The sequence below is a fragment of the Pipistrellus hanaki genome (assembly GCF_964339955.1).
Source record: "Pipistrellus hanaki genome assembly, chromosome: 12".
NCBI classification, from domain to species: Eukaryota; Metazoa; Chordata; class Mammalia; order Chiroptera; family Vespertilionidae; genus Pipistrellus; species Pipistrellus hanaki.
In genome coordinates, this window is record NC_140514.1 from 5,914,492 (window position 1) to 6,058,670 (window position 144,179).

Genomic DNA, 144,179 nt, shown 5'->3' on the forward strand with positions numbered 1-144,179 from the left:
CACGCCCACTCCTCCCACTCATCCTTCACACTGTAGCAGCCAGAGCATCCGTCTGAGAAATACAGCTAATTATTGCAGCCTTCTTTAAAATCCACCAAAGGCTGCCCTCTGTTTTTGTTCTCTCTCCCTCTCTCTCTCTCTCTCTCTCTCTCTCTCTCTCTCTCTCTCTCTCTCTCTCTCTCTCTCTCTCTCCCTCTCTCTCCAAACAAAAACTGGCTCTGATTTGTAGCACTTGCCAATGCCGGTGGTGTAAATATTCCCACCATGGCCAGTTCCCAATATTAGCGTGAGGTCATGGGACTCAGTGCGCAACCAGCTCTCACAGAGCTGGGAGAATGCCTCTAGCTCACCACCACCTATTCCCTTCCCCTTTGACCTTAACCTACAAAGCCCTGTTTTACTGGCCCCAGTTGTCCCTCCCTCCAGGCTCATTTCTCACTGCTTTCCCACCCGCAGCACAGACTCTGAGCACCGAATGGCACTCTGTGCATGGGGACTCGCCCCAAACACCCGTCTCCTGCCATCGCCTGGGCAGCTCCGTTGGTAGTACTCCATTCAGATGTCTCCTCCTCCAGGCCGCCCCTCTGGCGCCCCAGGCTGGGTCAGTGCCCTTCACCTGTGTCCCTAGTACATCTGTGTTATTTTTTTAATTATTGATTAAGGCATTACATATGTGTCCATATCCCCCTATTGCCCCCCTACCCCACTCCCATACATGCCCTCACCTCCCAGTGTCTTGCTTATATGCAGGCATACAAGTCCTTCGGTTAATCTCTTACCTCCCCCTCTTCCCCAGCCTTCCCGCTGTAATTTGACAGTCCGTCTGATGCTTCTCTGCCTCTGTATCTATCTGACATCTGTGTTATTTAATAGTGCGTGTCAGGGTCGGGCCTGGTTAGTACTTGGATGGAAGACCACCTGGGAATACCAGGTGCTGTAGGCTTTAAAAAATAAAATAAAATAAAATAAAATAAAATAAAATAAAATAAAATAAAGCATCTCACCCAATTGGTGGCTCAGTGGCTGAGCATCAACCTATGAACCGGGAGGTCTTGGTTTGATTCTTCCCGGTCAGGGCACATGCCCAGGCTGTAGGCTCGATCCTCAGTGGGGGGGTGTGCAGGAGGCAGCCAATCAATGATTCTCTCTCAACATAGAGATGTTTCTCTCTCTCTCTTCCTGTCTGAAACCAATAAAAACATACTTTAAAAATAATCACGCGTGTCTGGTCTTGCCATAAGCTCTGCAGAGCCAGGGCTATGTTCTGGGGTCTCCCTGACCCAGAGAGGCCTCAGTGACTGTGTGGGGGGTGAGGGGCATGGGGTGGTGAGCTCAGGGCCCAGGGCTCCAGGAGGAGAGCTACCCAGGGGCCCAGTCGCTCTCGGGCCTTTCCTGGCAGAGCCCAGTGCCTCCTCCTTGGCCAGCTTCCAAGGAGAGCTGCAGGACAGGAACTGGGTACTGGCCCTGCACCGCCCTACTGGGGGCAGGGGCATCACCCCCCTGGCCCTGGATCTGGGCTCACGCGTGTCTCCCCAGCTTGCCCTCTAGCACAGAGGGGCACAGAGCCGGCTGGGCTGGGGCGGTGGGGGGACGAGCTCCACCCTCTCCCGGTTGTTTGTATCCCCGTGACCATGGTTTCCTGCAGGGCAGGTTATCATTATTGACTTTGGCACCAGCACCCGGGCATCAGGGAGGCCACCGTTTCCCAGGCTGGGAACAGCCTCAGGGCTCGCCGGGGGGCCTGGCCTGAGAGGGCCTCCCCACTCTCCGCCCAGGTGGTCCTCTGTGGGCAGAACAGGTGAGACAGACAGGAAACAGCCGTGGCCCAGGGGAGCGCCCGGGGCTTCCGAGGGGCAAAGACCTGGGTTTGCGTGTCAGCGTGGCCGCTCCGTAGCTGTACAGAGTAGCAGCTTAGGGCCTTTACTTTTCCATCTGTAAAATGGGGTAGTGATACCTGCTTCCCAGGGGGCTGTGGAGCATGAGAGTCACAGCTGCTTAGTATGGAGCGCTTGCAAAGTGGCCCCAGCAAAATGCCAGCTTATTCGCGTTATCTTACGTAGCCTTCCCGCGGCCCTACGAGGTAAGAGCTGTCAGCTCAATTTCACAGATGAGCACACCGAGGTTCTGGGGAGTTTGTAGTCACCCACAGGGAAAGTGGGGTCTGACTCCAAATGTCTGCCACCATGCTATTCTGTGTGTGTAGGGCCTGGCACATGGAAGCATGGAGTAGACGGTAGGTATTATTAGTAATTACTCAGAACCCTGCTGTCAGTCCAATATCAGGAGATGGAATTTTCAAAACCCTACTTCAAAGTCTGCCCCTTGCCCTAACCGGTTTAGCTCAGTGGATAGAGCGGCGGCCTGGAGAATGAGGGGTCCCAGGTTCGATTCCGGCCAAGGGCATGTACTTGGTTGCAGGCACATCCCCAGTAGGGAGTGTGCAGGAGGCAGCTGATCGATGTTTCTTTCTTATTGATGTTTCTAACTCTCTATCCCTCTCCCTTCCTCTCTGTAAAAAAAAAAAAAAAAAAAAAAAAAAAAAATCAATAAAAGTAATCAAAGAAAAAAAAAGTCTGCCCCTTTCTCCACTCTCTGTGACCTCACATACACTGGAATATGAACACGTTTCACTTCCTGGGTGTTTCTAAAGCGCCACCGCCCGCGTCTCAGGTCCCCGCTCACCCAGGGACCCTCCTCCACGCTGTCCTCAGTCACGCCCCTCCCCCACCTCCCAACGGGCCTTGCTCGGACCGGTGCGCCCCCATTTCTCTCTCAGGAGGACTCTGGATCACGTCAGCCGCGTGCTGACTGATGCGGGTCATTCGGCAACTATGTGCTGAAATACTGGAATTTCTGAGATGTTTCCACGGTTTATGGGGCCATAATATTTGAGGTGGGAACCTGGGAACCGTCCTTGACACCTCCCTCCTCCTTGAGGCCCCTCCCTCTCATGCCCCACAACAGGCAGGGAAGGGAGGGGCCCAGGCCAGGCAGGTGGCCCCAGGAGGCACAGGCCCAACTCTGTGGTTTCTGAACATGAGCCCGGTGCCACTACTTTGGGGGAGGGCAGTCAGGACTGTTGCGTTTTTTCATTGACCCAAAAGTTATGCAAAACGTCAATCCGTCGGCTGGGCCTGTGACGGTGTCCCGCCCCAAGGCCACTGCTTGCTCCAAGCCTGTGCCTCTCCCAGGGGCCCTGCCTGCCCCCTCACACCACAGCCAGAGCCACACTTCAGAGACCAAAGCCCCTCCCTCAGAACCATTGGCACACAAGGAACCCATGCCAATCCATGGGGAACAGACAAAAGGCCCATTAGGCCGAAACCGGTGTGGCTCAGTGGATAGAGCATCGGCCTGCAGACTGAAGGGTCTCAGGTTCGATTCCAGTCAGGGGCATGTACCTTGGTTGCGGGCACATCCTCAGTAGGAGGTGAGCAGGAGGCAGCTGGTGGATGTTTCTCTCTCATCCATGTTTCTAGCTCTCTATCCCTCTCTCTTCCTCTCTGTAAGAAATCAATAAAATGTAATAAAAATAAAATAAAAGAAAAAAGGCCGTTAGGAAAACAGGCCCCTCCCGGCAGGCTTGGCTCAGTGGCTGAGCGTCGACTTAACGTATGAACCAGGGGGTCGCTGTTCGATTCCCACTCAGGACCCATGCCCGGGGTTGTGGGTTCGATCCCCAGTGTGGGGCGTGCAGGAAGCAGCTGACCAATGATTCTTCCTCATCATTGATGTTTCCATCTCTCTCCCCCTCTCCCTTCCTCTCTGAAATCAATAATAAAAATATAATTTTTTTTTAAGAAAAAGAAAGAAAAAAATGGGCCCCAAAATATGCAAAGCAGTTCCCCTCTGGAAAAAGAAATGCAGGTGCCAAAAGCTTACGAGCAGATTCCTCACCTTCCAGTCTCCTAAATAAACAAACAAACATCAAAGCGGCCATTTGATGTCATCTCCACCCTGCCCCCATCCCGTGGGAAAAAGGAAATGGAGCCATTCGGTGACACCTGCGGTGACAGGTGAGAGGTGGTCCCTGAGACTCCCATCGGTGGGAGCGGTGACAGGGGTGGCCAGCCGGAGAGATCTCTGCTGGGGGGAGGTCTGGAGCAGCCCTCTGACTGGACCTGTTCCCTAGGAAGGCGCCCCGGGTAGACTCGGAACCGCCCCCTGTGTCTGAGTCAGACGGTGCTGCGTGGTGGCTGCTAGTCTGACACGCAGACAACAGCGAGGCCTGGAGACAGAGCCCGCCCCGAGGGAGAGACCCGTCAGCGGCTCCATCCGCACCCTGGACGCTCCGCAGACACTGGGAAGGGAGAGGGGGACTGACTGCCGGTGCTGAAGGCAGCCATCCTCCGGTGTGACTGTTTAGATTCTAAACACATGTGTCAAACACACGGCCCGCGGGCCAAATCCAGCCCGCCAGGCCTTGCAATGTGGCCCGCACCGCGCTGTCATCACTGCACTCCGCTGTCAGTTTATGACATTGTCAGTTTATGACTGTTCAGTAAACCATTCGGCCCGCGATTTAGGCTGGATTTTAGATTTTGGCCCCTTCTCTGATTGAGTTCCACACCCCTAGTTTAGAAGCACAGCCTTAGCCTCGGGAGTGGACGCGTGAGAGGGACTTCTGGACGCCCACAGCGAAGGCCTGTCCAGTGGGATGGCCTTTGGCCGGAGGCGCAGGTGGGAACTCCTCACCCACCCTTTCCTGCCCCCGTGGGTTTCTCATCAAGTGCCCAGAGAATTTTAACGTTTACACGGGCACCGCGCCCTATCCACTGTGGCTCAGTGGATAGGGCGTCGGCCTGTGGAATCAAGGGTCCCAGGTTCGATCCCGGTCAAGGGCATGTACCTTGGTTGCAGGCACATCCCCAGTGGGGGGTGTGCAGGAGGCAGCTGGTCGATGTTTCTCTCTCATCGATGTTTCTAACTCTCTAACCCTTCCTCTCTGGAAAAAAATCAATAAAATACATTTTTTTTTAAAAAAAATAATAAAATGGCACCGGGTGGTGGGGTTCGAGCCTGATTTTGTTTTCTTCTTTACACCTTTCCATATCAAAAGAAGCAAAATCCAAGGGTTCACATGTTGCAAAACAAAACCTCTCGCTGCCCCGGGGGAAAGTCCGTGTCCCTGAACTCACGCCGAGGTCTCGTTGCACCAGCCAGCCGCTGGCTCCCCTAGGGTGTCCCGACTCCTGGGTCTCCCACAGCCGACCCCACCACCTTCCACACCCTGAAGCCCGTGCTCACTCCTGCCTCCGGGCCTTTGCCCTTCCAGCTGCTCCATGCTGTTCCCTTTACCGGAAATACTCCGCCCATCAGGCCTTCACTCTGCTCCATCCGTCCTCAGCCAGCTGCAGGGGCCAGCCCCGTGTCCCCCCAGCGGCCATCCTGCCCTGCCAGGCTGGCTCCCGGCACCCTGGCCGGTGCTCCTAGACGCCGCCAATGGCCTCCCACTGGCCAGTCCCCCTCACTACTTCACAACAGCCTTGAAGGCAAAGCCAGGGGCGGAAACCGGTTTGGCTCAGTGGCTAGAGCGTCGGCCTGTGGACTGAAGGGTCCCAGGTTCGATTCCGGTCAAGGGCATGTACCTGGGTTGTGGGCACATCCCCAGTAGGGGTTGTACAGGAGGCAGCTGAATGATGTTTCTAACTCTCTATCCCTCTCTCTTCCTCTCTGTAAAAAATCGATAAAATGTATTTTTTTAAAAAGGCAAAGCCAGGGCCCGGCATTCAGGGCCCAGCGCCGTGCCTGGCCCATGGGAGGCTCCATCTGCTTCTGAACCGACAGTGACTCCTGACCTGGAGGCGCAGACAGACAGCTGGCACCCCAGGCTCGGCCCCCGCGCCGGCCTGTGTGTGTGGGGTGGGATTCCCGGGCCCGGCCCCAGACGGCAGGCCTCGGCCTCGGAGGCAATCTGGAGGGGCAGACAGACAGCCCGCGCGGCTCCAAGGTGGCTTTTATTTCCTCTCCTGCGGGTGCCAAGTCCCTGAGCAAATATTTTCCTGGAGTGGAGGAGCGGCTCGGCTCCCGCCTTAAGTGCTGGAAACGCTGCCATCGGGCCGGGCAGGTTCCAGGAACCGGAGGGAGACGGGGTCTGGCTGCCGCTGGAGGAGGAGGGTCATGAGGGCTGCCGGCCGGCCGTGCCCACCTCCTGGCTGAGGAGGGGCCGCTCCTCCACCCGCCAGGCCCAGCAGGGAAGCCGCGGCGGCTCCGCTCAGCACACCCTGCAGGAGGCTCTGCCTGGGCCTCCCTGCCATTAATCAGAACCCTCTGGGACCCTGAAGAAAACGCAGGCCCTGTGGGCCCCCTCATTCCTGCCGAAAACACCGCCGTGGCGTTTAAAGGAACTAATTGGCATCTCAGAAACCCTTTTATAAGCTTCCCTGCCCCCCCACCCCCTTAGCGTTCTTATTACAGAATAACATACAGAGTACACTCATCGTACGTCTATGACTTGGTGGTTTATTTACCTATACATACACCCTGGTAATCACCGCCTCCATCAAGCCGGAGAACATTCCAGAGCGCCTTTCGGAGAAGGTGCCTCCGAGGGCCTGCCCGGACAATACCACACCCCCAGTCCCACTCCCACCCCACCCCCCGCAGGGGTTCCCCCGGCTGCCACGGCCGTCCATGCGCTGGGCCTGTTCCCGAGCTTGGTGTGAGTGGGAATTGCGCAGCGCGGGCTCCTGTGTGTGGCCCGGGAGGCACAGAGGACGCAGTGCCTCTCCCGGGAGAAGCTTTGGGCCCATCCTGGAAGCTGAGCCCTGATCTAGAAGGAGAGCAGGGCAGGCAGCCCAGGGAGGGAAGGTGGCTGACGCAGTGGGAGCAGGAGGGCCCGGTGCTGTGTCACCAGGCCCCGCGCACAGCCCAGCGCCCGGCGACGCCTCCCGGAAGGCGACCGGGAAGGACACGCAGGCCCAAGAAGACACGCGACCACACGGCAGCCCAGATCGACAAGTACCGTTTATTCGGGTTACACGAGCCAGCCCAGCCACAGGCCCGGCGCCGTCCCAGGGCCCGCAGGGGCGAGCTGGGTCGCAGACCCCTTCCCCACCCCCGAGCCGCGTCCAGCCACACGTCCCAGGGCAGGAGGAGGTCCCGGGGCCGAACATGGGGCACGGGCGCCCCTCCTGGGGTGGTGCGTCTCTCCGAGTCACCCCTACAGAGCGGCTGGAAGGCTGTCAGATTAAATAAGCAAGTACGGGGGTTCCCAGAAGCCCGCAGGGGCCTCTGCTCCCTCAAAGGTGTGAGGGGGGCCGTCCCAGGCGTCTGCGAGGCCGGCCGGCCTGGGCTCCGGGCCTGGGTGGCCGTGACCTCGGGTCAGGCTGTGGTGGGGGCGCTGCAGCTCTGTGACCCGCCGAGGAGACGATGCTTTGAGCTTGGCGACGCGTTACATGTATGTCGGAACGTACGTGACCTTGGCTGAACCGACCGACCTCCAGAAGAATATTAGCAAACAAACAAACAAACAAAACCAGGGCGACTCTGGCCCCGGAGTCCCACCCTGGGGCGGCTGGGGGTGGGGGGCGGGGGAGGGGGGTGAAGGCACAGAGCCCTTAGTTTCCCAGCATCGTGGTGGTGAGAGAAAAGGGTGTCACATCCGCTGGCCAGCAGAGAAGAGGCACAGCCGCAGCGCTCATGTGACCACTGACATTACAGTTTATTACATCGGGAGAAGCCACTGTACAGGGGAAAACCCGTGGGATTAAGTCAGCGTTTTGCCAAAAGCAAAAGACTATCCCTCCTTGGAGCATTCTGGATCCCAGCCGGGCCAGGGCCACCGGAGCTCATGGAAGGTGAGCCCAGCCCTGGGGAGGGGCTCGGGGGCCAGGTGTGCCCGGGGTGCCTCTGGTCACCCCCCCCAGAGGAAGCGTCCCTGGAGATGGTGCCAGAGAAAGAGCTGGGTCCTCGGGAGATTCCCCGCCCACCGGCACCTGGGACCCCACCGCCCGCCCTGGTCCCATGGGCTCCTCCCCCGGCCGAGCTCCCGGGCCCGGGCAGGCTGCTCCATCGAAGTGACGGCCTGCAGCGGCCGAGGCCGGCCAGCCCCCGACGGGGCCAGCCAGCCATCCTACCCGGTTGCACACGTGAGCGGCAAATGCAGAGACCGCACATACACTCGGCCTCCAGATTTGGTTCTCCTAGTTTTAAAAGAAAAGTCTTCTGAACCCTGATGCTGCATCCTGACGGTGGATTAGGGAAGCGGGGTGGGGGGAGCACCCAAACCAGCTCAACTTACATCAGAAGTAGTAACGTCTACCAGGCTAGGATCAAAGAAACGAGAGGAGAATTGTGCAAAAACAAGTTGGTGTCTACGTCAGCCCTCCCCCCCAAAACCAAGCCCCGAGCCCCTCTCCCCGCCACGCAAGACGGTGGGTCTCTCCCGGTAAGTGCTACGGGAGCGCCAGCCCTCAGCCCCCCCAGCGGGCCGTCCATGTCCACAGCGGAGGGGTGCGCCCCTCTCCAGAGCTGCTCCGGGCTGGAGAAACTGAGTCAGGCGGCGAGGTGCCAGGCGCTGGCTGGGGTGCAGAGGTCAGAGGCGGAAAGCCCTCGCCCCAGGCTCCAGTCGGAGAAGCGGAGGAGAGAGCCCCCAGCCCGCCCAGCGCTCCGGGGGGAGGCGGCCGGAGGGGCTGGGAGCGCGGGAGGGGGGGGAGGCGGCCAGGGAGGCCGGCGGCCCGCAGTTCTTCACGGAAGAGGCAGAGGGGGCCTGGCGAGCGGCGGAGGGAGGGGGGCGGCTCCTGTCAGGCGTAGAACTCCTCCTGCTTGCTGGGCTTCTGGTAGGCCCCGCCGTTGGCTTGCTTGGGCTCCTCCAGGGAGTAGCTGCCCTCGTCCTTCTTCTTCATCCGGTACAGCATGAAGCCCACCAGGCACACGGCGCAGATGAGCCCCACCAGGCCACCGGCGATGACCCCTGGGGGGCGGACAGAGGCCGGCTCAGTGCGGCTGCTCCCCTCCGGGCAGCCCCCACGCCAAGGCCAGAGACCGACCCCACACCCCCAAAGCAGCCGTCTGCCCTCCGTCCCACCGCCCGACCGAGGGAACACTCACCTCCCAGCACTTCCTTCCTGTCCAGGAGGCCCTGCGAGGCCCCGGTGGCCCCGTTGGCCCTGCCATCCACTTCCTTTGGGTTCTCTGGCTCCTCGGGAGCCCCAGTGGTGCTCTCCGCGGACACTTCGAAGGTGAAGTCCTTTGGGGGGGGGGGGGGACAGGGGCAGGATCAGGCAGGGTGGCCGCGTCCAGGCCCATGTCCAAAGCCAGAAGCGGATCAGGCCTCCCCGGTCACAGCTGCCACTCACTCAGACAACACCCAACCCCATAAGTCCGGGGTTGGGTGTTGAACTTGACCTCCAAGCTAGCTGAACTTGACCTCCAAGCCAGGCCCCTCCCACCACATGGTACTGGACTGTGGCGGAGGTATGGGCACGGATATGAAGCCCGAGTTTCAAAATGAAAATAAACAGGCTCGCTTTAGGGAATGGGAATGGGGAGATGAGGACAATTATGTGATACCATAATCAATAAATTAAAAAAAAAAAAAAATAGGCTCGCTTTCGCGCCGTGGCTCTCCACCTTCCTGAGGCCGCGAGCCTTTCATGCAGCTCCTCATGCGGTGGTGACCCCCAACCATACAGTTATCTTCGTTGCTACTTCACATCTGTCATGTCGCTACTGTTATGAATCGTCATGCACATGTCTGTGTTTTCCCATGGTCTTGGCGCCCCACAGGTTGAGAACCGCCGCTGTGGAGCCTAAGACCGTCGGGAAAACACGGATGTTTACGTGACGACTCACAACAGCAGCAACATGACAGTGATGAAGTCGCAACGAAGATAATCTTACGGCTGGGCGTCACCACCCCGTGAGGAGCTGGATTAAAGGGCCGCGGCGTCAGGAAGGTGGAGAACCAACCACCGCGCCCCTAACGGACCCGCATGACCCCGGGAGAAGGGCCCATCGCAGCAGGGGCCTTGCGGGGGCCTGGGGGGCCCTGGTGGTCGGTCTGGGTGGGCTCTTGCCCTCTGGCCGCACTGCTTTAGTCTGTCCCGCTCGCTCCCGCTCCAGCCGTGGGGCGAGGGGAGGCGGGACCTCACGGCCTTGCCTTGGTGGTGGGGAATGGGAGTGCCCAGGGCACAGCGGGCCGGGTACGCCAGGCCACCAACCACGGTCCCCGCCCCACGCCCTATGCCCACGGGGCCCCCATCGTCCCAGGAAGCACAGCCCGCAGGGGCCGGCACTCACCTCCTCCCCAGAGCCCTCTCCTTTGGGGACCTGGGTGGCAGGCCCGGCCTCGACAGTCCTCTCGGTGGCCGAAGGACCCCTCTCCTCCGTGACGGTCGTGTGAGGGTCAGCAGGGTGAGGATCGAGCGGGCCACGGCCCTCGGGGGCCGAGGTCTCGTGGTGGTCAGGCTGCATGGCCCTGACGGGATGCCAGCTGACAGCCGCCTGGGCAGTGGTGGCTCTGGCGGGCGCTGCCCGGTGGGTGGTGGGGTGCGGCGTGGTCTCGCTGGGCGGGTGGGTGGTCTGTTCCCGGCTGGGAGAGCCCGGTTCCAGGTGGGCCAGGAGCGCCGTGTCTTCCTCCTGCTCTCCCGCTCCGGCGGGCAGGATGGAGGTGGAGGCGGCCGTGGTATCGTCGCCGGTGGGCTCTGGGGCCCTGGGCATGGCGGTCAGGAGCCCCACGTCCCTCCAGGTGAAGGAGGTCGGCTGTGACACGGCGAAGTCCTGCAGAGCGCCTGGGGGGCCAGAGCAGAGCCGGTTGGGGTGGGGGAGGCCGCAGAACACCGAAGCCAGCCAGGCTCAGGCTGTGGGGGCCCCGGGTGGGTCCAGTGCCCCGGCTCGCACAGCCAGCTCTTCCTCCGGGGAGCTCTGCCCCGGAAGCTGAACTGGACTCTGGGGAATGAAAAGAGCTGCCTCTAGCCGAAACCGGTGTGGCTCAGTGGATTGAGCATCAGCCTGCAGACTGAAATCGTCCCGGGTTCGATTCCGGTCAAGGGCATGTACCTTGGTTGCGGGCACATCCCAGTAGGGGGTGTGCAGGAGCCAGCTGATCAATGATTCTCTCTCATCAATGTTTCTAACTCTCTATCGCTCTCTCTTCCTCTCTGTATAAATATAATTTTTAAAAAAGAGCTGCCTCTGTCTGCTGCCTGTGCCTCAGGACGGCCTGGTCTCGGAGCCAAGAGACACCAAGGCCGCCTGGGAAGAAACCTTCCCGCACTGGCCGCAGCGCGCTGCCGGGCTGGAGTGTCCTCAGGGCCCTGGGTCCCCGTGCAGACCCCTCTGGCCCCTCCGTTACACATGCTCTCTCCGCAGAAAGGCCCAGCTCCCGCAGAGCACAGCCCTCTGCCCTCTCTCCCCGCGCCCCCCCCGCCCCCCCCCCCCCCCCCCCGCCCAGGCCCCTTTCCCCAGGGATGGCCTCAGCTCTCTCCTGAGGTCCAGCCCCACAGCACCCCCTCCGGGAGGCCTCCCTGGCCCCCGCTAGCTCAGGGAGGCAGGGGGACGTTTGTACAGATACACACCCCACCAGGCTCTGGGCTGCCTCACGGCTCGTTCCCAGCGGCCCCGTGAAGTCAGGACATGATTCCCATTTCACAGATGAGGAAACAGAGGCTCGGGGAAGTCAGACAAGCTTCCGAAGGCTGCCAGTGAGTGGAGAGGAGAGGAGGAGCCCACGTCTGTCGGCAGAACCCACCACCATCCATCCGTCCGTCCGTCAATACATGTTTCCTCCTGGTGACTCGAGCCCCATCCTTCCTCCTTCCTCCCGGCATCCCCACTCGGGCCCAGCCGGGGGGCTGCCTGGCCACCGGCCTGGCCCACAGCCTGCTGCCGCTCACCTGCTCCCGAGCCCGAGAAGTTGTCAGAGTCGTCGCCGGAGCCATCCTGGTCTTCGGGGGGCACGTTTGTAGCCACCATTTGCTGGAAAGGGACCGGAAAGGAGTCTGAGTGGAGGCTTGCCAGGGTGCTGAGCCCGTCCCCCCTAGCCTGTCCCACAAGGCCTGACCCCCACACACCCACCCCAACCATCTCCCATCCAGGCCCAGGGCTGCTCCCACACAGCACAGGACGGAGCCTGGTGGGTGTCTCGGGACCCTCGGCGCTAGGCAGGCTTTGCGCGCACTCCCACACACACACACACCTCCTAACGCTATGACAACACCGTCCTGTGTCAGGTGTTGGGGTGCAGAAGCACACGAGAGGGGACCAGGCCCTGGGTCCCCGGAGCTCCGCTGGTGAAAGAGCCCACGCCTCAGAGCGCAGACAGAGACGCCGTTGCCGGGACACGGGCCCCCCCCGGCCCAGCCCACCCTGAGAACGGCTCGTGGGGCCTCTGGCCAGGAAGCGTGGGGGTCGAAGACGGGCTTTCGGGGACCCCCAGGAACAAGGACACGGTGCCCTGGCTCCAGAAAGACAGCCCCAGGGGACCAGGATACCGACACCAAGGGGCCCGTGTGGCAGGCGGGCGGGGGACAGAGAGGGCACGCGCTGAGATGTCTGTGCCGGGGCAGGTGTGGCCACGGCTGGGTCAGGCCCTCTTGGGAACAGGTGAGGCTGATCCAGAGGGGCCTGCTCCGCGGAGGCCCCTGGAACGGGCCCTGTGGGGAGCAGCCATCCCCGGCAGGCTGCCCGCATGGCCCGGAGGCGGTCGGTGCCAGTGGTCCTGAGGCAGGGCCCACAGCAGGACCGGGGAGCAGGCCAGAGGGAGGTGGGACACTGCACCCACGCCGAGTGGGCACGCGCAGTAACCGGCTCCAGGAGAGCAGGTGGGGAAGGGAGGGCCAGCGGCCAGCTGGCAGGAAGGGGAGCTATGTGTCCCGTTCGGCAACAAGACTTTGACCCAAACACCCCTGTTTTGAAAGGACCCAGCATCCGAGCCAGGACCGAAAAGGGGCAGAGAAGCAAACCGGCACACAGGTCAGGTTTGGAGAACCCTCGGCCTTTGCCACTGCTGGCGAGTGGTCCTGGGGACATTGCTAACCCCTCCTACAGCCTCAGTCTCCCCATCTGTAAAATGGGGCAATAGTCCATTCCAGGATGACTGCAGAAATCCAACGAGGCCATGCCCGCAGAGAACCTAATAGAGGCTGGCCGGCTGCAGGCTGCCGGAACCCAGCTCGGGGTGGGGGCCATGGGGCCGGGGGGCTTGTCTGGGGAGAGGGGAGATGGAGGGGGGTAGCGTTTCAGGAGAAGAGGGGGCAGGAGGGCGCGGTTTACAGGAGATTCTGTGCAGATGTGTCAGAAGGCTGGGCTCCAGCAAACGGGCCTGCTCGCCACGGCCACACAGCCACCCGGCCACCCGGCCACCCGGCCTCACTCTGGAGTGGAGCCGGACAGACGAGCCGTGTGGCCTCCCGGGCTGCCTGGGGCGGAGCTGGACCAGGCGGGGCTCCCCATGGGGGGAGCGTCAGACACGTGCGGAAACCGCCGGGCTAGAAATACCACCGCGCTTCCTTTCAAAGTGCAAGACCCACACTGTCCCTCCCCGCACCCCCAGGACAAGGGCTTTGGCCCCAGAAAGACCTGAGCTGTCCCGGCCCAGCTACAACGAGCAGCGTCCCTGTCCGCCCCCTGCACCCCTGATCCCATCTCCGTCTCTACTGTCCCCAGTGAGGCTTCCAACTCCGGTCCCGCCTCCGCAGAGCCCCTCCCCCCAAGGCAGGCTCAGAGTGAGGACCCCCCATCCCAACAAACTCCCGGCCAGGCCCAGGGCAGACTGCTCCCAATGGGCAGCTGGGGGTGGGGGCAAGCCTTCGGGGGACCCACCCGCTGAGACCCAGTCCCCCCTCGCCCAAGGCCTCTGCCCACCCTCAGCCCCTCCGCTGTGCTGAGGAGGCCCTGGGGGTGAGCCAATGCCCCCCCGCCCCCCAGAGGAAGCTGGATGTAGGGCGGGGCCAGGGCTCCATCCAGAGACCGAGTCTTCCCGCAGACGCCGTGGGCCAGGCCCTGGTTCACAGACGTCGAAGCGAGGCCCGCAGAGAACTCAGCAGCCTGGGAACCTACCCTGCCAGCCTGGGAGGCCCCACCCGAAGGCCAGGCCAGCAAACGCCAGGGAGGCGCAGCCTCTCCCCTACACGGAGGGAGAAGCCACAGCAGGAGGGAGAAGCCACAGCAGGAGGGAGAAGCCACAGCAGGCTCGCAGTTTCCCAAGAGGCCTCTCCCCACCAGATCAGGCTCCGGATCTGCCCCATCCCCGAAAGAAAACAATTTGTCTCCTCAGCCCGGCTGGGCTTATCCCTCTGTGGATCTTGTTTACACAACAAGCTCTTAAGCAAACACTTTCTCCACTGAAACCCGCTCCCAGGCCCCGGGGCACCTCTCCCTGCAGGGCCGGGCTCCCAGCCCTGAGCGGGTTAGGCTCTGTGGCCGCCTCCATTCCGGCCCCTGGTGCGGCCGCCTCCCGGGACAGGGCGGCCTCAGATCCCCGGGGAGGAAATCAGCAGAAACTGTGAGTTTGAACTTGGATCGCCAGCTGCCAGCTGCCTGGGGTGAGACTGGTTTCACGCAGTATCCTCTGTGCTAAGGACGTGTGGCCTGTGCGGGGCCCTGCCTCTGACGCTGGCCTCCCAAGGGGCCCCGTGGCCGGGGCGTGGGGCTCCTCGGGGATGGACAGGTGGCCCGGCTTGGAACCCACCTGGGCCGGGAAGAAAGGCCAGCCAGCCATACCTTCCCTGGGGCCCGTGATCATCTCTAAATCCCAGGGAACTCAGCTTCTCATACAAAAAAAAAAATCAAACCCTGGCTGAAACCGGTTTGGCTCAATGGATAGAGCGTCGGCTTGGGGACTGAAGGGTCCCGGGTTTGATTCCGGTCAAGGGCATGTACCTTGGTTGCGGGCATATCCCCAGTAGGGGGTGTGCAAGAGGCAGCTGATCGATGACTCTCTCTCGTCGATGTTTCTAACTCTCTATCTCTCTCTCTTCCTATCTGTACAAAATCAATAAAATATATTAAAAAAAAAAAATCAAACCCTGGTGGTAAACCGAGGCCGAAACCGCCACATCCTCAGTTTGCTCAAAGCATGGACCGGGCTGCCCCTCCCCCACCCTCAGCACAGACCCTGGGAGGCCCGCCCGCCTGAGGTCTGGCTGCAGGGGAGTTGGGGTCACAGAGACAGGAAAGGGTCTGAAAGCAGGCCATGCCCGACGCCGCGGTCTCCGGAGCACCTGCCGTCCGCACCTGCCATCCCTGCCCCCCACCCCCCAGTCCCCCCGCCAGCCACAGGAAGCACCTGCTGGCTGGTCCATCTGTCTTAAGAGCAACTTGCCTAAGCTTCTCAACCCGGCCAGTGGCTCCAGAGAGCGTCCTTGTGTAAGAATCCCTGCCCCTGCCCCAGAGGCAGGGGGGCAAAGGTGCCAGCCCAGATGCCAGCGGTGGAGAGGGAGGGCACGGACGAGCGCGGGGTCACAGCTGCCCAGGGCAGAGTCTTCATCACTCAGCGGCCAGCCGCTCCCAAGAGCAGGTGGCGAGTCTGTGGCTGGAAGGCTGGCAAAGCAGCTTCGAGAGGCAGCCGCACACCGAGTCCCGGCAGCTCGCACCCACACCAGCCAGAGAGGGGCCCCGGGGCCGGGTTCTCCCCCAGGGCACCCTGGGCACAAAAGCCCCTTGGCAGGGTCGCAAGGCAGGGCACCAAGCGGGCATCTCAGAGGTTCAATCGAGCGAGGCGCTTCGAGCTCTGGGGTGACCGCTCCCCGGCCGCCACACCACCCTGTCACCTGCAGCCAGCGGGTCCCCAGCCCTGTGGTTCCCAGCCCAAACCCTGAGTCACCAACGTGCACGTCCCCTGCGGCCTGACTCAGCGATGGGTAAACCACAGGCCCTTTCAGGAGCACCACCGAGCCCACGCAACCGACTGAGGCGCCCTTCCGCCTCCCGATGCCGAGTGAGGAGCCTGCCTCGGATCTGTGTCAGGCCCCCAATTCCTCACTGTGGGGGCAGCCTCCAGGGGCTTCGGGGAGAAAGGCGGGTGGGGAGATGGCCGGGGCCTGGCCCCCCACACCAGGAGGCTCCCGGAAAAGGGGGCCGCGCAGGCTGGGGCACAGAGAGCCCTCCTACGGGGGCCGCCAGGGCCAGGCCTTGAGACCCCCGGCCGGGCGGGCGGGTGAGGATAAGACCCGCTCAGCCCCGTCACTAACCTAGGCAGCGCCAGGGCTCAGGGGTCCGCTGGCCATCGCTGCCCTCACCGTGGCGCTGGGGGGCACAGACCCCTATTCCAGCAGCTCAAGAAGCAGGAAACTAAGACGCCTCGGTCCTGATGCTAGCCTGGGCCTCCATCCTGCTGGGCCGGGCTGAACATGGCCACCTTTTCCTCTTCCTCTTCCTCCTCCTCCCTCTCTTCTCCCCGCCCCCCCTCCGGTGTTCCAGGCTGTGAACAGGGTTGGGGAAGGGAGCAAGGGCCTCTGGGACAGGCCAGAGCCAGGGCTGCCAGCGGGGAGAGGGCCTCCCCCGGTGGCCGCCCCAGGCCGAGGCCCAGCCTCTGCTGCCTCGCTGGGCCACCCCAGCAGCTGCCTCCCTGGCTCCGGACCCTGGCTGGAAAACCCAAAACTGCCCTAGGGCTCCGACAGGCTGGCCTCTGGGTGCAGAGGCCCCAACTCCTGTCCTTGAGGCCAGAGAGCTGTCTGTGGGTGATCAGCTGGCCACAAACAGCCAGGCCGGGGTGGGTGGGAGAGGGCGGGACAGGCCCAGGGCCCAGGGCTCAGGGTGTCCCGATGGGAGTGGCCCCATCGCCTCCTCTCCCGAGGCTTCTTTCCCAACCGGGGAGCTGCCAGGAGGCAAGCAAGGCCCCTGAGGAGGCACAGATTCCGCTGTGGCCTCCAGACCCTTCAACCTGCCCCCTGCCCACACTCCCAGGAGGGCCCCCCACTCCCCACCCCCCGTGCCTCAGGGCAGCACCAGCATTTATTTATCAGCTCCGTGTCTCTCCACCAGAACCAAGTCAAGCTGGGGCCTGCAGAGGGGGCAATGGGACTGGCCCGGGTGGGAGGGGTCTGGGGAGCAGGCAGGTTCCCCTCCTCCCTGAGACAGGCTTCCCTAGCCGCCCCCCCCCCCAAAACCCCTCAACCCCCCTGAGCACTTCCACTGGGAGGAGTGTCTTACCTCCTGGGCACCGGACCCCTACCCGCCCCTCACCCGACACACACACACACAACCCCACCTCCACGGTCCCCACACTGCCACCTGGACACACACCTCGATGCTCTGGGGTAGGGGTGTCGAACTCAATCAGAGAAGGGGCCAAAATCTAAAATCCAGCCTAAATCGCGGGCCGAATGGTTTACTGAACAGTCATAAACTGACAATGTCATAAACTGACAGCGGAGTGCAGTGATGACAGCGCGGTGCGGGCCACATTGCAAGGCCTGGCGGGCTGGATTTGGCCCGCGGGCCTTGTGTTTGACACATGTGCTCTGGGGTATTCCAGGGCAAGGCAGGGCAGGGGTGCAGGGCAGCACCCATCCTTAGCTTTATTTTTATTTTTTACTTTTTTATATATAGGGCGTAATATCACAAGAAGGTCACGGTATATTACTCGAGGAGTAAGCCCAGGTTGCTGTGGGATGTTTATTACAAAGGAGCCGTCCTCCAGGCTCTCTCCTCTCTCCACATCCAGCATCCTCAGCTTTACAGACCCGCCTGCAGGAACGCCCCTCATGGCACCGGACGCCGGGGTCTACACATGGGAACCCCACGGCCAAGGTCGCAGAGCCCCTTCCCTGCCTCCTGTAGCTGGCCCGGGCACCCCGGAGGCCGGGGCGGTGCTGAGAGGGGATCCTGGCAGCCAGGGCCGGCCGGCCCCGACGCCCACACCCGGCCGGAGCCCCCAGGCCCCTCATGAAGGGACTTGTCCGGGAACAGGCCCGCTGAGGGTGGGAAGACCAGTTCCTCTGCTTTCCCCGCCCGCCGGCCTGGGCCGCTGGAACCATTCCGCTCGGCGTTGAGCAAGGCCGCCCTGCACGGCCTGGCGCTGCCCGGGAGCCAGACGGGGAGTGGCAGGGAAAGTGGCCGGCCCACGTTCTGGGAGAACCCGGCGATCGATCGCCTGGGTCCCTCTCCCCACCGACAGGCCGCCCACCGTGCCGGGTGCTTAGCTGTGTCTGGGGAACCAAGGCTCGCCTGCCCTCGAGGGGCACCTGAGGGTGGCACCCCACAACCATGGTCACTCAGGCCCTCACCGGTGCGGCTCAGTGGATAGAGCGTCGGCCTGCGGACTGAAGGGTCCTGGGTTTGATTCCGGTCAGGGGCATGTACCTTGGCTGTAGGCACATCCCCAGTGGGGGGTGTGCAGGAGGCAGCTGACCGATGTTTCTCTCTCATCGATGTTTCTAACTCTCTCTCCCTCTCTCTGTGAAAAATCAATAAAATATATATATATTTTTTAAATATGGTCACTCAGGAGAGTGAGGTGGGGGATGTGGGGACGGGGGGCTCTTCACCACAGTGACTCAGAGTCGTCGACCTCAGCTTCCCAAAGGGGGTCCCGGCCCAGGCAGCCTGCGGAGGGGAGGTCCCCAGTCAAGGCGGCCCTGGCGATGGTACCCGGCAGCCACAGGGACAGGGACAGGCCAGGCCTCCGGAGCCTCGGCCCGCCCCAGCGCTGGCGGCCTAGCGAGACAGTGAAGGCCGGGGGCTCCGTGCAGGACCCTCCCGACGCCATTGCCCCCGCACCCTCACCGGGAGGGCCCCCGACACTGCTCTCCAGCTGATCCATCTCCGGCTCCTCCAGGCCGGGGCTGTCCCCGCTGGCACAGGGGCTTGCAGAGACGCCTCCCTGCGCCGGTAAATAACGCGTTCTTCTCCGGTTTCCCGGGAGGCAGGACCGGGCGGCCCTCACACGCCTGCCGCCAGCAGCGCCCAGCCGTGCGCTCAGAGGAGGGGGCGCCCCGTCACCCAGATCGCCCCACCGCGTGCCCTTCGGAGTAAAGGCTGAGGGGTGCGGGTCACCACGGGGGAGCGGAAACCAGCTCCGGGGAGGGGGCGGGGGCTGTCCTGGAGCCGGGTGCTGGGGGGAGCAGGCGGTGGAGGGCGGGAAAGGGTGGCTAAAGGGAAGCGGGGGGAGCCAAGAGCACTGTGCGGGAGCACGCCAGCCAGCTCCGTGCCCAGCAGCGAGGGGCGCAGGGAGTTCCCTTCGCTCCGGCTCCGGGCGCAGACGGCCTGTCCTCCCTCCCCACCCGGAGCTGCGCCGGGCTGGCCTGGGCCCGGCCTCTGGATACAGCGCAGCTCAGAGCGGCCGGCGCACCGAGGCCGCGGGGGGCCCAGCAGGGCAGAGTGTCCCCGAGGGAGGGGGTCCCACACAGAGCGGAGCTGGTGCTCTCCGGCCTGAGCGACAGACGACAGGTTTTCCTAGGAAAGTGCAGAAGGGAGGGGGTCCGAAGGGGGAACCCCTCAGTCTGCAGTTCTGGATGCCAGCCTGAACCCCCCCCCGCCCCTCCCCCAGGTGCCCTGCTGTCTGGGTTCCTGGGCCTCCCACCACCTGCCAGCCTACACACCCCTCCCCGGGGTCGGGAGCCAGCCCCGGGCCGAGGTCAGACAGAGGGGGGCAAAGTCTGCCTGCCAGGAGCCAGGTTTGCAGACCCTGTGACGTCAGCACACTGGGGTCAGACCAGGCGGCCATTCACACGGGGTGACTCCAGGCCAGGGTCATGGCCACGGGGTGGGGGCTCCCTCCAGGGACTCTCTCCAAGGAGCGTTCGCCCCAAAGCTCACCCCCAAACTGGCCCCCGGAGCCCAGGCAGGGACCACAAATCACGCCACGTGTGTCATTTCACTGAACCCTTTCAAAAGCTCCTCTGAGTCACACGGAACACAAAAACCCCCAGCTTACAGATGAGGAAACCGAGGCTTAGAGACAGACGCGGAAACATGCCTGACTACACGGGGAGGAAGGGATGGAGCCTGGCACTGATCCGGGAGGGCCAGACTCCGAGCCTTGTGCTCTCCCCGGCCCCCTCCCCCGGCCCCCTCCCAGCACCTCGCTCTGCTCCAGCCCCGAGTGGGGCTCATCAAGGCAGACCAGCCAGCCGGCTAGTTCTGGGTCCCACCAGCCCGCCCAGCCCCAAGGCTGCAGGAGCCCAGTCCCTGCCCCAGAGGGAGGCAGACCCTGGTGGGGGTCTAGCAGGAGGTTCCTGTTCCTCAGGGGCTGAGGGAAAGGGCATCCTCACACAATCCCGGAGCCCAGGCCGCCTCAGCCGGCGCTGCAAGACATGGGGCCGGCTTCCTGGGTGCGGCTTCCCAGGGCTTTGTAACCACCGGGCCCATCCCCGGACAACGGCACCCAGACCCATCCCCGAGCCCGTCCCCCCGAGTGCCTGTGGGGGTGGGAAGGGGCGGTGGGCAGTGCCGACGAGAAGACCTCGCTCAGCCAAGTGGCCGGATCTCCCCGCCTGGCCCGAAGCCCAGCAGGCCCTGCTGCCCGGACCCTCCCCGTGCCCATCCCGGGCGATGCGGTCAGCGGGGGCGGCACCGCGCCCAGCGGCTCTCTCTGCAGCGACGTCAGAGGCGCCTCAAACCCGCAGCCCGGGGCCCGGCGAGCCCGAACCTGACCACACATCCGCCCGGACACTCCCCGGAGACGGGACACCAGGCCCCGAGTAGCTTCCCGGGCAGCAGGGGTGCCGAGAAGCTACGGGAGGGATGAGCCAGCGCCGCCCTGTGCACCCACCATGGCACCGATACGGCCCAGTCCTCACGCGGGTCGGGGGGGGCCCAGGCTCCCGTGGCCATGAGGTGCCGGGGCTGGAAACGGAAGTCCAGGTCCTCCCGCCCCCGAGGCCTCCTGCTGCCCAGCACAGGCCAGATGCTGGGGTGGCCCAGCTCCCCTCGGCCCCCCAGAAGACCCTCCCCAGGTCCCCATGTCCCCTCCTCCCTGGCCGGGTCCCAGAACCCCGTCTCCCCAGGAGGACGGGTGGTGAATTCAGCATCGCTGTGGGGCACAGTTCTCCACCACACGGCTGGAGATCAGTGGCACCCACGTGGTCCCAGAGCAGGGCTGGCCACGCTGACCCTCCTGACTGGTCCCCGTAACAGCCCCCCTCTCTTACATGCACCCCTGGACCAGGCAAGGACCCCTCCACATCTGCCCAGGGCTTTTACTTATTTTTTTATATCTATTTTACTGATTTTTTTACAGAAAGGAAGGAAGAGGGACAGAAAGTTAGAAACATCGATAAGAGAGAGAAACACCGATCAGCTGCCTCCTGCACACACACACACACACACACACACACACCCAGCTGGGGATGTGCCCGCAACCAAGGTACATACATGCACTAGACCAGAATCGAACCTAGGACCAGACAGTCCGCAGGCCGCCTCTCTAACCACTGAGCCAAACCAGCTAGGGCCTGCCCAGGGCTTTTAGATCTGGTCAGTCCAGGTAGGGCTCACGGCCCCCATGCTAGAGACAAAACTGGCCGGGACAGCAGGAGCAGAGGCAGGCTTTGCCCAGATCCCCCCCAGTCCTGTCACATGGCCACGGGACTATGAACACCCAAAGGCATGCCCTCACCTCCGCCTCTCAGCCCCTCTCCCCCTTTCACAGATGGGCTCACTGAGGCCCAGGCACAGTCCTCAGCAGGAAGGAGGGCCGGGGCTGGAAGCCAGGCCCCCGAGCCCTGGTCCGCCTCCCTGCAGTGCCCCCGCCCCACGGCCAGCACACAATGGGCTCCCGGTCAAGGCTGGCTGGGTGAGTCTCTGCAGAAGGCCTGTGGGCCTGGCACCGTGACTCAGCCGATGAGCGGAGCGATAAACAGACCTGCCTTCCCCACTGCCCCAACCTGCCTGCCGTGGCTTCCGCTCCTGCTAATGAGCGGGCCCGGGGCGGGCGGCCAGGGTGCTGGGTGTGCAGACAACACTCCCTGACCCCCACCCCCAGCCTGACCTCGCCCAGGGCCCCGTCTACCCGAGTTCCCACACTGAGCTCCGAGTCCCCTCTTCCACGCAGCCTGCCCTCATCACCCCCCAGACGCCCCTCAGGCGCTGGTGCTCCCCAGGCAGAGACTGGTGGAGGCGGCTGAGCCCACTCCAGCCCCCCAGGCCACCTCCTCCTCCCCAGAGCAAGGTCTCTCTGCAGCCACAGGCCGTCAGAGCGGACGGAGGGAAGTAAGACAGCCTCCTGGCTTCTGAGAAGGAAGTTGCAGGCAGGTAGGTGACAACCAGGTTTCCCAAAAAGCTCTGGACAGCAGCCTATCGTCAGGAGAGCCTGGGGGGAAACCGAGTCAGGACTGTCCAGGCAAAGCCCAGTCATAGCTGCAACCCGTGCTGCGGGCCGGACCCTCCATCCCACCCCTGTGTGCACACACACACCCCCCTCCACACACACACACACACACACACAGACACACACAGACCCCCCCTCCACACACACACCTCCCCTTCACACACACATAAACACACACACACACACACAGACCCCCCCTCCACACACACACCTCCCCTTCACACACACACAGACACATACACACACACACAGACCCCCCCTCCACACACACACACACACACACACACACACACACACCTCCCCTTCACACACACACAGACCCCCCCCCTCCACACACACACAGACACACACACACACACACACGCACACACACACGCACACACACACGAGGGCCCTGTGAGGCTGCAGCCCCCAGGTGAGTCGTGGGAAGCGTTTTTCCCAGGGCTGCAGGCCAGCGGAAGAGCAGCCTCTCCATATAATTAGGCAGCCCACAGCGCCATAAACGCCAGGAGAGAGGGAGCTTCACGGGGCTCCCGAGGCAGGAGGGGGCCTCTGAAACCCTACGAGGTCCCGGGCCCACAGGAAGCGTGACCAGGAGAAGGTGCTGCCCCCAGCCTCCCCTCCCCGACGGCCCCAAGCCCGCACCTGCCGCTGCCCGCTTCTTCCTCGGGGAGCGGTCCCCAAACCTGCAGACCCACAGGCAGCCGGACACCTCCCAGGGGAGCCCAGCCCCCCACGCCACCCTGGCTCTGGACCCCACCGCACCGAGCCCAGAGGGGCCGATTTGGTGCCCCTGGCCCGGGCCTGGGAACGGGCAGACCTTTCCGTGCCAACTCCCCGCCCCACGGAGCTTCCTGAGGACAGACAGGAGGAGGAGGCACCATCACAGACACAGCCAGCCCTTCCTGGGCTGGGGGGGGGGGGGCTCGCTTGTCCCTCAGAACTGGAAGGCACGGTTGCCTAAGTGACTTGTGACCTCAAGCTCTACAGCCTGCGCCCCAAGCGAGCCTCCTGCGTCAAGGGGCACCCACCCTCCTGCCCTCCCTTCCCTGGCACTCGGGGCGCGCAAGGCCGCTCGGAGAGGGAGAGGTTCCAGGGAGCGCCCAGCCCCTGCTGGATCAGCTGGAGGAATGACAGGCGCTGAGCCTGCTCCAGCGCAGGAGCCACGCCAAAAGCCCTCTCTCCAGACTCCCTAATCCCTCGCCTTCTCTCCAGACACACGTAGGCAGGCCCTGGGGGGGGGGGGGGGGACTTTCAGCCCAAGACTCCAAAATTGGTTGTTGAATAGAAGGAGGAAATCAGAAAATAGTTTGTTCTGTAAACGCACCGGGGTTCTGGGGCTGGACGTCATTGAACGGCCAAGTCCTGGTGTGAGTGTCTGCTCCAGCCATGGGAGCCGGGGTGCAGGGGGGCGGGAGGGGGGCGCCAGCACAGGAGCCAGGAGCCCTGGGTTCCGGTAGCCCAGCTGTGCCATGGTGCGTGGCTCTCAGGCTTAATCTGCAAATGTGCCCCCACCCCCATGCCCAAGAGAAAGGCAGGGCAGGCTGGCTGGTGTCTGGGGACAAGACTGAGGGCACCGTCTGAACAAGAGAACGGTATGCTCCCCTACCCCCTGGGCCCCGGTGCCCCCTCCCCGCCCGCCTCTCAGGGGTCCCCGTTTTCTGACCTAAACTTCCCGGGGGGAGCTCTTCCTGTCCCTAGGTGACCATCAGAGGGACCCAACCCAAACCCAGTAAGTTACCTAAATCCTAGGATTGCCCAAAGCACGGCTCAGGCCACTGCAACGACCCCTCCATTCAAACCACGCACACATAGGGCTCTTCATGGAACCGCAAAAGCCCATGAGGGTTGTGCGGGATTTGGGGGGCTCCGTAGGGAAGACTTGACAGCCCATCCATTTATTCATGCCATGCACGTCACGTGTACACACACATACACACACGTATATTCACATGCACGCGCGCACACACACACACACACACACACACACAGTCCTGGTTCTGCCCCCTGGAGGGTCTCGGCTCTACAGGCTTCACCCACAAAATGGGGCAATGACAAGGAGTCTAAAGGTTTGGGGTAACATGACATACGGTCGGAAAAGCCCTGAGCACTCTATGGCAGGTATTCAATTAAGGATAACTATTCCGACAGCTAACTCTCCCCGGGCGCTTTCATTACCAAACACGTTCACCAATCCATTATGAAACGAACACGCAAATGACAGAATGAGGACAGGGAGAACAGGTATGCTGCCCGCTTTTCACGGGACATCAAGATGTGGAGAAGTGCCTCACCCAGGATTATGTGGTAAACTAGGGGCAGAGTTGAGACTCGGTCCTGGGGCTCCGCTCAGCCCAAAGCTGCGTGTGGCCTGCCAAACAGTGAGGTGTGCAAAGTTGGCGCACTGCAGGCCAGACCGACACGCCGGGCGGAGGGAGACGGGCCCACGCTAAGGACGGGGCCTTGGCCAGTCGGGATTTGTGGCCAGTTAGCCCCGCTGGGTCCAAGCTACGTGTCACTGGCAATCACGTACCACGCAAGCCAGGCAGAGGAGCATGGGGTCCTTGGGTGCTCCCACCCAGAGGCCATTCCTATCTGTTCACCAGGAGCCCCTGAGAAACTCCCCTGAGCCTTAGCTGGTTTGGCTCAGTGGATAGAGCATCAGCCTGTGGACTGAAGGGTCCCGGGTTCGATTCCGGTCAAGGGCACATGCCTGGGTGGTGGGCTTAATCCCCGGTAGGGTGTGCAGGAGGCAGCTGATCAATGATTCTCTCTCATCATTGATGTTTCTCTCTCTCTCTCTCTCCCCCCGCTCTCCCTTCCTCTCTAAAAAATATATATTAAAAAAAAGAAAGGAAGGAAGGAAGGAAGGAAGGAAGGAAGGAAGGAAGGAAAGAAAGGACTCCCTTGACAGCCTGTCATTCCAGGCACTACAGGGACACGGCAGAGGTTCCCGAGGAGGTCCCCGAAGGCACAAGGCCCACATGTCACAGATCGTGAACATTACTCAGAGGTGAAACCCTTTCTCCGAGCTGAAAACTCCGGTCTTAGCGTTAACTCTTACCACAGCAGACTCCTTTCTTAGGATGGAGAAAGGGCCAATCAGAATGGAACGGAAGACTGGCTAACTACCCTCAAACACACCCAGGTCATCCAGACAGAGGTGGGGGAGCCAGGGGACAGCATGTGGCAGCCTGGGGCACCGGGCCCAGGGGCCGGGCACTCTCCGGAGCTCCCCGCGCCAGGATCACCAGAGACAGTGGCAGCGGTGAGGGTCCGTGATGGCTAGCCTTCTTCTGTTGGCAAAGGAAGGGAAATACACAGTTCAGGAAGCCCTGCTCAAAGCAAGAGCCCTTCTGAAGGTCCCGCGGATTCTCAGCTCCCTGAGAAAGCCCTGCTTACTCCAGTCCCCAGGGGTTTCAGAACCCCGAATTCTGCTGCAGGAGAAAAGGGTTCCTCCAGGAAAAACTCCAGAATCCAAGCTTCTCGCTAATTCTTTCCAGGCCCCTCCCCCCTCCCCCCCCCTCCCCGCCGATCTGGGTTAATGAGGTTTTATGGGAACCCACCATGAGCCGCAGGTAGAGGCTCACACCCGCCCCACCCTCGCGTGGAGCCCAGGCCAGGAGTGACATCACCGCGGGAAGGCGGCGGGCCTGGCGGGCGCAGTTAGCACCGCCCGCACCCCACCCACCGCCCGGCCGCCTGGGGAACTGTCTCTACTAGCCCCCATAATTAAGGCAAAAAGGAATTTTATGCCTTTCAAGAAAGAGGAGAGGGAGCGAGAGGGGGAAAAAAAAACCCAAAAAACCAGCCAATAGCCATTCCAGAATCAGCCGTTTTCCTTGCAGGGCAGAAACAAAAGGCCACAGAAACCTCTTCAGACAAACCTGTTCCCTTCTCCGGGGAGTGGCCCGGAGCAGCCGCCCCTGGCCCATTCAGTCAGGTGCCCGGGCAGCACACCCTGCCGCACAGGCCCCGGGGGAGCTCTGACCTGCTTCCCACGGGGACCGAGGCGAACCCCCAGACACAGATCCGGGTGCTGTGGACAGCGTCTCCCCTGTGAGGCAAACCCCGCAGCCTCCTTTCTCCCGGGAAACGGGGAGAGGCGAGCTCTGCGAGGGTGTTACACAGCAGCTCAGACACCCTCTTTCCCCGAACCTGGAGAGGAAGAGGGCAGGGCTGGGCAAGAGGAAACAAACGGAACTTCAGTTAAACAGACAGACCTGAGCTCCCAGCCAGAGCCTTCCCTCAGAGCTTAGGGCTTTCAGTCTCAGGTCTCAGTCCCACCACCGCCTCCAGGAAGCCCTCCCACCACCTCAGCTCTAAGGAGCCTGCCTCCCTCCCTCCTTTCTCCCTTGAGACTCAACGAGCCCCCACTGGGCCCCCTGTCTCCAGAATGTGTCAAAGTTTCTAGGCCACTATCACTCAGGATGCAAGCTGAGGCCCACAGAGGCCGGCAAAGGAGAAGACAGACATCCAATTCTTAAACCTGGACCAGGACAGCACTGAAGACCCTGCTCAGAAATCCTATCTGCCGCCACGGCTCCCCCAATAGGGTACCCCCACCCCCATCACACACACACACACAGGGAGACAGGCATGCAAACACACATGCACACACACAGAGACACACGGAGACAGGCATGCAAACACACATGCATACATTCACGCAGACACACACACAGAGAGACAGGCATGCAAACACACATGCATACACTCACACACACGGAGACAGGCATGCAAACACACATGCACACACACAGAGAGACAGGCATGCAAACACACATGCACACACACAGAGACACACGGAGACAGGCATGCAAACACACATGCATACATTCACGCAGACACACACACACACAGAGACAGGCATGCAAACACACATGCATACATTCACACACACGGAGACAGGCATGCAAACACACATGCACACACACACGGAGACAGGCATGCAAACACACATGCATACACTCACACACACACAGGCACATGCACACTCCAGCCCATCAGTAATTCAGGAGGCACAGGGACCTCCGCCTGGGGCTCCAAATGCTCCCAACCTCAACAGCCACCTGGGAGGCAAGAGGGCGCTTCCCAGACCCGCTGGGGAATCACCCCCTGGGCCAGGGGGCCCTGTAACCTGCCCGAGCCCTCCGTGCCCGGGCTGTGCGCTCCCCGGGAAGGGCCCACCGCCGGTGCTCCTCCCGGCCCACGTGCCTCCGGTGCCGCGGGAAGTGGAGCCTCCAGATGTGGCGGCGGGGCGGCCACTTCCGGCGGGAGCCCCGCGCCCCTCCCGCTGCCCCGGGGGCGGCCGGGCAGGCGGCGGCGCGGACACCTGGCGGCGCCCGGTCCCAGCCCGTCCGGGCGGCGCGGCGGGCGGCTCCGGGGGCTCCGGGGCCGGGAGAGAACAAAGCGCCCCGCGGGGAAGGCGGGCGGGCGGCCAGGGCGGGAGATGGCTTTCTGGGGACCCTCGGGTGCTCTTGGTGGGCCAGGCCCCCTTTGGGACGGTGGATGCCGGCGTCCTCCGCCCCCGCCTCGGGCTCCACTCCGTCCCGCTCTCCCCAGCTCCTCCGCGGCCGGGCCGCCTTCCCTTCCCGGCGCGCGGCCCCGGCACAAAGCCGGGCCGGGGGAGGGGGCGCCGGGCCGGGGGAGGGGGCGCCGGGCCGGGGAGGGGGCGCCGGGCCGGTCCCCCCGCTCCGGAGCCGCCGTCCCCAGCGCGGGCGCGCCCCCCGCGGGCCGCACAACTTGGGCGCAGAAGTTGGTGCCCGCGGCTCCCGGCGCCTCGGGGCCACCTTCCCGGAGCCGCCGCTGCGGGCGCGGCCCCGCTCCCCGCCGACAGCCCCCGGAGGGCGGCCGCTCCCCGCCCCGCTCCCGGCCCCGCGCCCGGGGCTCCGCTCCCCGCCCCGCTCCCCGGCCCCGCGGGTCCCCGGCTGGAACCAGGGGCTGCGGGAGGGGCGTGTGGCCGCGGCCGCTGCACCCTCCCGGGTCACCGGTGGGACGCCCGGCCGCCGCGGCGCCCGGGGTGACGGGCTGGGGGCCGGTGACCCCGGTGCCGTTTTACATAATGGACCGGGGGGACGGGGACCGGGCCGGAGAGGAGGGGCGGGGACCGGGGGGACGGGGCCGGAGAGGAGAGGAGGGGCGGGTGCCCGGAGCAGGCTGCGCTCCGCGGGGCGCTCCAGCCCCGATCCCGGAGCGGCGGGACCCACCCACCCGGCGCCCACCGACGGCGGAGGGGACCGGGCGGGAGCCCGGGTCTCGGGGCCCCCGTCGCCCGGCCAGCGCGGGAAGCAGCTAAGTCCACGGCTCCCCTCCCCCTCCACGTGCCGCCGGCACCGGCGGGTCCGCCAGCCCGGCTCCCGCGCCCTCCCGCCCGCGGCCGCACTCACCGGGAGGCCGGGCGGCAGGCGCAGCGCCAGCGCGCACAGCGCCAGCCAGAGCGCCGCGCGCCCCATGCTGCCGGCGGGGCCGGGCCGGGCGGGGGCGGCGGGCCGGGGCGGCGGGCTCGGCCGGGCCGGATCGGGGCTGCGCGGGGCTCGGGCCGGCGGCGGGCGCGGCGGGGCCGGGCCGGATCGGGGCTGCGCTGCGCTCGGCTCCCGCGGGCGCTGCCCCGCGTGCGGCTGTCCGTCCGGGCGCGGCGCGGGGTCCGCCGGCCGCAGTCCGCTCTCCGCCCGATCCCTCCCCACGCGGCCCGGCTCGCTGGCGCCTGCCCCTCTCCGCCGAGCTCCGCCTTAGAATAAACCCACAGGCCCGGGCCCGGCGAGAAAGCCAGACCCCCGCCCCCAGCGCGCCGGCCCCCGCCCCCCGCCCCGCCCCGGACCCGCCCGCCGGCCGCCGGGCTGCAGCGCCCTCTGGGCGGACACGGGCGCCTCCAGCGATGTGTCCTCCCCGGTCCCGGGGGAGCGCTTCGGGCCGCCGTGCTGGATCCCGAGGGAGGGGGCCTTAACCGACGGGTCCCCCCGCATTTGTCCGACCGCAGGTGGTCCCCCGCGACCTCCCTCCCTCCCAGCGCAGGTGCCCCAGGGGCTTGCGTCCTGCCTGCACCTAGCAAGTTGGAAGCTCAGGAGGGGTGGTGAGAAAGGGGAGGGGGGGAAGGAGTTTTCAGATCTTTCTATGGAAGACGGTATCCCCTCTCTCTCTCTCTCTCTCTCTCTCATATATATATATATATATATATATATATATATATATATATATATATATGTATATGTATATGTATATGTATATGTATATGTATATATATATATATTATTGATTTTTTACAGAGAGGAAGAGAGAGGGATAGAGAGCTAGAAACATCAATGAGAGACATCGATCAGCTGCCTCTTGCACACCCCCTGCTGGGGATGTGCCTGCAACCAAGGTACACGCCCTTGACCGGAATCAAACCTGGGACCTTTCAGTCCGCAGGCCTACGCTCCATCCACTGATCCAAACCGGTTTCCGCGGTGTCCTCTCTTGATCCTCGGAGCACAAAAGGAAAACGCAGGGCTTGGTGTCCAGGGGATCGCCTCCGGCCTGCTGAAGGGGCAGCCGCTGAGCTCCTGGTGGTGGTGGTTCCCTGAGCTGGGCCTCAGTGTCTCCATCCGCCTCAGGCGCCTGGTGCAGAAGGCTCTGGAAGGCCGGCGGGGGCGGGCGGAGCGCCAAGGGCCCCGAGAGAAGCGGGAAGAGCCGCCTGGCCCTGCCTGCACTCTGTGCGGAGGAGAAATGGTGCCAAACGACCTCCGGACCCGCTGAGCCTGGAGGCCAACGGCAGAGTCTTCCCCACCCACCGCTCCAGGCCGCCTCTGCAGCCGGACTGGGAGCCTCGGGCCTCTCGGGCAGTCTGCGGGGTCTCTCCTGACGGATTAAACATTCCTGGGTCCTGGGTTAGGCGGTTCCGGACCACAACCCGCCTGAGTCCCTGGCTTCTCCGCACCCTCCCCGCAGCGGCCTGCATCCCCATCTCAAGCCCCAATCCTCCATCTGAGCACTGACAGCCAGGCCCCCCAACGGCACCGCGCCCTGGTTTTTTGTTTTTGTTTTTTAATTTTTATAATTTTATTTTTTTTTTAATATATTTTATTGATTTTTTACAGAGAGGAAGAGCGAGGGAGAGAGAGCCGGAAACATCGATGAGAGAGAAACATCGATCAGCTGCCTCCTGCACACGCCCCACTGGGGATGTGCCCACAACCAAGGCACATGCCCCTGACTGGAATCAAACCTGGGACCCTTGAGTTCGGGAGACCGACGCCCTATCCACTGAGCCAAACCGGTTTGGTTTTGGCCACTCTGCCCTGTTTGGCCTCTGCTCCTGAGGACCTATGGGGCCTCGGGCAGCTCTCCCTTTTGGGATCTCAGCATCTCCTCTGGGTCCATGGGGAAGGATAGGTCCTCATCGGGGTTCTTGGGGCCTGATGCGAGTCCCGGGTGCCCCCCTCCCCGCCCCCTGGTCCTCAGATCACCCGGCCTCAGGGCAGCAGCTCAGGGAGTCCTGCTGGGCATGAGAGTCCCGTTGACAGAAAGCTGTGTGTGTCTCCAGGGCCGGCTCCACAGTCTGGTTAGCTCTCTTGTCTTTTTCACCCAATATGGGGGAAATACTGATCAGTGTGGAATCTGGTCTTTCTCGACCGCACAAAATAAACAGAACTGGAGTCCGGAGGGTGTGATGGCATTTTTTTAAAATTTTTTATTTTTGTATTATAGAAATTACCAGGTTAGTGTTTCTTTCGAAATAGGTTTGCTCCAGATCCATGTGTGTTTCTTTGGGCCCATTAGGAAGAGGCAGGCCCCAAGCATGACACATCCCCAGAGAAGGGACGCAGAGGGTCAGGGCTCGCCTGGACCCAGTGGACCCCTGGCCTGCTGGGATCATCCAACACATCTCGAGGAAGCCACGTGCCAGCTGCCGCCCTCAGCGTGGGCAGCACACACTGTCTTACAATCCTACATGTAGTGTACACGGTCTACATCAGTGTTTTTCAACCTTTTTTGGGCAAAGGCACACTTGTTTCATGAAAAAAATCACGAGGCACACCACCATTAGAAAATGTTAAAAAATTTAACTCTGTGCCTATATTGACTATATATAAAGTAATTCTCTTGAATAGGAATCAAATAAACACAAAGAAAGTATTTTATAATTACTTTATTATGAAATATTAAGTAAACAAAATAGTGAAAATTATAAAATTCTTGTCTTGTCTGCACCTACGGCACACCAGGCAACATCTCGCGGCACACTAGTGTGCCGAGGAACAGCGGTTGAAAAACGCTGGTCTACATGGATGTCCTGTAAAAGGACATTTCCCTAGGGGAGGAAAACGGGGTGGGGGCAGCGAGGAGAGCGTTTAAGTTTATTATATATTCCTAAATGCTTATCAGAGCGTATGCTTTATTTAATGTTTTACATTGGAAGTTGTTTCCCGAATCCGTGAGGATGCTTTCAACCTCAAGTAACCGCTCCCATTCAAACTGTTTGAGTCCTAGGGCAGTTGTTGCGCCCGGCCAGGAGGTCATGGTTTGATTCCCAGGCAGGGCATACGCCACAGTTGAGGGCTCCAGCCCCAGTGGGGGGCATGGGTGATCAATAATTCTCTCTCATCAGTGTTTCTGTGTCAGTGTCCCTCTCCCTTCCTCTCTCTAGAATCAATAAAAACACACCTTGTTAAAAGTGGGGCAATTACTGCATGTACCTGTACTGGCATTGTCCACTACACAACCCGAACCGCCACAGCACCGGGACAGAAGTCTCTCCCGCCCTTCAGCTCTGCCAGCCCCTTCCTCAGAGTGGTGGCCAGACGGGCCATTGTTTCCAGGCACCACAGCTCGCGGAGTCGTGTCCCCACAAACAAGGCCTCCTTCTCCTAGTGTTTTCCATAGGAATGAGGAAATAGTTCCCTGAAGGTCACCCCTATACACACACAAACACACCACACACACCACACACCACACACACACTTGTTTTCCCACCTCACTGGCCTGCAGTGGGCCCCACGCCCTCATGAAGCCATCTCTAGGAAGCAGACCTTCAGAATCAGTGCGGTGTAGGGTGTAGATTAGCCTTCTAAGGGCTTGGATATGGGGGAGCCCTTGCCACGGCCATTCAGTACTTGGGCTTCTTAAAGTAGGGGTGTCGAACTCAATCAGAGAAGGGGCCAAAATCTAAAATCCAGCCTAAATCACGGGCCGAATGGTTTACTGAACAGTCATAAACTGACAATGTCATAAACTGACAGCGGAGTGCAGTGATGACAGCGCGGTGCGGGCCACATTGCAAGGCCTGGCGGGCTGGATTTGGCCTGCGGGCCTTGTGTTTGACACATGTGTCTTAAAGAGTATGAGATGCATGTAAGGGCATTCTGCTTCGAGATGATACAAAACACACAAAAAAAATGGAATTATCACCTGACCTAGCAATTCCCACTTGTGGGCAGGTGCCCCAAAGAACTAAAAGCAGGGGCTGAGCGGGTAGCTGCACACCCATGTTTACAGCAGCTCTCCTCACAATAGCCCGAGAGGCGGAAGCAATCCAAAAGTCCATTGACAATTTTTTTAGATGGATCAACAAACTGTGGTAAATACATACAATGGGGTATTTATTCAGTCCTCAAAGGAGGGAAATCCTGTGAACCTGGAAGACTTGAAGCTAAGTGAAATAAGCCAGTCACAAAAGGACCGGTACTTGATGATTCCACGTATGTAGAGTAGTTCAAGTTCAGAGGCAGAAAGCAGAGAGGTGGCTGCCAGGGACTGGAAGGAAGTGGGGTGGGGGGGTGGGGGGAGCATGAGGCATTATTTTATAATGAACATGGAGTTTTATTTTGGGAAGACAAAGAAAGTTCTGGAGATAGATGGTGGTGGTTTTTGCACAACAATGTGAATGTACTTAATGCCACTGGACTGGACACTTAAATGGTTAAAATGGTAAAATTTTATGCTATGTATAGATTACAAAAAATGCAACCCCCCCCCCAAAAAAAAAACAACCCTCAATTGCTAAAAGGTAAAATAATGATCACCTGTGCAACTACCACCCAGTTCATCCGTTCTGAACATGCTGCCGTTTTTCTTTTCTTTCTTTATGGAATGGAACATTACGGATTCCACTGCGCTCCCGCAGTTGGTGTTTTGAGGTGTGTCTGTGTTGGCACCCATGGCTCCGGGCCATCTGCCCTCATGGCTGTAGTAGAATTCACTGCGTGCACACGCCGTGCTTTCTGAACCCCCGGACACCGGCTTGTTCCCAGCTCTTCAGAGCTGCACACACTGCCCCGCCAATGCCCGGCCTCTCTCCCCGGGCGCCCGTGAGCCTGTCCCCAGAGGTGGCCGGCGCTCCTGGGGCTCAGGTATGAGAGGCGTCACCTTTCGCAGGCGCTGCTCTAGCGATTTCTCTCCACACACCGCCTTCCCAAGGGCTCTTACAGTTCGCACTCCCAGCGAGAGCTGCAGGAGCTCCCGTTCTCTCCATCCTCTGCATGACGTGGCATGTACTGGGCCTTTTCTGCCTGCCTGCCTGACGCAGGTAGCGTGCCGGCTCCCTGTCCCTGGAGGCTGAATGGCCCTCCCGTCAGGAAACATTGTGCCGGAGCCTTTTGTTGCTGGCGGCTTCCCACGTCTGTTTTCCTCCCCTTTCCAACATAAGTGCTGCTAAATGCCAGCTGGAAATACAGACTATCTCCGCATCTCTTGCAGCTCCATCAGCCGCGTGATCAGGCTGAGCACAGCAGGGGTGTATGTCTGTCCCTTCGGGGAACTGTCCGCGGAAGGAGGCGTGCCTGTCTCCGGGCCTTCTCTCTCTCCTCCCGGCCGGAATGCAGATGCGATGGCGGCAGCGGGAGCAGGCATCTTGGACCTGAGGCGAACTTGGGGACAGAGGCCATGCATGACCGAGGGACAGGCGAGAAGGAGCGAGGGTCCCTGGCCCAGGAAGCACCCCGCCAGCCCTGGACTGCCCACCCAGACATGCACACGTCGGAGAGATAGACCTCTGCTTTGCTTGCCTGGCGTCCTGGGGTTTCTGTCCCCTCCCAGCGAACCTAACCCTACAATGCTCTCAATTCCGCCTTCCACACATGACCGGCAGGGTGCCGGAGGAGAAGGGTCTGTAGGCCCTGGCCGCCTAGCTCTGTGGAATTGAACCCGGGACCCTTCAGTCCGGAGGCCAATGCTCTATCCACTGAGCCAAACCAGTTAGGGCTAATTTATTTAAATTTTAAAAACTTAAGACGTGCAACTTGTCGAGTCCCTCACTCTCTCTCAAATCTCATGAATGGTTTCCCACGCCTTCTCAGTTGCCTCTTTTTAAAAAATATATATTTTATTGATTTTTTTACAGAAAGGAAGAGAGAGGGATAGAGAGTTAGAAACATTGATGAAGGAGAATCATCGACCAGCTGTCTCCTGCACACCCCCTACTGGGGATGTGCCCACAACTAAGGTACATGCACTTGACCGGAATCGAACCTGGGACCTTTCAGTCCGCAGGCTGACGCTCTATCCACTGAGCCAAACCGGTTTCAGCCTCAGTTGCCTCTTATATTCGCTAGAATGTCAGCAGGGGAGAGGAAGAGTGACTAGGTCACTGAGATTTACTAGTACACATGCAAATGGGGAAACTCATCTCCCCAAAGGGAAATTCACCTCCCCAGCTGGGAGACCCATGCTGCCCATCCCATCAGCCCAAGATAGCTTCCTCCTCCTCCTGCTCCTCCTGCTCCTCTTCCTCCTCCTCCTCCTGCTCCTCCTTCTCCTCTTTCTCCTCCTTCTCCTCTTCCTCCTGCTCCTCCTCCTTCTCCTCTTCCTCCTCCTTCTCCTCTTCCTCCTGCTCCTCCTCCTGCTCCTCCTTCTCCTCTTCCTCCTCCTTCTCCTCCTTCCTCCTCCTGCTCCTCCTGCTCCTCCTTCTCCTCTTCCTCCTCCTTCTCCTCCTTCCTCCTCCTCCTGCTCCTCCTTCTCCTCTTCCTCCTCCTTCTCCTCCTTCCTCCTCCTCCTCTTCCTCCTTCTCTTCCTCCTCCTCCTCCTCCTCCTGCTCCTGCTCCTCCTCCTCTTCCTTTTCCTCCTCCTTCTCCTCCTCCTGCTCCTCCTCTCCCTCCTCCTCTTCTTTTTGAGGAGGGTGGAGTGTATTGCTTTGGTAACTGTGTCCAGAGCCACAGAAATGCCCAGCTCTGGGAAGCAACCGCCCCAGCGCCTCCCAGGTGAATGGGATTCCTGGGATTGTGCTCTTGAGTTCGCCTCTGCTGGCACCAGCCTGAATGTGGCCCCGGGGGGCCCTGCCGCAGCGTGACAGCTCCCGGAGGACGTATGGGCCCCGCCGGACGCGGGAGGTCCACACATGAGAACACAAGATTCTCAATCCGAGGAGGTGGCACCCTTTGGAGAGAGACATGTACACAATCACCATAACACAGAGAAGTACCCGTCACACCAGCCTGTATTCCCGGCAGCTGGAAGGGACAAGGGACTCGGAGTACAAAGAAAACCTTCGGGAAGATTCCAGGGAGAGGGAGAAGCCCTCACAGCTTGTGCTCCGATGAAGGAAGATGACTTGGGCCGTGGATCGGTTTCCCGTGGCTGCTGACACCAGTCTCTGACCACGAGTTTGGTAGCTTAGGGGCCACGTCCTAAAGCTGACGCGCTCGCAGGAGGCCAGAGGCAACCCCAGAGCACCGTCTGCACATTCCAGTTCCTAACTACGGGCAGGTCGAGACTGGTAGTCACATCCTGGGCTTGTAGCTCCCTCGACAAAGGTCAGTCTTTCCCTTAAGTATGTCTGTCTCTCTGCATCTCAGATAACATGCCTTGAAATGTTAGCGCGCCCCTCAGGGCACACCCACACACCAGAGCAGGACTCCGCACAATCCCTCATTGTTGTCCTGTTCCCCCAATGCCATCTCCGAGCTGCAAATGGCGATTATTAACCATCCGCACTCACCAGCATGAGAGGCGTCTCTCTGTTTTACCTTTTGGCCGGCCCTAGAGATTTCCCCGCGTTGCCTTCTCCCACCCCCTTCATCTACCGCCGATTAACGCCATGTAATTACCGCTCCACGTTTGGCTCTAACACGTAAAAATAAGCCGAAAAACTGCCATTTCCAGGAGCATTTCCTCAATCCTGGCAGTTTTCAGCTTGGACGTTTCTTATACAGCAACAAAAATAATACGGTTTTATCCCCTGACTGCCTGGAAGTTGGATCGAAACCCAGGCATCAGCCGGCCTGCTCTCCCTCCAGAGGCTCTAAGGGAGAATCTGTTCCTTACCTTTCCAGCTTCCGGTGGCTGCCAGCATTCCTTGGCTTGTGGTGGCATCACACGTACCTTAAGCACCAACATCTCCAGTCTCTTTCTGCTTCATCGTCTTCTCTTCTCTGTGATAAAAAAAAAAAACTCCCTCTTATGCTCTAGCCGGTTTAGCTCAGTGGATAGAGCATCGGCCTGTGGACTGAAGGGTCCCAGGTTCAATTCTGGGAAGGGCATGTATCTTGGTTGTGGGCACATTCTCAGTAGAAATTGTGCAGAAGGCAGCTAATCGATGTTTTTCTGTCATGTTTCTCTCTCGTTTATGTTTCTATCTCTCTATCCCTCTCCCTTCCTCTCTGTAAAAAAAATCAATAAAATAATTTTTTTTTTTTAAAAAAAAAAACCTCCCTCTTATAAGGATACAGATGATTGCATTTAGAACCCACGTGGATAATCCAGGAGAGCCTCCCCATCTGAAGCTGCTTAACTGAATCACATCTGCAAATCTACAAAGATCCCTCTCCCTCCATTTTTATGTTTATTTACGGAAGGTAACACACACAAGTCCCAGACGTTGGGACGTGGCTGTTTTGGGAACCATGATTGAGCCACCCACCAGCAGATGGAGGAGGGCGAGGTCATGCCAGGTGGGAAACCCAGCGAAGATTGGGCAAGGGAGTAAGAGAGAGGCTCAGAGTGTTCAGGAACCGGAGGGAATCCGTGTGGCCTGGACAGGCCAGAGCACGGGCCCTTTGGCTGGCGCTGGGTCCCATGGAGACAGTGTGTCGCTCTGCGTGCCACCGGTGGGCGGGCCTAGGCCAGAGGAGCCGCTGAGCTTCCAGAGCAGAGGGCCTCGATGACAAGCTGCACGTGTTAGAAAGGTCCTTTGCTATTTTGGCCGGGGGAGGGGGGAGCACAAGACTGCAGGTGGGCACAGAGGCAGGCAGCAGAGAGGAAGGACCACGCCTGCCTCGAGGGGTGGCAGTGAAGATGGGGAAGGGGCAGGAATGAAAACGATGGCGGAGCTGAAACCGGTTTGGCTCAGTGGATAGAGCGTCGGCCTGAGGCCTGAGGGGTCCTGGGTTTGATTCCTGTCAAGGGCATGTACCTTGCTTGCGGGCACATCCCCAAGAGGCAGCTGGTTGATGTTTCTCTCTCATCGATGTTTCTAACTCTCTCTTCCTTTCTGGAAAAACTCAATAAATAAAATATATTTTAAAAAGAAAGAAAGAAAACGATGGAAGAGGCAGAATGCGGTAGGGCTGGGGCTGCATGCAGGAGGGCAAGTGAGAGATTGGGAAAGCCAGGGGTAGTGTCTTTCCATCTGGTTTATGCTAACGGAGAGGCCAGATGGAGGGCGAGTGGCTGCGGGGACCGGGCAGCGCTGGCACCGAAGTCTTCCATGAGCTCCCCCCTGTGGCTCCTGACTCAGTTCTCGGTCATCTCCAGAGCAACCTTTGTTGGAGGCCTGGACCGGAAGCTCTCCCGGAGGGAGGTGCGCCCGTGCCAGCCACACCCTCCCAGGTGTACTCGGCCTGATTCACCCGGAGCCACTTCCTAGGGTGGGGTGGGGTGGGGTGGGGTGGCTTGCCACAAACCTCCATCCCCCCCTTCGCTGCCCTCCTGCCCACGAGCTGGTGTTTGAGATGCTTCAGGCGGGCGGGCTGTGACTTGGCCCCGCCGGGAAGGAGTGCCGGGTCCTTGCTCCCAGGGCAGGAAGGCTGCAGGCTAGTTCTTCCTCACCCGCTCACCCTCTCAGCCAGCAAATGTAGGCACTTTCGACTGGCACACTCATAGCGGCTGTCTTAGCTGTGTGACCCTGAGCGAGTAACCTAATCTCTCTGTGCTTTAATCTGCTCCTCTATGAATTGGAGAAATGCTAGTGCCTACCTCAGATGGCCCTTGTGAGGGTTAAATAAGCACCATGAAGGGCTAGGATGGTAGCTGGCACACAGGTACGTGCTGCCTGAGCATCAGAGATGTGGAAGGTGTGAGCGTGGGCCTGGGAGAGGCAGACACACTTGGGTTTGAGCCGTAGTTTTACAGTCCTCTCCCCACACCACCCGGGGAACGTCCCTGAAACATTCTGAAGGCAGAGTAAGTGAAATAACGCCCTTTACCTGGCATCAGACCAGGGCCATAGAAATAATTTCTAGAGAAGTGGGGCAATCCCAAGCCCCCAGGGGAGACTTTGGAGTGGGTTCCGAAGGGACTGCCGAGCTCACAGTAACCAGGCTATAGAAGACATAATGCTATGTAGCAGGTACCTGTGTGTGGGACACACACACACACACACACACACACACACACACACACACGTGAGCTTTCCCCCCGGCCTCAGGATACCTACACAAACCCACTCCTCAGCTGGATTCCATCCCTGCCTTCCATCTCTGAGTCTGTATTAGGTGGAGGCTACACACGGGCAGCCCCCAGCTCTGCATTTGGCCTGTAGATGTTTGCTCTCAGTGTGCTTAGAAGGAGGCTTTTGCTGGGCCGTGTGGCTCAGTGGTTGAATGTCAACCCACGTACCAAAAGGTCCACGGTTCGATTGCCAGTCAGGGCTCACTGATCGGGTTTCTGGGCTCGATGCCCAGCAGAGAGCACGCAGGAGGTAGCCAATTGTGTTGATGCATCGCTGCTTCTCTCTCTCCCTCTCCCTTCCTCTCTCTCTCAAACCGGTAACATTTCTTTACTTTTTAAAGATTTCCATAAGGGAATTGCCCATAATCCAGCTTTCTAAATTTCCCCACTTGGCTCTCACTGTGGCTCAAGGCAGACACCTACCAGGGATCCACGGCGGCTCTTTAACCAGCAAAACACTGACTTGTTGGCAGACCTCTCTCTTCCTAAAGCATTCCCGCACAAAGGCTCTCGCTGCTCAGCGGGAACAACGCAGGCTCTGAGGAACGCAGGAACCGAGTGATGCCTCACCCGGTCTGATCTCCACACTGCAGCCGCTTCTGGGTCTCGGATGCTCTTCCAGTGGCGCAGGTGTGTGTGTGTGTGTGTGTGTGTGTGTGTGTGTGTGTGTCCACCACGCTGCTTTTGACCTCATTGTCATCTCTCCATTCTGGCAGCCGTATACCTCTGAGCATAACCATTACTTACATTAGAACAACAGCAAAAAACATTAAAATGCTGTAAAACTACTTAATCATATCTTCAAAAGTCTTCCTACTGAGTCAGTGATTTTTCTGCAACTTTAAGATCTTGCTTGCAGAAACATAAAAGCACTCTAAACCAAATGTTTTGAGGCCGTTATGAGGCAAATTAAAAAAAAACAAAACAAAACCACACCTTTTTTGTTAACTCACTACAGCAGGAGCCAGGGTCCTCACTGGCCGTGTGTCCGCATTCTCATTTAACCCTCACAATTTTAGGAGGTGGGGATCATTCCCTTTCCTACACCACCAGGAAACTAAGGCTTAAAAGGTAGTGTTTGCCTGACGATGTAAAAGTGAAAGGGTTTGGAATCTGGGCATTCTAATTCCAGAGTCCAAACTGATGCATTACACCCTGATGTCCGACAAAATTTCAACTAATGTTAGCCTAGCAAATTCCTCAGTTACCGAGTAGAATACAGGGCAACTTCATTTGGCTTAAGATACTGGTAAATAAGTAGGAAAAAATCTTCTATTACTGTAATGTAAAAGTGAGAAATTGTCTACAGAATTTGGAGGTAGTTAAGTTCAACTAAATTTTTAAGCTTGTATAATCTACTAGAGGCCCGGTACACAAAATTCATGCACTGGGGGTGGGGGGATGTCCCCTCAGTCCGGCCTGCACCATCTCAGTCCGGGAGCCCTGGGCCTTAGCCTTCAGTCCAACATCCTTGGTGCTGCTGTGGGAGGTGGGAGAGGCTCCCACCACCACTGTGCTTGCCAGCCATGGGCCTGGCTTCTGGCCGAGCTGCACTTCCCGTGGGAGAACACGGACCACCAGGGGGCAGCTCCTGCATCGTCTGTCCCTTGGTGGTCAGTGCACGTCATAGCGATGTCAATCTGCATATACAGGCTAATATATATATATATATGACTCAAGGCCTGATGCACGAAATTCATGCACGAGTAGGCCTTCCTTCCCCTGGCTGCCGGCACTCGTTTCACTCTGGCACCCGGGACCCAGGCTTCCCTTGCAGCCTGGCTTTGTCTGGAACAGGGGTCTTCAAACTACGGCCCGCGGGCCACATGCGGCCCGCAGGAGTCTGATCCGGCCCGCCAGGTTTTTTGGGCAGTGAGCGCAGCCAAGGTGTTACAGTAGGAATTAGAAGTTCATATAGTCCGGCCCTCCAGCTCTCTGAGGGACCGTGATCTGGCCCCCACTTTAAAAAGTTTGAGGACCCCTGGTCTGGAAGGTCGTCCAGGACATCCAATCTAATTAGCATATTATGCTTTTATTATACTGTAGCTGTTAGGTTCTTAGCATCAAGTATCCCCTCAGACCCAACATTCTGTGGGCAGTCAGGATATTCTTCCTCCTTTATAGGTAACTTCAAGGCCTAGAGTCATTTGCCCATATTCCTCAGGGCCCAACCCAGGCCTGCCTCTCTCCTAGGGAGCAGCGGATGCCACAAAACTCGATTCCCTCTCACCTGTTATAAGTGAATTTGCTGAAAGTCAGGGCACCAGCTCCCCCTCAGATGTTAGCTGGGTCCTCGTAAGTACGGTAGACAGTGAATACTGCTCCTAGGGGTTTCTCTGCCCTCCCCTCTAAACCCGAGACACCAGTCATGAGGGCAAGAACACCATGCTTACGTTACTTAGCGAGAGTGGAGGACGCATTATTGACTTCCTGTACAGAATCTTAATTTCATCACTACCAAGTGGGGCAGGTCAACAATTTCAGAAGGGTTGATTTCAGCTCAAATAAGAGCCAAAGTAACATAAAAACTGAGGATAAACAATGTGTGCAATGAAAATTCCTTTTCCCTTTTAGTCTTATGTAATCTCCATTTTGGATGCTATCAAATTATGTGTGGTTTTTATTTTAAATAGCCATAGCAGGGACAGGAAAAGGGAAATAGTACCAGTATTAGTTGCTAATTAGGTTCTAGGTATCTTTATATACTTCTCAATTCTGAAGATCAATGAGGATTTAGAACTAGTACTACCCCAGGGTAAAGCACTGAACTTTGGTGAGTTCACAAACCCAAAGTGTATAAACACGCTATGTAATTAGACAGAAATCCTGAAATTGATCAAAAGAGGGGAATGAAACCATCAGAGGATCAGTGGCTCCAGACTGGTGGCCATGCAATAAAAATATTTTTTTGTTTTCCTTTAGTCAGAGTAAACTTGAACGGGCAATCTGAATTAAACTGAGGTACAAGGGGGTATTTATCTAGAGAAAAACACAAGACCAAATTTATTTCATACAATGTTATTCACACATTTTTCATTTTCTAATTTATACATAATATACAAAGAAGTGAAGATAACATTATTTCATATGAACCGATAAGAGCCAGGACTTAAGACAAACTGGTCCGGAAACAATCCAGGTTGAAAGGAGACACTCAAGAGTAAAGCCTAAGTGGCTCTGCCAGTTAAGATCCTTTATTGTGAAATACCATTTTCAGATTTTACCGAAACTCCAAGCCAACTTTTATTAAAAGTGAAATCACAGGTGGGTACCCACCACGGCAGACCGTACATGTCTACAATGACATTTCCTTTTCTAGAATAGGCCCCGAAGTACTGGGTCGATTAGGTTGTCAAGACACAGGGGACCAGCAGGGCCCCAGGAGCGGGCTGCCTCCCAGTGTGCTATTCCCTAGGTAACTGCCTGTGCCAACAGAGGCTGCGGATAAAGGGAAGTCAGGAATCCAACTGTGCAAATCCAAGAAAGTCACTACCAATCTTCAACAAGGACAACTGGATCCTGAAACCATGAGCTGACTTGATACTGGGAACAAAAATTGGACGCGGGGACAAGACACCAAGGCTGGCAAAACCAAGGCGGGAAGGTGGGAGAGCAGCTTTGCGGGGGAAGCACTGCCACTGTGACGGGGACATGATGAACCAGTGTGACTCTGACAAGTGACAGTGACAAGTGGTTGGATATAATGGCCTCAGCATGGAATGTTGGGTTAAAAAAACCAGAGCAACTCAAATAAAATATGAAAAAGTATGCCTGGCACCCCAAACTTCATGCCATTATTTTTAGGTTCATGATACGAGCAGCTAAGTGATAAAAACCTTTATATTCAATATTGTGCTCAGAAGATTGCTTTTCTTCTGCAGACTTCCTAGTAAAAATCCCTTAATGTTCAATCTAAAGAGATAGCATGGTTCATTAGTTTTCAGCACTAAACATAAGTGGGTCAACATAAATGTTTTATACAAAATACTGACTTCAACAAAATACAAAGCACTTTCTTTATCTTTCAGAAACTGAATATACAAAGCAAGTTTTTTTTCCAAAATATTTTCATAGGCAAAGGATTAAAAACGATTTTAATTATACACATATGGTCACAATTTTGCCTTAAAAAGATCGTTGGGAAATGTACATAAGGCCGCTTGTAAATGTACATCGTGTTACTGTTATGTCTTATGTCCAGAGAAAAAAATGTTATCATACAGATTTGCTCTTACTTGGGAGTAGGCTATCCAAAAATACAGTACTCTTCTGTACAAAGAAAAAAGTCACATCACATTTAATCGATGGAAAAGCATTGGCCTCCATGTTAACCAAATATCTCAGTCCAATACTTTCTGTTATGCACAATACCCTGACTTCTTGAAAGGGATCCAAATCCTAGCATGTCCGTATTAACTATGTTATAAAACAAAATGTTTCTCATCATAATAAAAAGAAAGTTGGTTCATACTTCTGAAATCATATAAAGATAAAAAATTTTTAAAAAACCACTCTTGATTTGGAGAAATAAATTTACATTATACAACACTATATGCCAGGTCAGAGAGGGCAGGGACATAAATGTACACTAAAATGCAAATGTTTCCCAAAGAGATAAAACAAATTCCATTTACAGCATGATGGTTTACAAATGTACACCTGTACAACCAAGGAAAGCGTTACTACTAAATTAGCAAGGCTTCTGTAATAAACACTGAAACAAGATTTGCTTTTCCAAATTGAAACTTACCATCTATCACTACACACACAATGCATATATTTATAGGAAGCAAAAAAGGCTATCTGAATATGTAATCATGCTTAAATGTTGAGCTATCAAACTCACTTTTCAGTGGCCCCCTTTTCACCTCTATCTGGTTCCTACTTTCTGAAATCTACTATGAAAAAGCAAAATAAAGCTCAACACTTCCTCAACATGTCCTTGTAATTCTATAAGCAAAACAATATACAAATTTCCACTCTTTTTCATTGCAAACCAAACCGAAAAGTTAAAATAGGACTTAACTTTCTGTTTAGTGCACTTAACTGGATGGAAGTGTCACCATGATTTTTTTTTTCTATCTCTTACAACAATTACATATGTTAAGTATATACAATACTTTTGTACATTGCCAGAGACATTTTAGGGCAGTATTTGATTAAAACCACATCCACTGTAAATAATGTTAAGTTCTTTTCATCTCAAATCATTTAATTCTTATCTTACTTGCTGAATTTTATTTGCATGATTGATTGTGAATTACCAAAATACAACTTAACTTTTTAAAAATATGAATAATATTTATGTAGTTGATTGTTAATCTGTTATAAAAGGCTTCACACAAAGGACAAAAGAAAAAAAAAAGACTATATTTCTATATACATCTCTATAAACCTGTTGTGCTATGGGGTCCACAGACCTACCAGACTGCAAGCCAGTTTATTAAAAGAATACTGTACTTTTTCCTTTAAAAACTATTTTTGTGGCTTTACAAGGTAAAAATTTACAAAATATGTGACAGCTTTTTTTGATACAGTTACATCATATACAGGCATTCTGTGCTTTGCCAGCAATCCAATCTGATAGGTCTCCACTCAGGGTGAAATATCGTTTATAATTCACCACTCCCACCCCCCAAATATACACAAGAACCTTAAAAAATTTACAAATGGATGAATAAAGTCAATAAATAGTTTTGCTTTAAAAAAAATTTTGAAGATTCATAGTTGAGTTGTGTTTTGATAATTCACAAAAGAAACGTTCTTTTCACGTGGTTATGGTTACATATCTTCTTTCTCTTTTTCGTTTATAGCATTCCATTTGGTGGTCCTCCAATAGGCCCTAGATCTGGACTATTTTTCAAATAGTATTTTTCCAGCTTGGCCAGTATATGCTTCCCGTATGTGTATTTGCGCAAAGTAGTAATGTGAGGTCGAATCTGAAAAACAAACGCTCTGCTTAGGATATGTTCTTTTAGTTTCGGATTTCTTAAAAAAGTGCCACATATCTGAGTACTTTAGAAGAATTGGGATTATCAAAGAATAGCAGCGGGGCTCTAAGCACAGCAGGAGAGTACCCCTAGTGAGCTACCAGTCTAGAAAGGCAGAATCTTGTAACGAGACAGCTGGACAAAAATTCAATACAAAACAAAGCAGAAAACATAAACAAGTGGTCAGATGTGGCTAATACATTTAAGATGTCCAATATCTTACTAATATGTTTGAAAATATAAATGAAAGAAATCACAACATTATCTTCCCATTTAGATCGGCAAGAACTTTATAAATAATTGGAAGTTATGAGATAATGTAAAACAGGCACCCTTTTCATATACTGACTAAATAGATGTGCAAACTGAGAGCAACTTGGCAGTACCTATTAAAATGAAGTAAAATGTTTACATAGCTCTACCTCCAATTCCACTGTAAATATTTTCCTTACAAAAACATTTATGCAAAGACATTCATATAAAGCACTGCTGATTACAGTTAAAATATTAGAAATTGCCCAAATAGCTTTGACCTATGAACCAGATCACTGTTCAATTCCCAGTCAGGCACATGCCAACTGGGGCATGAAGGAGGCAGCCAATCAATGATTTTCTTTCATCAATGATATTTCTCTCTCTCTCTCTTTCTGAAACCAATAAAAATATATTTATAAAACAGTAGAAAATTTAATACATCAGCTGAAAAATTTTAAAAATCAAAAGGCCAAAAATATTTTTATGATCACACAGGATCATTTTCTCTTTAATATAAGGAGGAATCCAAAGAGGTTATGTATGTTATTCCATTTTTTAAATGACTAAATTTAGAAAAAGATCAAAAGTTTTTTGTTTGTTTGTAAATATATTTTATTGATTTTTTTTACAGAGAGGAAGGGAGAAGAATAGAGAGCTAGAAACATTGACCAGTTGCCTCCTGCACATTCCCCACTGGGGATATGCCTGCAACCAAGGTACATGCCCTTGACCGGAATCGAACCTGGGACCTCTCAGTCCACAGGCCGATGCTCTATCCACTGAGCCATACCGGTTTCGGCAAGATCAAGATTTTTTAAATATTATTTCCTCCGTGTTCTTTTTAATAGATTTTTCTATGGAACTTAATGATGTCTTTACAAAATTATTAGATTCCAGGAAGAAGATAGAAAAAACAACCTGATTTAAAACAATTAAACATAAACTCTGTCTCTGGAAAATGTATTATGTTATTGAGAAAATCTAATTAGATTTTTAAAATAGGATGTTCCTCCCGTGTAAAATGGCAAATCAAGTATGCCAAAATAAGATGGGGAAGAGAACAATGCTAAAGGTAGATAAACAGATAAGAAATGAATTTGATTTATTGAACACATCACCTAAAAATTTAATAAAGGGTACACTATACTAACGTAAAATCAGGGTATCATTACCTTCCACCACCACCTAGTTATAACACACTACTGGCCTGGTTTCTCAAAATTTGTGCATAGGGGAGGGGGTGGGGAGGTTTCCCTCAGCCCAGCCTGCACCTTCTCCAATTGGATACCTCTCTTGCAATCAGGGACCACTAGTTCCTAACTGCCCTTCCCTGCCAGCCTGATCTTGCCCCCAACTGCCCTGCCTCAGCCCCCACCACCATGGCTTTGTCCGGAAGGAATTCCAACGTCTGGAAGATGGTCTGGGGACCCGGTATAATTAGCATATTACCCTATTATTGGTATAGATTATATAGAATAGGATTGCTCAATGGGGGGGAGCGCCAGGAAGGCCTTTTTCAGCAGATGTTCTTGGCAGACAAAAATACATAATCCCTATATATGGACTGAGAACCAGCTATATGCACTACACTGCCAAACTGGTCATTAAAAAATTAAAGTTTTCTTACACCTTACACCAAACTGCTGTGGCCCTTAAAATCCCACCTTAGATTCCACCTTTGCAGTTTACCCAGATTTGGTTCTGATTGGTCAGTTTCTGTGCCAGTCAGCGTCTTTGGGCCTATCTCCAGGCCTGATCAGAGAGGCAGGGCTGATCTGCAGCCCTCCTGGAGGCCAGAGAGAAAAAGAGGCGTGGCTGCTGGCCAGGCCCAGAGAGAAAGAGAGAGGCAAGGACTGATCAACAGCAGCCACAGAGGCTATGGTTCAGACCCTGCTTCTCTCTCCAGGTCTCTCTCTGGGCCTGATCCGCAGCCTCCTGGGCAGACAGTGCCAGCACTGACTGTAGGACAGACTTCTAGTCTGTCGAGCCTTTGGTCGTCATGGACTCTGGGTTTTTATATATTAAGATAAGGAAATTTAAAACCTAGGGAAATTAGATGCATAGCCTAAAGCCACATAAATTGAATCAACCGTTTTCAATGCTAGTAAATGCATTACCTTGTGCATGATTATCTTTCTCTGAGCAGGTTCAGCCATATCAATCATCTTCTGAATCACATAATTGGCATACTGGTCCTTCATCATGGTGTATAAGGCACTGTGAGGACCGTCATTCTGGCAGCAAACTTCATCAATCAGTAAAGCTCTCTCAGCACGGGAGGCATGAGTAACACACTTTTCTACTACATTGCTGAAAATTAAAGCACATACACAAAAAACTATATTGTTACTCTTTCCTTTTAGCAAAATTTCCTTGACTTTTGAAGAATTTGCTCAATACACTGGAAGACAGAAGAATCAAGATGGAAATCTTTTATAATTCTTTTACAATTACTTTTAAGTAATATATATATTTTATTGATTTTTTTACAGAGAGGAAGGGAGAGGCATAGAGAGCTAGAAACATCAATGAGAGGGAAACATCGACCAGCTGCCTCCTGCACACATCCCCACCGGGGATGTGCCAGCAACCAAGGCACATGCCCCCGACCGGAATCGAACCTGAGACCCTTCAGTCCTCAGGCCGACGCTCTATCCACTGAGTCAAACCGGTTTCAGCTCTTACTTTTAAAACAAATTGATATCATAGAAGGACACATATTGGACTTTCCACAAGTTTAATTATGGGCCTCTTAAAATCATAATTAAATTGTAATTAGTATTATAATTTTAAAATGGGGAACTAGGTTATTAATAAAGTTTCACAAACATGTATAAATAAATTTGCATTTACTCAGAGGTCTTGGGGACATAATTTTCTAACTACAGATTTCAAAAATAGTATATGTGGGCAAACTAATTTGTCATGTTGATTCTTTAAGAATAAAAGCAATGTTCTGCATGTGCTTTTTGACTCTACTAAAGATTATATTTCAATGTTACGTTCTATATGCATTTCTGTGCTTATTAATAACAGCCAAAGAGTTGAAAGAACAAATCTTTAGAACTAGAAAATAATGCAATACCTGGCAAATTTGTGTTGACTCAGGGCTAAGACTTTTCCTCTGATCTCGGAAACAATTTTGCTCTTGTCTTCAGGTCGACCATGTTCCAGTACATGTTGAATAACATAATTGCCATACTGATCCTAAGTAAAGATATTTAAAAATTATTTTCTTTAAGTCATTCCTTAAGAATGATTATTCTTTAAAAAAATATTAAGCATTTTTCTAAAAAACAAAACAAAACAAAACATAGTAGTAGTATGTAGTCAGAATACACTAGCGTTTGTCTCACAGTGTGCCTACAGAGTATTAATTTAAGGAAGTTATTAAATAACCATATATATATATTTCATATTATGAGGGAGCTTACCTGGACCAACTGCTCGGTGTGTTGGTGGAGTTCTTCTAAGATAGGCAAGGTCTGTTCTGCAGTGCAGTGCTCTAGGATGCGCTGGATTACTCTGCATCCGTAAGGATGAGTTGAAAGTACAAACACCTTAAAAAAAATGGGAAGAATTAAAATTTCCATTCTCTGACCCGATGAATTAATTTAAATAAAATGGTGGGGAATTCATTTAGTACATCATCAAATTTGTTGATATTTCCCCCTTGTAACACATTCTCAATTTAAAAATTATGTGATTTTCAAATTGCATTAATCCCTGGGGGGCTCAATTTAAGTGTTAATAGATATTTTGATTAAAAGGAACCTAAACAGAAGATGAAAAACATGTAATAATGAGAAGAAATGTATTGTGGAATGAGGACAGTGCACACTGTAATTAGAAACTATTAATTACAATGTATTTGTTACTAATTAATATTTGTCTTTTATTATATAGATTTAAGTTTTCCTCACTTTTCTCCCAAGAAATTTGGGGAAAAATTGGTGTACAATCCTAACAGAGGTTATCTTAACTTCTTAAAGTAATGTAATTAAACTCATATTTCTATTTCTCAGCTTCAAAACAATGAAGGTATTGACAGAGGCAGAAATTAGTGTACATTCACTATTTTGTCTCCTATTTTTTGTATGAAAGTACTGGGTATTATCTTGTGACTTATGAAAAATGTATTAACACTCAAAATCTAAAATAATGCACCACTACATAGGCTAACTAGGTAGAAGCAAAAAAAAAAAAAAAAAAAAAAAAAAAAAAAATCTTACTTGTCCCTTGAAAGCGTCAATGATGAACTGGAGTGACTGCGGCTGAACACATTCAATACATTTTTGTACAACATGGTTCCCGTTCTGATCTTTCACACATTTGAGTACATGACCATCTAGCTCCTTTACCATTTCACTCTGAAGAAGAGAAGATGACGTTTAAATAACTGCCTCATCAAACATAACAGGATTACAAATATTGAAACGAGAACAAAAGTATAATCAAAATTTTGTTTGCAATTTTTTTTCATATCCAAGTTTAACCCTCCCCAACAAAGTATAATTTGCAGAAGCCAATTAAGGTGAAAATTACTAAAAATTTTTACAAGATTATAATTTGAATTATATAATACCAACTGAAATATAATCTAGTGATGAACTGGCCATATTTAAACTACTATCTTCACTGTGTACGTCCTCTATTCATCTTTCTCAGCTGACAACTAATATAACTCATTCAGAACTTTTTCCTCTACTTAGCACTACTCTTCCCTAAAATAATTATTTGAAATGACTGTATGAGTCCAGCAGCATGGCTCAGTGATTGTCATGGCTCAATTCCTGGTTAGAGTACACGCCCAGGTTGTGGGCTAATCCCCAGTAGGGGACATGCAGATGATTCTCATCATTGATCTCTCTCTCCCTCTCCTTCCCTCTCTGAAAACAATTAAATAAATATATTTCTGATTTTTACAGAGAAAGGGAGAGGAACAGAGTTAGAAACATTGATGAGAGAGAAACACCTATGAGCCTCCTGCACACCCCCTACTGGGGATGTGCCCACAACCAAGGTACATGCACTTGACCAGAATCGAACCTGGGGCCCTTCAGTCTGCAGTCCGATGCTCTATCCACTGAGCCAAACCATTTAGGGCAATAAAAATATATTAAAAAAAAAAAATCCAAAAACACTACCATTCATTATTCATTAACTGGCTCATGTAAAGCTTACTCCCAAGAGCTTTATATTTTTAAATATTAAAGAAACTTAAAATAACTTTAAAGTATCTATACCAGTTTGAGCCTACAGAGAAGGTCTAAGGTACTACATTATCAAATTTATTGATATTTCCTTATTGTAACATATGTTCAATTAAAAAATTATTTCCATCAGTTATTAAAAAAATTCCTGGTATGCGATTTTCAAATTGCAATTAATCCTTTAACTTAAAATATTTAGACTTTTCCATCCAAAAACATGGTATATTTACCATTTAATTTATATGTATTTTCTTTTAAAGAATTATAAATCTTGTTAATTCTTAGGCTACTTTTCCTGATGAGTGAGATTTACAAAAACTTCATTCTTATAATTATAAATATAATCCGAATAAACATTGGAAATAGTAAAATGTATTCCCAATATGACAAAAAATCAAATAAGCAAGTGATAGCAAAACATCCACTGTCTCGCACTCTGCTTATCACACAGTAGGTAATAAGATATCTTCATGAAAGAGATGAAATGATGAAGAAAATAGAGAGCAGAGCAAAAATCTGTTGTATAACTATAAAAATATATTTATTTTTATTGATTTCAGAGAGAAAAGGAGAGAGAGAGAGAAACATCAATGATGAGAGAGAATCATTGATTGGCCATCTCTTGCATGCCCCTTACTGGGGATCAAGCCCGCAACCCAGGCAGGTGCCCTTGACCAGAATTGAACCTGGGACCCTTCAGTATGCAGGCCAATCAATACTTTATCCACTGAGCCAAACCAGCTAGGGCTGCTATATAATAACTTACTGTTTAATACAGTTTAAAAAATCTTTTAGTTTAACTGAAAACGTAATATTTCACTCCAAAATTATTGTAAGACAAAAAAAAGTAATTTAAAAACTGAAAAAAATACAAAAATTTTGTCTTAACTTACAATTACCTGCTGGTCAGATGAAATAGACTCTAATGCTTTCTGAATAACACGGCAGCCATACATCTGCAAGGCCAACGGTAGAACATGACCACGAATACGAGTAGCCAGGGCTAATTTTTGATCCAAACTCCCAAACTGACAGAGAGAAAAATAATATTAAAAAGTGATCATAAAGCTACTTTGCTAAACTTAAATAACCCACTGTTTGTAACTTACTGAATCGACTTTTAAAATATCACATTTGGGTATTATGAAGGGAGGAGACATTGAGGTAAAGTTAACTAAGATCCAGAGATGCTTGAAATGACAAGTGTATTCCTTTCTTTGGGGTAAAAAATATGTTAACATGCACCTTCACTTTTCATTTCAAACCCCCATGTGGACACAAGATGGCTGCCACAAGATGGCCTGCAGAGGAGGGCAGTTAGGGGTGACCGGGCCAGCAGAGGAGGGCAGTTGATGACCAGGTCAGCAGGAGACCAGTCCTGCAAGAGAGGGCATTTGGGGGATCGAGGGAGCCAGGCTTGCAGGGGAAGGCAGTTGGTGGGGATCAGGCCTGCAGGGTAGGACAGTTGAGGGGGACCAGGCTGGCAGGGGAGCAGTTAGGGGTGATCAGGCTGGCAGGCAGAAATGGTTAGGGGCAGTCAGGAAGGCAGGCAGGTGAGCAGTTGGAAGCCAGCAGTCCTGGATTGTGAGAGGGATCCCAGATTGGAGAGGGTGCAGGCGGGGTTGAGGGACAGACTCCCCAACCCCTTTGCACAAACTTCATGCACTGGGCCTCTAGATTTTAATAATGAATCTGAGCCATACAAACTAATTAATTCTTAACTATATTCTAACATAAACTACAACACAGATGTTTAATTATAAACTAATAATCAGGTAAATTATAAATTTGAGGCCTGGTGTATGAATTTGTGCATGGGTGAAGTCTGGCTGGCCCACCCCGATAGATAGGATTGGGCCGGGCCAGCTGAGAGGCAGAACCACAGGTAGTTGGCGAGCCGGCCCTGTCCCCAGTCAGGGTTCGGGGCTGATCAGGGCAGGGCAGGGCTGGCTGGGGGAAAGGGCCAGCCTTCCCCGTCCCCGTTTGAACTCCGGGTTGAACTCCCAGTCAAACTTCCAGTTGAGGGGACAATTTGCATATTAGCCTTTTATTATATAGGAAGGATAATATCTAACAAATCCAAGTAAAGACTTACTCCCAATGCTTTGTATTTTCAGTTATTAATTAGGATAAGCATGAACCTTCCATTTTGAGGTAGACCCATACATTTATCTGTTGGACATTTGGGTTGTTTCCACCTTCTGGCTATTCTGTGTACTATAATGAACATTTCTTTGAGTATATACAGTGTGGGGCAAAAGTAGGTTTACAGTTGTTTATATGGAAAATATAATAATAATAGAAGAAAAACTGTTTTGCCTACTCACAACTATAAACGTATTTTGCCCCATCCTGTATATATCTAGGAGCAAAATTGCTGGGTTGTATAGCAATGTTATGTTTAGTTTAGTTTTTGAGGAAATGAAAAACTTTTCCACAGCAGCTGAACCATTTTACATTTCTACCAACAATGAATGTAAAAGGATTACAACTTCTTCACATCTCCACCAACATTTGTTGTTTTCCATTTTTAAAATTGGTCATCCTAGTAAATGTAAAGTGAAATCTCATTGTGGTTTTAAAATGTTTCCCCAATAAATACGGACGTTGAGCTTTATACTTATTGGCATTTGTATAACATCTATGAAAAAATGTCTATTCAAGTCCTTTGTTCACTTTTCAATTGAGTTGTCTTTTTTGAACTTTAGTTGTTCTTTAAATAGTGTGTATATAAAATAAATATTTTATATAATTTGCAAATATTTCCACCTAAGCTCATATATTTTTATGTAAAAATGACTTTTACCCAACTTCCTGAGCTTTTCTAAGTTTTGAGCATATACTTACTTAGTTATACAAACATGAATGGGTGCTTACCTCAAAAAACTTTTGTATAACATAGTTGCCAAAAACATCTGTCATTAATTGATATGCTGCTTGTAAAATTTCATTAAAAACCATCTGTCGCTCAGCTGGAGTAGCTCTCTCTAGTTTTTGCTGTATGAACCTACATGGAAAAAAAGTTTAAATGCATGACGGTACACTGAAAACAAGATCCTTCAAAATTCATATGACTGCCAAAACCGGTTTGGCTCAGTGTAGAGCGTCGGTCTTCGGACTGAAATGTCCCAGGTTCGATTCCAGTCAAGAGCATGTACATTGGTTGCTGGCACATCCCCGGTAGGAGGTGTGCAGGAGGCGGCTGGTCAATGTTTCTCTCTCATTGACGTTTCTAGCTCTCTATCTCTCTCCCTTCCTCTCTGTACAAAATCAATAAAATATATTTAAAAAAAAATTCGTATGACTCAAGTACTTACACCCCTAATCCACACAAACACAATTCTTTTCAGAAACAGTACTAACACATTTCTACAGTGGACAGCCAAGGTAAGACAAAAAGAAAATAGTTATGAAGCATTTCTTTTACAACACCTTTAATTTAAAATTACTAGTTAGACAGGCAAAAAATAAGAATGTAAAGATATTTAAGTTAGTTCCAGTTGTATTATAATCAAAAAGAAAATCACAAACATTTTACTGGTTATTCATGTATTTTCAGATATGCATACAATAGTATTAAATATCTTTTTAGAACAGAAAAGAACCCTTAGAAATAAAGCTCATCCAACGCAACTGAATCCCTTATAAGCTAGCCCTTGTGAATGACACAGGTTCATTTGCTACTCTTCAGGAACTTGCAACTAGAGAGGGAGATAAAATTTATATACAGCTATCTAATCAATAACTATATTTTTTAAATTTCAGTTTTAGTGCTCTCTTCAGCAGCACATATACTAAAAATTTCAGTTTTATCTTAAAACTATAAAAAAAGCAAACACCTCAAATTTGATAAATGTATTAGAATTCTATTACCATTCTCCTTTCTGAGCTGTATCTTGAGAACACGACCTCAAGCCTAGCTGGTTCGGCTCAGTGGACAGAGCACCAGCTTGCAGATCGAAGGGTCCTGGGTTCAGTTCTGGTCAGGGTATGTACCTCAGTTGCAGGCTCCTCCCCGGCCGGGCCCTGGTCACAACTACCTCAAGCATTACAGTATATACATACAATGTACAAAGGCACTGTCTTGGCAACTGTGGCTTAGCTGGTTGGAGCATTGTCCTGTACACACCCATGTTACAGGTTTGATCCTCAGTTGGGGAGTGTGAGGGAGTCAACTGATCGATATTCCACTCTCACATTGATGTTTCCCCCCACCCCCGCCTTCCTCTATCTCTAAAATCAATTTTAAAAAAGTATGTCTTTGGGAGAGAATTAAAAAATAAAATGTACAAAGGCACCAAATATTTCTATAACAAAAGTGAATGTTTCAATTTAAGCTAAGTGACATTGATATATATATATAATAATATGCTAATTGGACCAGACATCCTTCCAGACAAAGCCGGGGCTGCAAGGGAAGCCTGTGTCCCAGGAGCCAGAGGGAAGCTGGGGCCTGCAGCCGGGGGAAGGAAGGCCTACTCTTGCATGAATTTCATGCATCGGGCCTCTAGTAAATCTATAAAGGAACACAAAAGCATTTAACTGGTTTTTAACTTTTTTCTTTTTTTTTTTTAAAGATATATATACATCAGGGATGCTTCAAGTCCACAAATGAAATAGAAATTTTTTAAAAACATATTTTAATGATTTCAGAGAGAAAGGGGGAAGGAGAGAGAAACATCAATGATGAGAGAGAATCAATGATCAGCTGCTTCCTGCACGCCCCACACTGAGGACCAAGCCTGCAATCTAGGCACATGCCCTAACCTGGAATCAAACTGTGACCTCCTAGTTCAGGGGTCTTCAAACTACGGCCCGCAGGCCACATGCGGCCCACAGAGGAGTCTGATCCGGCCCGCCAGGTTTTTTGGGCAGTGAGCGCAGCCGAGGTGTTACAGTAGTAATTAGTAAAGTTTGAGGACCCCTGTCCTAGTTCATAGGTCAAAGCTTAAACATTGAGCCATGCCAGGCTGGGCAAAATTCAAAATATTTTAAGAAAATTTAAAGATGTTAAATGATTTAGTCAATGTAATAAAAATAATCCAATAAAAAGGCACTACTTACTATATTTAAGTATTAAAAATTCTCATAAAAGAAAATTGGAAACTTAAAAATCTAAACCTGTATTTTTACTATTTATCCTAATATAAAAGACAAAAATATAATCCACAGTATTTATTTTTTAAAAAACTTTCAACTTTTATGCAAATTAAATGATTCTAGTCAAGAAAAATTTAGGCTTTTACAAGGTAGCAATTTCTAAGACAAAAATGCCGTGGCTCTGGCTGGTGTGGCTCAGTTGGTTGGAGCGTCTATCCATATACCAGAAGGTTGTGGGTTCAATTCCCAGTCACACCACATACTTGGGTTGTAGGTTTGATTGCCAGTCGGGGAATATGCAGGGGCAACTGATATCTCTCTCCCTCACCCCCCTCATTCTAAAATAAAAATATATATCCAACAAGATTAAACATTTTTTTTAAATGTAGTGGAAAGTATCAAAAATCATAATCACTTACCTAGAACCATGCTGGTCTTGAGAAAACTCAACTATGTGACCAATCAAGTCTCTAAGTTGCAGGTTTGGGAAGCGGTTATTTCTGAAATCTTCCAATAATCTACTGCGGCCTGAAGGCATAATATCAGACCTGTTATACCGAAGCCTCGGAGGAGGAAAGAGCTGGCTGCTGGAGCTGAACAGACTGGAAGTGCTAGAAGCACTTCGATACTTTGCTTCTGCTCCGGGGGCTGCAGAGATATAGCGACCACTACCATTTGTCAGTCCTCCTACAACAAAGCAGTTATGGTTAGAAAATAGTTTTGACAAAGTCATTCCTCAAATAAAGTTATTTAAACTAAAAATTCAGTCAGTAGAAATTTTTCACCCAACTAATTCCTTTACATTTTAACAAAGAAATAAAAATGGGAGAAAAATCTCACACATTTACTTAATGTGTGTGCTGTGAGATATGGGGAAAAGAGACTAGAAAACATGAGGAAAAACCGTATTTATTCTTGGCAGTTTACTGTATAATTATAACATCTAATATCACACAAAACCTGCATTTGTTCTTGGAAGCATGGTTTAAAACATAATTATAACAACTAATGTCATACATACTAATATCAATAACAGAATACTGAAACTACCAATAAAACTTTCAGTTACATTAACAAGCAAGTTACAAATAATTAGCCAACTCAGGTTTGAAGCCACTGAAAAGGAGTTTGACTAAAATTTATTTGGAGTATTAAAGGAACACTAGAGGCTAATCTGTAATATATTTAACAGTGCATTAAGAAGTGTATACTTCTGTGTAAAAAAAATCATTTCTTAGTTAACACATTAATTAGTTTTTGTAAGTTAAAAAAAACCACAATATTAGACAATAAATTCAAATGTCACACTATTTTAAAATATTGTTTAATACTCTCTCTAAGTACTATCTTATAAGAAATCACAGTAATAGCCGGGACCGGTTTGGCTCAATGGATAGAGCGTCGGCTTGGGGAGTGAAGGGCCCCGGGTTCGATTCCGGTCAAGGGCATGTACCTTGGTTGCGGGCATATCCCCAGTAGGGGGTGTGCAAGAGGCAGCTGATCGATGACTCTCTCTCATTGATGTTTCGAACTCTCTATCTCTCTCCCTTCCACTCTGTACAAAAATCAATAAAATATATATTAAAAAGAAATCACAGTAATACATAACATTTATTATTCCTAGAGCTCTAATACTGATCTTTAAGACAATAAAAATCCTCTTTAACTTATATACCATTCTAAATAAGAACAATAAATGGCAGTCAATAGAAACAAAAATAAATATAAAAGCAGAAAATTGTCCTTAATACATATAACCATTTTAAAAGTACTTGACAGTGTCCTTTTAAAAAAGAAAATGTATAGAAAATTGCTAAATGCAGATTCGGTAGGTCATATTAACAAAAATCCACCATCAGTTTTATGCTACTGTAAACCAACTATATGTAGAACAGAGCTGTATATACAACCAGGCCACAGGGTAAAGATGATACCAAGGACACACTGTCGGTGCAAAGGTATAGAGGCCTAGGCCAAAAGAGTTAAAGGACAAGGAACAGTAAAAACGTTACAATCCTGGAGTGAACCGCTTTACTTTCAGTCCCCAGCTTTATTCTTCTTCATTGAATTTCCCTTCATCCATATTCACTCGAACCCTCAGCCCCCTCTCCAATGTAAGTTCCATAAAATTACATCCACTCCCATACTGGGATCCTGGTGTCTAACACATGTCTGTTAAGTATACAATAAATATTCATGAGTGTTTTATGTATTATCAACTGCCTAAGGGCCAGTTCTATTTCTTTAAAAGTGTGTAACTTAACAAGTCATTTTATATACCAAAACCACTAACATCAAATTCTCATATTCATTCCAGTTATATCTAAAAGGTGAAAGAATTCAGTCTTAATACTTGTCTCAATTTCCTATTAACTCTTCTGGTCCACTATTATTATTTCTATTTATATAGTATCATTAACTGTTCTCAACAATAACTGATCACTAGCCCATTCAAGTCCCTTAACAATTCTTTAACCTTTCTGCGGGATAGAGGTGCAATGATTAGCATTCCAATTTCTTTTTACAATTATATTTTCTCACTCAAAGGGCCTCTTTGATGGTGTCAATTACACGGCATCCTGCTAGAGTACATCCTTTATTTATTTATTTATTTATTTATTTATACTTTTATTGATTTCAGAGAGGAAGGAGAGATAGAAACATCAATGATGAGAGAGAATCACTGATTGGCTGCCTTCTGCACACCCCCTACTGGGGATTGAGCTGCAACCGGGCATGTGCTCTTGATGGAATCGAACACGGGATCCTTCAGTTCACAGGCTGATGCTCTATTCACTGAGCCAAACCGACTAGGGCCATCCTCTATTCTTTAGTCCAGTTTTCACATCATTATTCCAAATTTATTTCTTACACAAATTTCCTAGTACCGCCCTAATTGTTCACTGCCTCCCCTCTTATGACTATCTCTGTATTGTTGCTTATTACCTCAAACATAAAGACTATTACTCCAGAAATTACCATGGCAGCCTTATTTGGTATCTCCCAAGAAATCCTAGAAACATGCAACAGAAATTTCTCCCATGTCTAGATATTCTTTAATTACATTCTATCAGCAACTAACACCACACTACTCATGCTCTCTGACAGCTTAAAATGTCTAATATTGTTAAACTGCCTTGAGTTTAAAATATCTCGGAATTTTGCCTGGCCAGTGTGACTCAGTGGTTGAATGCCAACTGATGAACTAGCATAGTGGTCGGCAAACTCATTAGTCAACAGAACCAAATATCAACAGTACGATTGAAATTTCTTTTGAGAGCCAAAATTTTTAAACTTAAACTTCTTCTAATGCCACTTCTTCAAAATAGACTCGCCCAGGCCGTGGTATTTTGTGCAAGAGCCACACTCAGGGGGCCAAAGAGCCGCATGTGGCTCACAAGCCGCAGTTTGCTGACCACAGAACTAGGAGACCACAGTTTGATTCCTGATGAGGGCATATGCCCGAGTTGTGGGCTCAATTCCCAGTATGGGGTGTGCAAGGAGGCAGCTGATTGATGATTCTCATCATTGAGATTTTTTCCTCCCTTCCTCTGAAATCAATAAATATATTACAAATTTTTTTTTTAAATCTTGAAAATTTCACTACTAGAAGACTAATTAGTATTTTCACTTATAAAACTAAAACAATTTCACTCAGGGCAGGATACCTTCTTTTCCCTACAAATTAAGAAGCATGTAAAACCTAATTTATAGCCCTGGCCACTGTGGCTCAGTTGGTTGAGCATTCTCATGCACTGAAAGGTCACCAGATTGATTCCTGGTCAAGACACATAACCAGGCTGTGGGTTTGATCCCCGGTCAGTGTGTGTGCGGGAGACAACTGATCAATGTTTCTCTCTCTCTCTCTCAAATCAATAAAAACTATTTAAAATCCAATTTATAACATACATTAAACATTTGGTTTTCAAACATTGAAAACACGTCATCCAAAATCTCCAAGTGATTCTGATGCTGAATCACTGAATCTGATCAAGTATTTTCTAGTCCTAACCTGTGATTATCTTAACTGAATTAACTGGTGAAAACATTCTGGCACAGAAGCACAAAGTCACATTTAATGTATTAAAGGATAGTGAGTAAAATCAATCCTTGTGAACCCAAATTAGAACCAAGATCAATAACTTTGTGTACAGAAAGTTAGTTCCTCCATATAAGTAATACTTTTAGAATTTCTTCTCAACATATTTCATACTCATCAAGTAAACGACTTTGAGACACACCAAAAGATTGAAGCAGTGCTTACACCACCATGAGAACCTGTAGGTAATATTCTGTTGAGGCTGTATATGCTGTTCTGTGGCCTGTCCTTGAGTCACCTGCCTGATTAAACATTCTTACTTCATAAAGTAGGTAATATGTTTGGACTTTAAATGTCTAGACAAGAACTTTATTATAAATCTCAAGAGTAAACTAAAGTAAGAAAGGTATCTAGAAGTCTAGTAATCTTATACACAACTTAAAAAAATAACCATGCCACTCTGAGATAAACAGTCTGAGAGGCTGATTAGAATGTTATTTATACACTTGGCAAAGCTGTTCAGTTCATTACAGGATAACAGAAAAAGCAAGGAAAGTAATAGGAATCAGAACTGTGTTCTAGCTTTAGTTCTGTCATTCACTGTCGCTTGGGCTCATGTGACCTATTGTTTTATCATCTTTACTGGGCATATCACTCAGCCAGTCTATGTTAATAATAAGGATGAAATGAAATAATGAGCATGAAGGTACTTTAGAAAACTATCAAGTGCTATTCAGTTATAGAGAACTTACTATTTAATGATAATGGTACTTCTAATGAAAGCTTGAAAAAAAATCAGTTTTCTGCTTTAAGGACTATATATCAAACTCAGAAAAACCGCACACAGCTTTGCAATCAATTTGAACACACTTGTTTTAATTCTTAGACATTTCATTCTAGAGAAGTAGACTATCCTGCCAAATGTCAGCAGTTTTATTAACACATGTAACTACTATTAATAGGAAAAATGATCTTAAAAGTTAATATTATCCCTGCGTACACACGTAATAAAAATTTTTGCTGTGATTAAGAGGGAAGATAAGTTATAAAATTTTCTAATCCTTAGCAAGCTAAAGTACTACGTGATTACTAAATACATGTTAATGAATCTTCAGAACCAATAGCCACCTTTCGATAACAAATTTCACTAAATACAAAGCTTGTGTTACATGTTTTAGTGTACTTTTCTTATTAAAAAACACACACAAGCCCTAGCCAGTTTGGTTCAGTGGATAGAGCGTAGGGCTGTGGACTGAAAGGTCCTGGGTTCGATTCCAACCAAGGGCACATGCCTGGGTTGCTGGCTCGATCCCCAGTAGGGGACTTGCAGGAGGCAGCCAATCAATTATTCTCTCTCGTCATTGGTGTTTTTATCTCTCCCTCTCCCTTCCTCTCTAAATAAAAGTACTTTAAAAACAAACCAACAAAAACAAGCCAGTTCAAAAATGAAAAGGCACAAGGGAAAATATCCATTAGTTTGTCATGTCCTAAATTAAATACATATACAGAATACTGCTTTTACCTAAGAATTTCTGTATCAATCTAGTTACTATGAGCATAAAAAGATTGGAGTAAATAAGAAACCACTAACATATTTTAAAAGTTTTTTGAAAGAAGGAAAGAGAGGAAACACAAGAAAGGAATAAACTAGTCAACTATTGATAGTTCTAGTAGAAGAATAAAATAATAGTAGAAATCTTTAATGTTCTATCACAGGTAGTGAAGTATCTTGAAATAAGATGCTGACTTCTATCAGAGAGGATGATTGTAAGTAACAACTGCAGGTAGAAGACTTTCCCCTATCACTACAGATCAATACATGAGAAAATAATTCATGTATTATTCAACACTGAACCTGATGCTCAGAACTGACACTGACTGCTCTTTGCATTTCAAAATAAAAACCATTCAAGTTCTCTTTCCTTGTTCTTTCCACATGTTTCTCTGATCCAGCAGTAATTTAATGCTGCCTGTAGAGCTGAAGTCAACAGGAGAGCCAATCTGAAGGATCTTCAAAATGGCCCCCAAATGGTAAAATTTTGGGATAAAAAAAAAAAAAAAAAAAAAAGACATAAAATTGATGTCTCAGACTGCAATGAACAAAAACATATCAACTAGCATAAAAATCCACCAAGTCACAGGTACAACAACAACAATAAAAAAAAGTCACCTTTAGATGTTGCTAGGACATAAACTCATCCTCAAAGTTAGGAAATCAAGGGGGAAAAATCAAGTATGGTCCTAACTCATATATGAACTATATATTTCATGGTAACCGCACAATTGATGAGGAAAGGTCCTTCTTATAGAAAAGTTCCAGCTAATAAATGCAGAAGGAGCCATAGAATTAAGACTATCACCATTTTACAACTGCATAAATATTTAGGTAATGATCAAATGGACAACCTCACAATAGACACCAGACACGTGTCTCCTGTTAAGAGTAGAGAATCATATCCTGGCCAAGAAGATAAGCCAACAAACCAATAATCAGACCAAACCCCTAGGCTTAATTCCATTTTACAGGGAACACAGAGAAACAATGTTAATATAGAGGAATATGTAACCCTATAATTGCTTATTGCTATAAGCAAAGTCAAGAATATGGGAAAGTCAACAGGAACAAAGTTTCTTCAACAAATACATGGAAAGAAAAAGACAAAGAGGAAATGGTTCCTATAAAAAGACATATCAAACAAATTTAATGTATGGACTTTATTTGGATCCTGATTCAAACAATACAATTGGAAAAAGACATTTAAATAATGACATTTAAGAAATTAAGAGTAATGAGAAATTACTAATTTTAAAAGGTATGATAATGACATTGTGGTTATAATTATTTTTTTAAAAAAAGGAGTCGCTCTTTGAAATTTCATACAAGAAAATGGAGGAGCTTGGCTGGCATGGCTCAGTGGTTGAGCGCTGACCTATGCTCTGGTTGTGGGCTCAATCCCCATTGGGGGCTTTTGCAGGAGGCAGCCAATCAATGATTATTTCTTATCATTGATGTTTATGTCTCTCCCTCTCCCTTCTTGGAAATAAATAAAAATATATATTAAAATGAAACATCTTTCTCGGGAAGCCAGAAGCACTAAATGGTGCCATTAGGCTTTTTCTGTGAATTAAGTAACTAGCATGAGCAAAGAGAGAGCTGGTAAGAAAAAAAAAGAAAAGAAAAGAAAAAAAAGTTAACATGTTTTATCCAATACTTTAAAAATGTAGCTATCAAGGTCTATCATTAAGTATGATTGTGTGTCTTAAAATCTCAATAACTTGGAACTAATTCCAAACAATTCTAATGTAACTGAGAACTTTATCTCATGATATTATACTCCTAATGTGTGAGCTCAGTAAAATTATTTTTAAAACGAATATGCAAATTCATTTCCACAGGAATTTTATAAATAATCACAGCCCTGATAACTTTATAAAGAAATCCACTTAAAGGACATAAAATTTAAAATAGTTTTTAGACCAGAGAGCATGTGAGTCTTACATCGTGATTGAATCACAGGAAAGCAAAGGATCAACTGTTTCCATGAACACTAAACCAAGAACAAATTTATGAAATTATTTTGAATCCAGCAGTCTATTCCTTGTTAACAATATTGTCTGCATACTACAATTAAAGCCAGAGGAAACTGGAAAGTAATCTACAGGTAATGCCAATCAGAGGTATACTGAAGCGGCAGATTTCAAGGTGAAGGAGTTTAACTAAGGGTACAAAGTACAAGGATAATGTAGAACTGCTGGCCCAAGTTATGATTTCTCATACTTAATAGAATTCCTTCCTTATGCATCTATATGGCTAGATTTTTACATTCTAAAATAAACACACCTAGATTGCTACTAATCATAGAGACATCTGAAAAGTAATTTATAACCCAATTTCTAAGCAACCTGTGTAGAACAATTAATGCTATTTATACAGGCTCTAAAGCACAACATAAGCAATAACAGTTGACAGAAATCTGACCTGAAACTTACCTATGAAAAAAATGACAGGACATGACATAATTTTAACAAATAAAACATAAAACTACTATGAAAGATCTAGTCTTAGTTATGTTCCATATTTGTGTGTTCACTTCAAAGTTTCAAAGGCATGTTTTACAGAAAGGTGGAGGAAGTAGGTCTGAACAGAAATAATAGAAATCAGGAACTGAGCAGCTCCTGTGACTAAGAAACGATAAATGAAGGAAGGTGTTAAAATAAAAACTGATACATTTACACAAATAATGGTGCAAAGCAGATCATAGGACCCCACCTGAATCAATTATTTGTATACATATATTCAATATCCCCCATAGAGCAAAGGTCCAGAATTTGGGGTAGAGGACCAGTTTTTAAAAAGGAATCTGGCCAGATCAGGGTGGCTCAGTGGTTGGGTGTTGACTCATGAATTAAGAGGTTACTGGTCTGACTGCCAGTCAGGGCAAATGCCCAGGTTGTAGGTTCAATCCCTGGTAGGGGCATGCAGGAGGCAGCTGACCAATGTTTCTCTCTAATGAATATTTATATCTCTATCCCTCTCCCTTCCTCTTTTTTTCTAAAATCAATAAACTTTTTATTTTAAAAATGTTTTGCAGAGACATAATTCTAAATGATTATTACTACAAAAGATATCTTTGTTACATGGCACTTACTGTACTAATGTGTTTCAGGAAAAAGATATCTACACTTCCTATGATGAGGGGGAGAGGTCAAACATGTCTGCTTTTAAGGACAATATTACTTTTTAAATTGGAAACAGACTTAAGTATTTCCAAGTACATAAAAATCAGAAATAGAACCTCTCACTTTCAGTCGAGGTAATTAGGATTACAAAAATCCAAACTCTAATTTTAATGAAATATTTTTAGAGGAGACAGGGATTCATATTAAGCCTCAGATATCCAAAAACCTTTCCAAATATACTGTTAACTACTTGGACAAATACTTCCCAGAAAGGTAAAAAGGTAACCACTAATTCAATAATCTTAGGGTGGGGACAATTTTAATATACAGATATAAACAAAGTCCTAAATGCTCCAACTTCATGGGTACAATAAGCTTAAACCATTTTTTTTTCTTAAACAACCTATTTAAAAGAAAAATATATGGACCAAACCCTTCAGTTTCTTTACCTCACAAATTCATATACCCTTTGGGTAAATGGCCAGGCATTCAAAGGCCAAAGCAAAAACCATTGTACTAAACTAAATTATTTGAAGTTAAATAACTATATGACTAATTGTTTTTCTTCTGGTGTACAAAAATGATAGTGAAAATTGTCTTTATCATGTACAAATAGTTGACTTTTCAGATGATCTAAAACACATACAAATCAAAAGCACAGACAAGAAAAAACACACCACTGTATTTCATAAAAGAAATAAATACAACAGGGGTCTTTACCTTACTGTACATTAGACCCTCACTTTAAATTTTCATAATAGATTTTTTTCAAAAGGCTAATATCTAAAAGCAAAAGCAATTTGGCATGTTTTATCCAACATTAAATATTTTACATATATTATAAACACACACACACAAACACACATGTATACATACAAATAAAAAGGGTTTTGGTTGTTTTTTTTTACCTAAATGCAAACTGGATGAGGATCCATGTGATGAAAGTGATGGCGGTGGCGTAAGTGAATGTCCTGGAGTTTGGCTTGGCAGAGGCATGCCTATTGGACTTGGAGAGGAGGAAAATCCCAGACTATTGTAAAATGGTTGCCCTATGGGTGCTAGGCTGCTACTAGATCTTTTGTACAAGTCAGAGCTAGTAGATAGAGACTCTCTCCTTGTGGCACTACTACTTGCAGAACTGCCAACTGAAGAAGAAATAAAAAAAACCCTAATTACATACAGTGTTAACTGAATAAAACCTATCCCCAACTCTTGCTGGGAAATAACAGAAGTGATCACAATAATTATTTTTAGAAACATTATGGAGAAGATAATTACTGTGATAACTATATATACTAACTTATTAATCATAAAAGGGTATAAATGCACCCCAGTAAAGTCACCAAATATTTAACATAGCAGCCATATGTTCATTATTTCACACATATTTACCACCGACACATATGATTACTGTGCTTTAATACCCTGGTATGATTTATAAACCCTGGAATTGTAAGTAGTCTGCTTTATGATATGCTAGAGAGTCAAATTCCAATAAGGTTAAATTTTGTTAGTGTCCTAATCTCTGGAGCCAGTTCTCAGACTTCAACTCAATGCCAAGAAAAGACTATACAAAATATTACCACATTTCCCTCACCATTCACATTTAATTTGGCTTCTACCTTGTGTTCAAACCATAGTACTTTAAGTCCATATTGGCCCGAATATTAATCAGTTGTGAAATATAGATGGCAGCTTATTCTCCACTACACATTCTCCTTATCCTTTAACAACTAAATTACAAAATATATATGAAAAAACTAAACTTTTAGAAAATAGCTCACTATTGTTATTCACACCAAAAACATGCTTTCACTTACCCCTCAGGATCTTCCATTCCTAAGATTTTATTACCGGCCCTGTTAGCCCCTTACTCAAGTGAAGACTGATCAGCCCATTTTTTTTCTTAGATAATATATATTTATTTTATATTACGTCCCTTACTGTCCTACATACTTAATTCTTTTTACTTAATCCCAAATTCAACTATTAACCTCTACTTCATTTTTCCTTTTGTGCTCTACAAAAATCATAAAATAGTAGAATCACATCATCATATAGCTGTGCATGCAATGAACAGAAAGCAAGATTTGACCGTTAACGTTTATCTGGATTCTTTACCAAGTGTTTGAAAGGGTTGTTCAAAACCCCAATTCTTGTCTCACTTGGTGTAAATATTTTCAAGTATACTTCCACTTATTTCTAAGCACTGTCCTTTTAAACCAAGTGCCTTTTTCATCTAAGGAAATTTCACATTGCTTTTCTTATCCTGTCACGTTTTTTAAGAACATGCTCTATATTCGGACCAATATGGTAATTTGCTTCAAGAGAATGTTCAAGTTTATATTTGGAGTTGGTTTTCTAACCTCAAGTCAATTATAAGTAGATTATAAGGGTATAGATTAAAGAGAAAAATTAAGCAGAGTACATGATGGGTACACAAGTTAAGCTTATAATTTAGACATATAGAAACTTTAATTACGTTGGATCTTGTCAAATTCAAAATTCTATAAAGAAAAAAAACCAGGCTCCCACGGATATATTAGGCAAAATATTATAACAATATTCATTCAACCATTTATACCTGCCAGTGCAGTTTCTGAAAAACTGATGTGTTTTATTGAAAATTTTACATCTTAAGATATCATTATAACAGGGAAATATCAGATAACTATATGCATTTTAATAGCAAAAAATGTAAATGCTAATGTAGTAAAAGGCTCTTTTGAGTTGGTTTTGTCAAAATTGTCAATGAATGCTACATTAACTATGCTAATTTAAAAGGACACTGTCAAAGTGGTTTTTGTAAGACATGGCTACATTTTAAAGTCCTATTTATTTCAGTAACAATTTAACTGACAAAGACAATAGCTCTCTAATGAGAATAGTAGCACTATCTTTCTCCTGGCAAATAATTAAGTGAACCGTAATTTTGACACATGCAATATTTTCCTCCAAAAAGGAAAAGCCAAACCAAACATTTAAAAGTAATTCAGAAATAACTTTAAACATATACAAACTAGCTCCTTTTTACTATATGCTTAAATTATCTGCTAGTGTAATATGAAACAAAGTCTATCTAAAATACCTAAGAAGCTAGACAATAGAATCACTAATCACTAATCAACTGTGTATATAAAATGTTAAATTACAAACTTTCAATTGTAACAGCACTTTCTAAATAATGGGCATAAAAGGATGATTTAATCACCGTATTACAATGGTTAAACTTCTTGGCCAACTGTTTTATAAATTAGGGTATTTAACAGTTATGCATTAATAATTTCATCATATAAGAGAATGACTATGTATGTTATTGTGTGCATAAATGTGCACATACTGCAATATATTTTAGATTTTATATAGGCTGGAACTGCCATAATGTGAAATGGCAATGATAGAATTGTAAGCATACATATCGTAGTACTTGAAAATAAATTTTCACAAAATGTCTAAGAGGAGGGAGATGGTATAAAACTATTAAGTAGTACTTGAGGTGGCAATTATAAAAACCCTCTGACACAAGATAAAACAGAAGTACCCCAACTGAAAATCAGAATTGGGTAAGCAATGCTTATAAAGGAGGCACGAAGAAGGTAAGTTTTGGGGGAAGAGGCATCTTTAGGGGACATTTGTGGGAAACAAAATGTTCAGGCCAACCATTTCCTGAATGCAGGGGAAAGCTCTTCAAAACTAAGACACAAACGGGAATTTGGAAGAATTACGTAAGGGGCCCTACAAATCTATACCGGACTACCAGTGACATATTTTATTCCTTGGGTTACTTAGGGTTTATAATTTATAGTTTAGGAACTAGTTATTTCAATAAATTTTGAAATTTGTTATATTCTCTTTGATTTTCTTTGGCACATTTAGGATTATTTGGGGAAAATGCTTGTCAATTGTGTTAGAAGCAAAAAATTAGTCCTAACAGAGTCCTTGGGCTGGAGATAAGAATACTAAACTCCAAAAGGGATTAAAAAAAAAAAAAAAAAAAAAAAGTAGAAAAATTAAAAGATTGAACGGTCTCCATGTTCACTATGTTTTTCCCTCAGAAGTTATCGTGCCCATTCTTTAGGCAATTTTGTTAGGCAAGGGTTAAGTCCCTATTGTACTTCACTATATCAAAAAAAAAAAAAAAAAAAAAAAAAAAGGCATTTTGCATCTAGAAGTTTATAGCTGCTATTCAACACCATTCCCCCTATAAATATTTAAAAACTTTGGAAGACCCTTCCCTAGAAACCTGCAAAGCATATTAATAATGGCTGACACGTTAGTTTTGCCATTTTTTCACACCAGAAAAGGATATAACTTAATGGGTGGGAAAACAGACGAGAAGCAGTTTTAATGATTCTAAGATGTGAGAGAAATGAGGGTAAGCATCTTTCCCCCTAATGCTTCCTAGTACACTGGAAACGTTAGAGAATGATGAAGACAAGGTGTTGTCAACAGTGGGTCTCTTCTCATTTCACTCAGTTACAAAATCAGTTTGTAAGGATAAATTATTTAATTTGTGAAGTTATTTAACATTTGAATCTCTTAAGTATTAAATATAAAATTAGGCCCTGGGAAAAACACCCTTTCAAACCAACTTTTAGTGATAAAAAGACTAATTATTTAATCTAAAATAAAGATAAGCACACTGGTTGTTTCTTAGGGACTTCTGTTTAGAACATTTCATTATATTTTATTATTATATATTATATGAAATAAAGAAAACTGTAAAAATCAGCAGCATTTAATAAAAATAATGATAAGTACACAAAGACACCAGAAATTTAAGATGGCAAAAGTATTTACTTCCACAAGCATTATGTACAGAATAGGGAGGAGCCAGTAACTAGCATAAAATACAGCTCCAAACAAACCTACCAAAACAAAAATTACAATTCTTAAAACCAGGGGAAAATGTGTTATATTTGAGAAAAGGATGGACTGCTTGAAATGAGTTAAACGTTCATAGATGTTTACAGGTTTGCAGGAAGTAGTTTGTCTTCTACAAAAACCAATAAACCAGTATTTTAATCCTGTCCTTTCTATACTACAAGCTATTTATTATTGCTTATTTTAACATTAGAAACATACACATACCGCACATCATCTTAAAAGAAACTTACCTGATGAACCGAATCCACTCAGGGCAGAGCCTATAGCAGCACCCAAAGAACTACTGCTTCCAAAGCCAAGAGATGTACTTCCAGGCTGGCCAGGTCCGTGGGAAAATAAAGAACTGCTCTGGGAGCTGTTGGTCAAAGACGTGCTCCCGTAAAATGAATTGGACTGTAGGTTAGTGCTTGGCTGCTGCTGCTGCTGTTGCTGCTGTGGTGGCTGAGTGCCAATTGGCCGAAAGAGACCATTTGTGCTGCCTGTAAGACTACTTGCAGTTCCTCCAGCTGCCGCTGCTGCCGCTACAAAGTAAATTGCAGATACTTCTTAACATACTCAGAAAAAATGTTTCTCATTTAAAAATATCTCAAACATCATCAGAACAAATGTTATTCGTGAAAATGCTAGTTACACTTACCAGCTTGTGCTGCTGCTGAACTAATTAAAACAGGTGTTGGAGCCATTAATCTAACTGGAGCTCCAAGGCCAGTTCTCGCTCCAGGGCCAACCACTAAGGCACCAGTCTGATCATAATAGGCAGTTGGAGCTAGTACTTGATAGCCTAAACAATATTAAAATAAATGTTTAATGAAAACATTTATTGTAGAAAACATGCATAGTTATTTTCCCCTGAAGGTTTTTATCAAGCAAAAAACATAGCTATTGTATACTTATTTACATAAAACCCTTAGTTACTATATGAGAAACATATCTGAGAAGGTATTACTAAATGTGTGAAAATGTAGTAGAGCACAGGTTAAGTTTTAAACATTTGTACGCCATAACCGTCTATAGACGCAAGCGGCGGACCTTTTTAAATTAAATATATCATGGCAGTTAACTGGTTAACAAAAATGTCTTTCACTTGTGGATCACAAAATGATAAAGTATTTTCCTTTATAAAAAATTACCAAGTGTTGATAATAAAAAATATTCCTATTTAGTCATTTCTGAGAGGAGGACTAAGAAAAAGATTAAGAAAAAAAGGTATAACACAATATAGAAATGTTTATTACACATTAGCTAAGTTCTAAACCAAGTGCCTCAAATAACAGCATTCCCTTAGATTTTCATTTGTAAGCATCTCTTTAAAAACTTAAATCATGATATAAATAGATACCTTAAAATCGTAAGGTAACAATCTATTTGCAAAGATTCTCAAGCTAAAATTTGAATAAAAATCATGCAGGCATTAGTTTTTTTCATAGGCCTGAACACAAGGCAGGTGACAATTTGCATTATTCCAAACTATAGGAGAGTGAAGTTTACCTCTTAGCAGTCTTTCTCAGTGGGGATTCCTCATCTGAACCACAGAACAGAAAATAACTATTTTGCCAATTCTCCCAAGGATGATACATAACAAGTATCACTGTAGATGCACAGGAGAGAAGTTAACTACAAATAGTGGATACTTTAAGTCAATAGGGCTTAGTTTACTCCCAGAATTCAAGAGAAAGGCTGCCTCATACAGTAACAGGGACTCAAGCTCAATAGTGAAAAAGTACACTTGAAAAAAGGTACTACTACCAACCTCCAATATTTTTAAGTTTAAACACTAAGACAACTACTTTCACGTGTAAAGCTTGTTTATAATTAAATAAAGTAATTTTGACTGTTTTACAATTATAGTTTTATTATAATAAATATAAATTAGGACTAGGCAAAGGAAGAGATGCAAAGGGCAAAATCTAGGAGGGAACGCAGAGCTTCCAAGCACTTTCCTTATGAATGAACTCATGAAATGATAAATTTGAGAAGATTATTAGATCACCAACCGAAGAGTTCCAATAGGATGTACAACTCTAACGTTTAGGAAAGTTAAAAATCTGGGTGCTGCCAACATAAAGATAATATTTAAAGCTATAAGACAAGATGAAATCAAGAAAATAAAAAAGGGATCTATGGATTGAGGGTACTTCACATTAAGAGGAGAAACTAGGAAAGAGACTGAGAAGGAATAGCCAGTAAGGAAGAAAAACAATTTAAATAATGTGGTTTCTTGAAAGCCAAATAAAAAAAGAATTTCAATGAAGATTGATTGATCAACAATGTCAAATGCTGCTAAAAAGCCATGAGCTGAAAACTGAGCAATGGAATTAGCAACCTGGAAGTCACCTGGTAAGGGACAAAAGCCAAACTGCTAAGTTCAGTAAAGAACGAAACTGAAGACCCACAAACAAGTACAGACAATGCTTTTTGAGGAATTTTGCTGTAAAAAAGGGGGTATTGAGAGTAACTTTTTTCTTAACCAGAAAATGTACTTTACTAGCAGAATGTAACTTATTGTGAAATAAAGCACAAAAAAGTCAAAAAAGGTACAGTGTTAATGATTGTAACACAAAAAAGTACAACCACTATCCAAGTCAGGAAATAGAAACTGCCCAGGAACCCACCTCTCCTATGTCCTTGGCTCAACCACGGTCTTCTTTTTCCCTTAAAGAGTTATACACTGTCTTACTGTTTATAACAATCTCTTGGCTTAGATTATTTAAAAGTTTTTATGTATAATTCATCCAAGTGGTTGCATACAGATGTTCCTAGTTTCCATTTTCATTATTATATAGCCCCTCACTGGATGGACACCAAAATGCATTTATTCAGTCATCATTTACACTGTTCCCAGTCTGGGGCTACTATCAACTGTGCTGCCATAAACATTTCTGTACATGTATCCTTAAGCGTATGTATACATATTTCTCTAACATATAGTAGGTGACACCCTGAGTCATAGAGTATGTACATTATTTTCAACTTTGGTAAATAATGCCAAGCCACTTCCAAAGTGGTTGTGCAATTTTACATTGTTACCACCTTGGTATTAGTTCCCACTACTCCATGATTTTAATAACACTTCACGCTGTCAGGCTTTTAAAATGTGGCCAATCTGGGGACTCGGTTGCGGTAGGCTTCACAGATACCACCCTCTGTGGGTTCTACTGAGAGACCCTGTCTTCTTTTCTTATCCACGGACTTCACCACCCTGAACTCTCCCAAGGGTCTGTCCTTTCCCAGTCATGTGCCAGACTTGGCACAGACTCTGACCATGGCAGCCCTCTTCAAGTAGAAACCGTGGATGATGTAATAAAGGAAAAGAATTAAGAGTTATGAGAGAGCTATAAACAGAGATGAAGTAGCATTAGAAAAACAAGAAAAACAGGTGAAATCAGAAATCAAGAAAATGGCCAAGATTGGTAATAAAGAAGTTTTCAGTTTTAGCAAAAAAGCCTGCACAACTATGGAAACAGAAAACACGAACTTTTGCTGTTAAGTTCAAAAGTCATTTCTACATCCACACAAACAAAAGTGATAAAATTCCCAGATGAAGATGGGTGAGCAATGTCTGCTATAGCAAAGACAAGGTAGGCAGATGACAAGATGAATCCACAAAAGACATGACAAACAATGCAGAATTTCTAGTAGGAAAATATGGAAATAACTGAAGAAATGATTGATGACACACCTGAGGACATCTCTGATGGCTCTGCTGATGAAGAAGAAAACCAAGATACTATGAATCAAGTTCTTGATGAAATTGGAATCGAAATTTCTGGAAATATGGCCAAAGCTGTCAGTTGCCTAAAGCTGACCATCTTACTCTACTTCAAAGGCTACAATCTCCAATGAAGAAATTAACTCAAAGCTTTAGGAATGGATTAGTTAAAAAAGCCATAACATTTTATTCATAATTATTTAGTTATAAATAAGGCATATTGCCAATTTCTTTTACAAAACATTTATTTTGCAAAAACGAAGACCGCTGGGTGAACAGGTGTTTCCTAACCAACTGGTTTTTTCTCGAAGGACTGCCCTGAGAATTCTGGGCTATTTTCAGCTGGAAAGATGCTACAGTTTATGCCATAGAGAAAAAATGGCACTGGCTGCATAGAGTCGTCCCGATACACCAAGGTTCTGGGTTCAATCCCTGGTCAGGGCACATACAAGAATCAATCAATGGATGTATAAATAAGTGGAAAAACAAACCAGTGTTTCTCTCTCTCCCCCTGCTTCTCTCTTTCTCTATAATCAAGTGTGTGTGTGTGTGTGTGTGTGGGGGGGGGGGGCTATGTTGAGAATTCTAATACATATTTTCTATCCCTGTCATTCAATCTCATAAATAGTATTAATTTCAACTTTTGGCATCTGAATTGTAAATAATTTATTGCAAGGTAGGCAAGATTTTTCTTGATTATTCACTCTTCAGTGTGACAGTCCACATTTAATATTTTAAATCTATTCAAATAGCCAGTCGCAGGTTCGATCTCTGTTGGGGAGTATAGAGAAGGCAGCCAATAGATATTTTTCTCTCTAAAAATCACTTACAAAATAATATCTATTAAAATTTCTACAAATAACCAATTATATACCTGGCATGCCAGTAGCAAGACCCTGACCAAAAGCCAAAGTTGGATTTGTTGCTGCAAGTGATTCTGCTTGTTGCCCTTGCTGGCCCTGACTGGGAGTAAGAGGGCGCTGACCTGTTCCAGCACGAAGAACCTACAAAGGACAAATGATTTCCTTAAAAACGAAATTATAAAGTAACAGATACATAAATTTATCTTGGACAACTTTGTATATATCACAAATAGCCTTTGAATACTCTTTGAACATATTTATATGCAATGAAATGTCAATTTAGCATGAAATACAAAATACTTAACATTAATAACACAATCATTGACTCTTGACAACTAGAACAATCTATTAAGCAACATGGAGGTTCTAGAAAAATTACTTTTAGTATTTATGCTCTGACAAAATCTTAGATGAAGACAAGAAGTTTAACTTATGTTTTATTAGTCTTTAATGCTAAACACTGAAACATAGGAAGCTTAAGGAAATAAAGTATCATTATTCATTCAGTCTATTAGAGATTGTAGTTGAATGAAAACTTCTAATTGAACAATTGTTTTTAGAATTCAGAAGCTGCTTTTTAGGATAAAACCTTGGGGTGAACAAAAGAACACAAGATTATATCAAAACAAAGCGAAAACTACTAGGGCTGGTCAAATTTTACTATTTTGCAATATGTAGTTATTTTAGTGATTAAACACAAGCACAATACACATTAATTTCATAAAGATGAATATTTAAGTAATTGAGGATAAGGGGATTCATTCATTGTAAGACCATCCTATAAGTAAGCATCACACATGGGTGCATTATTCAGGTAGTTTGCCTAAAAAAGAAAAAAATTTAGGTTAAAAAATAATTTTTATGTGTTTTTGTATCTATAAGGACTGAACCAAAAAACAGCTTCAACAAAACATCAATATATAGTATTAAACTGTGTTAAAGAAAATTTAGAATAAAATTTAACTGGCAAATAAATAACACTATATTTGTCATCAAACTGTTGCGTTGCTATAAATATGTTGAATTTGACAACCAGATATCTGGAATTTATCAATAGTTTTACATTTACCAAAATAGTTCTAGGAAAGTGCTTGAAATTAAAAAAAAAAAAAAAAATCTTTGTGATAAACATTTTGTTTGAAGAAGGTAAATCTAACCTTTAGTGAAAATATTTCATCTTTTCGTGCTTAAAAATATGAAGTACCCAGTAATCTTCTTTTTCTGGTCAGAACTATATTAAGTTAATACTTAAAATAGTAATTTAAATATCCAGAAGAAAACTGAAAAAAATTGAAGTGACAATTACTTTGATAGAAACATTATTAGCACACTTTAGGAACTGAAAAGAAAATTTAATATTGCTAGAGGTTTCAACAGAAATGTAAAGTTGAAATACAAGCAAATCTTTAAATTCATAGACTACGGATTAGAAAAAAAATCATGTAATCGAGACTTGTGCACTAACTACACAGGTATGGACAAAAGTAGGTTTAGTTTTTTGTATGGAAAAAGACATGCAGGTTATGATTATTAAAATAGCTTTATTAACTAAAAAGAATGTCACAATGGCGCAGTAAACCTACTTCTGGCAATCAGATATATGCATCTCACATATTGAAGAAAATAAAGAGGAAAGACACGCATTTTGAACACAGAGAGCTCAGATAATTTCAGACCTTTCAGATATTAACAGAATGAAGGCAGGCCTATACCTGTTGCTGTCCAGGCTGAGCTTGAGATGCGGCTTGCTGATTTGCTGTGTTGTTGGCCGCAGCTGCAGCTTGTTGCTGAAATAAATTGGCTGGATAAACCCCCCATGGAACACCATAATACTGAGGTGGAACCACTGCTGGACCTAAACCCCACATCCCCGACACACACACAAAAAGAAAAAAGGAGGGGAAAAAGTCACTACATTTTATAGATAAATGAGGTCAGTCATCACTAGATCATAAAAGGGGACAATAAATTCTATATCCACTTATACCTACTATACCCTTTTATTTTTGCTTATTCTATTAGGGAGAAAGTCTCATTGAAACATTAATTATTATTAGAGAGAGTGTATATTCAAGAGCAACAACAGTGGCCTTAATGGAGAAATGTGAAGCTAAACTTAAGAGGACCAATGAATTAACAGGACAGTAAACTATCCAACATTCACCGAATGCCAGTTTATGGGTTTGATACTGACAAACAAGTTAATTAGAAAACATTATTCACCAAATAATTATAAGACCCTCTATCCTCTATTCATTACTTCTCTTAAAAATATTTTCTGACTATTGAAAAGAATTTTGAAAATAAGCTAGACACTCATCTTCTGATTTGCAATCTATAATATAAAACTAAGGAACATCCTGGTACCAAGCTTGCCACAATTATACTTGAATAGCAAACCTTGAATTTTAAAATATTTTTCATATTTAAAGTAGACTTAGTCACAAAGCAACTGAAAATCACACAAAAACATCAGTGTTTATGTGTTTAGGAAAATGGGACTAGTGAGTCAAGGCAAGAAAAAACTAGTTAATATGAGCACAGAGGAACACAAATATAAGAAAGCAAACTAAGAAAAATAAAATTCTTTCTCTTTTACTTAATTCAAGATAATGTTTGATCCCTAGAAAGTAAGCAGCATCATGTACAATAAGCCCATCATTAAATTAATAAACAAGGTGTCATGATTCCTAAGAAACATGTCCTAATATTTCACTGAAATGGAATTTAGTATATCTGATTTGTTGATTTTAAAGAGTCAGAAGACTACCAAGAACCTCTGTTCAAAACAGTTCATAGTAGCCATTAACAGCTATTAATAGCTTGTGGCTATTTAATAATTAAAAGTTGGATAGCCTAAATTGAGATGTGTTGTTAAGTATAAATATACACGAATTCTGAAGAGCTGGCATAAAAAAAAAGGGGGAAATATCTATTAATAATTAAAAAAATATTGATTGAATATTGAAAAAATTTTATATATGTTGGAATAAATCAAACATTGAAATTAATTTCATCTTTCTTAACTTCTGTAAAGTGGCTATAAGAAAAATTTTTATTACGTTATCTGGCTCACATTATGTTTCTGCTGGACAGCACTAGAAAGCCGAAGTCCAGAATGCCTCGCATGCACATCTCAAAACTAATGACCTCTTAAAGTTGCTTCTTTCAATTTCATAGATTAATAATTTCTGCATGAATGATATACCAGCACTTTACAGACTAACATCCAGTTAAATGGCACCAAAAAAACTCACATGCAGCTATAGACCAAAAACTACTGAGTGTGATAGATTAGTTTCAGTCAGCAAAGTAAGAAATTAAACAATATAAAATTAACTTTTTTTTTCTTCTTCACTTCTTAAACTCCTGAATAAAAAAGGCCCCGAACTCCTCGGCAAAGACTGTTCTTATTCCAGTGAACACACTTCTGTGGATGACATCACCCTGTGCCTTCCTTGGTAACCAACATAAACCATGCCTAAGACAAACTCATTTCAGTCTTTGTAATCAAGTCAACCTAAAACACACCCCCTCACCCCTTGCCAAAAATTCCTATATACCAGCAAATTACTTTGCTGAGGGAGTGTGCCTGACAAGCACACAATTCTTCCTTACTTAAATGAACAATAAATAGAGCTTCAGTTTCTAAAAAAAATCCTCCCCAGTTTTATTGTGATATAATTGACATATAACACTATATAGTTTTGGTGTCTATTTCAGTTGAGAGGTGGTTTCAAGGTTTGACAGTTTTTTAAGAAGTTCTTTCTAACTCCAGCCCATCTTTTGTCCCTCAGCTTACTTGCAAATTTCAGTATTGCTAAACTTTACTTTTACATACTCGTAACTTAAGAATGCAGAAGCACTTTAACGTATACTTTTCCTGACCTGGATATTTACATCACTAACCTATTTTATTTTTTGAAAATTAACTTTATTTTACATCGTCTCTGTGGGTAATGAATGGGATTGGTCACAAGAATGAAGATTTGTTTGGCAATGTAAGATTTCTGAAACTAAAAAACTAAAAGGTAAACCAATTATGTATAGGAGGAAAGTTATCAGGCTTATGTTTCTTCTGTAGCATTACAGTTAAAAAATAAATCTGGACCTAGCTGGCTTGGTTCAGTGGATAGAGCATTGACCTGCGGACTGAAGGGTTTCGGGTTCAATTCTAGTCAAAGGCACATGCCTGGGTTGTACAGGAGGCAGCCAATCAAACACATCATTGATATTTCTATCTCCCTCTTCCTTCCTCTCTGAAATCAATTAAAAAATAAAATAAAATAAAAAATTCTGGAAACTTCAGCTCATCCTGTATGTTTCAGTTGTTCCTAGGAACTTCAAATTGCCCAAAATAAAGCTTATACCAAGATTAAAACTAAATACATAATAAGCAACAAGGATGAACAGTAAGTTACCTGCTAATGTTGCTGCTGCAGCCAATCCTGCTGCGGTATATGGGTCGGTCCCTGCAGGAGCAGCACTAATAATGTATGGATTTGGCACAAATGCAGCTGGAGCAAGGCCTGCTGAGAATACACCAGCTGTATTTAAAAGGGGGAGAAATAATGAATGAAAATGTAAAGTATGATTTTCGTCATTAGGTAAAAGCATTTCTACTTTAAATTTGGGATGGAGGAGGATGTACTTAACAGTTTAAATTCTTGGGCATTTAACAATATATTTAAAGGTTCTTCATTTCTGAAATAGAGATTCTGATGGCCAAAGTTTTCACTTTTCCAACCAGAAAATAAATCAAAGTTAGCCAAAATAAGATTGGCATAAAAAATGGTTACAGGTGATAAAATGACATAAAACTATACATGCACATATATTATGTCATATTCCTGGTTTTGGCACTGTACTATAATTACGTAAAGTATAGCTGGGGAACCTTTAAAAAACCAGCACAGACAACACATACTTGAACTCTAGTAGTAACAAATGTGTCATTTTAATAATTCACATTAAAGACTAAAGGTTGGTGTGGCTCAGTGGTTGAGTGCTGACCTATGAACCAGAGGTCTTAGTTCCTAACATGAAGGTCAGGGCATATGCCTGGGTTATGAGCTCAGTCCCCAGTGTGGGGCATGCAGGAGGTAGCCAATCAATAACTCTCTCTCATCACTGATGTCTCTCTGCCCCCCCCCCCCCTCTTTTTTCCTCTCTGGGGAAAAAAAAAAGACCAAAGGTCCAAAACCTTAATGAAGGAATAAAATATTTTAAAATTTTTTCTTAGGATTTCTTTTTTTTAAGACCGCTTTAAAAAGAAACATTCTGTCCTAGCTTGTTTGGCTAGTGGATAGAGCATTGACCTGCGAACTGAAGGGTCCCGGGTGCAACTCCAGAAAAGGGCATATAGACTTGATCCCCAGTGTGGGGTGTACAGGAAGCAGCCAATCAATGATTCTCATCATTGATGTTTTTCTCTCCCTCTTCTTTCCTCTCTGAAATCAATAAAAAATATTTTTACAAAAGTAAAAATTCTGACTTAATAATGGATACAAATAATTTCACTGGAATTTCCAAGTGTTTGACTCTCTCAACTGCACACTGTGAAATAAAATTATTTGCTGACATTTTTCACTGAATTAGATTTTTTATTAATATATAACCAAGGATACACACAATAATTAGAAAGAGTTCTTCCCTAGTAAATCTTTACTCCTGCCATGTAATCTATTAATCTTTGATGATCTCAATGAGATGTTTAAAGGAATAATGAAATAACACTCTGTAAAAGGAAAAACATCCAAATGCTTTAACACAGGATTGAGTCTAATCAAAATGGTAACTTATAAAAACTCACCTATATGTGGCTGCTGAGCTGCGGCTAATGCATATTGCTGCTGTTGAGCTGCAGTTAACTGCTGAACTGTTAATGCATTAGTCCTTTGAAAGAGCTATTTGGGGAAATATTTAATACAAAAATTAGTCTCAAAATTACATTTCTATTTAGAAAACTGTGAATAGACTATTTTACACACTTAGTTAAAAAACTTTCTCAACTACAAAAACATTTATTCAATAAAACATGAAGTGTTCAATTGCACCCCTATTATTCATGTTAACGCCTCATGGCACTTCAGGCTACACACCAATACATATGTAAGAGGAGCATCTTTAAAGGAGGAGCATGCTTACCTGCTGCTGGGAATTGTAGTCAAAAAGGCCTACAGTTGCTCCTGAAGAGTCCATTGGTACCTGATTACCAGGATAGTCAAACTGTAAAGAATCCAGACCAACTTGTTCCATGGCATCCAGATTCTGAGTTTCAGGATTTGAAAATTCTTCAACAAGTGGTTTATTAGCTGTAGAATTAGGAAGAGGGCCCAATCCTTCTGGGGAATTAGTATTGGGGCCCAGGCGCTCAACTACTTCAGTTGGAGAGGCTTGACGACTCCCAGGAGTACGACTATATAAGAAAACGGAAAGGCATTATAAGTAAAAGTAACAAGTAACTCAAAAATTGAAATAGGAAAGCAAAATCATAAAAAACACATGGTTGTAAAGTAGAGAGGGCAGATTAGACATCCCAGGTCACTAACCATTTCATTTTAAAATATTATTTGTCTGTTTAAACTAAATTCTTCTTTAAAACTGACATGGTCTTATCTTTAAAAATTATTAATGAATTTTCTTTCCAATTTAAATAGCATAAAGATATAACTCAATTTTATAGATAAGAAAACTGGCCAATACCACAACTTAGATTACCTAAAATATTTTTCTCAAATCATAGACAAAATGAATAGTAGGTATAAAGAGCCAACTGGAAATGGCAAATATGGGAAAGCTCAAAACCAAAACACCTACTATACTCCTGTCTACCAGCAGCACAGAATTTTGTTGTAATATTCTGCTAAATATTTCAGAAATAACTGGCTAACGGGATCACTATCGTCTTCAATACTTAAGGGCGTAAAAGTAGAATACAGCAGGAAAAGGCAGTTGAACTAAGACCAATGGCAGACTCCTGACTCTGAATATGATTTTAAGCAAATCATTTCATCTTCCAGGCCTCAGTTTCTTTACTGAAGAAACTAAAAATGACCTGCGGTTCCAAGTAAAAGAAACCAACCAAAAACTATTTCTAAACCTCTCCCCCTCCACCCTCTGACAGCTCCCCAATTTGGCATAATCTTTATGACACCAAATTGCTCCAGTTTAATTAAGTCATCAGAAAGAAATGAAAATGTGTAACACTGATCAAAACTGTTTTTCTACAGACTAGCCTCCTTAACTTTCCCCAAGAAATTGGACTAAACTTTAAGCAATGACTCTTTTATAAAAACAACATCTTTCATCATCTAAACTTTCTTTTTACTTCCAGATAAAATGAATCCTCATTTATAGTCCGTTTTTTTCTACAGTAATATATTTTTTTTAATTTATCTTTATTGTTGAAAGTATTACAGATTCCCCCTTTCTTTCCCCACTGACCCCCTCCACCCCCCAGCAGTTCCCTCCTGGCCCCTCACCACACTATTGTATGTGTCCATGTGTTATGCATATAAGTTCTTTGGTTAATGGTTATGCATATATGCACATAAGTTCTTTGGTTAATCCCTAACCCCCCATCTTCCCTCTGAAATACTTGAAATAAGAACCTTTCCCCGTACAAGAAATAAGTTTGTTTTGAGGAACAATGAGTTCATAGTATATTCATATATGTGCTTAAATGGCAATAATTATTTTACCTGGTTTTCAATGCCAGTTTTTACACCTATGTAACTGCCCCAAACATCAGGTACTTTACATTGGGATAAATTTGCTAACACATACAGAACATTTAATAAAGCAATTACTGAATTATAAGAATGATTTCCCAGATATTTAGGTGAACTTACATTTTATTTAAAGATCAACCATTGTCATATAATATTAAAAGAAATTTCAAACTCCTTTCCCCTTTAAGCATACCTAACTTTTCATGTGACTATTGCATATGTTTATTAATCATTCAGAATATATGGAGGAGGGGAGTGAGACTGAAAGGATGTTCTTTAAAATCAGCCAATTAAAAAAATAAAAAGACAGTCTGCTAGAGGTTTTTTCCCCACTCGTTTCAGTTCTATTCCGATAATGTAAATATTGAGGATTTATCAGTTAATGTACATATTAATGACATGCAGCACAGTGACCATATGGCCACAGCTATTAGTTTAAAATGCTTTTACACTGTCAGGTACAATACTGTGTCAAAAAATAATTCCCAAACAATTTAAATACATACTCCAAACTCAATAGAAAATTAAAATGCTAATAAATGTAAAGTTCATATTAATATGGAAAAGTATAATCTCTTATACAAAACAACTCTAATTTAGCAAAAAGTGCAGGATACAATAGGAAAAAAGTCATGTGCTGTCAGTGGTGCTCTTTTCTTGCTATAGTTAATGGTGTATTAACACTTCAATTATAAATGTATACTCTGAGGGTTTATAATCAATTCAATTTTAAATGCATGCCCTTGACAAAAATTTAAGATTTGGTAACAACAGAAGAGCAAAATCAGGATAAAGTTCTAAGACAAACTGACTAGCATTAAATTTATTTTTTATCAAAAGAGGTTTCCTGGTTTTGGATGCTTTTTTGCATATAGGACAAATAAAATGACACTTTTAAAGAGCCCTGTTTCTCTGCTTTTGATAACTAAGGCAATGAATGAAAAGTGTACTACCCACATGTACCTACACTCAATTAATGGATGAGAAAAATCTCAAAGAAATGGCTCATTTTCAGGGACAGGCCCAAAGCATCTGATTATTGAAGTATAAAGTATAGGAAATCATTACAAAGAAACAACTTCCTAATATTTAGACAAAGGTGCACCGCCTAACCTAAGACTAAAGGTTAGAAGAAATATTTTTTAATTGCCATAAAGAGACAACTAAAAAGCTACAACTTAGAGAATTCTGAGCTGAAAGCTAACTTTTTGAGGCCTCTAATATGTTCCCCACTTTCCAATTTCAGGAATATTTAGTATTAGCACAAACATATATAAAGGTCATAGATCCTCAGAGCTAATTATGTTTCCTTATTTTTTTTTATTTTATGTTTCCTTATTTTCAAGATTAAGAATTAAATTGGAGGTAGGAAACACAAAACAGGGATAAAAATAGGAAACTCCACAGAAAAGTGCTTAAGAGCAACCTGAAACCCTAACTGGTTTGGCTCAGTGGATAGAGCATTGGCCTGCGGACTGAAGGGTCCCAGATTCGATTCCGGTCAAGGGCATGTACCTTGGTTGCTGGCACATCCCCAAGAGGGTGTGCAGGAGGCAGCTGATCGATGTTTCTCTCTCATTGATGTTTTTAACTCATCCCTCTCCCTTTCTCACTGCAAAAAAAAAAAAATCAATGGAAAAAAAATTTTTTTTAAAAGAGCAACTCTAAGAAATCTGCCAGGAAAAATCACAGATTAAATTTGAAATCCACTAAACTTTAGCAGGGAGAAAAAAGTTACAATTTAGAAAAGTAACAGCAGTTTCTAACATTAACGCCTTCAATGGAATGCACTAGAGAGAATATTTTTAAGAATTGTTTTTTAAAAAATGACTCATAATCATTAATATTTATTTAAAAAATTAAATCTTCCTCCAGAGTAACACAAGGTACAAAGGGAAATAACATAAACCAAAACTGGAAAAATGTCTACATCAGTTACATCAACTAGTAGTAATAATCCCTAAAGAGAGATGCTTTTCTTCTTGAGAAAGTTAAAATCTTACTGAAAATCTTTGCAATCGGCATCCATTCCATTTGGCAAACCTCTGCCATTTATTTTAGAATCATCATCATCTCCTTGTTTAAGATCTCTGTTTTGGTCCTCCTCAAATGGAGAAGCCTTGCCTTTTTGTTCTCCTTTCTCAGGTCCATCTGTTTCAGCATCTCTAGTGCCCTGAGGAAAAAGAATCTGTTTGATTCTGAATATTTAATAGAACACACAAAAAGGGCACCATAAGGTGACCTAAAACTACACTATGGTGCATGTAAACAACAAAAACATTGAATCTTACTTTAATTTTGTAGTCAACTAATTTATCAAAGGCCAGAAAATTGAGTGCACATCAGTGATTTATAACAGAAGGGCTAAGGCAACCTTAACTATAGCGGTGCTGGATAAGCGGTACCACCACAAACGAGATTAAAATTCTACTTAATGCAGAGATGATTTTGTTTACTTACTTTCAGATCAAGTACTACCACAAATAAGCAATTTTAATCTTGCAAATTACATGTTAAGAATATAAATATTCCCTGGGGTTCTACTGTTTCATGTATTTTAAGAAGTGGCCAAGAGAAGAATTTGAACACTAATAGGAAGACACACAATTTCCTTAAGCTCTGGGAAGGGCCAGAAAAATAAACTGATTTAAAGATAACCAAATAACCACTGAGCAATTATTAAATATTTCTTTATTCAAAATACTTACAAAAGTTCCCTTCCTAAATCGAGAATCCAATTTATCAGCAGGAGAAGAACTTAGCACATATTCTACCATGCTCACACCAAGGCCTCCACTTTCTGATCGCGGAGACAGTATTGCATTTACTTCACTGTTTCCATGAAAACCCTGTCCAGATCTTCTCTGTACCATAATAGGCTGGGACAGTGAATGGTCTGTTTGGAAGAAAGAACACAATTTCATATTTGTACTTTTAAATTAACTGAATAAACTTACACAAATTAATATATTAAAATAAGAAAAACCAGAATACTATTTTATTTTTAATGTTATTACAGTCTTTATGAAAAGCTCTTCATTCTGCTGTCATACTGGGCACATGTCTTAATCCAGATAAAAAGAGCCATTTGTTAAAAAACAGGTAAAAGCCTATGTGAAGTTTTATATGTTTCGTTTTGTTTTAAATATGTCAACCAAAAAGGTCAATGGAGAAATAATCTATAAGCTCAGTTGCCTATAAACTTAAAAAATGAAGCTTCTTCAAATTAATGGTTGCCAGATGGGAGGAGGGCTGGGGAAATGGGTGGAAAAGGTACAGAGATTAAAATGTACAAATTACCAGTTATAAAAAGTCATACAGAATATAAAGTACAGCCTAGGGAATATAATGAATAATATAGTAAGTACATATGGTATATACCCTTAAAACTAATACTGTATGCTAACTGTAATTGAAAAATTAGTTATTTTGGTGATTCATAACAACTCAAAAACAAAAACCTTTAGGGATAAATCCTAAATTGGCAGAGGCACTTCTCAAGCTCACTGTTATGTACCGGACAGATGCAGAACACACGGTAACACTGCTATAAACACAAACTTAGTTCCAAAGTAGTAGTAACACAGAATTTTCTATTCTTGGTGCAAAAACTATGTATGGAAGATGTATAAAAAATTGAAGAAACACGCCGAAACTGGTTTGGCTCAGTGGATGGAGCGTCGGCCTGCGGAATGGAGGGTCCTGGGTTCGATTCGGGTCGGGAGCGGTTGTGGGCACATCCCCAGTGGGGTGTGTGCAAGAGGAAGCTGATCGATGGTTCTCTCTCATTGAAGTTTCTGACTCTCTATCCCTCTCTCTTCCTCTCTGTAAAAATCAATAAAATACATTAAAAAAAAAATTTTTTTTGAAAGGAACCAATAGGCTGTCAGCTATCTCTGGCTTATTTGGGAACATGTTCAATATTCAACATGAGGTCTAGTCCTTAAAGGGCTGAATTATCACAGAGGTACTCAGTCTTTATTTCATTGTAGCTGTAATAATGTTTAAATGATTGCTACCATATTAAACCATATGAGAACATTTCTATTTTAATGCCTTTATCCATGAGAGATTTAGTCATATTTTTTATTTGATCATTCACAATTCATTTACCCAATTTGAATACTGACTTACTGTCTGTTGTATGAAAGAACAAAGAAGATAGTCCCTACTCTCAAAGATATTATAGGCTTAACAAACAGAAGGCAACCATAACAGAGTAAAAGTGCTTCAATAAAAAAATCCAGAATATTATTAGAAGGGAACAAAAGGGTATCAATCTTTTCTAGTCTTAAGAGTAATTCCCAATAGGAAGGACATGAATAAAGTGGGCCCAAAAAAAGGGGGGAGGGGAGGGGAGTTAGGGGTGGAAAGAGCATTTCAGTTAGGAGAAACCAGCATGTTCAAAGATCTGGAAGTGCCAGGACAAAATGAAATTAACAATCACAAATAGTTCAGTTCAGCTGAGAAGAAAATATGACAATCTCCTGCAGTCACGGAAATAATCTTTCTTAGAACAACAATTCCTTTAGAACAGGAATGTGTTATTTATATTTGTACATGCTTGGAATTCAATAAAGTTTGTTCAGTAAATATAATAACTCCATTTCTCATGTCTCCTACTAAAAACTAATATTCCTTTTCAAAATTTTATCCATACAACTAAAATAATCAGGAGAGTGGTATAAGGAATTACCTAAAATTATAAATTAGAAATATCAGGAACAAATGTTGTGCTCAAGATGCTTTGCTTCGGAATGCTTTAAAAAATATCTGGTTCTGGTAAATACAGTTATTAATCACTCAACTCCCAAAACAAAAATCAAAGCATGTCTATCTACCAAGTTCTCAAGCACACGTGATTTCTAGCAAAGTACCTTTTGGGAGGAAAATGTATCTAAATGAATAATTTAAATTAAGAGTCCAATCTAATATAAGTTAAAATTCACGGGGGGATTCCTTGAGGCAAAAGATCATACCTCATAACGAATTGAGAATACATTACCACTGGCTGGGGAAATGGGTGGAAAAGGTACAGATCAAGCACTACCATAAACTGGTAATGCTTACTGGTTAAACTCAAAGAAAATTCTCATTATTTTAAGAAAAATTTAGTTTAAATTAGTAGTTACCAAAGCTTTCAATCTTTTTCTTAAATATGTTTTTTAATTGATTTCAGAGAGATGAAAGGAGAGAAATATTCATTGGCTGCCTCCTGCACATCCCCTACTGGGGATCAAGCCCGCTGAACCAGGGCATGGGTGTGACCAGAAATAGAACTGGCAATCTTTTAGTGAATGGAAAGATGCTCAACCAATTGAGCCAAACTGGCCAGGGCTTTCATTTCTCTTTTCATTTTTAATGCAGAGTATTAACTGCCAGAGAATAGAGTGAGAAATTGGGGAGCTGGGTGAAAATGGATAAGGAATGGGGAACCACAAACTGGTAGTCACAAAATGGTCCTGAGAATGTATAGAACAGCAGAGAGAACATAGTCATCAATGTAATAATTATGTACGGTGTCAGTTGGGTACCTTAAATATCATATACTTATAAAGTATATGATTGTCTAGCCACTATGGTATATACATAAATCTTAAAAAAAAAAAAAAAAGGGGGGGGGGGGGGGGAGAGAGACACAGCCAGTGTGGCTGAGGTTGAGCGTCAACCTATGAACCAGGAGGTCACAATTTAATTTCTGATCAGGGCACATGCCAAGGTTTCGGGCTCAATCCTGAATAGGAGGCATGCAGGAGGCAGTCGATCAATGATTCTCTCCCATTATTGATGTTTCTATCGCTCTTTCCTCTCCCTTCCTCTCTAAAATCAATAAAAATATTTTTTAAAAATTCATTCTGCTCCCTTTCTGGTAATTCTATCTTAGTAAGAAGTTTACTTTCTTTTTGGGTGTGGCTACTGTCTTATAAAGCTAGATTAAGCTGCAATTAGATAAATCTGTCACTGTCCTCTAATACAATTTAAAATTTCTATGGTTAATGCAGCCTCTATTTTAATAAAAATTCAGAATTTTAATAATCAGTTTTCATTTCAAAGAAAAACTTAGTAAATTCTTATTGTGACAAGCACTTCTAGTCAATTAAATGGATCATTAGATAAGGGTCAATTTAAACCTGATAATGTGCATTACAATGATTAATGAAATCTTCAACCAAGACATCACAAATTTTTTCAACTATTGCATAGGAGTAGGCAGGGTTTTAAAAAAAATCAAATAAATTAATAATTCTCACACAAATACCAAAAACTTACGAGAAGTTCCCCATGCAGTCTCTCTCCATTCATCATCCCCAAGAAAAATGCCTTTTTGTCCATCTTTTGTTGAATCATCAGGTTCCCAAAACTTTTTGGTAGGCAAAAGCTATTTGGGGGGAGAAAAATATTACATTTAAATTTTATTCTAATTACAAATAACTAATATGTAGAGGAAAGCAAACTTACCACTAATATGTATAAGTTAGTTTCAATGAAAATTCAGAGTGACCTATTACCTAATTTGTCTCAATAAAAAAATAACTTCCTACTTATATTTGAGTACTGGCTCTAATAATTCTAGACCTAAACATTAAAGTCAACATCTGATTTCTCCTAATTTTTCAAAACACATATTGGTTGAAAGTCATGTGATTTTCTTTATAAGTTTATCAAAAAAACTTATTAAATTTCTAAGATATACATAATACAATAAAAATATCTACACAGTGATAAAATATTTGCCTTTACTTCCAAATACTGCCCTTGGTTCACCTCTTATCCTACAGCTTCCTTGATGGAAAATATTATTTTCATTCCTACTTCACTTAATCAATGGAAGTGACCTTCACTACTCTACATAGGTCCTGAATACCAATAATCTATCAATTCCAAGTGAGGAAGCTATAGATAATGGAAGAGATACACAAAAAAAGATAATCAAATTCTTCAGAGATAACAATTTCAAAGTCCTGTACTCTTATCTATCCTATATTGCAACATACACAGCACATAAAAGTTATATTAATAGAATCATTCACTGATTACTCAAAATGTACATTTGGCCAATTCCTAACCATACTCCAATATTCATCTCAGGTCTTTCCTCTTCACCTTCCCTGACAGTCTATATGTTTATTTGAAAAGAACAGATTGGTTTTCTGAGACATGCATTTAGCATTTTAAAGCATTTGAAAGACTATCATCTGTCTCAGGCCTATCTTTCAACGCTCAGAATTAACATGTATATACTTATTTGTGTTTGCCTCCTTTATAGGCATGGAGACCTTATCTTTATCAGAAACATAAAATTAACTATAATAAAATAAATAGTAAAACTTGGATGTGAGAGATAAAATTATGTGCGTTGGGGGTTCAAAGTGTACGTGAAAGGTGAGGAAGACAAAGTAAATCATAAACAAATGACAACTAGAGAAGATGCATAGTGTGTGGAATAGGGTGTGAGGTAGAGGAATAGATACAGGAAGGTCAAAGTTGATGCTGATAAAGATATCTAGGTCAGATTATGAGAAACCTTAAAGACATACCAAGGAAACTGCATAGTATTACATTAAAGCCAAAGAGAATCAAGAGAGGTTGACAAGAGTGACACTGTTTAGAAAACAATTCAAGTTGCACATTGTAAGAATAGGAATATTCATTATAGGCAAGGAAATCAGTTTAGGAGAATTATAATAGGGTGAAGATGACAAAAACTGAAATAGTATGTCAGCAAGTGAGAAAATAGAATGGATGTGAGAAGCATTTAGGAGAATCAATAAAATATAAATGCAAATGAGGATGGGTTGATAAAAAAGATAGAACTTTAAAATTTGGTTAACAAGGTAAATGTTGTTCTATTGACCAAAACAGAACAACAACAACAACAAAAACAACCACAGTAACTGCTTTGAAGAGAATGGGAAAAATTCAACTTGGGCATGTTCCTAATCTACAGATATATATACTTTAATTTTTTTTTTTTTTTTTATATTTTATTGATTTTTCACAGAGAGGAAGAGAGAGGGATAGAGAGTTAGAAACATCGATGAGAGAGAATCATCGATCAGCTGCCTCCTGCACACCCCCCACTGGGGATGCGCCCGCAACCAAGGTACATGCCCTTGACCGGAATCGAACCCAGGACCCTTCAGTCCGCAGGCCGACGCTCTATCCACTGAGCCAAACCGGTCCCGGCTAATTTTTAATTTTAAAGGAAACTAACTTCTGCTATTAAAAAATTAAGTTTTTGCATGTTTGCATTTTCCTGGATTGCAAATAATATGTATTTAAAATTTAGACAATAATCTGCTCTAAAAAGGATCCCAATAAAATACTTTTCATGTAAATATGGAAACAAAAAACAAAGCTACTAATATAATACCAAAATGGTGTACTTAATATATTTAAATTGAACACTTAATCATAGTAAAAACCCAAGTTAATCCCTTAAAAATATCGTATAAATATGCCACTTGACAAAGAAAAATGACAAATGGTCAGAGAATAAAGAAATGCTCTTATCCCATACTTTAAGAAAAATGTTTCAATATCAAAAGAAGAAACCAAATGAAAAATTGAAATTAAAGTTATAACACCTTTATAGAAACATTTATCCCAGACACAGAAGTGGTTAAAACAAACTAATCTTCTGAGATATTAAAAATAACAGAATCTCTTTAGAAGACTATTTCTGGGTAAGGTTCAGTATAGTGCTTTAGTCATAGATCAATGCTTTAAAATGCAAACTGCACAAATGGGGGTGAGGGGGGAATCTATATCAAGCACTAATCTAGTGTGCCTACTTTTTGCCAAGCACTGTGCTACCTATCTTTTCACTTTGCAAACATTTCTAAGTTATCATGCACAAGAAAAGAACTTAGTAGTAGTTAATAATATTAATATTTCTAGCAAAGGCTGTTACCAACATTCCAGAAACAGCTTTCTGTGACAGTTTAGACATTGTCATACTTTTAGAGAAACTACTAGCTTAGAGAAACTATTACCTTTGTGACCAAAGGTTAAGTTAAAAGGACTAAATATACAGAAAGGCAACCATTCAGGACAGAACAGTTAAAAAAGAAAAGATTACATTGGTACATTGTTTAAAACTGCAATAAAAATAGAGATTTGCCCCTGGAGACTCTTTTACTGTAGTAATACATTACAGAAAACAAGGGCTAAGAGATCTTGAAGATCTGTAAGATACATTATCCCATAATTCACAAAAGTCCAAACTAAGGTCAGACAACTCAGTATATCTTGTCAATCTGCTCATCTGTCCTTCCAACTCAGAAATGATTGAATGGACATACAAATTCATCCTTCCATAGTCCTCCATTTTATCAGTTATTTTCTTCAAGTAGCATTTGTAGTTTGCCCTCTCCATCCCCAAAGAAATCAGTTAACACCCTAGCATACTGTCTCAAAATAAATACACTCTTGCTAGTCTATACTATGAGGGGCACTTAAAGGTCACCAAACTAACAAAATTAACATAATCCTAAGGATTTAAAGGTCATGTGTCTACATTATGTTGTTTTAAATTAAGGTGTTCACATAACATCCAATTTGGGACAGTTTTGAGAAAGGAGGTGATTGTGTTTTTAATAATTAGGCCATGAAAACAGATATGTACCTGGACTGTCTTGGCAATTTAGAATGTAAGGTGACTATAACAGAAATTCATACAAGGTTGAACTAAGATGTTAATAACTAAGTGTGCAGAGAACACGAAAGACACAAAGTAATTCCCTTCTAGGACTTTTCTGTTAATAAAAGATATCAATGCTTAATTTTTTCAAATCATACTATTTCCCCAAATTTTCTCCATTTCTAATATCCCTTAATGTCATCAGTAAACATTATTATATGTTTTTACTTCCAATATGAAGCAGTATTGTACATAGTCAAGGCACTCCTAAGTTAAAATTGCCATAGCACTATTAATAGTCTTGGGCCATAGAATTAACCATTTTGAGCTTCAATTTCCTCATTGATAAAGTAAGAATAATAATAAAGCTACTGTCAAAAAAGTTTTTATGAGGCTAGAATGAAATAGCATAGCTGTTTAGAACAGCATTTAGCACATAGTAGACACATTACTGAAAATATGTATCTTTTAAGAGAAACAGTTTATTCATGTATTATTATATTATTTTCCATATGAATAACTGTAAACCTACTTTTGCCCCACCCTGTATATTCATAGTAGATAGCAGCATCAAAATTTAAACCCATCTGTTTAATCCTAAGGTACTGTTTTTACATTCAACTACCACAGAAGATGGTTTTTTTAAGCATAGTGTAATCCATCAATGTTCCTGAAAATTTCCAATAATAGGCCACCACTAGATATAATGAATAAAACAGTTTAAGATTTTATCATATTTGGCCATATGCAGTTATTTATTATAGTGGATAAAGTTTAAGATAGAATTAAGACAGGAATTTATGCAGACAAAAATATGCTCAGGTATTTAAAAACTATTTGAAATAGCTGGTTTCTATTATATATACATTTATAAAATAGGTATATATCTCTGCAGTATAGTTTGAAAACACTAGTACATGGATTAGCTTTGCTCTTTTTAAGTATATGACATGACACAAATAGATAGGTCTTTTGATGAAAATGTGCTATGAAAAAAAATGGAATGAGTTTATGAATGAATGAATACAAACCTGTTTCTATTTGTGAATAAACAACTAGAAGAGACTGCCCTTCTGATGATGGGCATGATCTACAAAAACCAATACATATGCAAATAAATCTATATGTAAACAGTGCTTTGTACATTAGAGGTTTACAACTTAAGACATAATAAGGACAACTTTAATTTTTAAGAAAAAATCAAGAATAGGCCAATCCATTAAAAAAGGATGTCACTTTTAAAAAAAATAACAAGCAATTTTAGAAAACTCAAGAACCAGAAATTTAAGGCTGCTTTTATTTATTAAAATGAATGTATTCTGGGATAAAACAAAAACAAAAAACCTCACCTGTCAGGAAAGGAGGAGAAGACTGGTGAGAGAGAGACAGGCAAAGAAGGAAATCCCAGAAGGTTCCCTGCTGCCTGTGAGATGAGGAAAGATAGAAAGACTTGTGGGAGAGAGAACCCAGAGACAGAAACCTGGTAGGTTTCTTAGCTATCTCTTGGAGGTAACAGAATTAGTTGGTAAACTGTTAAGGAAAACACTTAATTAGTGAGTAACAGCTTATTTAAAAATACATTTTTACTAGATGAAGGTCATAGAAGCACTGATCTGCTGCTATCCACCAAAAAAAAGCAGGAAGTCTAAACCTAACCACTTTTACTCTGCATTTCTGACATTTCCATTAAGAAAACCTAGATTTAAGCTTAGATCATTTAACATACTATTCATCCCAGCTTCTCTCTTTCCAGAAACCTCAAATATCCCTCCCCCATCCCCAAATAACTAAACACTTTCAACTACTGGTTCTGATTATGATTTTTTTTTTTTTTTTACAAACTGCAATATCTTTGGATTTACAAATATTATTTAGAAATGAAGAGGAAAAAAAGAGCCAATCTGAAAATATATACACAATGTAGACTTGGGAAGTAAAGTGCTGGGAGGAGGGTATGTCTAAATAGAATTAAGGTAACGTGTGACTTTACTTGCTCTTAAAAACCATTTAAGTTCAAGTTTGTCACAGACTAGACTGAAATATTATTCAACCCTGCTTTTAAGATATGTTTCTTTCTAAAGCAGCAGGGGAAAAAACAAAAGCCCCTTTCAACTGCTTTTTATTCACCCACAGGGTAAATAATGCCTAAGCAGACTCCACTGCACTGTAGTGAAACTGTAATTCTAACTAAAAATTATTCCCTTTTTCAAAAATTTTTTAGGGCCCAGAATTTTACATTATGCACTGAACTAACAAGTTTACTTTGGCAATACTCATGCTTAAGCACCTTAACTCACCCTTAAATTTGTCCTCTGAAAATGACAAACTCTTTGGAAAACGCTGTTCTGGAGAAGGGGAGGGTTAGCTAGCTGCAGAGTGCCCTCTTGTGGTCCAGAGGAGTGACTGGACACTCTTTCTGCATCTGAAGAGCACAGCATTGGATGGAGTGAGTCTCAGGAAGGTCTCTAATCTACCAAAGTAAAATAATCTCCAGGAGCAAGCAATTAATTACACATCTTAGGTCTGTTCACGATTATTTTGTCTTATCAAAGTTCACGCTATGTTAGTACTACAGAACATGACAAAATAAAGATGTGACCACAAGGTTTTCACCAACAATTAAGATTTTTCTATACACTCATTAGGTATATGGAAAACTAATTATTTTTGATGCCTTAAAAAATATAATGATGAGATTAAATGGGATCTCCAAAGTCATATATTAACAGGACTGATAAAGAGCATTAAAAATTTTAGAATACCCACTGTGTGCTAATCATTCGAAGCTATCAATCTACTAAGGAAACTAATATAAAACAATAAACTAACCAGTAATATAATAAAGTATAATTAAAGATCTATAAGAAGTCAGATGAGGAAGTATAATTCCACTGCAGACAGCAATAGGACAATATAGATAAGCACCTTTTCCAACAGAGTCTTGTAGAGGATTAGAAGTTTTTTTTAAACAAACAGTGAACAAGGAGAGATTTTTGGAAGAGAGAATAGTGAACAATTTAGTATGGCTAAAGCAAACAACATACATATATAAAACAGAAGGACGAGAATCAAGAAGGCTCTTTTCCGAACAAAGTATTTATGAATCATTACAAATATAATACATTATTTAACCAATCAACTGGACACAAATCTCAGTAAAAAAAAAAAAAGCTGAAAAATCACAACTACATAACTGTATATTTTAAACACCTGCACCATTAACCACTAATTTCAAGATTTAGAGTTAAATAGGCTCAGTGGCTCAAATAATCAAAATGAAATATACATTCTTAGCATCCATAAATATTTACCTCTCCCATTCCCCGAGATTCTAACGCAAGAGCTTGAAAATCATGATTCATTTCATCCACAAATCAAACCTGTTGAATAACAAAAACAGAATTAGTAGAAAGAAAAATTTAAATAACGAACTATTTTTATATTATATTAAAGTTACTACTGATGTTAGCAAGAGTTGAGATGGGCAAGAACAAATTTCTCTATGGAGACAGGTTTTCCTAAACAGAGCACATAACAGCAATCTATATTAAAAACTGTGAGCCAGCCAGGCCAGTGTGGTTCAATGGTTGAGTGTCAACCCATGCACCAAGAGGTGACTGTTTCAATTCTTGGTCAGGGTACATGCCCGGGTTGCAGGCTTGATCGCCAGTGTGGGGGATGCAGAAGGCAGCCGGTCAATGTTGATGTTTCTCTTTCATCAATGTTTCTCTCTCCCCCTAAAATCAATAAAAACATATTTTTAAAAATTGTGTGGAAAAAGAAAATCTACTAGTTTCTTGAGCAAAAGAATAGAAGGAAAATAAAGATAGGAAGCAAGCTCAAGTACTAAAGTGCAGTTATCTTTTTCTTTAACATTGCAGTTCCTATTATAAAATTATTTTGCATTACATATTTCAGTTAAGGTTTTTCAAAATTCCTCAGCATTTCATTATTTGTAGATCTCATTGCAATAAAAAAATTTCACTAAAATTACTTTAGTGATGATATAATTCAAAACAACACATAAATTAATCAGCTGTAACTATAATGCTCATGTTTTCCTAAGAATAATTCCTTTCCATTCCCCTCAAATGCAAACTAAAATATGTATTTCTATCTTTTTCACTTCAAATAAGTAGTTAAAATTGCTTTTTATCTTTCCTATGACAGTGAATATGTTCTTGAGTAAAAGGCCCTTGCCTCATAGTGTTAAATATTGCTGGAGAAAAGCACTTAAGCCTAAAACAAATTCATAGCCCTCAAAGTTTTGGGCCTTACAATATAATCCTGTTTTGTCGTCCCCCCCCCCCCCCTTATCTCTCTCTCTAAAATTCCATAGCATTTTTACATTACAAAGCACTCCTTCCTTTCTGTAATCCTGCTCTCTGTTGCTACTTTGTCCCTTATAATTCTTCTTTTTTACTTTATTATAAGTTATCTAGTTGCTTCTTCACAGACTGTTACCATAAATGCTAGTGTTCCCTTAGTAGTCTATCTAAAATACTCTTTTCTATCCTTTGTTCTGAGCAATCTCTTCCACTCTAATTGCTTTGAGAAATATTCTTAGGACCCTCACCTCCATATTCATATTCCTAAACCAAATCTCTCTCTTCAAAATTTCCAACTATCTTTGACTTCAATAAAACACACTCTACACAAGAGAAAAAAAATCATAGACTAGAAGATATACAAAATCACATATCCAATACAGGATCTGTATCCAGAATATATGAAAAACTTTTTAAAAAATAAGAATAACCCAACATAAAAATGGGCAAAAAATCTGAACAGATACTATATAGAAAATATGTGGTACTGCATGATCTCACTCACATGTGGAATCTAATGAACAAAGTAAACTAATGAACAAAATAGACCCAGAGACAGAAGCATGGAAAAGAGTGTCGAACCTCAAAGAGAAGGTGGGGGAGGGTGGGTGGGCAGCAAGAGATCAACCAAAGAACTTGTATGCATAACCCATGGACACAGACAATAGGGCAGTGAAGGTCTTTTTTTTGGGGGGGGGGGGGGGGAGGAAGGGAGGCCTAGAAGAGGTCAATGGGGGGGAAAGGAGACATATGTAATATTTTCAACAATAAAGAATTATTATTATTTCTTTTTATATTTTATTGATTTTTTTACAGAGAGGAAGGGAGAGAGATAGAGAGCTAGAAACATCGATGAGAGAGAAACATCGACCGGCTGCCTCTTGCACAACCCCCACCGGGGATGTGCCCGCAAGCAACATACATGCCCTTGACCGGAATCGAACCCGGGACCCTTCAGTCCGCAGAACGACGCTCTACCACTGAGCCAAACCGGTTTCGGCAACAATAAAGAATTATTAAATGAAAAATAAAATAAAGTTTAAAAAAAGGTTCAGGGTTAAAATGATGACACAAAAGGACCCATGAAATGCACTGATTGTACTGTTTGTTGAACTCTATACTGTACTACTTGATATCACTGAAATAAAGATCCTCAGGATCTTTGTAGTACCAGAGGGCATTAAAAATGTTTTTGGTGTCTTGTGGAAAAAAAGAAAAAGTTATGTGGCAGCAAATACCGTAACTATTCTTTTCTCTTAACTTGTTAGGAAAGCTGGTTCACTAACAGTTCTCACACAACCAACATTTCATTCATCTGTTAGTTCAGGAAGCTTTTACTGGGCATTTTCAATGTGTAAGACTTTTCTTTTTTAGAGAGAGAGAAGGGAAGGGAGAAGGGAGACACAGATGTGAGAGGGAAACATCACTGGCTGCCTCCTGTATGCCCCCTATTGGGAAAACTGAACCAGCAATCCTTCAGTGCACAGGATTTTGTAAAGAAAACACTGAGTTAAAATATGACTACTGTTCTCAAAGAGTTTGAATTAGCCTGATATGTTTTCTGGTAATTGGAGGAGTAGCTCCTATCAAACCAAACCCTCCTAGAGGTAACAAACTCTGGATAAAATAAACAAAAATTAAGCTATAATTTAAAATAAATTAGTAAAACTTCTATAAACAACCCAGTTAAAAGGCTTGAAGATCCAAGGAACATAGTTTGGAACAAAGAGAACAGCTGGCAACTAAGAAGGGAAGTCTTAAAAAGGAGGCAACCAAATTCTGCTCAGATTTTTAGACCATCTCTATACTCTATGTGTGGAATAGATTCCAAGCAGCCCAATTAAGGTGAAAAAACTACACAAAATATCTGCTGCTGACCACCACAGAAGTCACAGAGTTTCAATCCCATGAAAACAAAAAACAATTAGAAACCAATATTCTCCATAGAATTTAGAGCATTTTCGATGTAAACATGTCTAGAACACAAACCAAAATTATTAGACATGAAAAAAAAGAACACCCCTCCCCCCAATTATTAGACATACGTAGATACTGAAAAAATTCCATTAATAGATACCAACTCCAAGATGACCTGGGGGTTAGAATTAGCAGAGATCTTAAAGTAGCCACTATAATTTTGTTCAGAGATAAAAAAAAACACATGCTACTAATGAAAGAAAAAAATACAAAATTTTAGCAAAGCAAAACTATAGAAAGAAACCCTAAATCTGAAAATTAATTAATTTTAAATGTCACTGGATGCACATAACAGCAGATTGGAAATAAAGGGCTGATGAATTTGAAGTCAGATCAATAGAGATCTCCAATCTGAAGAGAAAAAGATGAGAGAATGAGGTGGAAAAATTATTTGAAGAAACAATAGCCACAAATTCCCCCTAATTTCATGAAAGCAAAATTTACAGATTCAAGACAACGTGAACCCTAGGCAAAAAATAGAAAAAACCATGTACATACTAATAAAAATGCTGAAAGCCAAAGATAAAAGTAAAATCCTGAAAACAGCTAGAGGAAAAAACATTACAGTAAGGGGGAAATGATATAAATGACCACTGACTATGCACTAGGAACAATCGGGACCAGAATATAAAGGACCAGACTTTAAAGTACTGAAAGAAAGAAAGAAAGAAAAAAAAAGAAAAAGAAAAAGCCAAACTACAATTTTATCTGATGAAAATAACTTTTAAGAATAAAGGCCAAAACAAAGACATTTTTAAATAAAAAGAAAATTAATTACAACAGACTTCTTCCTCAAGAAATGCTTTAAAAGAAATTCTTCAGGCTAAAGGGAAACATACCAGATGGGAATTCAGATGATCAGGAATGAATAAAGAGAACCAAAAATGGAAGAACATGCCTAAATACAGAAGACTATTTCCCCCCCTCTTAGTTTCTTTAAAATACATAAGCCCACTTAAAGCAAAAATTTCAATACTGCATTATGAGTTTTATAACACTTGTAGTACTACTTTACATGTATAATCAATATCCATTCTAATAAATATTTCTAGCCATACCATCATGACACTGAGTTTTAAAGCAAAATCCAGTTTGAGATAAAAATATTTTTTTTTATCACAAAAAAACTTTATATACATATATACTTTGGATATTTATATATACCCTCAATTATCAAGAAAGAAATCTTAGTCTGAATGTGTCCTATCATTTTATAACATACAATCCAAATTCTTTATCTTAATGACACACTAACGACTTAGTATAGTCTACTTTAAACATCTTTGATTTCTAAGTTTCTTTAAATTTCCCTAAATTTGGACAAAGTACACTCATTCTGTAAGTTTTTCATAGGACTTCATATTGCTCTTGATTCTATGCCCTTTATATTTTTTTCCTAAGATTTACTATTATGATCTCATTTTCTCTTCTATCTATAGTCCTTATATTTTCTAGATCACCTAATGGTGAATCATATGAAAGCCTTATGATAATATTAACGTTATCAGGAATCACCTAATATTTACACAACTTTCTAATTTCCTTTTTTAAAATATATTTTATTGATTTTTTACAGAGAGGAAGGGAGAGGGAGAGTGAGTTAGAAACATCGATAAGAAAGAAACATCAATCAGCTGCCTCCTGCACACCCCCTACTGGGGATGTGCCCACAACCAAGATACATGCCCTTGACCGAAATCGAACCTGGGACCCTTGAGTCCACAGGTCAACACTCTATCCACTGAGCCAAACTGGTTAGGGCAACTTTCTAATTTCTTAAGAATGCTACAAATTTAGTCCTAGCCAAACCAGTGTGGCTCAGTTGGTTGAATGTCATCCCATGCACCAAAATGTCAGGGTTTCAGCCGATTAATGCTTCTCTCTGAATCTCTCCCTCTCCCTTCCTCTCTAAAATCAATAAAAACATATTTTTTTTAAAATGCTGCAAATTTAAATCCTATCAGCTTGACAATGCATCCACATGATTCTGACTTCATTAATCAATTTATAAAATATATTAAACTAGAGGCCTGGTGCACGAATTCATGTACATTGAAAGGAAATTAATTAGAAGTAGTATTTTAATATTGCTATTCACCCTTTCTCTATAATAGAAGCCAACCAAATTCACGATGAACAATGACAGATCAATACACATGTGCGATTGGCACCAGCGAAAGCTTCATTATGTATCAGACATGTGAGAGTCAACTTAGCCTTTATATATATATAAAAACTTGCTTAATTAGACCTGCTTTCTGATTTAGCTAACTTTTTCTAGCCCAGTGAAGCACCCCAGCTTCTCTTTCAGGTAATTGTCAGTAACACAGCAATAAATATCAACATGAAACACATTATTATTGTACATAATGCAGGGAGAACAAAGAGTAAAATTTAACTGCAGTAGTGTTTGACTATATTCTGTTCAGTGAGAAAACCTGAAATCATTTTCAAGGTCCATCAATTCTTACTTCTTTTCAGTCAGGTCAAGTTTTTAATCTTTCTAAATCTCCGTTTTCCGGCTAATGAAAAGAAAATAGGATTCTACCAAGTTTCCTATCTATCTACTCTGGGACTTCTGTGGGGATCAAATTATATGAGACACGGGAAAACGTTTCATAGACATTTGGTTACAGTGTAAAATGTTTCCACCTGACTATAAAGCAAGTGTGTTCCTGGGCTGAACAAACTCCAAGGCTAGTTGCTAGGGAGAGGAAGCTGGGCATTACTATGTGACACCATTACCTGGGGCCCACAGTGACTGTTTCAGGCTGGGCTGTGGGCCTCATTTTGCACAATGGGGACTTGGCAGCATTGGCTGCGATTTGGCAGGCTGTCACTCCGGGGTGGTGGGTGAGGCCTGTGTTTCACTTTGGGGAAGCTGGGTGTTGCTTTGTTGGTGTCAGGTCCACGGTGCCATTTATCTGTAAACTAGAGGCCCAGAGCACAGATTTGTGCACTGGTGGGGTCCCTTGGCCTGGCCTGCAGGGATTGGGCCAAAACTGGCTCTCTGACATCCCCTGAGGGGTCTTGGATTGCAGGCCAGACCAAGAGACCCCATCAGTACACAACTGAGGCCAGGAAGGGACTGTGGGAGGGCTTCAGGGAGTGTCCAGCCCATCTCGCCCAGTCCTGATTTGCTGGACCCCAGCAGCAAGCTAACCTATTGGTCAGAGCATCTGCCTTCTGGTGGTCAGTGAAGGTCATAGTAACTAGTCAGACAAACACTTAGAATATTAGCTTTTATATATATATATATATATATATATATATATATATTAACCCCCAAGGTGGTAGAGCAGAAATAGTATTTGGTTTAGATTCAGAATATAAGAGTTCACAGTTTGACTTCTGCAAGCGTCTAATCCCTAAACCTTAACTTACTTATCTGTTGTGAAGATTAAAAAGGCAATGTATTCTAAAGTTCTTTGGCTCAGTGGTTGAGCATCGCGACCCATGAACCAAGAGGTCATTGGCTCGATTCCCCAGTCAGCGCACATGCCTGAGGTGGGAGCCCAAACCCCACTAAGGGCCATGCAGGAGCCAATCTCTTTCATCGATATTTCTATCTCACTCTCCCTTCTCTCTCTCTAATAGTTTATTTGAAAAGAATACGAATCATCATCAAGAGCATCATTACAGACTTCTCTAGAAAGAACTGACACTACCTTGGCCAGTGTGGCTTGGTTGGTTAGGAGTCAACCCATGCACTGGAAGGTTGCTGGATTGATTCTAGGTCAGGGCACAAGTCTGGGTTATGGGTTGGATCCCCACTAGGGCTATGCGGGATCACATGAATGTTTCTCTCTCCCTCCCTCCCAAAACCAATTTTTAAAATCTTAAAAACAAAAGAAAGAATTGATAACTTTTGAGGCTCTTTGGGTGCTCAGTGTTTGTCTTGGTAGTATTCCAGCCTCCTGCCTTGCTGTCAGGTTAAGTATCACTTGACCTGAAAGTAACAGTACCACTTCTAACATTTCTAATTAGGTTCCTTTTAATTCACAGTAACCTGTAACCTCAGATATCCAAGTATGATAGATTTTTAAGAGTAAACAGGCTCTAAGAAGGAAATTGCCTCTAACAAACACAAAAACACATTCTAAAAATACAATCCTTTAGGAAAGCAATTTGGCATCATATCTATATCAGTGCATCTATCTCTTGAACCAATCTCCCCAACTCTGGGAATCAATCCTAAGAATAAAACCAAAATATAAAAAACCTTTATGTACAAAGTTATTTGTAGTTGTGTTGCTTGCAATCCTGAAATTAACTGCATAACTGTCCCATAGTACGTAATACAGCACTACTATAAAATGGAGTATAATGCAGCTTATAAAAATAATTTGAGTTATAATTTAGAAAATGTTCGTAATGTTGAAAAATACTGAAAGGAAATAAAATCCATAGTTCTTATGTGATCAGAGTACACCAATTCTTTTATCTATTTATTTGCATTTTATTGCCTTTCTACAATAAATCTGTGTAACTGATTAGAGAAGGAAGATTTTTATTAAGAAAGAAACTTAGTAGTAGACCTAAGAAATTTTTTTGCCCTGGCTAGGTACAACCTAACTCAGTTGGTTAATGTCATCCCAATATGCCAAGACAGCTAGGTTCAATCCCCGGTCAGGGCACATACAAAAATCAAACAACAAATACATAAACAAATGGAATAATAAAAATCAATGTCTCTGTCTCTCTCCCTCTCAAATTAACCAATAAGTAAAGAAGCAAAACAAAAAAATTTTCCCCAAGCATGAAGCACTGAAACTTTACTGAAGCTCTTTTTTGCTTACTTTCAGGTTTTCACCCGTGGTTCAAATATATGAGGTCATAAGGTAAAGAACCTCTCAATAAATGTGATAGGTCTCTTACCACTATGGATCAATTCTTTCGTTTGCCCAGTGCAGAGATCAACGAACATTTTCTCTAAATAGCTGGTTAGCAAACGTTTTAGGCTTTGTGGGTCTCTGCTGCAGCCCCTGAACTTTGTATTTTTAGCACAAAAACAGCTGTAACAATATAAAATAAAAGAGCATGGATGTGTCCTAGTGAAATATTATTTAGCAACAGTGAAATCTGAATTTCATATATTTTTAACGTGTCACAAAATTATTCTTCTTTTGATCACCTCTCCCAACATTTAAAAACCAGTCCTAGATAGTGGGCCAAACAAAAATGGGTAGCGGGCCAGATCTGGCCTGTAGGTCAGTTTGCTGACCTCTCCTTCAATGCATTTACTCTCTTGACTGCTTCACACAAAAAAGTAGACAATCCACTCTCAAATATGAGAAACCAGAAAGTTAAGCATCAGGGCTTTGTTTTCAACTTTTTCTATCATTCTATCTATATGCATTTTAAAAAATAATGCAGATTTCGGATTCACATCTAACCAAAGGTGACTTTATTATTCTCTTTAAGTGATCAAGTCGGTAGGTCACAGGGGAAACTTTAGAACACTTTAGGGCCGTGACTTTCTATCAATGTGCTGCGAAAATTCTACAACATGCCCCTGACTATTAGTTACTGGCACTGCCTCCTTTCCTTTTTTTCTTGGACTGTCAATAAAAAACAGGGAAAGAAAAAGAAAAAAAAGAAAAAGACAACAGCCAACACAATAATCAATAGCCATCTAGTGTGAATGAATCAAAATTACAGACTTTTTGTCAGATTGGCAACAAATATTTTCTGATGTGCCACAGAAGTTTAGTAATTAGCTTATGTGTGCCATGAGATGAAAAGGGTTGAAAATAATAGGTTAAGAGTGCTATCATTTATTTCAAGCAAAAGAAAGAGAATGGAGAACCAAGTGGGCAAAACAATGGGACAAAAAGAAAATAAACACTTTCAACTCTCCTGCAATAACCTCCATATTCCCATAATAAAGTTGAAGGGGCATGGTAACACATATACCATTAAATGGTACTCAAAATGCCAATCAGCTATGTCCCATATGGCTACAAATGTTGGTATGGGTTGGGGGTGGAGAATAAGAATTTGGACATAAATTCGACAATTTTAGATCTTAGGGAGGAAAAAGAACAATATTTTTTTCTAATGAGCAACAGAATATCTAACAATCAGCTACATAATATTGAACTGACTATGTTTACTTACAGAAAATGTATCCAGGAGTATTTATATATAGTACACAGTACTGCTTAGGGTGTAAAAGAAACTTCCCAATATTACTTCCTACATCGCTAATATAGAAGATACGGAATAGAAACTTTTCTAGGGCTAAGAACCTGTGTAATCTTGAGATAAATTTGAATCAAGGTTTAAGATTTAAGATTCTGCTTCCTAGCAAAAGAACAGTGTTCTACTAAATTCTAAAATCCAACATTACAGGCATACATCATTTTATTACAATTCCCTTTATTGCACTTCTCAGATGTGTTTTTACAATTTAAAGGCAAGACCCTTAATCGACAAAAAGATTACCACTTGCTCAATTGTGGTCCATGTTTTATTGTGGCAGTCTGAAACCAAACCCAAAATATCTCCAAAGTATGCCTAAAGCTAATTTTTCTGTAAGCAGCATTATTACTGCATATGTGAGAAAAAAATAGATAAAGCACATCAAATAACTTGGTTAAGTTGTCAGTTTTTTAGATGTACCAATGTATGTTCCAATAGGTTTACAAATAGTGTGAAGAACCAAGAATATGCATAAGTACTGTACATTTATATCATTAAGAGTAATAGTTTTTCTTGGTCAGCATCTGATTCAATTCCTCATCATATACCTATAATAAAAAACAAGTTAGGAGAAAAACCCATTTAGAGCTACAATAAATGGTATTAAAGCACTTTCTACCACCATGTAACACTAATCACATTTTCAAATTATAGTTTTATTTTAAAGCCATAGTAGAAATTAAACTCTGGTCAGAGGAGGTAGGGTAGGAACTGTGTCACAGCCACCTAAATGCTCAATGCTGAATGAAAAATTTTAAGACATTTTATAAAATGAAAATTCAGATCATGAAATCAACTAATATCTGGAGAGTGACCATAAATGTCTTCATATATATTAAATAAGCAATGCTCATTTTAATAAAGAGACAATGAATAAGGTTCTTCCTCAGACTTTTTGTAATGCTGAAGACACCAACATAAAATGACTGAAAGCAACTTCCTATTGGCACTACTACTCCAAATTAGGCCTCTAATACCTAAAGGCTGTTGCTACCTTGTCCATAAATTACTAAATAACACAAAAAAATTAATTCGAATAAATGTAAGTCAGTACACAGTGAGTAACTTAAACTACTTATAAAATATTACTATTCTTGGGTATTTATTAAAAACATTACAAGGAGGCCCTATCTGGTTTGGCTCAGTGGATAGAGCGTCGGCCTACTGACTGAAGGGTCCCGGGTTCGATTCCAGTCAAGGGCACATGCCTGGGTTGCAGGCTCCATCCCCAGTAGGGGGTGTGCAGGAGGCAGCCAATCAATTATTCTCTCTCATCATTGATGTTTCCATCTCTCTCCCCCTTCCTCTCTGAAATCAATAAAAATATATTAAAACAACAACACACCACCACAAGGAGTGTTTTTAAGGAACATCATCATCGAGCAAACAAACAGGTGCTGACATCCTTCAGAAGAACCCTGTCTCTTCAGTGTATTAAATCACTTTTACAAATTTGTCAAGAAAATTAATGTTTAGCAGTGCTTTTTTCTTATCCATATGAGAAATGTAAAGTTAAATCCAGATTTAAGTATTTATAGATCATTAGCCTTCAAAGATTTAACATTAGCAATTTCTACTAATCACCATTATTGAGTAATTGAATTGAATCAAACACTTTTCTAGTGATATTGGACAAGTCACTCAGCTAGTGGCGAGTCAAGATCCATACCAACATGTTTTGATATTTGCTACTTGTTTGTCCATGCATTTCATGGAAGAATTATGTATGCTTGTTTTACTTGCATAAAGAACAATATTACTGACTCAACTATACTGAAGACAAGCTAAGTTTTATGACAAATTTGGCAAGAATGTGTTATCAGGCGTCTCATGGCCTCTACGGTGCCCAGGCCTGCAATACTGGGCCTCAATGGGGACCTGGGCATGCTGGTGAAGAAGGCAAGGATGACGGCTTTGGGGAAGCAGAATATGCTGCCATCAACTCAGATTGGACCAGAGCAATTTCTGTCTGGACCACTTGGTAGAAAACACCTGCCTCCACACCTGCCTCCAGGAGTTGCTTGAGTCCAACCAGCAGACTCACCTGGAGCTCCAGCCCAGCTAGGGGAGGCCTGCCCCTATGCTCCAGGAGCCCCAACCCTGATTGCCAGACTCTAGCCTGGGCACTCACCATCTGACTTAAGATACCCTTTCAAGGGTTGGCCCACAGGTGCCCTGGTGGCTCTGCCTATTTGATCCACTCTTTAGGTACTCCCCTCTGTGTGTCTGGGCCAACCCCATCACCATCCAACTTCTCTCTGGGGGTCAGGTGTGGGCCTGTAACCCAGCCAGCTTGCCTCCTCCCCAATTCCTGGGCACTCTCTCCTTTGCCCAGGCCTTGAATGTCCTCAACAAAACAACAGAGTATTATCAATATACAGGCTCCCAGAAACCAGAAATCTTCAGACTCTAGTTCAAATATTCTTAGAAATTATATTATTTCAGCACCAGCATTGAAACATTAAATAAAAATTTACCAAACACTTCTATGCAAGGATGCTTCAGCTATTTTGAGGATAATCTTATAGTCTCAAGGAATCAAAATAGGTTAAGTATACATATACTTACATATATGCAAAATATAAGGCCAAGATATTTTTTTCCTTAAAACTCTTTCAAAGGAGAATCACCACATATTTGAGTCCTTACAACATATCTTGGATTACAAGTCATTGTCTCAATTTAAGAAAATATTACTTAAGGAAGTTCCTTTATTTAAAAAGCAAAATGCTGCTTTAAGAAGATCTACACACTAAACAACCTCAATCAATGCCAGCTTTTGATGCTTTTTAGACATTTGAAAGAAGCAAGTCAAATAGTTAGACGGTAATAAAGATGACACGCTTTATAAAATTGTTAGATAATACAAAGTGGCTCTAATGAGTCAAAGATACACGTGGAATGACAAAGATATATTTTTTAAAGAGCCTCCCCAAAACAGTATTTCTAAATTAGCATTATTTTATGTTATTTACTAATACATTATCCTAAAATTGGAAGCAGACATTGTATGTTTGATTATGTAATTTAATGTGAAACAGAATCACAACCTATAAAGAATTACTCAAAAACAAATAAACAAAAAACAAACACCCCACTAGCCCAGTCAGTGTGGCTCAGCAGTTGAGCATCAACTCAAGAACCAAGAGGTTACTGGTTTGATTCCTGGTCAGGGCATGTGCCCAGTTGTGGGATTGATCCCCAGTAGGGGGTATGCAGGAGGCAGCTGATGTTTCTCTCTAGCTCTCTCCCCTCCAGCCCAGCTAAAATCAACAAAAACATATTTTAAAAAACCCACTAAACTTCAATCATATAATGAAGCTGCCAGATCTAACTAATACTGTTAGAACAAAATCAATATATGATACATGAAATTTTCCAGTCCAGAATTAAAAAAAGGAGGGGGGGGGGGGGGGGGAGAAGATCACTTGGTTTCACTAACATATCTATGACATGAAAGAAATTTTAAAGGAAGAGAGGACTATTATAAATACAAAGAGGCTCAAATATCAAATATACTGTGTAAACCTAGTTTGAATCCTGATTCTAACAAATCAACTATAAAATACTTTTTTTTTTGGGGGGGGGGGGGGGGGAGAAAACCAGAGAAATCTGAACACAGAATGGGTATTAGATGATATTAAGAAAAGTGCACATGTTTTAGGCAAGTCTTCCAATTTTTCATTTTTAGTTACAGAAAAAATCACCAAGGAAAAATATAATATTAACCTTATTCTCTAAACATACTGCTACCTGAAACTCTTGAGAAAACATTTATCTTGCATCAACCTATGTAATAATGCTATACCATGTTTCATTGGAAAAGCTTAAATATATTTCCATAAATTCACCTTTCCCATTACAAAAGCAATTATCTTTTTAAATGAAAAAATGTCTGTCTATATTGCTAAACATAAAAATCTAATGTCAGAAACTAATTTACCCAGTTATAAATACAATTACTTCAATCACATCTGTCAATAAAATGGCCTCAAACTGTGAATGAATGCCAAAGCCATGAAATAAAAACATTCAGACACTTAAAATATCCGTAAGTCTTAAGAAAATGAAAAAAACACAGACAACTTTCCGATCTTAGAAACCCAGCAAGTGTAAAGGTCACTGAGTAAGGAAGCATGTAGAACTTGAGTTCAGGAGACAGGAAGCAAACCCCACTTAAAATTATGAAGATCTGTCAGTGTCTAAAAAAAGGAGACAGTCTGGTCACTGAGAAGATTGGCTTTGGATTCATACTTGGCCCACGTCTCTGTTCATAATTATGTCTGCCAGCTACGATAAGTACCTACACAGGAAGACAAATTATCTCTTACCATCTGAAAGGTTTATAAACAAGTAGGAAAGGTTTAAACGTTAATATGTGTTAAGACTGCATTATTTATGTACTTTTAATGTACATAAGAATAATTGACCTATTAAAGTGACAACCTTACAAGTCCAATTTAAATATGGCAATAATTTAGACTGTTTTTAAAAAGCTGAATCTTACTAAATATTGGGACTTACTAAATATCTAAGAGAACTTGGGACTCAGACAAATTAAATTGAAAAAACTATGTATTAAAAATTAAAGTTTACTTTGTTTGAAGATGTTGAAGTATGCTAACAGCAAATCTAACTCGAAATAGATAGACTTGTGAAAGAAAATGGACCTTTAAAACCAAAAACTAAACATCTTATGAACCAGGATTCTGATATATAACTTTAATTTTTTAAATTAGAGAAAGCCTTTTCTGGTACAAAAACTGCCCTCAAGGACACCAAAAGATTCTAAATAACTTAATTTTACCCAAAAATTGGGATTTTTAAGGACATCCTTGCAATAAGGAAAATGCCAACAACTATTTATGATGACTGTGCAGATGAAGCAGGTAATTTTTTAAAAAGCAGGATATCAAACGACCCAAAAGCAGAAACTTAGCCAATTAAAAATATGTATCTTTTATCTTAACAGGATCCCTACACGCAGAATCCCCTAAATCATCCTCAAATACGCCGGGGTCACATGGTGTGGTCATCTATTAAACATGAACCTGCGCAGTAAACAAGCTTTTTAAAATCTTGTAAACAGCTTTTTAAAATCCTTAGGTTAATTCCCTTCATTAAAACTATTGATATTCAATACCTTTGCAGGTATTACATTTCCCTTAAGCGTTTAAAAGCATTTTTTTCTAAAATAGCTTTCCCTAAAAACCTTTACCAGTTTTAAGTTAAAAAAAAAAAATCTCACAAAAGACCAAGTCCGGATTTTAATTGACATGATGGTCTTATTACACCCATTATGTCCACAATATTGCCCCCAATACAAAAATAAATGTTTAAATATGTGTTATGAAAGTTAAGAAAAGTGCGTTTTCCCCTTAGCTATGCTCTCAGAAGTCGCACTAACTTTTACAAACAAACGTGTCTGGGCATAAAACCTTAAACCATTTGCTTTCCCTAAATGTAGCTCGATTGCAGAAGGGAGACTCCTGCTACCATGTAGGAAGCCTCGAGCCTTTTCTTTGGCTTTGACTTGCATATCCTCGAGGATCAAAATCCGCTCCAATAACAAAAAAATAACAAAACAAAAAAACCCAACCTTCTTGCTAAATGGCACCTCCCAAGTCGAACCCGAGTCGCTGTATCTTTCCTTCCCACACCTGTCTGCCGGAAAGCTTTTTTTTTTTTTTTTCCCCGGGGACACACTCGGAGGGAAAGGGGGGGGGGGGGGCTCGCGAATGCCCACACTGTCCGCAGACCCACTCCTTCCTCCTCGCCCACTCCCAGCGCACACGCTTCCCCGGATCCGCCGGCCTCTCCCCGCCGCCTCCCGGACACACAGCGCCGGACACACGGCGCCGTCTCTAACCTGAGAGCCGGGTGGGCCCCCAGCACCGCGAGGCTTCGCGTGGGGGCGGGAAGAGAGCGGGAAGCCAGAGAGCCCCCAGCGCCCGGCGCACACCCCCTTCCGGCGCCATCCCCCCCCCACCCCCCCCCCGCTCCGCCCCTGCATTGTGCGAGCGGGCCGAGGCCGCAGCCGGCCCGGGCGCCCGCAGGCCCCGTCCACCCGCCCCCAACCCCCCGGCGGGCTGCTCCCATCCAGGCCGCCACACAAAGCCCGAGGCGCAGCCCCGGCGGCGCCAGAGCGCGGAGAGAGGGAGCGAGCGGGCGAGCGAGCGGGCGGGCGCGACTGACTTACGGGGCTGCTGCGGCCGCGCTGCCTCAGCCGGGGACACCGACCGTTGGGCACCCGGCGGCGTCGCTCTCAGACGTCCTCCCCTCCTCCGCCTTCGGTGGCGGCGGCGGCGGCAATCTTTTCTTTCTCCACCTACCTCCCTCCCCCCCACCCCACCTCCTCCTTCTCCTCCCCTCCTCCTCCTCCTCCTCCTCCTCCGAACCGCCGAGGTACCGAGGGTGAGACACAGAGACTCACAACAACATGGCTGCCGCCGCCGCCTCCCCTCCCCTCCCCCCGCCCACCGGGGCGCGCGCAAGGCACTCCGGGAGAAAGAGGAGGAGGGCGGCGCTCGCCTCCCGGCGGCGTGCGACGCCGCTCCCGCGCTCCCGCCGGGGCTCTGCGCGTGCGCACTCTCCCCGCGCCGCGCGCCGCGGCCGCCCCCTCCCCTCCGGCGCGCGCTCCCGCCCTCACCTCGGGGGCTCGCGGCGGGCTGTGGGCTCGGCGGCGCCGGCGGCGCGGGCTGTATTGTGTGCCGGCGGCGGGCGGCGCGGGCGCGGTGTTTCCGAACGCTGCGTCCGGCTGTCTTCCCGCGTGGGGCCTCGACTTCCGAATTCGCTTACCCCCTCCGCTTCCTCCCCGGGAGCTCCTTCTCCCCCGACAGTCATCCAGGCCTTTAGGTTTCTCCCAAACCCTTTCCCCGCGTCAAGATTATGGAGGCGCATTTTTATTTTATTTTATTTTATTTTATTTTATTTTTTATTTCAAAGGGAGAGGGAGAGAGAATTCCAAATGATGAGAGAGAAATCATTGATTGGCTGCCTCCTGCACAACCCCTGGTGGGGGTTGGACTTGCAACCCAGGCAAGTGCCCTGACCTCCTGGTTCATAAGTCCACGTTCAGCCACCAAGCCACACTGGCTAGGCATCTAGGAAGGCTTAATGCTTTTTGGAAAAAAAGGGCCCTCGTTTTTTTTTTTGTTTTTTTTTTTTAAATATATATATATAATTGATTTTTTTTACAGAGAGGAAGTGAGAGAGATAGTTGGAAACATCCATCAGCTGCCTCCTGCACTACCCCCACTGGGGGTGTGCCCCCAACCAACGTGCCCTTGATGGGAATTGAACCTGGGACCCTGGAGTCTGCAGGCTGACGTTCTATCCACCGAGCCAAACTGGTTTCGGCGAGGACCCTCTATTTTTATTTTACAAATCATACAGCTCGTTTTATTTATGAAGTATTATCTCTATTAGAGAAAATACTTTTTTTTTTTACTACCATAATTCTTAGCACCTTTAAAATCAAAACATGCATTATCAATATTCAAATGAGGGGTATATGACATTTCCCATTCATGTTCTAGAAACATTTCTTCGTGGGAATTCTCTTCAGAGGTTTTGTGCTCCGCAGAACACAGAGGAAAGCCCAACCCTTTCGTGATCTGACTCCACCTCTCTCCAGCTCCTGATTCCCTAAGCACAGTGAGCCCTGTCTTGCCTCTGAGCCTTCACATATGCTTTGCAATCTGGCCTTGCTCATTAGGCACCTTCTCATTATAATTGGCTTCTCTTGTAGATTTACCTACCTACAAGTCAAGGATGCACTCCTCTGCTACCATAAATATTAGATCATTAAGGTGAACGTAGTAATTGATGCCTCACATCCATCCTAATCACTTGGGAGCTTGTGAGACATGGAGAATCTTGGCCCAACTACAGACTTACTGATTCAGAATTTGCATTTTAATATGATTCCTGGGTCATTCCTTTACATGATAAAAAGTTTAAGGAGCATGGGTAAACCATTACAGTCGTTTTATTTGGCTTGATAGGAAGTGGCTTTGTAATGGGTGTGTCATCTGTTTTGAGACACAGAGAGGTGCCAATTCAGAGCATGTATAGATATATAAAAGGCTAATATGCAAAGTGTCCCCTCAGGAGTTCGACCAGGAGTTCAATCACTCGTTATGGTGTGTGATGACCACCAGGGGGCTGTGTGGAATGAAGAAAGGCCTTGGTTGGCAGCTGGGGAAGGAAGACAGAGGCCCCAATCAGCCCTTATTGTCAGCCAGGCCTAGGAACCCTACCTGTACATGAATTTCATGCACTGGACCTCTACTCTGGGATAAAAAGCCAGGCTCTTCTGGATGTAAACAAGAAAGCAAGTTGCCCCAATTCCTGCTGATAGGCCTCTTGTGACCATTCTCTCCTTCTTCTTTAGTAACAGGTCCTGTGGGCTGGAAGAGGCATAGGTTGGAATGAGTGTCCTGACTTTCCCACCTCATGTATTGTATCTTAGCACATTGCAGACCAGTAGTTTTATTGCTAGCTTTACCCAGTGGCCAGATAAGTTTTTATTGAACAAGTACAAAAACGTTTTACATAAATGTTAAAGGCATGCTTTAAAATTAAATACCCATTGCATTTTGAAGTTATTTATTACATGTTCTTACAAGCTAATATCTTTTTAAAGAATTCTCATGATTGGCCACAAGGCTTAGAACAGAAAACACGAGAGTTCTCATGATCCATCCACAATGTGTTAGGAATGTGTCTATATAGCCTGTTGAGACAAGTGGTTTTCAACCAGAGTTGCATATCAGAATCACCTGAGGAACACTTAAACTATAGATCAACTCCCAGGGCCCACCCCAGAGATGGTTGTAAGCTGAGGCCTGGATATTGATATTTTCAGAAAGCTCCTCAATTGTTTGTAATATGTAGCTCCTCAGAACACCAGTTTAGGCAGATTACATCTTAGAGCAGAATGCCATTTTAATATTTCCTGTGCAAATGCCCCCTTTCCATTGGACTGCTTATAGACTTATAAACTTATTTTCTTTTTTTAAAAAGTCTGTTTTTATTGATTTCAGAGAGAGAGAGAGAGAGAGAGAGAGAGAGAGAGAGAGAGAGAGAGAAATCAATGATGAGAAAGAATCACTGATGGGCTGTCTCCTGCATACCCTGTACTGGGGATTGAGCCCAAAACCCAAGCATGACCGGGAATCACACCATAATCTCTTGGTTCATGGATTGATGCTCAACCACTGAGTGACACTGGCTGGGCAGTAAACTCTTATAACTAAGTTCAAATCATTCCAATTTTGATACCACTGAAATACTAATGTCCCCGTTTGGTGAACATCATTATTTCCTGCATAGATACAGGTAGAAGATAGAGAGCTACATAGACAAGAGTGACGGGAACAGGAATAGGCTCAGTCTGTCCATGCTGTTTTAAAAATGCAGTGTTGAGTTTGGCCTTTAATAAAATAACTGAAGCAAATGCTCAGAGGCATGTTTCTTCATTGCAAGAGAGATTGGCTGATAAAAGGTTCCTCAAGGTTAAACAAAATAATAGATATCATTAATAGGACGATATGCTTCAACATTGGCAAGTGTTGAGTTTCTTTTTTCTTATGGGAAAGCCTAAAAAGTATGAGAGATTAGCACACTTTTACTTCCTTCTGCTTCTTCCCCGTACTTCCTACTTTTGCTTACATTATAATACTTTTTACTTTGTCAGGGTTTATGACATGTACATTCTATTTTTAGCCATCACTTACCTACTGATTTTTTTCATAACTTCAGTATTTTGTCTTTTGTGTGATGTGCTCCTCCCCCTGGCCCCTTCCCCCCACCCTCCAGTCTGTTTGTTTAATGGAAAGGCCACTTTTTCTTCTTGCTACTCCAGGTTAGCACAAATAAGCCTGGCACACTTCTTTTTGCTTTGAGCTAATACAAGTCAAATCTTTTTGCCCAGCTACTGTGACTCAAAGGTTGAGCATCAACCTATGAACCCGGAGGTCATAGTTTGATTCCCTGTCAGGACACATGCTGAGTTGTGGGCTTGATCCCCAGTAGGGGGCATGCAGGAGGGAGCCAACCAATGATTCTGTCATCACCCATGTTTCAATTTCTTTCTCTCCCTTCTCTAGGGGGATATTCGGGTCTAGTAATAATTAATGTCGTTTTAAAACATTCGTTTAAAATCTTGCTTGGCGTTGACTTGTATTGACATAACCTTCAAACACGCGGTATCTACAGAACGTGTGAAGTGCAATTAACAAGTTTTGCTTGAAAAAGTTTGTGTTTGGTTTGGTTTTTGTTGCAAAACTAGGGCTAAGAAGATGGCGGATGAAGAGCATATTCGGCACTGCATGCTTTACAAGTTCCAATTAGGAAGAAAAGCAAGTGAGGCTGCAAAAAACATCTGTAGTGCTCTTGGTCAAGATGCAGTTAGCGCCAGAAAATGCCAGCGTTGGTTTGAGAAATTTCGCGAGGGAAATTTTTTGTTAGATGACAAGAGTGGTCGAGGCCGTGTGTCCAATTTTGATCAAGAAGCTCTTCAAGCTCTTTTGGTGCAAAATCCTCAAATTACCCAACAAAAGCTTGCGACAACTTTAAATTGTTCACAAAAAACAATTTCCAATCAATTGCGTGCACTTGGCAAAGTCCAAAAGTTTGGAAAATGGGTTCCTCATGAGTTGACCGACATCAACCGTAATCAAAGAGTCACAATTTGCAGTTCGCTCCTCTCTCGTCAAAAACCGTTTGCCGTTTTTAGAGCAAATTGTTACCAGAGATGAAAAATGGGTGCTGTATGTTAATTTGAAAAGGCGGCCTCAATGGTTGGACAAAAATGAGGCTCCGCAGCCCACGCCAAAACCTGACTTGCATGCGAAAAAAGTGATGTTGTGTGTTTGGTGGAATTTTAAAGGAATTCTTCATTATGAACTTTTACCATCTAACCAAACCATTACAAGTGCAGTGTATAGTGCCCAATTGGAAAGGTTAGCCCAAGCTTTAAGAGAAAAAGAACCCGCGCTGATTAATTGGAAGGGCGTAATTCTTCACCATGATAACGCACGACCGCATACTGCAAGAATCACTGCTGAAAAACTGCGCCAGTTGGAATGGGAAGTTCTCCCTCAGCCTGCATATTCTCCTGATATTGCCCCTTCCGATTACCATTTGTTTCGTTCTTTGCAAAACTTTCTTCTTGGAAAAAAATTTAATAATGAAGAATGCCTCAAAAATGCATTGACCGAATTTTTTGCATCAAAATCACAAGAATTTTACAACAGAGGGATTAAAATGCTTCCTGAGCGTTGGGCACAAGTAGTAGAAAACAACAGCAACTATATTGTTGATTAAATTTTGTTGTATTGTTTAAATAAATTCGATTTAAAAAAGTATTAGAAAACGACATTAATTATTACTAGACCTAATATATATATTGATAATTTAAAAAATTTTTGACAGCTTTCTCACTCATCTGGGACCAGTGTGTCTTTCCTATAGTTTGAGTATTGCATATAGTTGTGTGTTTTTTTAAATACATTTTTATTGATTTCAGCAAGAAACGGAGAGGGAGAGAGACAGAAACATCAATGATGAGAGAGAATCACTGATTGGCTGCCTCCTGCACATCTGCTTCTGGGGATTGAGCTGCAACCTGAGCATGTGCCCTTGACTGGAATTGAACCCAGGACCTTCCAGTCTGCAGTCCAACGCTCTACCCAGTGAGTCAAACCAGCTAGGGCTGGCATATAGTTTTAAGCCACTTTTCTGTAGCCTGAGAAAAACGTGGTTGGCGTGGCAAAGACTTTAGCACTAAGGTCAATTCTTACTGGAAGGCCTAGATTCTCTTCACTCAGTAGACATTCTCCTGAACATCCTTTGCCAATACCCAAAGCCACCCAGTCAAGGAGCTATTCTGTTCCCATGGACGTTATCTTATTCTGTCAACTGGCAAATCTTAGTGATATCTGTTCCGCTTTCTGGCTTGCCCTGACGTGGCAGCCTGGTCTGTCAGAACCCTGTCTTAGTGTTAAAGCAAAGCAAGGATCTACTTGTGCAGAAGCCCCCTTCCCCCTCCATGACTGAGCCCCGTTTCTTAAGGAAGTATATGTATGTGAAGGCTTGGTTTATATCCGTTTCCCATTGTTGAAATCATGAGGAAATTTTTCTTAGATGTTCTTACTCTGGAGACTTTGCATAACACAGAATAATCCCTTGCTCTCCAAGTGAAACGTCCAGGAAAGCATTTCTCCACAGCTTTTCTTTCCAATCTCAAACTCCTTTCCACGACTTCCTTCTGTCGTTCTGATGGGAGTATTCTCAAGAGCAGCATGGCTTGTGCAGGCTTGAATTCCACTCCCTCCAGCCTTTGCAAAATAAAGACCTTGACTATCTGTTGTTCTCCCGTGACAATCAATAAAGCAGTGGTGACCTGGACTGTGGCCTGTCTTGGGTTCTGGGAAGAGTTGTTCTAGCTGGGATAAGCTATGGTGGCTGTGGGCTTGTTTGCTTGTATTCTCTGAATGCTTGTGTGTGAGGCCAGTGCTGTTGACATTCTAAACGTTTCACTGACCCCCGAAGGAGAGGCTAAATGAATATTTGAGGGCGAGCCAGAGGCATTTCCCTGGATATGAACACACCTAGATTAGGTGGGGTCCTCCCAGCTTGTTATGGTTTCTCAGGGGGAAAGTCCTGGGTATTCCTCCAATTGGGGCTTCTCCTGGTTCACAATAAGGAAGTTCAGGTCCTAGACACAGAGAGATCTATGACCGTCCAATGTCTCCGAGGCAAGGGCACCTCTGGTCCAGGAGGCTGGTCCTTCTCAGACATGCCACACTCCAATAATTCCCAGAGGATGACTTGCATATCATTGGGGTGACTCTGAGGCTGTGAGAAGGTGAGTCAGGGAGTCAAATTATGCTCATAAATTCAAAAATAAATCAAAGAAAATCGACTGGAATCCTGTACTTTATAGACTGCCAGGAAAATATATTATGCTTTCCAATTTTTGTCATTGAACTAGAGATACATTCCCACAGAAATACACAATATTATAGAAAATTTCCCAGTAGTGCAGCAGGCTCTCTGAGTTATTGTGATTTATATAATGTGGACGAAAAAGGGGTGCTTTAATAAATCTAACCAAAAGTTAACCTCACAGGGTGATCTGGTCATAAATGCCTACCTGGGCAGGTCATGGTAGGCAGTCATGCCCCAGGCATATAACTTCTTTATGAAAAGGTTTAAGCAAGCTGTGTCCATTGTTCTTGTGCATCTCGGTTGACACATCTGAAATGCCCACCTCCCTGTAATCTTTCATACAGTTGCTCACTCCTCAGTTCCAAAGGTAATAAATAAACACTTCCGAGCATTTAAGATCTTGCTTCCCAGTATTGTCATCCATTTGGCTCAAATAAATTCTTTTTTTTTTTTTTAAATATATTTTATTGATTTTTTACAGAGAGGAAGGGAGAGAGATACAGAGCTAGAAACGTCGATGAGAGAGAAACATCGACCAGCTGCCTCCTGCACACCCCCTACCGGGGATGTGCCCTCAACCAAGGTACATGCTCTTGACCGGAATTGAACCTGGGACCTTTCAGTCTGCAGGTCAACGCTCTATCCACTGAGCCACACAGGTTTTGGCAACAAATCCTTTTTTAATCACACGGAGTTTATGTTAATATGGTTACTTTGGTTGCCTGAGGAGCCAGCCGGGTATTGAGAGAGTTGGAACTCTCAGCCCCATCTGCCACCTCTGGAGAGGAGTTGGAGGTTGAATTAATCACTAATTGCCAATGATTCCATCAGCCATGCCTACATACTGAGGCCTCTATAAAAACTCTAAACAATAGAGTGCTGAGAGCTTCTATATGGGAGAAGGTGGGGCTGCTGGGAGAGTGACACATCTAGAGAGATCAGGGAAACTCCTCCATCCCCCCATTCCTTGCCCTGTGCCTCACCTCCATCTGGCTATTCTGAGTTGTATCCTTTCATTTTATTTTAATTTTTTTCAAATTATAGGTGAGCCCTGTCCGAGTAGCTCAGGTAGTTAGAGCATTGTTCTGATACACCAAGGCTGTGGGCTCCACCCCCCATCAAGGCACATAAAAGAATCAACCAATGAATACATAAATAAGTGGATGAACAAATCGATGTTTCTCTCTCTGCTTTCCTCTCTCTCTCTCTCTCTCTCTCTCTCTCTCTCTCTCTCTCTCTCTCGTTAACCAAATTTGAGATTATGTCAGTAGCCTTTCCCAATGAATAAGGAGGTTGGATCTCATTCTGTGGGTTTATTCGCTTTTAAAGTTCTATGATTCTCTCTTTATAATATATATTTTTTATTTTTATTGATTTCAGAGAGGAAGGGGGAGGTAGAAGCATCAATGATGAGAGAGAATCACTGATCTGCTGCCTCTTGCCCATTCCCTACTGGGGATTGAGCCTGCAATCTGGGCATGTGCCCTGCCTGGTTCATAGGTCGACGCTCAACCACTGAACCACACTGGCTGGGTTCCTCTCTCTCTTACGAATCAATAAGTAATAAAAAGTTAAGGGGTAGTAGAAGTGAGCCAGTGGGCTGCATGGGCTCAGAGGCAAAAGAGTCCTTGGAGCTTAGGAGAGAGAAAGGCAAAGGTTAGCAGCTGGAGGGGTGGGTGGAGGGGAGAGGAAGAGAAAGCAGAGAGCTCTTTGCTGGTTTACTGTCTTGTCTTCCTGCCCTAGAAGGCAGGCTCCACGGAGGCAGGGATTTGTGTTTGCTGCTGTAGCCCAGCTCCTACACCTGGGGAAAGCACGTAAGAAATATGTGTGGGACGAGTGGATGAGCTCCTCATGGGAAGGTGGCTGCTCATATTTGCCTAAGTGTTTCTGGGAAAAGCTTGACGAGGGGTTTCCTCCAGACCCCCTGAGGAGACAGGGGAGGGAGGGCGGGCGCTACCTGGCTCTGCTCTGTTCTCAGCAGAGTGGGCAGCTGCCCCAGGGAAGTAAGATGAGTTTCTTACTGTGGGGGAGATGTTTATGTTTCTATTGATAGAAGTGCAGGCCTCAGGTTTGGAGGCATCCAAACCAGTCCAGCGAGAGTGAGGGCAGGATTCTGTCCAGACTCGTAAAAATGAGAGAATCAGCGGGGCTGCCCGAGCCTTGCTGTCTGTCCCAGGTGAGACCAGCAAAATGGACACGGTGGCAGCCATGGAGCGGTAGTGTCCTTTTTTTAAACACAATGCAGATTTATTTATTATAAAATCCTGTTTTTATTGATTTTAGAGAGAGAAAGAGAGACAGAGAGCATTGATCAGTTGCCGCCTGTATGCACCCTGACTGAGGATCGAACCCACAACCTGGGTATGTGCCCTAACTGGGAATCAAACCCTCAACCTTTTGGTGGAGGGGATGAAGCTCCAACCAACTGAGCCACGCCCTCCAGGCGTGTGGCTGAAGGACAGGGATGGAGTAAGTGAGGGCAATGGGCCGCTGTCCCAGCACACAGAGGTCATGGAAGCTGGACGGAACCCTGTTTTGCCATGAAACCAGCAGCTAGGGGGAAGCAGGCCTTACTTTCAGAGTCACCCATTGTCTCAGAAAGTATTTTTTACTTCATATATGTGCCATGCATGGTTTTAGGCCTTTGAGGAGCTGGAGGTTCCTGCAATATGGACCATGGGGCCACAGGGTGGGGCCTGGGCTGGCTCAGGAGAGAACCCAGACTCCCTGCAGTTCAGCTCCTCCTTTTTTCTCCGCGGGGGAGGCAGCTCAGGATGGCCAGCCTCCCTTCCGCCCGCAGCAGAGATCAGCACGACCTGCATCCCCCAAGGCTGCGAGGAGGCCCTGGGCCGCCTCTGGAGGCTCCCATTGCCGCTCCTCACCAGGGGACCCCTCAGCCCCTCCTCCTAACTGCTGCCAACTCCCCGGGGAGGAGGGATGTCTCCACCACCGTGGCCCAGTGCTGTGCAGCCAGAGCTCCACCTGCTGATGGACTGGCTCCCTTTGCCACCTGGAGCTGCCACAGGCACTGGTTCTGGGGCTTGCTGAGGGCAAGGAAGACTGCTGTGGCTAGCGGGGGGTGGGTGTGAGGGTGGGAGGGCGGGGGGGGGGCAGAAGATGGAAGAAGAGGCTTCTTCAGGACAGGGTATTTGGGCCAGGTGACCTCCCGCAGAGTTGGCAGGGTGCCAAACGATGAGCCAGTTGGGTCCGGAGTTTAGGATGGAGCTCAGGCACTGAGCCCAGGGCCAGGCTGACCCTGGCAAGGGGAGATCTTCAGCGTCTGCAGCGGGGCATGACAACCTGAGGTCTTACAGGTCGGCCTCACTCATTCACCCGGAGACACAGCAGCCACAGGCTCAGCTCAGGCTTCCCAAAGGACTGTGGGGGCAGCGGGACTTCTGAGAGGACTGTCTTGTCTCTGGCAGCTGGAGGGGGTGAAATCGCCTGTGAACTCTTGGGTGCATATCCGAAACAGCTCGGTGAGGCTAAGAACACCCACAGGCTGATGGGATCTGGTTTCCATCGTTTGGCGCTCCTTGCCTGGTCCATGCCACGCATCCTGAGTTTTGGTTATGACCAGCCATGGGGGCTGGGGCTGGGGCTCGCTTCACAGGTAGAACGCACGGGAGGAGAGATGTATCTTATGGGTTTGTAGACTTCGCTGTTTCTTTCCCTCTTTTCTTTTAAAAAATAAAAATGTATTTTATTGATTTTTTTACAGAGAGGAAGAGAGAGACATCAATGATAACAGAATCATTGATCGGCTGCCTCCTGCCTCCTTACTGGGAATGGAGCCTGTAACCCGGGTATGTGCCCTGACCAGGAATGGAACTCTGACCTTCTGGTCCATGTGTCTACACTCACCAACTGAGCCACACCGGCCAGGCTCCATGTCTCTCTAAGAAAACGCTGAGCTCTGAGTGCAACATGTGGCCATCGAAGCATATTTGTGAGATTTTTAATTTTGTTCCATTGGATATTCAATTAGGGGTTCCCATATTTGATAATTTTCCAGTATTATACTTTTAATTATTAAAAATATTAATTTATTAATTTAATTATTAAAAATATTATTTTGCCGAAACCAGTTTGGCTCAGTGGTAGAGCGTCGGTCTGTGGACTGAAAGGTCCCAGGTTCGATTCCGGTCAGGGGCATGTACATTGGTTGCGGGCACATCCCCGGTAGGGGGTGTGCAAGAGGCAGCTGGTCGGTGTTTCTCTCTCATCAACGTTTTTAGCTCTTTATCTCTCTCCCTTCCTCTCTGTAAAAAATCAATAAAAATATATTTTTTAAAAATATATATATATTAATTTATTTATTTTAGAGAGAGAAAAGGAGAGAGAAACATCAATTTGTTGTTGCAACTTACTCATGTATTCATTGGTTGCTTCTTATAGGAACTGAGGATCGAACCCACAACCTTAGAACAATCTTGGTGCATCAGGATGCTCTAACCAACTGAGCTACCCACCTGGCCAGGGCATTTTTAATTATTTTAGCTTTATAATATGTTTCCATATTTCATAAGGCTAATCTTTCCTCACACTCTTTTATTTTAGAATTTTCTTGGTCATTCATTAGTAGGGCCCTTGGAGCTTAGGAGAGAGAAAGGCGAAGGTAATGCACCTGTGAGGGGAATGGTGGGGAAAGGAGGGAGAGCGGGGAGGGAAATTCGCAGGCATGAGAAGGACAGCATGCTTGTTGGCCATTCTTATTTGATTGTTTCCATAAGAACTTTAGAATCAGTGTGTCTAACTAATTAATGAAAAATTAATTAAAATTTAATTAATCTCCTAACCTAGATCATTTAATTAATCTCCTAACCTAGATCATTTGAGTTTCCATTTGTTCTAGGGTTCTTTTCCTGTCTCCATCAAGAAGTTTAAAAATGTTTAAACTGAATCTTGTTCATTACAGTTTAATTTGCATTCCTATAATTATTCTTAAGGTAGAGCATCTTCTTATGTTTTAATTAGCCATCCACTCCCTTCCATCCCCACTTATTTGTTAATAGTCTATTTATAACTTATTGCTAATGTTTTACTTGGGCTATTTTTTATTTATTTATAAATGTTGATTTATACATAGTATATAATCCGGATACTGTTGTCAGTTACATGAATTGAACATGTCTTCTTCTAGTCTGTGGCTTGTTCTTCATTGGCATCATTTGATTTAAAAAATATATATTTTTATTAAAAAAATATACATTCTATTTCTTTTTTACAGGGAGTAAGGGAGAGGGATAGAGTTAGAAACATCGATGAGAGAGAAACATCTATCAACTGCCTCCTGCACACCTCCTACTGGGGACGTGCCCGCAACCAAGGTACATGCCCTTGACTGGAATCGAACCTGGGACCTTTCAATCCACAGACCAGTGCTCTATCCACTGAGCCAAATTGGTCAGGATCATTTGATTTTTAAAAGTTTAATTTTAAAATATAATAATATCTTTTATGGCTAATGCTCTTTGGGTCCTGTTTTAAAAAGAAATACTCTCCTTTCTTAAGGCCAGGAAAATATTTTCCTATGCTTTTCGTCTTTACAAAGAACCGATAATTCATTTGCAATTAATGTACCTTATAATTCCTGTTTAGCAGTTCACTGACTGTATCTGGCAGCATTCTTAGTAAGCACAATAATGAACTGATTTGTGCAGAAAAGAATTTTACTAATACGCATTAAGTAATAACAACATCAGTTTCGGGTGCCAGGTAGCGAGTCACCCTGAGGTTCAACCCCAATCGTGACTGTGGATCGAAGGAGCTGCAGCAGAAGTACAAAGTCTACTCTGTGCCCCTCCGCAAGGACAATGAGGGCCAGATGGGTCAAGGTCACTCCAAAGGTCAGCAAAGTGGCAGGTCAAGCAGGTGTACAGAAAGACAGGTGTCCTGTCCATGAACCGGCGCAGTGTGAGAAGGCTAAGGGCACACCTGGGCATGTGGGCGTTCACCCCAGCGAGGTGCCTATCACCAGGCTAAAGCTGGACAAAGAGCAGGAAACAACTCTGGAACACAAAGCCCCATCTCCACAAGTTGGGAAAGAGGCAGGCAAAATATAAGGAAGAACTTAACTGAGAAAACGCAGAAGTAAATATAACCTGTTATGCAACTGCGGGTTAGCTGTAGGTCTTTAGCCTGGTGTGTATTCCTTTTAAACTTTTCAATATGTCCCTGGAGTATTTTGTTTTGTTCCTGATCTGTTATTGATACAATCTGTAAACCTACTGTTGCTATTGGGATTAAATATATGAACAGAAGTTGGAAATGCTCCTTACAAAAGCAAAAAGCGAAGCAAGCAAAAAATAACAACAGTTAAGGATCACTGTCGAGTATCATTTGAAATTCTTTTCCTATATGAAACTCATATCATCGTAAAGCCTGTGGCCCTGGCGGTGTAGCTCAGTTCATTACAGAGCCGTCCCAATATGCCAAGGTTGCAGGTTCGATTCCCGGTCAGAACACGTACAAGAATCAATTCAATGAAAGCATAAATGAGTGGAACAATGGATGGATGTTTCTTCTTACTCTCTATCTCCTTCTGAAAGAGAAAAAGGGAGAAACCCTGGACTCAGCACACTGTAGTGACTGAATATAATCCTTGGATGCTCCCCTTTGGTGACTATGCTAATGTATCAAGTCGCTTTTACTGCGTAACATATTATCTTAACATGCATGGCTTACCATGGTAACCATTTATGAGTTAATGATTCTGTGGGTCAACGTGTTGGGCTGGTTCAGTTCCTCTGGTCTTGGCTGGGCTCAGTCAAGCTTCTGTGGCCTTCTCTAGTTTGGGAGGGTTTCTTCTCCCCCTCCCCACCCCGCCCACCCCAACACGCACATTTCTGAATTTCTGGCTGTTGGCTGGGGAAAACAGGGCCATTGGTTATATGTCTCTCACATCTGGCTCGTTCCCATGTTAATGTCAAGGTACCAAGTGGAGAAAGTGAGGGCAAGCTTCCGTGTGCAATTACTTTTTACGTCTCTCTGCTTGCTTCAAGTTTGCTATGATCACATCAAGTGACGCGAAGCCTAACTCTGGGTTAGTTCAAAAGAGGTCAATGGCACGAGAGCTTGAGAGACGATACATTTCCAGGAATTTTGCTTGATATCGGTCACGGGGAAACATTTACACGTAGCAATTGGCAAACAATACAGACAAAGGCTTTTCCCCCCTTATTCTCCCCCCCCCAGAACCAGTTTACAACTACGATGTCCCTAGGACTATCTGAGGACATGGGTACCTGTTGCTGCTGCTTTTGAAACTACCCTAGAGAATGTGGTCTTTCTGTATATCGTGGAGTCACAGTTTTCAAGCATGACCATGACCGGAGTGGCATGGTGTGTGTACAAAGATAGCTGTGTACGTGTGGAGCAGTCAGGGGTTCATTTATGCCTTGTTCAGCATCCTTCAGTCTTTTGCAGTCAGACTCTGCTTGAACCCAGCCAAGCCACTCTCCGTGACACAGTGATTTATCCGAAGGACAAACCCACAAACCGAGCTCATTCAGTCAGAATCATTCCCCAGGGTTCTTTCCAACCGAAGTTGGGGGAAGCAAGTCCCTCCTACAAATTGTGATGATATGAACCGAGAGCTGCCCGTGGTGATAATTACACGTTTGTGGGGGACAGTCAGCCCGAGAGAGAACAGCTCTCAGATCTGCATGAACGAGACGCAGGAACAGAGAGAGTGGAAGGAGACAGAGAGGAAGAGACAAATCCTCCCCGTCCCTTCTTGCTGTCTGGTCGTGTCTAATGCCAAATACACCGTCTGAAGCGGGGTGAACGAACGTCTGCCTCTTACACCCAATGCGTTTGGGCCAATACACAAACACACGTATCTCGTTGCAGGGGTGGAGAAACTAGGACAAGGGAGGATCAGCATTGCCGGGCAGAGACAGGATCTGGGTCAGGGCATCGAGTTCATCTCCCGGGGGTCCATGAAACAAAGGCCTTGGTACTATCATAGGCAGAGCTCCTCTGAGATTTGTAATTCTCCTCCTTGCGCCCGCCCCATGCCAGTTCAAGGTATGGTCGAAGACAATAGAGATGACTCCAGACAACTGGAGCAGAAAGAGGCGGACTGCAGGGAATTCGGTGATTACACCGCTGCTGGAGGGCAGGAGGCTGAGCTGCCAGGAAGGACGCCCCTGCCCGGAAATCATTATCCCATTGTACTCCGCCTCTTTGTGACCACAGAGCTAGTGCCCACCACTGAGGTTTCTCCTTCTGCAACTGCAGGAAAAAAACCAAACAAAAACCAAACACCCCCCTGACCATGCTCGCTAGTGGAAGCACCAGCCACCACAGCAGCACGTCTCACGCCCCAGGCTCACGCCTTATAGGCAACAGCAGTTAGCATCGTCATCTGTGTCCTTCCAGAAAATCTCTGCATGCTTGTGTGTGTAGGCATACGTGTTTGCACAAAGCAAATGGAAGCACACCGAATGTTGGTCTGGTTGCTAATTGATTTAAAGGACCTCTGTTTAGATGACTTTTCTTTTTTTCTGTTGTTTGGAGGGGGATGGGGAATCCTTTTCTAAATGAGAATGGAAGACTGACTAGGTTCCTTCCTTCCTCCCTTCCTCCTTCCCTTCCTCTTTCTTTCTTTCTTTCTTTCTTTCTTTCTTTCTTTCTTTCTTTCTTTCTTTCTTTCTTTCTTTCCTTATTAATGACTGGGTTTCTTAAACATACCACTTTGATCCCTAATTTTAACACGGATTCCAAGTCCTTGGGAATGAATCTAAACTACTTGGGAACAACATTAAGAATTAAACAAGAGAAACGTAACTCTTTGAAAATCCCTTTAAAATAAAGTGTTCTTTTGAGAGAGAACTTTAGATTTGTATATACACATCTTTTCCTCTTAAAAGCCTAAGTCTTTATACTTTGGGAAGGTGAAACTGTATGCTTGTTAACTTTTCTTTCTCTCTACTCATTAGTTTTTAAAGGGGCAGAATTTTATAGCTTTGTCTGAATTCTATCTCAAAATTTACAGAGCCAAGAGCAAATACATTGTCCCTTTAAAAACACGACCGAAAGGGAAAAAGAAAAACAAATTTAAAAAAACATCTCTAAATGCTAAAGACTGAAAAACAAGCAAACACAAAACAATAATGACAACACTAATCCCCAAAACAAAACAAAAAACCACCACAAAAACAAAAAGTATGAAAAGAAAGAAAAATTCTGAATCTAAGAATAAATAGCATGCATGGGCTTGATTGCACATAAGGGGTAATCAGCTCAATGCATCACCTCGACAGTGCCCCTGAATCAGACTCCATGGAGGTCAGCGACGGGAGACAAAGATGAGGGAAAAGAACAATGGAAGCCACTTGGCAGAGAAGGGCACCGGCCTCGCCTCGGCCTCTGCCTCGCTCTCCCTTCTCACTGGCATAGGCCTGTCCCACAGGCCCTGGGGTTGAGTGAGGGACAGAGGGGGCGGGGCCAGCCTGAGTTACTGCCTTTGTGTGGGGACCTGCTGCAGGAGCCCCCTCTCTGGGTGAGAGCCATTGGTCTGGTGCACTCCCCACTGTTAATCATCCCAGCCCAGGGCGTGGCCTCCTGAGTGTGAGCCTCCAACTGGGGGAGATTCCAGTCCGTCTCCAGGGGCAACCAGTTCCTTCTAAAGGCAGCATCACCCAACTTCATGCTCCCACACTGGCCGTCCCCCTGGCCGGCCTGTTGTGAGAGTAGGATGGGGGCTGACTGGGAGGCTCAGGGAGGAGGGATAGGGCCAAGCGAGGGCCATTTGGCTCAGAGAAGGGGGGCCCTGGGTGAGCACTGGGGCTGGAGTGCACTGCAGCCTTGGAGGGGAGTGGGTGCTCGGAAGGTGATCTGGCTCCTTGTGCTGAGAGCGGCTCTCCAGGGGACCTGGGGGGCCGGGTGTGGGCAGCAGCAGGCCTGAGGGGTGTGGATGGGTCTGAGGTCACAGCAAGGGAGGGCTGGCCTGCTTCCTGGTTGTGGGTGAGGAGCCGAGGTCAGCCATGACTCAGAGTCCGAGCCCAGCTGACCAGGGCTTGCAGACGGCCTTTCCTGGGAAGGGATCTCTGAGACAGCCACATTCCAAAGGTTCATGAGGCAGTTCTCTCGGGATCCCTGGGGGATGGCAGGGAAGGAGGCAGGACTGGGAATACCGAGAACAGCGTGGAGCCGCTGGGCAGCCCCGTGGGAAAGCGCCGGGATGGCCCGGCAGGCTGTGCCAGTGTGGGCAACGGGGCTGGCCATCATGTGCCCATACCGATCGGTCTCTGCATGGAAACCCCCTGGGAAAGGAGGTGGAAAGGAGGTAACTGAGGAAATCCCAGGGGCATGCTGACAGAGGGCCTTCCTGCCAGCAGCACTCCCGGCCGCGGAGGGGACAAACCCATCCCTTCTGAGGGGCCCTGAGGGGCCCGTCACAGTGTCCACCACAGCAAGGAAACACAGCAGGGCTCGTGGGAGGAGTTTGTTCGGGAAGGGGATGAGTTCCATTCGGACTCTCTGAGTTTGAGGTGTCTAAGCCAGTGGTTGGCAAACCCCGGCTCATGAGCCACGTGCGGTGGCTCTTTGGCCCCTTGAGTGTTCTCACGCCACTTCTTCAAAATAGACTCACCCAGGCCGAAAACCGACTTCTGCACACGGGCCACAAAGTTTCAATCGCACCGTATGTGGTATTTGGTGGAAGAGCCACACTCAAGGGGGCCAAAGGGCCGCATGTGCCTCGCGAGCCTCGTTTTGCCGACCCCAGGTCTAAGGGCGAGGCAGGTGGGTATCCCCTGGGCAGTGGGTGTGTAGGTCTGAGGCTCTGGAGGAAGGTGAAGGCCAGAAATACAGAATTAGCCAAAAGGTTAAAGCGGAGGGGAAGTCAGAGGGACCGATGGGGCAGTTGGCGTCAGAGAGATGGAATCTGAGCTGATTCGCCGGCAGCTGGTCCTCAGAGGGTCTCCAAAGCGGAGGCATCTGGATAAGATCAGCAAAAAGCAGGGGAATCCCCAACTCCATTGCAGCTCTCCGAGATGCATGAGAGCCCTGATAGCACACAACCTGGAGGACCTCTGAGTGGCCGACGTGCAAACCCAGTGGAAATAGGGACGGCGGGCTGAGGGCTGGCACTCCCCAGGGGAGGGAGATGCTCACAGGGGAGGTATCTCCGTCCATCTCCCTCATCTTCCCTCCTCCACCCGCTCTCCCAGGCCTTTGCTCTGAGGCCTCTCAGCCCCTCTCCCCCTCTCTCTGTCTTTCCCTTCTCTGTCCAGTTCTCTCTCCTTCTCTCCCTCTGCCCATTAGAGGGCAGTAGCTCACAGTCCAGGCCCTGGCATCCACTCGGAGCCTTTGCTCGCGCTCTGCCAGTGTGTGTGTGTGTGTGTGTGTGTGTGTGTGTGTGTGTGTGTGTGAGATGGTGGTGGTGGTGATGGGGGAGCGTGAAGAGGACAAACACCAAGAATACCTGAGCTCTCGGGGCTCCTCCCCCAAGAGTCAGGCTAGCACTTGCAGGGCTCTAATGCGGTGGGAAAGGCATGCTCAGGAGAGAGGGCGGGCACTGCTGCTCCTTTGCCTGCTCTGAAGCTCAGGGACAGAGTGGTCAGAGGTCTCTGCCTTGAATATGGGGACAGACAGGCCAGGACGTACTCAAGACCTCTGAATGGACAATTCCTTTCCTCTGCTGGTTCCTGGGGTGGCAGGTCACAGAGCCACAAGCAGTTGGCGCTGGATCCTATTCCCACCACATGTGTCCCAGGGTTTTCTTAAAAGGAGTTTTTCTGGAAATAACAGGTTTTAATGTTGCCAGAGTGTCCAAGGCCTGGTGCTGGTCCCCACGTTTTTCCGGTCTACCTTGCCAGGAAGCCCCACGTAGGCCTGGCCACCAGGGTGTGAGTCCCCACACACTCCTGAAAGCTCATTATGACCGACCACAAGCCCATCACATGGTCAGGCCAAGAAAGGCTGAGTTTTTCCAAGGGAAGGGGGGGAAGAATGAAATAACCTGGTTGGGGAGGGGGCATGTTGGGCTGGGGATCAGAGTGCTTGCCTGGAGTCAGGTCCCAGCTGAAACCCCTCCCTTCTCTCCCCAAACCTAGCCCACAGGCCAGCTTCAGAGCTTCGATCACTTAAGGGGCGGCCTCGGCTCCTCTGGGTTCAGAGAGCAGCCCTGGTCAAGGGGAGGTGTCAGGCCTAGGAGTGCTGGGATTTCAGAACCCTCAGACAGGCCCCGTCAGCTACCCCTGTGCCCGGGATGGCATATGAGGTGGCTCTGCCTTGGAGGGCCCCTTCCTCACGGGCAGGTGGAATCCTAGAGCTGAAGGCCGCACGGTGTCGGATTCTGGAAGGGCTTCTGCAGTTGCTAAGGGAACCTCAGAGTTTCCAGGTCTCCCCACCCAGGAAAACCTTGCGATGAGCCCTCTCCCACTCCACCTTCTCTTGTAACTTCTTCCTTCCAATTCCTGCTGCTCCCAGCTCCTGATTAGAGTCCTCCTCATTAGACACACTGCTTGGCAAGACGAGTCATTAAAAAAAATCTTTGGCTCAGTGGATAGAGCGTCAGCCTGCGGACTGAAGGGTCCTGGGTTCAATTCTGGTCAGGAGCATGTACCTTGGTTGAGGGCACAACTCCAGTAGGGGGTGTGCAGGAGGCAGCTGATTGATGTTTCTCTCTTATCGATGTTTCTAACTCTCTATCCCTCTCTTCCTCTCTGTAAAAAATCAATAAAATATATATATTTTTAAAAAAATCTTTATGCCAAGGTTGCTGATTCGATCCCCAGTCAGGGCATGCAAGACTCAGCCAATGAATGCAGAAATAAGTGGAACAAAAATATAAGCATTTCCTTCTTTCTCTAAAATCAACCAATAGATTTTTTTAAAAATATATATATTTTTTATTTTATTTATTGATTTAGGAAGGGAGAGATATAGAGAGCTAGAAACGTCGATGAGAGAGAAACATTGACCAGCTGCCTCTTGCACACCCCTACCGGGGATGTGCCCGCAACCAAGGTACATGCCCTTGGCCGGAATCGAATCTGGGACCTTTCAGTCTGCAGACCGATGCTCTACCACTGAGCCAAACCAGTTTTGGCTCAATAGATTTTTTTAAAAAAAGTATTTATAAAACCCCACAATCCTTATGTCCTCATGATGTTCCTTGGGTCACAGGTATCTTCACAGCTGTGAGGTGAAGAATGAAGCCTTGCCCATAGCGAGGTCTGGCCCTCAGCTTCAGAGAAGTAATCTCCACGTCTGTGGAATGTCGTGCTCACAGCACCTGTGTTTGCCTGAGAATAATAATGTCATTTTGGATGGTGACTGTGGATCATGGAAGACCAGCTCGACCTTCCGATGGAAACTGAGGTTAGCCACATGAGCAGTCAACCATGTCCGTGTGATGGGACTTCCAGGCTCCTGACTCTCCGGGGAGAGGACCGGAAGCCTTGGGTTTGGAACTCTCTTGGATTCTGCCCTATGTCCATCCTGTCTTGGCTGATTTTAATCTGTATCCCTGATATGAAATAGCAGCTTTTGGTGAGTTCTGTGCATCCTTTTAGCAAATTATTGAACATAATGGTCTTGGGAAGCCCCAAACTTGCCACTGGTGTTCGAGATGAGGGTGGTCGTGAGAACTGTTTTATTTATTTAATTGATTGACTTGTAAGAGAGAAAGAGAGAGAAAGAGAGAGAGAGCGAGAGAGAGAGAGAGAGAGAGGTGTTGATTTGTTGTTCCACCTATTGATGCATTCATTAGTTGCTTCTTATATGTGCCCTGACCGGGGAATCAAACCTGCAACCTTGGCTCATCGGGATGATATTCTAATCAACTGTGCTACCCAGCAAAGGCTTGTGACCTACTCTCAGACAGTGTATCTGACTAGCTTTCATAGCATCCTCCAGCAACAGTCCCTGGAGAAGAAGAGGTTTGACAGCTGGAGGGTCTTAGCAACTGCCAGGAAGGCAGCTGATTTTTCCTCCTGAACCTCCAGGATACTCTCCTTTCTTATCTTCTTCCCCTCTAATGTTCCTGTCTACTTATTTTTCCTACCTACTTCTCTGCCCTCTTTTCTCTCCTCCCATTGGGTACGAATCTGGAAGCCCCTCCTTCTGGATCTTGGCGGACTCGCTCTCAGGAATGTTCTGAAGAAGATGGCTCTACATTTTCTGAGCCTGTGCCCATCAGGCTTTTGTGCAGCAAGGGGAGGGGGCAGGATGGACACCCGAGGAGCCAGAGACACTGAAGCCCCTGCCTCTGTCAAGAGCTTTCTTGACCCAAGTGGCCCCTAAGGCTGGCTTGAGCTAGGTCCGTCTGTTTGGCAGACTTTCAAGTACCTTTCCGCCCACTTGGGGTGCCAGCATTTTTACCTTAAATGCCAGTGAGTTCCACTGCCTTTTCTATAAAACGGAACTGGTAAAGGTTTTATAATGCAAAAATTTTAAAGTCTAAGGGAGGATTAATAAAAAAAGTTATACACCATATTCTGAAACGAACATTATTCACGGGTTAATGCAATTGTTACGTTAAACATACAATATATAAATATAATCATCAGATACCTATGTACTAGTATAAACATATATCTGAATCTGGGGAACTAATGGAACTCTTAGTTAATAATGGCTAACATTTAAGGAAAGCTTATTATGTCATACGCTATTTTAGCTTTCTTTTTAAAAAAAATTTTATTGATTTTTTACAGAGAGGAAGGGAGAGAGATAGAGAGCTAGAAATGTCGATGAGAGAGAAACATCGACCAGCTACCTCTTGCACACCCCTTACTGGGGATGTGCCCGCAACCAACATACATGCCCCTGACTGGAATCGAACCTGGGACCTTTCAGTCCGCAGGCCAACGCTCTGTCCACTGAGCCAAACCGGTTTTGGCTATTTTAGCTTTCTTGAATATGGGCTATGCTATTGAATCCTTAGAGCAACCCTACCTGGTGGGTATTGCAATTGACAGATGTGTAGAGTGATGTTCAGAGACCTTGTCCCAGGCCACTCAACTATGAAGGATGAGACCTGGGCTTTCAATGCAGGCATCCACTCCAGACCCTGTACTCTTGCGCACCTGCCCCTTTCTGCTAGCGCAGTGGTCAGCAAACTGCAGCTCTCGAGCCACATGCAGCTTTTTGGCCCCTTGAGTGTGGCTCTTCCACAAAATACAACAGCCTGGGCGAGTCTATTTTGAAGAAATGGCATTAGAAGAAGTTTAAGTTTAAAAAATGGGGCTCTCAAAAGACATTTCAATCATTGTCCTGTTGATATTTGGCTCTGTGGACGAATGAGTTTGCCGACCACTGTGCTGGCGGAACAAGCTTTGCCCTGCACTATTCGGACCCTCTTTTCCCACCATCTCAGTTCTTCGGAGAAGGGCTGGTGCAGCTTCCATTGGAAACTTGGGGAAAGGGGACTTTAGTGCTTGTCTGATGAAAGACGTGTAGAGATTCCAGGCCTGTGTGTGCCATTGCTCAGCAATCAGGTTTTGGGCACAGAGCGCTCATCTAACTGTTACTGCCGTGGACTTGGCCATCGGGGATTTCTGCTAAAATCCCCCCCCTGCCCCTTCCTTAACCTTTCCTGGGCTTCATGGACACACAGCTCCTGCAGACGCCTGTCCTGGGCTCTGAGCTGGACGGGGGCTGGTAGATCATTGAAGGCTCAGAACCTTCTAAACACCACGCTCTGGCTCTCTGGCCTCTGGCCAAGACTCCCCAGGTGCTGCAATCATTAACCACTGCAGGGAGCCCATAGGGCGGGCACGCAGGTATCAGAGCATCTGCCTCTGCTCAAGCGCACACAGCAACCCTGAGGCTCTGCGATGGAGAGAGGTCGGGAGAGAGATGGCAGCGAGCAGGTGGCAGGGCCAGAGCGGGACGCTGGGGGGCTGAGGCTGAGGAGGGAGATCGGCCTATGGAGTGGCGTGTCCCTGATCGTCGGCAGCATGGTGGGCTCTGGCATCTTCATGTCACCGCAGGGGATCCTGGTCTATATGGGCAGCCCGGGGGCCAGCCTCGTGGTCTGGGCAGCCTGTGGCCTCCTGGCCACGCTGAGCGCCCTGTGCTTCGCCGAGCTGGGGGCCCTGGTGCCCGAATCTGGCGGGGAGTACGCTTACATCCTCCACACCTTCGGCTCCTTGCCAGCCTTCCTGGTCATCTACACGTTCGTGCTGGTGGGCCGCCCCGCCTCCATCGCGGCCATCGCCCTGAGCTTCGCCGAGTACGCCGTGGCCCCCTTCTACCCGGGCTGCTCCGCGCTGCCCCAGGCGGTGCTCAAGGGCATGGCTGTCACCTGCATCCTGCTGCTGCTGGCGGTGAACTGCTGGAGCTCCAGGCTGGCCACCCAGCTGAACGACGTGTGCACAGTGGCCAAGGTGTTCTCCTTGCTGGTCATCGTGGCGGGCGGCGTGGTGGTGCTGGGCCAGGGGCGAGGCCGCCCCGAGGCCCTGCAGTCCGCCTTCCACAACACCACGCAGCAGACCGGCCGCATCAGCATGGCCTTCTACCAGGGCCTGTGGTGCTTCGATGGCTGGAATACCCTCAACTATGTGCTGGAGGAGCTCAAGAACCCACAAGTGAGTCCATGAGACTGCTTGGGGCAGGCGGGGGTGGGGGTGAGGGGGTGGGTAAAGTCTGAGCATCAGCAGTTTCCATGATTGTCCTTTGAGCTAAAACCATGAAACATTGGTTGAAAACAGGGGCGGCCTACCTCTACTCATGAGAATGAAATGCCAGCCACTGTCCACTCTGATTAGTTTATGGAATTATATAGAAATTAGAGGTCTGGTGCGCAAATTTGTGCACCAGTGGGGTCCCTTGGTCTGGCCTGGGGGATTGGGCCAACACCAGCTCTCCAACATCTCCCCAGGGGTCCCAGGTTGACCCCATGGGTGCACAATCCAGGGCCAGGGAGGGATGTGGGAGGTTGGCTAGCCAAGAAGAGACTGCAGGAGGGCTCCAGGGCATGTCTGGCCTGTCTTGCTCAGTCCTGATCGGAACCCAGCAGCAAGCTAATCTATTGGTCAGAGTGTCTGCCTTCTGGTGATCAGTGCACGTCATAGTGAGTGGTTGAGTGGCCTTAGCATATCATTAGCATATTACACTTTGATTGGTTGGTTGAACGGATGACCAGATGACCAGACACTTAGCACATTAGGCTTTTATTATATAGGATAATAATCACTCCTCTAGTAAGCAGTATCATTTCCATGGTCTCATATTGCTGCCCTGAGAGGTAGGCATTAGCATCCCATTTTTCTTGGGGGAAGGAAAACCAAGGCTTAGAACGGAGACGTGATATTGAGGTCATAGCGCTAGCAGGAGGCCATGCTTGATGGCTCAGCTTGATATCTCTTGGGCTGCTCTCTCTGGAACAGAGTAGTACACACTTCATTCGTACTTGCCTCGGGGGCCACCATAGGGCACAGCGGCATGGTTTGGGACAGGAGAGTGGGCCAGTCCTGCCTGGCTCACCCACCTGAGAACCGTGGGTGGGCTGGTCACTGCCTAGTGGGGGTGGGTCTGCAGGCCCCCACCCCACTGCCTCCCGGGAAGCATGTGGAACACTTGGAGTCTCCAGATGGTGGGGGAGCTGAGGCTATCCATACATTTGCCCAGGATGCTATTCGTTTTCTTGTTCCTGGCAGGAGTTTTAAGTTCTTACGGGATGAAGTGGTTAGTCATCCCCTTTCTGTCCTAGATTGGCTTTAGGGCCATGAGGGCTGTCAGCTCTCAGCAAAGACCTCCTGGGTAGGGGTATGGGAGACGCTGTGAGGGGTCATAAGTGAATAAATGGCTGCATCCTAAGACAAGTTTATTTACAAAAGCAAACCGCAGGCAGGCTTTGGTCCACGGGGTTTGAGTGGGAGATTAAGGTACTTGAGAATGAAATCTCTGTTCTTGTGTCTTCGCCAGAAACCTGTAGGACTCTGCAGCTGTCACAGCTCATTAGCTGGTGGGTGGGCTGTCTGGGATGAGTCAAGTTCAGAAGCACAACCTCTGACTTGGCACGGGGCTTGGTCAGGCATGGTGGGTGCTCACCCACGGAGGGCACCCTACTATGAGGCCCACAAGAGGGGGCACCCAGGACTCTGCCTCACAAGGCCCAGCAGAGCCATATTTCCAGGACTGGGATCATGAGGATTAGTTGCTATGTGTACTCTGTGGCTGGGGCAAGTTCTTGGCCCTCAGATTCTCTGGTTTTAGAACTAGAAAGGAGATGCGAGGACCCAGCTCATAGGACCGTGGTCAGCAAACCGCGGCTTGCGAGTCACATGAGGCTCTTTGGCCCCTTGAGTGTGGCTCTTCCACAAAATACCACGGCCTGGGAGAATTTATTTTGAAGAAGAGACGTTAGAAGAAGTTTAAGTTTAAAATATTTGGCTCTCAAAAGAAATTTCAGTCGTTGTACTGTTGATATTTGGCTCTGTTGACTAATGAGTTTATAGGTTTGGGCTGGGTTTCATGTCACATTGTAAGTGTCAGTAACATGTCCTGGGTGCTGCTTGGTATTCAGAGGAAGGGCTGGACTCAGTGCATATGCCTGTGTGTGTGCCCATGTGGTGGGTCTCTGGGCTCATGGGGGAGGGACACGTGGCCTGCGTGGTCCCAGGCCCTGGCACCTGCCCTGCAGCCGGGATGAGCTCAGTGCTGTGCTCACGGGCTAACACATGGCCTCCTATCTCTGACTATACAGCAGAACCTGGTGTGGGCGCTGATGATTGCCATCCCCCTGGTCACAGGCCTGTACATCCTGGTCAACATCAGCTACCTGCTAGTGTTGTCACCCAACGAAATCCTCTCCACTGACGCCATGGCCGTGAGCTGGGGGTGAGTGACGGGTTCCTAGGCTGCCGGGAAGATGCCAGGATGGGGAGGATAGTGCCCCATGGTGTTAGAACTTCCTCTGCCCGGCTGGCATGGCTCAGTGGGTGAGCGTCAACCCTATGAACCAGGAGGTCACGGTTTGATTTCCGGTCTGGGCTCAACCCCCCGTAGGGGGCGTGCAAGAGGAGCCACTCAATGACTCTCATCATTGATGTTTCTATCTTTGTCTCCCTCTCCCTTTCTCTCTGAAAATCAATTTATATATATATATATATATATATATATATATATATATATATATATATATATATATATATATATATATATTACATCAAAGAATTAAAAGCAACTCACTCGGATGTCTCGCTCGCTCGGTTTCCAGATGGGGCCTGTGACAGTTTCCCAGGCTGCTGCTGGAGTTCTTCCCCTGACCCCTCTGTCTCCTAGGAACCAGGTTCTGGGGGCCTGGGCCTGGCTGGTGCCGTTGGCTGTGGCTCTCTCGACATTTGGCTCTGCCCACGGGACGTTCTTCAGCGGAAGCCGTGTGTGCTACGTGGCTGCAAGAGAAGGCCACATGGTGAGCGAGGCGGTCTGGGAAGGGCTGCAAGCTGAGCTTTCTCCTGCTGGGAGCTTAGCAGGGAGCCCGAAGCAGGACTTGCCCTCTAGACACAGCCCCCTTCCTCGGTGCATCTGCATCAGAACTCCAGTCCCTTCACTTCCGGCTTTGGAGGGTCACTGTGCTGGGTCACAGGAGTAGACCTACAGTGTACCCTCTGGCCACTCCGCTGGGGCCCTCTCGGACGCTCTGTGAGCTTTGCTGCAATCATGCTGAATAGCAGACAACCCCCGCATCTCAAAGGCTTACAACCACCAAAGGTTCATGTTGCCTCCAGTTGGTGGATCAGGCTGGTCTTGTGCGTGGGCCTTCTCATCCCAAATGTGAGTCCTGGGGCAGGTCTTGTCACAGCAGCTGGCAGGGGCTCATGACATCAAGCCAATCACACGATCACATATAGAGTCTCTACTCCTGCTCACGTTTCATTGGCCAAACCCAACATCAACGGGTGAGAAACTGTATTTCTCCCCCAGACATGGGGAGATGGAGACTGAGTGTTTGCTGAACAATAAAACAGTTTACCAACAATAACCCACCATCCCTCTCCATGCTCCAGGCACACGTGTCCTGCCCTCTCCTTCATCCTTCTCCATCTCTCCCCAAACCCATGCCTGTCCCTCTTCCTGTTCTGGGGTGAGCAGTGAAAAGTCAAAACCTGGCCAGGCACCTGCTTCCGCCTCCACGCTCCGACCCCACATGCTAAGCTCTTTGGGTTTTGACTGGTCTGTGGGGACAGGCCCCTCCAACCTGCACCCTGAGCCTGCTCACCCCAGGCGAGCCACAGACCCACCTCTGGAAGCCGTGGGAACGGGGGACTGTTAGGTTGGGCACATTGGTGTCCAGAGTGAGTTTGGCAGGGAGGAGGACTGGCAGCTTCCCAGGCAGATGCCACTGTGGCTCCCCGGAGTGCCTGACACCTGGCTTGGCTCCCCCCCTCAGCCCCAACTTCTCTCCATGGTGCACGCCCGTCGCCTCACACCGACTCCGGCTCTGGTGTTCACCACGGCGGCCACGTTGGTCCTGGTCATCCCAGGGGACTTCAGCAACATCGTGAACTTCTTCAGGCAAGTGAGACGGTCCTCCCAGGCCGAGGATCTCGTGGGCCCTATGTGTACACACTCATACTTGTACCTATGCACATAACTACATACATGCACACGTGGGAAGTTCCATGTGTGTGTGTGTGTGTGTGTGTGTGTGTGTGTGTGTGTGAGATCTCCACTATACATATCCACACACACTTATTTCTGGGAGCCCAGACACACACATTTCAGCCATTCTCCTCCAGTTATGTTTCCAAATTAAACGTGGCTCTCTCTCCTCTTGCTCTGTTTACAAAAATTCAATGAGACAGATGAACCAGGAGGTCGAGAGAGAGGCAAGTTAAAGGCTTGTGTTGTCTTTCTCAGTTTTATTTTTATTTCTGTTCCTCTAACCCTGTGGTAGGCAAACCACGGCTCGCGAGCCACATGCGGCTCTTTGGCCCGTTGAGTGTGGCTCTTCCACAAAATACCATGGCCTGGGCGAGTCTATTTTGAAGAAGAGACGTTAGAAGAAGTTTAAGTTTAAAAAATGTGGCTCTCAAAAGAAATTTCAATCATTGTACTGTTGATATTTGGCTCTGTTGACTAATGAGTTTGCCGACCACTGCTCTAGAATGTCACCATTCAGTCTTTATTCACACGATTACAGCCCTTGGTTCTGCTGTGGTTTTTCCTTTGGAGTCTGATCGGCATCCTGGACTCTGCCCCATCATGTCTCTATTGAACTCAGGGCAGACCCACGGGCAAGCACAGTGATTGCAGCAGAGTGGGGAGATGATCTCCCCTTTATCACTTTCCCTGGGGCAGAAATGAGGGGCTGTTGTGCTGGCCAGGTGTAAGTTGGTAGCCTCACTTGCAGCTGGCTTATGGGCAGGTCTGTATGCAGTGGGAGTTCTCAGGGGAATTTTTTCAAGCACCACATGTCCCTCGTTTCATTGTCATAAGTGTAATAATTTGGGAACAGGATATGCAGTGCCTGATGGGACTTTCTTCAGAACATTAAGTAACAGACATGGTTTTTCTTATTATTTTTTCCCCTGCGAGAGAAAAAAAAATCAGTCTCTGTTGAGAATAAAATCAAATCTATGGTGACCCTAGGGGGTCTTCAGACTGAGACGGGGGAGTGTGACTGAGAATGTCCCAGCCCAGAGTGAGGGCGCTAGGAATCCACTGCCTCTCAGCTAGGACCCAACATCTCCGGTCTTGACCGCCTCAAGGGATGGCCTGGTCTGGATCCTGCCTCCGGGGCTTGATGGCGTTTTCATCAGACCTACTCCAGCCACTCAATGACTGACACTGGGAAAGCAGAAGCCAGGATTTGTCTGGGTGGGGAGATCGGCCATCAGACTTTCTTGGAAAACACAGACGCTCCTCCCTCCCTGTGAAAGCTGTCCTCCTCTGTCCAGCCAGGGGCAGGCAGAGGCTTGATCAGGAACCACGTGGTGGGGCGGTGCCCCTTTGTGCCAGGAGGTGAAGGAGGCGGAATGGGCTAGTGCTGACCCTCCAGGGCATCCTTGTCCTCAGTGCCCCCGCCTTGCCGTCTGCCCTTGTCTTCATGGATCAGGGGAGCTGGAGGCGGCTGCAAGGCCCTGGATGAGCTTGTCCTTCTGCCCCAGGTTTGTGCCTGGGAGGCCAGCCTGTGGCAGGGCCTGGTCGTGAGTGACTCAAGTCTGCCTTTCAGCTTCCTGGCCTGGGTCACCTACGGAACCACCGTCAGCTGCCTCCTGTACTTGCGGATGAAGAAGAAGAACCTGCCCCGCCCTTACAAGGTAGACGGTGGGGGACACACGGAACTTTTTCAACCCGAAGCTGCTGCGTGAGGCCGGTCGTTGGACCACAGCCTCTTTCAGGACCCAGAGGGAGAGGGGAAGGGGTGGCCACTGTCATCTCTGGTAGACAATTTCTCTATTTCCTGGGTGGGGGTGAGGACATCTGACTCACATGGCATTGATTCTGCTTGCTGGGGAGTCACTTCTCCTGCGGAGGACCCCACGGGAGGACAGTGGGAGATCAGTGCAGGAGGAGGCACGCACACAGCTGGACTCACGGAGCACAGAGGGGACTGAGCTGGTCCCAAAGCTTCTGCTCCCTGGAGGACCCTCTGTGGCCCAGCAGGTGACTTCCCTGGCCAGGCAAGGTATCATATCGTTTCCATATCATGGCCTGGAGGGGAGGAGCTGGTGGCAGGTGGAAGCAACAGGCAGGCAGGCAGGAGGCGCAGAGCCCAGGGACCACATGCCACCTCCCAGGCTCCTCTTCCTCACCCAGGGCTCTGCCCCTTGCAGGTCCCCACCGCTGTCCCCGTCGTTGTGCTCCTTGCTTCTCTCTACCTGGTGTTGGCCCCCATTATCGACCACCCGCAGATGGAGTTCCTCTACGTCTTCCTGTTCCTGCTCAGCGGATTCCTGGTCTACTTCCTGTTTGTCTACTTCCAGCACCAGCCCAAGTGTTTGCAGACGGCCACCCTGCATCTCCAGCTGCTGCTGGAAGTTGCTCCAGCCACTAAAAACATCGACTAGTCAACCACAGGACTTGTATGCAAGCATATAAGCATAACTTAAGGACAAGGACAGAAGAGGGGGCGGGACATGTGCAAGGGTGGAGGGTGGGGAAGAGTGGCTGGGGAGAGGTCAATGGTGGGAAAAGAGGGCATGTAATACTTTCAACAATAAAGAATTTAAATTTAAAAAAATTGACTAATGGGCTGGGCAGGTCTGCTCTGGCCAGCCTCTGTAGGTGGACTGCGTGCGCATAATTCTAACAAGCTCCTAAAGTGCCCGGACACGGCATTGTGGAGTTTTGGGTTAAGCCCTCAGCACTGCGTCCCCCTCTCCCTCTCCCTCTCCCTCTCTTTCACCTTCTCTGAGAACTGCTCCTTCAGCCCAGGACCTCACAGATGCACTGAATACAAGAGTAAACGGCATCGTTAGAGCTAGTTTCCCATTAGCGGCCATCAGATCAGCGTTTCACCTACGCCGGCTGATCTGCTCGAAAACGAAAAGGCAGAGAAATCCTTCGATGGTGAGACACCAATGGGGTGGAGCGAGCCACTTGGCAGAGAAGGGCACCGGCCTCGCTCTCCCTTCTCACCGGCACAGGCCTGTCCCACAGGCCCTGGGGTTGAGTGAGGGACAGAGGGGGCGGGGCCAGCCTGAGTTACTGCCTTTGTGTGGGGACCTGCTGCAGGAGCCCCCTCTCTGGGTGAGAGCCATTGGTCTGGTGCACTCCCCACTGTTAATCATCCCAGCCCAGGGCGTGGCCTCCTGAGTGTGAGCCTCCAACTGGGGGAGATTCCAGTCCGTCTCCAGGGGCAACCGGTTCCTTCTAAAGGCAGCATCACCCAACTTCATGCTCCCACACTGGCCATCCCCCTGGCCGGCGTGTTGTGGGAGTGGGAGGGGGGCTGAATGGGAGGCTCAGGGAGGAGGGGTAAGGTCAAGGGAGGGCCATTTGGCTCAGAGAAGGGGGGCCCTGGGTGAGCACTGGGGCCGGAGTGCACTGCAGCCTTGGAGGGGAGTGGGTGCTCTGGAAGGTGATCTGGCTCCTTGTGCTGAGAGCGGCTCTCCCGGGAACCGGGAACCGGGCGGGGGGTGGGGGGTGGGGGTGGGCAGCAGCATGTCTGAGGGGTGTGGATGGGTCTGAGGTCACTGCAAGGGAGGGCTGGCCTGCTTCCTGGTTGTGGGTGAGGAGGCGAGGTCGGCCATAACTCGGAGTCCGAACCCAGCTGACCTAGTGTTCATGTTGTGGTTCATGGAAATGGGGAAGTGGGGAGGAGGGGCGCTGGAGGCAAGGAGGCATCTTACTGTGTTCAGCTGGAAATGCTGTAGGACTTTCCTGTGGCCATAATCAGGCGGGGTTTTTGCCTAAATGGAGCGTAAACACCATTAGGGCTGAGATGCATACCTAGGAGTAGCGGGGAAAACAGGAGCCTTGGAAGTGAACAGAGTGCTGAAGACAGTTTTCCACGCCGGAACTAAGCTGTTCAAGGGAGTGACCAACCACTTGGAGACCCACCAGGCCTGCTTCCACACTGTCCCCGCCCACCACATGTACCCGTGTGCTCACTTCCTGCGGCATCCGGTCACAACACTCACGCCCCAGGCTGCAGCATCGGGAGGGAGCCACACAGAGAAGCTCTTAAAGAACCCGCCTCTTACCGTGCGGGTGGGGCCTGGTCAGAGGAGAGCCAGCTCCTTTGCTGTGTGGGACACACTCACCACCTCCTGTGCCCAGAGCCACCTCCTCTCCTGACCCACCACACTCAGCGTCTTGGCCTTGGGTCTGGCCTGGGTGGTGTCTCAACAAACCACCAGTCCTCGGGAGGCTGAGGGGCTGTTTGAGGGCTTTGTTTCCCTGTCTTGCACCATAATTCCCCTGGGCACAGGCCCTGCTGCTGGGACCCACTTCCCAGAGCCTGGGGTCTTATTTATTTATTTTAAAAATATTGTATATTTTATTGATTTTTTACAGAGAGGAAGGCAGAGAGATAGAAAGTTAGAAACATCAATGAGAGAGGAACATCGATCAGGTGCCTCCTGCACACCCCCTACTGGGGATGTGCCCGCAACCAAGATACATGCCCTTGACCAGAATCAAACCCTGGACCCTTGAGTCCGCAAGCCGACGCTCTATCCATTGAGCCAAACCGGTTTTGGCTGGAGTCTTATTTTTGAACGGTCCTGGGGCAGGCTCCTATTCCCAGCTGCCCGTTTCTGGTACTAAGTGATGGACATGAAGGCCATCTAAACACTTGACCTTGCCTGTTGACCCCTGGGGACCTTTCTGAGGCTACCTGCCCACTGGTTTACTGGGTTCCCTGCCCCTCTCTCCCTCCCCTTCCTGTTCCCACCCCCGCCGTTCAGCCCCTGCTCTTTGTCAGTTGTCTTCCTGTGGCTGCACTCCTCTGAGGCTGGAGAGAGCAGGCACGGTCACCTGACGCTTTCAGGCTGATGGGCTCCTGCTGGGGAGAAGCTGACAGGACCTCCCAGGAACCCGCTGGCATGGGTCTGGAGGGAGACAGTAACGTGAGGACCAGCGAGCACAGGGCCCTTTTTGGGCGTGGCCAGCACTTAGCCATCCTCTGGGGCTTAGCTCAGGTGTGGTTTCCTCCAGGCAGCTGCCTCTGGGCCCGGTGCCTGCCTTCCTTTCCCACAGAACCCGGAGTCCGCTTCGAACCAGCACAAGCCACCTTGCAGGGAAGCCTCTCTTTGTAAGTCTGCCTCCCTCACGTGGCCGTGAGCTTCTGGAGGAGAGAAGCTTTGAAAGCAACTTGTGGCGTTCTTGGGGCTAACCACACGCCATGGCTAAGTCTTTGCTGAACCCCGATCTCTGGGAGAAAGCTGGGGAGTAAGTGAGGAGGGTGCTCTGGCCCCTGGCTCTCTCTCCCGCTGGGGTGCCCAGGCACTGCCAGTTTTTCTCTGACAATAACATTCTTAGCATTTATTGAACACCAGGCTGGTACAAGGTGGGATTCTTCACATTCCACGTGTATCAACTCTTTCAATCTTTACAAATATGTTCCCTGAGGCACAGAGAGGTTAAGCACCTTGCCTCATCTCACACAGGCAGAAAGTGGAAGAGCCAGAATTGAATTCAGAAAGTCTGCAATCCAGAGCCTAGGCCAGTGGTCGGCAAACTGTTAGTCAACAGAGCCAAACATCAACAGTACAATGATTGAAATTTCTTTTGAGAGCCTAATTTTCTAAACTTAAACTTCTTCTAATGCCACTTCTTCAGAATAGACTTGCCCAGGCTGTGGGTATTTTGTGGAAGAGCCACACTCAACTGGCCAAAGAGCCACAGTTTGCCAAGCACTGGCCTAGGCCTTGGCCACTATTTTGCCCAAGGATAATGGGAATTAGGAAAATGTGGCCAACTTATACTGATGCCAGTGGTGGTAATAATACTAATATCAAACCCTACCTCCACTGTAGATAGCTTCCCGTCCCATTACTCTTATCTAGAATAATACCTCTTTTCTTTGGAGGAACTGAGTCTCCCAGTGTTCCAAATATGTAGTTCTAAAAAGGCTGCTAAACCTACTACCCCACATCCACAGGTTGGCACGTGACCCAAGTGGGACCAATGAGAACCTTCTCTGGGATTTTTCAAGTTGGTGCTAATAGATGAGGGGAGCTCCTGCTGGCAGGTGAAGCTGGGAGATGCTCCAGGCTGTGGGAGAAGCCAGACGGACAGAGAAAAATGCTGGTCGCCGAGAGCTGCAGGGTGAGAGAGTAGGGGAGCACTTCCTGTCCCTGTCCTGGGTCTTCAGACTCAGCCAGCACATTCCTCTTTGCCCTCATCTGGTTCATGTCTGGTTTCTCACCCTGGTGACCGAAATAGCACCTTAGAGTTTACAAAACCCTTGCATAGGAAATTGATTCTATACTAGCTGGAGGAGGCAGGCAGGCAGGCAGGCAGGCAGGCAGGGGCAGTCTCCTCTTGTTATTTCTCAGAAGGTGAACTGAGGTTTAAAGCAGCGAAGTGATTTGCTAAGCGGCAAGGGAGTGGCAGAGCTGGCGAAGCAGCCAGTGGCTTCCCGTGGGCCAGGGTTTAATTTTCTGTCCTGTGCTCCCACAGGGCCCAGTGAACGGGGGTGGGGGGCGGGAGGGGGGAAGGGGGAAATCTCAGCTCCACACCTCCCTCAGTTCTAGTTCCTCACTATCTCAGAACCCCGGGCCCGGGAATCCACCCACCCAACATCTCGCCCACTTCTGGGGACCTTGACGACTTGTAGGGGTGCTCCTCCTCTTGCCAAACCAGATCGGGGGTTCTGTGTCTGGTCTGAGCCCCGGTCCAGGGAGGAGGGTGGGGTACAGGCATCTCCTCCGGCCTGGGGCTGGAACACTGGAGGCCCCTCTGGGTTGGGAGCTTGGAGATCCAGCTTAGGGTTGCCAAACGCCAGCATCAGCTACTGATGTGAATCCTAGTTTAGAATCTTCTTAACCATGGCAAGAGCAGGGGTCGGGAGGGAACTTCCTGTTGACTGCTGCTAGCTGCTCTGGGGGAGACATCCTTCTGTGGTTACTGTGAACCCTGACATCTTTCACTCTCCCCTGAGGCTGACTCACTCCCTCGCCCTTTCAGGGTTAGAAGACTGTGCTCCCTGCAGCCCAGGGCCGCTCCTCTCTGCGGCGGGGCGGGGCCTCCGGTGACAGCAGCCCACCTGATGCCCTCTCACCTGCCCACGACTTGGGCGGCACCCCATTTCACAAAGAAAGAAGCTAGCGTTGCAAACGTTAGCAAAAACTAAAAAAAGGAGAGCATGCTAGTGACGTTTGAACTTCAGATAAACAGCTGTAAAAAAATATTTTCGTTGATTTCAGAGAGGAAGGGGAAGAGAGAGATAGA

The 144,179-nt window shown here is 46.0% G+C and overlaps 3 protein-coding genes across 12 annotated transcripts; 1 reads left to right on the forward strand and 2 right to left on the reverse strand.

The window, feature by feature from the left end:
- Positions 1-6,948: 6,948 nt before the first annotated feature.
- SDC1 (syndecan 1) lies at positions 6,949-28,985 on the reverse strand. Its single transcript, XM_084900578.1, has 5 exons — positions 28,603-28,985; positions 11,838-11,919; positions 10,243-10,733; positions 9,052-9,190; positions 6,949-8,914 (listed from the first exon to the last, which is right to left on the reverse strand). Exons 1-5 carry the CDS (start codon positions 28,666-28,668, stop codon positions 8,745-8,747), a joined length of 948 nt encoding a protein of 315 aa, XP_084756704.1. The 5' UTR covers positions 28,669-28,985; the 3' UTR covers positions 6,949-8,744.
- A 12,811-nt stretch (positions 28,986-41,796) lies between these two features.
- PUM2 (pumilio RNA binding family member 2) lies at positions 41,797-109,889 on the reverse strand (the record flags this gene model as incomplete). 10 transcript variants are annotated; one of them, XM_084900003.1, is made up of 22 exons in its annotated part: positions 41,797-44,733; positions 47,157-47,349; positions 48,125-48,246; positions 48,474-48,599; positions 49,272-49,409; positions 51,152-51,280; positions 53,130-53,259; positions 55,772-56,039; positions 69,189-69,479; positions 69,596-69,739; positions 73,542-73,671; positions 75,243-75,385; positions 77,952-78,077; positions 79,343-79,436; positions 79,678-79,948; positions 83,267-83,436; positions 83,972-84,159; positions 87,534-87,642; positions 92,256-92,329; positions 93,204-93,328; positions 94,218-94,286; positions 109,615-109,793. In XM_084900003.1, 17 exons carry the CDS (start codon positions 84,134-84,136, stop codon positions 44,602-44,604), a joined length of 2,772 nt encoding a protein of 923 aa, XP_084756129.1. In that variant the 3' UTR covers positions 41,797-44,601. The 10 variants fall into 10 exon arrangements, with proteins under 10 accessions (XP_084756129.1, XP_084756132.1, XP_084756131.1 ...); XM_084900006.1 differs by lacking the exons at positions 92,256-92,329; positions 93,204-93,328 and adding an exon at positions 64,980-65,216 and having other exon boundaries at positions 109,615-109,889; XM_084900005.1 differs by lacking the exons at positions 92,256-92,329; positions 93,204-93,328 and adding an exon at positions 64,980-65,216 and having other exon boundaries at positions 51,146-51,280; positions 109,615-109,889.
- A 22,277-nt stretch (positions 109,890-132,166) lies between these two features.
- LOC311630681 (b(0,+)-type amino acid transporter 1-like) lies at positions 132,167-139,513 on the forward strand (the record flags this gene model as incomplete). The annotated part of the gene is made up of 6 exons (XM_084900012.1): positions 132,167-132,919; positions 135,040-135,173; positions 135,618-135,747; positions 136,726-136,850; positions 138,511-138,598; positions 139,115-139,513. 6 exons carry the CDS (start codon positions 132,167-132,169, stop codon positions 139,346-139,348), a joined length of 1,464 nt encoding a protein of 487 aa, XP_084756138.1. The 3' UTR covers positions 139,349-139,513.
- Between the last annotated feature and the right edge of the window lie 4,666 nt (positions 139,514-144,179).

Coding starts and splice junctions, on each gene's coding strand:
- SDC1 (XM_084900578.1), bottom strand. CDS start 28,668: ATGGGGCGCGCGGCGCTCTGGCTGGCGCTGTGCGCGCTGGCGCTGCGC. Junction 10,734..11,837: donor CTTCTCGGGCTCGGGAGCAG/GTGAGCGGCAGC, acceptor CTGGCCCCCCAG/GCGCTCTGCAGGACTTCGCC. Junction 8,915..9,051: donor CAGGAAGGAAGTGCTGGGAG/GTGAGTGTTCCC, acceptor TCCGCCCCCCAG/GGGTCATCGCCGGTGGCCTG.